General features: G+C 40.3%; 5 protein-coding genes, 3 long non-coding RNA genes and 1 pseudogene across 13 annotated transcripts in view; 4 read left to right on the top strand and 5 right to left on the bottom strand.

Moving 5' to 3' along the window:
- Positions 1-1,211, bottom strand: part of LOC105941060 (uncharacterized) — a 6,423-nt gene extending 5,212 nt beyond the window's left edge. Inside the window, exon 1 of the long non-coding RNA XR_001167696.2 lies at positions 718-1,211. This is a non-coding gene — a long non-coding RNA (uncharacterized LOC105941060). The remainder of the gene's footprint in view (positions 1-717) is intronic.
- An 8,818-nt stretch (positions 1,212-10,029) lies between these two features.
- ttc17 (tetratricopeptide repeat domain 17) lies at positions 10,030-37,944 on the bottom strand. The gene is made up of 25 exons (XM_004558069.3): positions 37,736-37,944; positions 37,091-37,180; positions 36,784-36,953; positions 36,553-36,664; positions 24,651-24,782; positions 24,146-24,255; positions 23,903-24,050; positions 23,370-23,509; positions 22,916-23,076; positions 20,368-20,480; positions 19,299-19,451; positions 18,825-18,940; positions 18,501-18,657; positions 18,287-18,358; positions 17,763-17,987; positions 16,147-16,363; positions 14,129-14,257; positions 13,485-13,780; positions 13,219-13,372; positions 12,995-13,115; positions 12,636-12,795; positions 12,150-12,233; positions 11,549-11,668; positions 11,287-11,430; positions 10,030-11,170 (listed from the first exon to the last, which is right to left on the bottom strand). Exons 1-25 carry the CDS (start codon positions 37,904-37,906, stop codon positions 11,039-11,041), a joined length of 3,627 nt encoding a protein of 1,208 aa, XP_004558126.1. The 5' UTR covers positions 37,907-37,944; the 3' UTR covers positions 10,030-11,038.
- Positions 37,945-37,956: 12 nt separating this feature from the next.
- Positions 37,957-45,703, top strand: traf6 (TNF receptor-associated factor 6). 2 transcript variants are annotated; one of them, XM_004558071.4, is made up of 8 exons: positions 37,957-38,079; positions 39,278-39,613; positions 39,865-40,015; positions 40,799-40,957; positions 41,067-41,138; positions 41,484-41,561; positions 43,161-43,493; positions 43,633-45,703. In XM_004558071.4, exons 2-8 carry the CDS (start codon positions 39,297-39,299, stop codon positions 44,236-44,238), a joined length of 1,716 nt encoding a protein of 571 aa, XP_004558128.1. In that variant the 5' UTR covers positions 37,957-38,079; positions 39,278-39,296; the 3' UTR covers positions 44,239-45,703. The 2 variants fall into 2 exon arrangements, with proteins under 2 accessions (XP_004558128.1, XP_004558127.1); XM_004558070.3 differs by having other exon boundaries at positions 38,025-38,184.
- An 86-nt stretch (positions 45,704-45,789) lies between these two features.
- Positions 45,790-63,639, bottom strand: trpm5 (transient receptor potential cation channel, subfamily M, member 5). Of its 2 annotated transcripts, XM_023152570.3 has the most exons (26): positions 63,549-63,639; positions 61,748-61,815; positions 60,003-60,159; positions 59,722-59,902; positions 59,213-59,379; positions 58,906-59,083; positions 58,000-58,064; positions 57,384-57,569; positions 56,957-57,056; positions 56,613-56,731; positions 54,777-55,124; positions 53,833-53,976; positions 51,997-52,120; positions 51,634-51,779; positions 50,874-50,986; positions 50,665-50,769; positions 49,664-49,922; positions 48,096-48,214; positions 47,800-47,932; positions 47,507-47,681; positions 47,158-47,326; positions 46,834-47,012; positions 46,488-46,620; positions 46,271-46,343; positions 46,050-46,140; positions 45,790-45,941 (listed from the first exon to the last, which is right to left on the bottom strand). In XM_023152570.3, exons 1-26 carry the CDS (start codon positions 63,573-63,575, stop codon positions 45,796-45,798), a joined length of 3,705 nt encoding a protein of 1,234 aa, XP_023008338.1. In that variant the 5' UTR covers positions 63,576-63,639; the 3' UTR covers positions 45,790-45,795. The 2 variants fall into 2 exon arrangements, with proteins under 2 accessions (XP_023008338.1, XP_076741185.1); XM_076885070.1 differs by having other exon boundaries at positions 45,790-46,140.
- A 2,737-nt stretch (positions 63,640-66,376) lies between these two features.
- On the top strand, positions 66,377-67,264 carry cdkn1ca (cyclin dependent kinase inhibitor 1Ca). Its single transcript, XM_004558068.2, has 2 exons — positions 66,377-66,793; positions 66,887-67,264. Exons 1-2 carry the CDS (start codon positions 66,440-66,442, stop codon positions 66,983-66,985), a joined length of 453 nt encoding a protein of 150 aa, XP_004558125.1. The 5' UTR covers positions 66,377-66,439; the 3' UTR covers positions 66,986-67,264.
- A 4,027-nt stretch (positions 67,265-71,291) lies between these two features.
- On the bottom strand, positions 71,292-123,606 carry kcnq1.1 (potassium voltage-gated channel, KQT-like subfamily, member 1.1). Of its 4 annotated transcripts, none has more exons than XM_004558066.3 (18): positions 122,994-123,606; positions 112,352-112,442; positions 97,800-97,926; positions 97,147-97,225; positions 96,587-96,683; positions 91,225-91,365; positions 86,382-86,492; positions 85,826-85,921; positions 85,519-85,635; positions 84,275-84,413; positions 82,075-82,101; positions 81,740-81,796; positions 79,385-79,514; positions 75,186-75,261; positions 73,223-73,317; positions 72,977-73,023; positions 72,804-72,865; positions 71,293-71,997 (listed from the first exon to the last, which is right to left on the bottom strand). In XM_004558066.3, the coding sequence occupies exons 1-18, from the start codon at positions 123,353-123,355 to the stop codon at positions 71,743-71,745; spliced, it is 2,109 nt and encodes a 702-aa protein (XP_004558123.1). In that variant the 5' UTR covers positions 123,356-123,606; the 3' UTR covers positions 71,293-71,742. The 4 variants fall into 4 exon arrangements, with proteins under 4 accessions (XP_076741182.1, XP_004558123.1, XP_023008354.1 ...); XM_023152586.3 differs by having other exon boundaries at positions 82,075-82,098; XM_076885067.1 differs by lacking the exon at positions 85,519-85,635 and having other exon boundaries at positions 71,292-71,997.
- Positions 100,408-104,307, bottom strand: LOC143419022 (uncharacterized). Its single transcript, XR_013098992.1, has 3 exons — positions 103,998-104,307; positions 101,904-102,059; positions 100,408-101,479 (listed from the first exon to the last, which is right to left on the bottom strand). It is a non-coding gene; the product is annotated as an uncharacterized LOC143419022 (long non-coding RNA).
- LOC111500575 (5S ribosomal RNA) lies at positions 111,607-111,727 on the top strand (annotated as a pseudogene).
- LOC143419021 (uncharacterized) lies at positions 114,231-116,039 on the top strand. Its single transcript, XR_013098991.1, has 2 exons — positions 114,231-115,494; positions 115,580-116,039. It is a non-coding gene; the product is annotated as an uncharacterized LOC143419021 (long non-coding RNA).
- Positions 123,607-144,179: the final 20,573 nt, after the last annotated feature.

Genomic DNA, 144,179 nt, shown 5'->3' with positions numbered 1-144,179 from the left:
GGGAATCTGCAAAGAAGGATCAAATTGTAAAGGTTGCGCTATATTTGAGTATCTGAGGCGGATTGCTGCTTGAGCTGCTCACCCTGCAGCGTAAGCAATGGGAATGGGGGGTTGGAGAAAGAATAGCGAAAATATAATAGAGCTTTCCACTACCAATTAAAGACAAAAAAAGAGGAAAAAGCAAGCAGAGAGAAGTAATCACCCTAAAAGCCCACTGTGAAAAACGTAGTGCACCAAGCTACAACTAGAGTGTAAAAAGAAGCAAAAGCCAGTCTTAAAACACTCCAGCACCACCAACACGGGGACAGCTCCCCACTCGCTCTAACAGCCTTCGTCTACCGCGAAAGGCTTGAGATTAACGTCACGAAGTGCCGCTAATAAGAGCAACAATGGCAACATTATTTCGAGCAGACCGACAAAAAGACACATCCACCCCCTTTTTTAAGCATAGCTGAGGGTGATCCCCGCGTAGCTGCAAACGCGGACTGCTTTGATATCCCTTCAAGCATGCGGCAAAAATAGCAGAAATCCACACAAAACACTCGTGACACGGCGTTTTTTGTTTGTTTGTTTTTTCAAACATTTGTGGTTCCCTCGTCTTTTACAGCACTGTGAATAGAAACATTGTAGCAAACGGCTTTCTTTTTTTTGCAAAGCATTTAAAACAGAGAAAAAAAGATCAGGCAGGTACAGAAAGGTATATAGCCTACAACTCACCATTGTAGCAGCGGAGCCTCCTTTAAAAATACGAAAAGTGGCGTAAAAAGAGGCCCCCCAAATAAAACGCCTCTTTTCTTCTTCTTCTTCTTTTTATTAACCATAAAATGTGCTCCGGCTTTCCGCTTCTTCACTGTACTCTTGAATGGTGTGCCTTTTATAGGAGTGATGCCCCCTATCTATTTCTGGATCACGATCCAACCCCGTTTCTATTTTTAGCTCGCGCGTGATGAAAAAAGAAAAGCTCGCAGAGGTTCCTTGGAGGAATTTCGAGCGCGTGCGGGCTGTTTGAGAACTGGCGCGAGCTCCCGCTTCTCCCTCCTTGTTGCACTGCCACGCGCGCGAGCACGCCCGCATGTCTTCCCTAATATACACTGTGGAGAAAAAAGGAAAGAAAAGAAAAAGAAGACACTGGGGGGATGCGATTTGATTTAAACCGAATGGCGAAAGAAGGCAGAAATAGGCTTTTGATTTTATTTTTTATTAATTCATGGTGTTGCCGCTGGAAGCACGGTTCCTGTAGCCCCCCGCGCGCCCCGCCATCCACAACACACACGCGCGGACGCCCCACAGCCTATCAAATGTGACTATAAAATAATGTGGTTAAAAACGCGCTAACCAGGCTTTAGCTTTAGCACAAGAGGTCATTTTTTTATGCAGCCCGCTTTATGTTTAACGCCAATAACAAATTTAGTTATAAAGCAGACTTCCTTCTCCTGTGGGCTGCGTCAGTCACTCGGCATTGACGTCAGGTGGAGAATCTCCTACTTTGAAGGTGGAAGCAGGAGCCTCCATTGCCTACGTTGAGCCTAAAGACCAGCGAAGCTCTGCAAATGTAAAATACCAGCGGGTGATACGGAAAGGCCACGGTCTAATGTAATGTCAGAGCTCTGTGTAGTGTCACTGGGAGTAAAAGCCTGCTGCACGACAATAAAAACGGTGAGTTGCCTAAAACATGAGCTCGGTTGGTCAACTTGAGACAACACCAGCCGTCAGATGTGTCTTGTCGGCTCTTATTTTACAGCACAAGGCCCGTGAAGGTGGTAAAGGTCCTTAAAACGACTGTGGGTTGGTTTTACCCTTTCAGCACAACTACAAGTGGCCCTCGGTGTGATCATGCGGAGCTGGACTACACACACACACACACACACACACACACACGGTGCAAGCCTGCTGCCGCGGTCTGAGTCCTGCAGATTCTCACTGCACAGGGCAGAATGCTGAAACGCGTAGTAACGGAGCGGCGCTTGGCCGACCGATGATGCTATTTTTAACTCCCATACTCAACATGCCTGGCGCTGCGGGTTTCTCTGCTCAAGGTAGCTTACTATACTGTATGAGAGGCAAAATATAAACACGGGAAAGAAAAGCGGGCGAGATCTGGTTTCTCTAGTTTGGGGGGGGGGGGGGGGGGGGGGGGGCACTCCTAAGCAAATTATAGGGGTTTTTTTGGATTATCAATTTATCCCTTTATGAATGAAGCACCTTGTTATTCATTAAAGCTGCAACCTGTAGGATTTTATTATATGCAAACTTGATGCATCAGAACAAAAATGCTTTTCTTTTTTGCATAACTAAGGCATCTACAGTTATGTCCATAAATATTTGGACAGAGACAACTTTTTTTTCTAATTTTGGTTCTGTACATTACCACATTGAATTTTAAATGCAACAACTCAGATGCAGTTGACATACAGACTTTCAGCTTTAATTCAGTGGCTTGAACAAAAAGACTGTATAAAAATGTGAGGAATTGAAGCATTTTTTAAACACTATCTTCATTTCAGAGGCTCAAAAGTAATTGGACAAATTAAATAAGTGAAAATGTTAATTTCTAATACTTAGTTGAAAACCCTTTGCTGCCAATGACAGCCTGAAGTCCTTAAGTCATGGACATCACCAGATACTGGGTTTCCTTCTTTTCAATGCTCTGTCAGACCTTTACTGCAGCGACTTTCAGTTGCTGTTTGTTTGTGGGCCTTTCTGTCCGAAGTTTAGTCTTCACCAAGTAAAATGCAAACTCAGCTGCTAAGACCAGGTGGCCAGTAAAGAATATTCCACTTCTTTGCTTTAATAAACTCCTGGGTTACTTTGGCTGTATGTTATGGATCATTGTCCAGCTGTATTATGAAACACCACCCAATCAATTTGACTGCGTTTAGCTGGATTTGAGCAGACAGTATGTCTCTGAACACCTCAGAATTCATTCAGCTGCTTCCGTCCTGTGTCACATCATTTTTTTAAGTAAAGTCTAGACTAGACTTTCTATTCTTGAGGCTTATGAGTGGTTTGTACCTTGCATTGAACTCAACCAGTCTTCTCTTTATGGTACACTTGGATATTTATGGGCCTACCTCCGTGAGAGTGTTGTTCACTTGGTTGGCTGTTGTGAAAGGGGTTCTCTTCACCATGGAAATGATTCTACAATTATCCACCACTGTTGTCTTCCATGGACATTCAGGTCTTTTTGCATTGATGAGTTCACCACACCTCAGATAAACTCCACGCCTTTAACTGCTTAACTGATAATGACATAACGAAGGAATTGCTCACACCTGCCCATAAAATAGCCTTTGAGTCAACTGTCCAATTACTTTGGCTCCCTTTAAAAAGAGGGTGGCACACGTTAAGAAGCAGGAACTCCTAAACACTTCATCAAATTTGAATGTGGATACCTTCAAATGATAGCTGATCTTACACATTCTGTCCATGTTCACTATATAACTATAATTGGAATATGTTTCAGTAAACAGGTAAAAAAAAAAAAAAAATCTCATACCTTTCCAGATAGTTGCCCAACCTAGATATAGTTTTGTTAAAAAAAATGTAACACAATAAAGTTGCTTAACACAGTCCAAATTCAGTTATATTCAGTTCTCACATCACAAAATACACAGAGCTAGCTCTGGCACAGTGGCAATGGGACTAAGCTATTAGTGTAACAGAACAGACAAAAAGTTCAGGATGTTAAATCCAAAACCTAAAGTATAATCTGAAAAACAGTTGCAGAAATCTCTTCTGAGAGAGAAGACAGAAAATAGCTCAGTGTAAATTATTTTGCATTAATTGTGATTTAAATAAAACACTTGTTTTCTGCTCCTTTTTTGACTACCTCGACGAATAGATCTGTAGGGGAACAGCATGCCAAGGAAAGACTGTGACAAGGTTTCTCAGGAGCTGTCCATGGTATCAAAACAAACAGGGGTGGGAGGTTCAGCTTACAGTCTCTGGTGATGTCAGGTAGTTTTTTTAGGAGTTGGGCTCGGCCTCTTAGGTCCAGTCAAATAATGTCTTTTTTAAAAACATTTTTATCATTTTTTATTAAAAACATTATCCTTTTTCATCTTTATTCGATAGTCACAGTGGAGAGAGGACAGCAAAGTGGGGACAGAGAGGGAGGGAAAACATGAGGCAAAGGGCCGCGGGTGCGACTCAAACCCGGGCGGGCTGCTCTCAGCCGTATGGCATGTGGTCGCCCACTCAACGCACTGAGCTTAACCAGCGCCCATGAAGGATGTCTTGGTATTTGTAATGCTTCAACATGCCAGGACATTTTGTCAATTTTATGCTCCAAACTTTGTGGTAACAATTTTGGGATGGCAAAACAAGGTCCATAAAGACATGGATGAGCGAGTTTCATGCCGAAGAACTTCACTGGCCTGACTTCAACCCGATCAGAGACTAGCAGAGACTCTGACCCATGCCTTCTCCATCCAACATCTGTGTGTGACTTCACAAATACATTTCTGAAGTAATGGTGTTACGGACCTAGCAGGGCCTTCTCCTGAAGTTGCCTATGTGGGCGTGTCCTACCATCTCTCCTGCCCTAGGTGCCACCTTTTTCTTTTGGACAGCTGACTCCCATCAGCAAGCCATGTTGGTGGGTGCAGCTAGTGAGCTGTGTTCGGTGATTGTTTACTCCCACTCTGTGGAGAGGAGTGATTGGTGACTAAACTTTTTTTTACTTACTTTTCAGTTTACTGACCGATGCCTGAGTTTTTGTTTGTTTCTTTAAATGGTGATAGCGGCTTGTCCGTCTCTATTAGTTGAGTTATTAATAAAAACGTTAATAAAACTCCTTAATTTAACCCTTTTGCTTCCCTGTCTCCTTTTTCCGACCCGGACACTTTTTGTTACTTTCCCTCATCGCCTGCCCGCTCATATTAAACCTTATAGACTAAGAATGGGATGTCACTGAAGTTCATATTCATGTGAGGGCAGATGAGTAAATACTTTTGGTTATATTATGTAAACAAATGGAGAAGATCTGCTCAATTCATCATGGAAAGTGCCCTATGATGCAATTTAATTCAATTCAGATTTATTTGTATGGCACTAGAACAGTTGCCTCAAGGTGCTTTATTTTGTAAAGTAAAGACCATACAACTATACAAAGAAAGCAAGGAAAGCCCCAACTATCATATGACAACCCTTCCCTTTTAACAAGAAGAAATCTCCAGAAGAACCAGGTTCATGGAGGGGCAGCCATCTGCTGCGATCAATTGAGGGTGCACACAGGATTACCTGATCTGGCCCTAATTATAACCTTTATTAAGAAGGAAAATTTTAAGCTCAATCTAAAAATAGCGGAGGTTTTCTCATCTTGAAACCAAACTGAGAGTTGGTTGCACAAGAGAGGGGCCTGATAGATGGATGGATGGTTGTCCCCCTATTCTACTTTCAAAATCTCTGAAAACCTCGAGTAAGCTTGCAGTCTGAGAATAAAGTGCTCTACTGGGATAATATGATTCTATGAAGTTTTTATATATGATGTGGCCTGATATTTCAGGAATTGTATGTGGGAAGAAGGATTTTACAATCAATTAGGATTTTACAGAAAGCTCGTGAAGAGAAGCTAATACAGGAAATATGAGCTCTTTTTCTGGTCTTTGTCAGGACTCTTGCTGCTGCATTTTAGATGAATGCTTTTCAGGGAATTATCTGACAATAGCAAAGACGTACAGTTAGTGGGGATAGGTTAACTGGAAACACTAAATTGCCTGTGGCTGTGAGTGCGATTGGTTGTCTCTGTCTATGTGTTAACCCTGCGAGAGACTGGCGACCTGTCCAGGGTCATCTGGTTCATGGATAAATATAGCTGTTTGTCATCTGCATAGCAAAGGAAATGTATGCATCCATCCATGCATTTTATTAACCACTTATTCACATCAGGTTCATGGCGAGGGCTTGAACCAGGTATCATTCAGCAAAGGGCATGGTACACCCTGGAATAATGGCCATTCCAATAAAAGGGATAATGGAAATGTATGCATATCGAATGAGGGAAGCAGTTGACAGCGTTTTAGTAGATACAGGTGAATGGCTTAGAAATGAATTGAGCTGCGGTTTGGGGAAGGCCTCGAAGGGGACTGAAAGCAGCTCCTGGGCCTGGCAGATCCCCATGTACTAAATAGAAGTGAAGAAGTGAAAGAATTGAAAAGGGGAGGGAGGGTGGGGGACGTAAACGAGAATGAACAGCTTGTAGAACTGAGGGAACATATATAGATAAGAACCGGAAGTAACGTGTTTAGAGGCGGGGTCCCGCTCCTGAAATTCAGATACTTTATCTCCAATTGTGTTAGAGACATTCCTCATTTTCAAGGACAAATTGAAATATATAAGATAAATACAACTCAAACCAATGAAGGACATTTTAATACATTTTAATAGTCTTTGCAGTCTCTGGAGAAAAATTCTGCTATTCCCTGTATTAAATCCTGCACTGAGGTCTAGAAGGAGAAGCACAAAGATGAGTCCATCATCAAGAGGCCATAAGAAGTGTCATGATGCACTCTAAATCCTGGCTGAAACTCTTCAAATAAACCATTCCTCTGTCTGTAAGCAGACTCACAACTGATGTTTGGAGTTTTTTGTGAAATAAAAGGTCAATGGTGTGTACTATGATGTGTGGACTCTATGTGCATAGTGTACCAAAGCAAACATTGCCCATTCACTTTTATGTGAATGTAATGTACGTATTTATTGGTATTTTTATAATCCAGTTGTGTGGTTCTATTATATTTTTTAAAAACAATTTTAAATGTTGAATATATGAAATAAAAATGACCGTATCTACAGACTCTGTTGGAAATCAGTTCACACACTGGACAACAGCTACAGAGAAGACGTTCAAATAAAACAGCATTCTTCCTCGCGTGTTGAAATCTCCTTCCTCTCGTTATCACTGTGCCTTTAAAACAGTCATCTCCTTTCATGTCCATGTAGGAAACTCACTATTATTATGTAATATCTTACAGCAACATCCATTCACTGTTACTATATTCAGCAGTAGCGAGCTAAATATAACTACATACCATCAGCTGTGATAACAAATTTCAGCGTGGCATCAAAAAGTTTTGCATGAGAACAAATTAGAATCTTAGAACATTGGCCATTTGTTCCACTGTTTCTCAACCTCAAGTGTCTTTTTACATCTATATAGCAGACAATTTTGGCAGAATATAAACAGAGAGTTGCAAAAATTATTCTGAATGTTAATTTTCAAATTTGCATCAGTAGAAATGCAACACAGTGTTGCACAAAATATATATCTCCGTCCCCACTATTAAAAAAAACAACAGCAGCTGCATGTTATTACACTTACAAGGTCAGTGTCGATACTGTGAAAAGGCCAAATCAATACCTAACATGGATAAGTGAGCTACAGCTGATTTATAATTCATAAACGTATGCATCAAACAAAGTGCATTATTTAAAGGCCATGGTGCATGCAAGTTCATGTTTACCAATCGCAGTAACAAAATTAGCTGCCTCAGCTGCAGCAAACTTGACAAAGGACTCCCAGTGAGTATACTATCACTCTGAAAACACTCAATGGGAACAGAGCATCACACACACCCATTCAATGCAGCGTCTCTGTGGTGTGCCAACTCACATGCCTATTACATAACAGGGCTCCTACTCCCAGGCCTGACGCCCCTGATAAATACACGCACGCTTTGCTGCACATGAACTATTTATATACAGCACCCAAGACAGGGATGGTCAAAAATACCACTCCAGTCAATTATTCATTGAGAAACATTCCAAAACACAGAGGAGAATGAGTTCGTCTGCACAGGCTGGGGGGTGGGTGAGGGGGCTAACAATAAACAACATCCATTAGCAATGCAGCAGCTCATTTGTCCTCAGTGGTGCTGAATCCAAAGGGCAGCAAATGTGCAGCTGCAAATCCCCCCATGTGTTGTGCTTGTATTTATAGGAGTCTGTGCATACACTTCAGCTTCTCTGCAACCATCTTGTTCCTTTCCAGGGTTCTAAAAATAGCAGGCTGCATTGTGTGTGTGTGTGTGCCATTTTTAGATCCTGGAAATGAAATGGAAAAAAAAAGAACAAGGCGGCAGAAAAAGATACTGTTGTTTATGTGAATGAACACACCGTTCCATATTTGTTCTAAGGCACTCCATGCTGCACTGGCAACATTGTGTACAAGTAAACAATGCTTAACACAGCCAGGTTTCAATTCATGAGGCCTATATGAATTGTTTCACACGTGTAAAGCTTTAGAAATCCAGTTATTTTCTAGCGTTTCTCACAGTGCATCATCTGTTTCTTCTTTCACTGGAGAAGAAGAAAACTGCATCCAGTGTCACGTCTGTGCCCAGAGCGTTCTAGCGCCACCATGGGTCAAGCTAGAGCTGCGTTTTTGCACAAAAAACTTTTGAACCACATACATGACATTTGGCTTCTTGGATTAAGACACATTCAAAGTGAACTGTGATGTCTGCTGCTGCTCTAAAAGGTTTAAGCATTTTCACAGGTCGCCTTTTTCCCTCTCAATCTCAATTAGAATTGGGACAGATGATTGTCAGACCTAGTCTCATGTTATCAGATGGATCATTAGCCAATCGGAGCAAAGCCACCAAACAGGAAGTGAGATCATAGCTACGATGCCTAACAAATGTATTAGAGCATTATAAGGTTTCTGCCACAGCTGACCTAAATTAACAGTATTGGTAATTACCAGAATTATCATTTTTTTAGGTTTCTGTAATGGTTAATCTGTCAGTATGTGCAAGCTCTTTATATTTTTAATGCTAAAATAATATTGTTGTTGTTAGCCATAAATGTTCAAATGTATTGTTTTACAAAAAAGCAGAAAATAATATTCAAACACTTTATTTTGATTAAGGTGAGAGAAAAGTTATTTGCTCTGCAGAAAAATCAGTTTATATGTCCTATGCTTGATTCATTGCCGACTTCTCAGAAAAGTCCAGATGAATTTATTTATGGACAGATTTCTGTCCAGACTATTTCCGTTTTCATGACATGTGGTCTAATGAATTTGCTAAGCACCGTACACCAGCAATCCTTGATTGTATTTGCACCAAATGTGGCGTATGGACTCCACTGGGTCAGGCTGAAAATCTGTTGCTTGACCACAGGGGTGCTGTAAGCAGAAGCAGGGTTTTCCTGTCAGTGCATAGAGTACATACAACCACGCTTCTAATGTGACAGCTGTGCTCTGCTGACCTGCTTGGCGTCCTTATCACTGCTGGCAGCTTTAGTCATTTAAGTACTGTTAAAGCCCATATTCACAATCACATCACATAAACAATTGGTGCTTTTCAGTGGGAGCAAACTCAGTTTTGTTTTTGCACTTGTTATACACACACAAAATAATTAAAACACATATATTATTTAAAAAATAACTTATGGTAATATTGATGTGATGTTGTGGCAATCTTAGTTTTGCTATAACACACTCATTGTACAGCTCTGCTGTCCTAATGTGTGAAAATCTGTTATTATCTTCAACTCACACAATGCCAATACAACATCCTTTGAAAGAGGTTCATTCTTCATAGTAGTAGTAAAACAGGTGAATGCTGCATAAAAACCACATTATCTGAACAAGCTGAGGGTGGGTGGGAAGTCTTTGTCAGTCTCTGCTGATAACAGCCTTTGGAATACAAGAGGCATTTAACTTTAACTTATCATTTTTCATGTATTTTCATGTTTTGGTACGATAACCAAGGAACAGGTTTGGGTATTTGAGTAGCAGATCTGGCAATATAGAATAAATGACTGCTAATACAACTTCTTTTTGACTGCAAAATACACTTTTAACTTTGTCTCTCTCTTTGCGAATCCCATTAGGACAATGTTGGGAAATAAAGTTGGTTAAAAAAAAATTCAAACAGCGCCACCACTTGGCAATTTTTTAAGATTACATGAGTGGAAAAAAAAAAAAGAATGCTGAGCTTGTCTTTATGATCATAGTTTTCAATCGTGAAATCTCCCCTATGCTTTTATTTTCCAGTGAAACAAAGAAATGACACAGAAACAAAGTGAAATCCACACACTGCCTTTAATACTGTACATTTAATACAGATTCCAGTTTTTTTTATCATTATTTTTTCTTTTTATAGATGGGCAATGAGATATCATTTTTCTGCCAGATGATTTCCATAAGTTAAGAAGCAAATGTAATAGCATAGTTTATTTTCTGTCTTTTGTAGCTTGGCGCAAAAATCTAATCGTTTAGGTCCCATATAAATAGGAATGCTTTAAGAAAAAAAAAAAAAAAAGTGCAAAAGAACTGAATGTCCCCATCCATTTTAAGAAGCAGAAATAGTGAGGGAATATATTAATCGAGTCAACCTCATTTAAACTCGAGTTGAAAAGCACATTCCATAAAAGCAAATACTGTATCATCCCCAATTACTTTAGATTAAAATGTACCATTTTCAGGCGGTAGTATCTCATTATCCTTCAGCGTAATAGAGCAATATACTTTTTTTTGTTTTTGTTATAGATCCCACTTCCTCATATTAAACAGCAGTAAAATGTCTTCAAGAAAGACAGTTTAAGCTTTTCTTCAATTTAAATAAAATAATGTAAGAGAATTAGGTGGGTTCTGTGGTCATTAGTTTTGTCCAACTTTTATTGCAAATCATGCAAAAATTGATTTGCAAAAATGAGTCTGAGCCTTTTGATTTTGAGACATAACAAAAATCCTGCAAGTAGTGGGCCAAGATTATCTACAGTTTTACTGTATGACAGTTCAAACTTAATTCTTGGTATTGGTTAGACCTTTAAAAAAAAATTAAATAAAAACAATCCCCACCCCCATAAAAAAAAACAAACCAAAAAACAAAAACAAACAAGGACTCAAGATTCAGCCGATTATAAAGCTCGACACCTCATGTTTGACTTAGTTCATTTTTCCTACACTTTTACTTTGTGCAAGTTTGTTGCAATCTTCTGATGTGTATTCTGTCTGCATGTATGTGTGTGAGTGTTTATCTGATGTGTGCATGGCCAGTGGGTACTACTGGGATTAAACTGGCTGAGTGGTTTAGGGCTGACGACGTTCCCTCTTGGTGAGCAGGTAACACTGAATGGTTCTCAGTCGATCTTTGGCAGGAGCGAACTCTGGCTGCAGCTTCAAAGTAGACTCGTACCAGCGCATGGCTTTCTCAAACTCCTCCTGGTGACGAGGAAAACAAAGACACTTGATGTGGTATGATGCACCTATGATGCTGGTGAGCAGCTCTCAGTAAATATTGATGGATTATTAGAAAAAAGTGTGACTGTGGCTGTTACCATTGCTATATAGACATTGGCAAGGGTAAAGTGGTTCACGACGAAGTGCGGAGCAATTTCTACTGCCATGCGAGCCACTGTAAGCGCGTCCTCCCATAGCCGGGCGTTCTGGAAGATGTTGGCCAGGCTGATAAGTGGCACATCCTGGTTTAAAAGTCACGAGAGGGAGAAAAAAACAAAAAAAACAAAACAACATATAAAGAGATTTATTTTTCATTTTCACAAGAAAACCACTGTTGGGAACAACTTTTGCCTAACTTGCCTTCATATGATGGGGAGCGTAGTTGAGTGCTTGTCGTAGACAGTCGATGGCTCTCTTGCCTTGACCTTTCACTCTCCAGTATAGTGCAGCCATGCTGGATAAAACCCAGGAAGTCTGATTCTGCCGTTTTAGGGATTAGAGAAGAGAAAAACTCAATGAACCGTGTTAGTCGCACTGGAGTTGCATGGTACAGCTATCAAAAGAAGTACAATAATATTCAGAGAAAAACTTTGGAGAGTTTAATCATAAAGCCCGACTGGACAAACAAACCACCAGAAGTGAATAAACCACAGTACCGACTTTCACAGTGGGGTGTTTATATTTGCTAGATTCAGTTTTGACTTAAAGCGAAGGATATTCTGAATAACATGCTGTAGCGCCAAGGAGACGACCAGTGATCAGATGTTTATACAGCTGAATATATTTTTAGACATCTTTCCTTTATTAAAATACTAGTCTAATGGTAATCACAGTAAAACAGTATTCTCCTGATATATGAACATGACTTGCTGTACATTCAAGTCATAACAGGTGGAAAAATCTATTATTCTAAAGCAAAAACTTATTTTTAAATTGCCTTGGAGCATCAGAGAGCCCTTACCTTCTCCAGGACTTTAGCAATGCGGGTGCCCACCTGCTCAAAGGACTGTGGGGAAAACTTATCTTTGCCGAGGTTCTGCAGGACCTTTGGGTTTGGAAAAGAAGAGACATAAATCACACTATGAGCTACTGTAAGAAAGATGGGTTTAAAAAAATCCTGTCAATCAAGTTAAACACAACAAAATTGTGTTTTTATTTCTTAAGAAGGTTCTGAGATTGTTTTTAAATGTTGTGTGTTTTCCCCCACTTAAGGGTAATTTGAAACTTTTAAGTTTAAAAAGAGTGATATACAAGCTTGTCAACAATTTGGATGAGAAGACTAGAATGTAGTGACATTAGTTTTGATGTGATTAAGTTCATCTTATTTGCTCTTAGAAAAATCCTTCTGTAAAGGAAACCTTAACATGGAACTTTTTTCCAGTCTTGTGCTGTTTGCATTTATTTTATATGTTGCCTCTTGTTATCTCCGGCTTCTGCCTCAGCATACCTCACGCAGTTGGCTCTCCCCAGTGTAATGGATGGCGGCACGATTGGCTACCCCTGCCAGGTGGTCGAGGGTGTGCATACTAGCAGCTAGGTTGGCGTTGCATAAAGGTTCAACAGCTGGCTCCTGGAGTGGAGTGGCAAAGTCTATGTGCTCTGTGATGCTGATGGGAGGGAGTGGAGAGAAAATAAAAAGAAATTATCCAGCTGTCTATTTCTTATAAATACATTTCTAAGTTCTGTTAAAAATGAAATTGGCACCTGCTTTCACAGTGATATGGTAATAAAACAAATCCTCTTTGAATCTGTTTAGAACTTCATAAATACAGGATAAAAACGTATTCAGGACAGTGAGAGCCTTACTCAATGTTCTTGGCAGAAACAGCCAACCAAGTGCTAGCTACAGTGGTGAGGTCCACCCTCCGTATCCGCTGGCACTCCTCTGGCCCTGGCCAGCCAAGACTTGTGTAGTCTCTCCAACGGCCTGTCCAAAGAATAAAGAAAAAGAAAAATACAGTGACACCTCTCTGAGAGGCTTTTTCTCTGTGCGTGATGTTGTCAGTTAATACTAAAGGTTTATGTGTTACCTGAAGGACCGGGCGATGGGATAGTTGGACCGCTGATCTCCAAAACAGAGTGACCCCCAGGCAGTGAGTCCCCATTCTGGCTGTCATCAGAGGTGGAAACACTTTCTGACCCATCCACTTTAGCCTTTCTGACCCGCTTTACTTGGAAAGTGATCTGAAGTAGTAGTAATACTCAATTAAGGTACTCACAAATATCTGACAGATGTTGGCAAGGATTACTCAAACTCAGTTCTGCCATTTAAAAACCAGTGAACTTCCACACTTACCCACTCTGCTCCCTCGTCATCCTCACAGTTTCCAAAACAGGGCCCACTACCAGGACGAGCACCCATGACGCGGTCGTTCTTTAGCACCCGGATACCTCGCAGGTCACCTCGCTTCCCACCGACATCCAGTGCACCCTCAAAGGCTCCCATCAGATCCTCCTTCAGCTGCCAGTCCTCCTCCTCCTTTTCTCCATCATCTCCAAAAGAAGCGCTCATTTTTGCCGCTGCCGATGCAGAAGGAGAAGCCTGCTGCTGTCCGGCTGCCTCATCTGAGCCGTTACTGTCCACGATGACCTCTGCATGGTGCGGAGAAAGGAATGAATAGGATTACGAAACATTAGCTCAACAGGAAAGAAAGAGCATGTAAACCCCAAAACAAACAAACAAGAAAAAACAATAGGACACCCCAAAGTAGACCATGGGAACCTGAAAGCCAGTAAAATGTAGTAAAGTATTCCACTGCTGTTAAATCTCGCTTGTCTGTGACACTTACACTACACATTTTTGCCACATGCCAAACTGCACAAGACGGAATCTCAAGTTCTGAATTATTTAGACCAAATACATCCTTGCTGAAGTGCCACAGACATAATATCTTGACTGCTTCATTGTGCCAGTGAAGACGCCACATATCAAATTCTTACTCTCAAAGAGCAGAGTGTCTTCCATGGCTGAAATGGCCGGTGCGTCCTGCTTCTCTTCACTGCCCTCCCAGTCTTCCAGTTGCAGGCCGAGGTCCTCCTCAGCCATGCAGGCAGTGCCCTCCGGATCAACTATAAATTACCACAAAAAGCATGCAATTAAAATGAAACTACAAAATGTTTGACAAAAATGGACACAAATGCACAAAAACAAAAAAAGACTAATTAAACAATGATGAATGGATTATTATGTAAGGGTTTTGCATATTTGCAACTATTTTTTTATCAATTTAGACATTATACTTTAGTAATTTTAGCTAATAAAACTTTTTAAAAAGTATTTTCCCCCACTTGAGTGGAGAACTATGAAATAATTTTGGTTATTTTTTGCTATTCTTTTAACATTTATCCAGAATATCATGTGATAATTGTTCAACCTTAGCTCACAGCCTTACAGATTTTACACTGCAGCTCACTGGAAACAATTTCCTGTTGTACTTACTTCAAACAGTGAAAACACAGCTACTGTGTTTGTTTTTGGGTTTAAAAAAAAAAAAAAAATCAGTTCAAAATCTACATATCGACTCCATTTACTGTCTCACTGTCCCCTGAAGAAGCCTACATGTTTCCCCCCACGTTATATGGTTCTCTTTCTTGTACTAGTAGGTCTTTGGCAGCCGTTCGGTAACTACTGTAAACTGACTGATATAATGTTTGGCTATGAATTTTACCTCAAATCTTTCACATAATTCAAATGTTATTTTTTCATTGGGTGCTTAAGTGCATACATGTACACATTGTGCTGGCCTTGCATGGACAACAGCCAGAACAGGGAGCCAGAAGAACCGATGGATCTTATCTATCAGGGACACCAGTTTGAGACCTCAGCTGTTTCTGCACCACTATTTTCTAGCTCACTGTAGTTCTTCCCCTGACAAGATCTAAAACACAAGGACAGCAGTCATCACCAAACTTTTACTATAAGTCTATTTTTTTTAGTACATTTGATTTTTATTGAAAAATCTAAATGGTAGATATGTGCTTTGTAAGGGCTCAAGCAACCTCAGACATTTGGTGTGCGCTTTATGGACGCAACCTTCAACTTTAGAGCTCAAAATATAGTCCCTTCTAAATTTGGCATCAGCTATTTTCTGCAGCTTAAATTATTGAGTGGAAAAATTTCTTCACTTCAAAGCACTGTTCTCTCCACTCCCACTGATATGAATACAGGAAAGAAACCCAACATACAAGCAGTTTTTCACAGCAACTCTTGCAGCTTCAGGCAGAGCAACACGAGGTGGTTTGTGAGTGTAAGGCCCAAAGCAGATGAGTCCGAGGCTAAATTTCACTTCAGCTCATAGAGATAGAAAAATAAATATTTGTAAAGCTCTAATAAATGCATTTAGACTCACCAACTCTTAATAAATGCTATTACATTTGCTGATTAATTCAAACATTCCCGCATTAAACATTACTGGGAATGTTTAATCCTGTATTCAACCGAATAAAACTAAAACCCTTAAATTAGATGTGACAGATTCTGCTCAAGTGGCTGTTACAGCATTTCAGCGTGCTGTGAACCAACACAGGAAAAAAACAAAAAAAACAAAACAAAAACACAGCCAGTGGGCAGAGAATGAGTTTCTCTGGTCGCCCAATAAAGCTCTGCTTTTAAAAGAGATTACCCAACAGTTCTTCATTTTACAAAACTTCAGATATTTAAGGGTTTCAGCAACTTAAGAACATTATCATTTTGCAACTATTAGTTTCGAATAAATATTTATCTTGTTTTTAGTATGCAAAGATTTCTTTAAAATACTCCCACTTGAATTTTGTCATGCAAAACTTTCAACTAGGTCACTGCTGATCATCTGAATCTGTACTGTAATCCATCATTTTAGACATACTCCGTAACTAAATAGCAAAACAGAAAATTATACTAAAAAACAAAACAAAAAAAAACCGACCCACAAATAAACAACAAAACTAGGTATTTTTTCCCCACCCCCCAAGTTACTCACTTGAGCAGGACTGTCGGTTTGATAGATTGTAAAGGGAGGGGTAGAACTGAAGACAACGCAGCAGAGGTAGACTGTTGCGGCACTGCTCACAGCCAGAAAAGGACGTGAAGGAAGAGGAGGAAAGGGCCGTGACCAGGATGTGGCGGAACAGGGCCAGGGCACCTGTCACATTGCCCTGGGCCAAGTGTACGCTCACCAGGCTGAGCAGGGTGTGAGGCTGAGGGAGGAAAAAAAACAAAAACAAGACAAGACGGGTGAAATTAGATGGTGGATGATGTGCATGATAATGAACATTGTTCCTGTCATCTGTGGAGGATCTGCTTTTCTTATTTTTATTTTTTAAATCATGCATGTAAAACAGCACTTCTGCAGTTTCCAGCTTACATATAACACAATTGACCTGCGGTTCCTGAATTATTATAACATGAGAATTCTCTACACGCATAAACCAGCTTTTACCCGCAAAGCTTGATTTAGAATGATATTGGAAATTTTCCCTATCAAATTTAGTCTGTGGTTTCTCTATGGCATTTTCTTGATTGGGTGTGTCAAAACATAACGCCCAAGGGCCAAAATCAGCTCTGCCAAAGACAAAGACTCCATTCTGGCCCACTGGCAGTTTTGGAAAATACGAATAAGGGCACAAAATATCTGACTTTTAACTGTATTTTCACATTTTTACAGCTTTTCCTTCTAATAAACACCTCCACTGTAACCATTCATACTACACTAAAACAACTAATAGATAAACCATTAAATTACACAAAATTTGTTTTTTCACCATGTGCTAAAAATGCAAGATTTTTGTATTCTTTACTATAAAACCCATCAATTAACAAAAAACTTCAGTTTTTAATTAAATAAGTCTGCGCAATGACCTAACTGAGCTTCTTCTGTTTTTTCATACTGATTTCTTGCAATTTAAGAAATTTAAAGCAGCATTTATTTATCATATATAAAACTCGAGATATATTTTTGAAACTGCATTTTCTTCTTATATATTAAAATATTTTAAGGATTAAATGTGTGATTAAACTTCTTTAGACTATCAGAAAGGAGAGTTTTGCTGGTCCGGCCCACTTAACATCAAAGCGTGCTATATGTGGCCCAGAATGTAAAATGAGTCTAACATCTAGATGCTGCGCATTTTTAGGCAAACACTCAGGTTTTAAATTTTCCTAGGTTCCTCTGCCATGTTGAAATGTGTTGTCCAGTGGTTGGGACATTTGTTCCTGGAACCACCTTGATGAGTGCTCAGACATGGCACAATGACACTACTGATCCCAGTAATTGAAAAGTGGTGCTCTGTGAAGCCATCAAAAATGCAGTTCATCAGAAGTTTGTTGGCTAAGTCGCATTCAGCACAGGCAATAAAAAACAAAAAAACAAAACCAAAAAAACCACTACTGCTGATTTGGGATTTTCAGTCCAGTACAACGCAGCGTGCTGCAAAGACGATAACAGGCGTGTTTTTGTTTCCTTTGACGCAAGGCGATGTGATGAATACCGTTTGTGTTAGCAAATACGTTTCTCCAACACGAAACAAAATACAAAGCACACCTAAACAAACTACTTGTACAGCATACTGAAATAGCATAACCCAGCAGGTTATTTACCTCTGACGCATTAAGTGCCAATGCATACTCCAGCAGTGTTTGTGCGTGGGTGCTTAGGCCGTGGTGTAGCAGCAGGTTTGCAGCATTGGCGAGAGGGAGGTGGCGATGGGAAGGCGAAGTTGAGCTCAAGGCTTGGCGCAGGCACTGCAGGGCACGGCTACCATTGCCTTTGGCTCGCCAAAATAGAGCTGCCTCATTGTGGACCTGCCAGCGGGGTATAGTGGCCTATACATACAAAACAACTTAGGTTAGCTTAAGGTGGCCTCAAACAATTTGAGCTGGGAGCTATTTGGAGTGACTAGAGTTATTCATAATCAGACTTCAGATATAATGGAAACGTCTTGTGAACTCAACAACTTAAGTTGGACTGCAGGAACACTGAGTCAGAAAAGGGTTCATCTAAACTATATTTAAAGAAAAATAAACATACTCTGTAGCACTCTATACAGATTTAGGCTTATACACCAGATGGTAAGATACATAGCAACGATCAGAACCTGTGTGGGTGTGAGGAGCTCCCTTACTTGTTTCATGGCTTGAGCAATTCTATGGCCAATTTGGTCCAGCATCAATCCTCCACTACGTAACTGCAGTATCTATATACACAGACAGAAATATGTGTATATGGATAGTCTTTGCCACAAAAAAAAAAAGAATACAAACACACACACAAGAGGACTGTAGTGGTTGTTTTCATATGCAAATGTCCCGCACGTGTACAAATAGACAGACAGATACCTCAGAGGCAAAAGGATCTGGCAGCTCCTTTTCTTCCAGGGGCCACTCTAGTGAGGCAGGCAGAAGGGCTGGGTATGGTTGGGGGACAGGACCACAGTCTGGCAGACCTACTGTCCCAGAAAGACTGCTGGTCCCATAAAGAAGAGTTGCCACTGGGCTGAATAAACATAAGCAGACATATTTCACTCATTATTCTTTTTTTTGCAAAGCTCTTTGAACACATGTGTTTCTTTTGCATTCCTGTAGATCCGTCTGAGAAATGTGAAACTAATACATCTATGCTGCTACCACTAGAAATGTGTCCATCCAGGAATCTGTACTGACCTGATGCCCTGTGATTCAGGTGAAAGGTAGTAGGTTGGCAGCAGGTGAGCTGGGGGGACACTTGGATACTCATGGGCACAGTCAGACCTCTGAGGCCACAACATCCTCTGCAAGTCCTACATCACAAACACACTTCCTGTAACTCTAATTATTCAAAACATGATCACGCTCTAGTTATCCAGTTTATCCAGGCTATATGTGACTATTTTACAAGTCTAATATTTTCTCTTCAGTATTTAAATTTGTCTGCCAAATGTAAACCACCAGTTCCCACACAGTGCTGTAAGTACTATGGTGAGTTTAAGTTCATTTCGAGCAATTTGTTTAAGTTTGTTTAAGCACTGCAAGAGTTTTATTTAGTTTTATTTATTTATTTTGTTTTTATTTACAGTCACAGATTTCACCTGTGAAAAACAAGAAAATTAAAAGAAAACAAAAAACAAAAACAAAAAACATGTAATTGGTTTAGCCTGCCTTTGTGTAATCCTGATGGCTGCCCCAGAGGGCGGCAGCGGGATCCTGGCCCCCAGACACGGTGGGGTGGAGCTGGAGGCTGGCTTCCGTCTGGTTTGAGTTGCGCTCTGACACAAGTGCCACACTGGATGCCACTGACACCTCTTCTCCAAACTACGAACAAAGACAGAAACACAAAGCAAAACAAGGTTCTTCATAAATAATGACTCAATAAATAAATGTTTGTTTTATTCTTGTAGAAAGAACACAGCAGTGTCGTTGCATTTAAATTGTTTGTCTATAAAAACACAAACAAAAACCCTGGGCTAAGAAACACTGTCCTTCTGTTTGAACACACATGCTCATTCGTGGATTGTTCATTGGTTTTGATATGCTCTACACTGTAGAAAAATACTGATGACATTCAAACTGTGACATATTTTATGTAGTAAGTGAAAAAATGTTTTAAATGCAAATTATGTTTTGAGTTTTACATGCATTTGCCAGTGTTAGAGTGTTCACATCTACCTGTACGCAAGAGCTCTCTACAGAGTGACTGAAGTAAATTTATCATCGGGGGATGTAGTCGTGTGCAGCTATTACAGTGTGCCGTTAATTTCTGAGACTGAGAACATCTCCTGTACAGCAGAGGTAATTCTTAGTCTTTCCTTTCAGGGGAAATGAGAACCTGAGAGCCAGTTTCATTACTGTTTGATGGTTTTTGTGCCTTAACTTGAAAGAAAAGAAAAACTTTAAAAAAAGGCAGACTGACTGATCCACCAGTTCTTAACATATTAACAGACCATCTTCTCTCTTTGTCACATCTAACAGTCACTTTGGCAAGGACACCAACTACAACTGAATAGAACAATTTTTGTACACTAGAACTGATTTTTCATAGCAAAAAAGCGATATCCCTAAAGTCATTCAGAAAAGAAGAGATTATGCCATTGCTTTTAGACTAGAATAACCTCTCGTGATGAACTTGTTAAACATACTTTCAATAGTGTGCGCATCTGCCAAGAAGGCGGTCAGCGTTTATCATTTTGATGTCTACATTTTCTTATAAACAGTTTTTCCAAAGACTCACTTGGACATACTGAACATGTTCAAACAGATCACCCCGGTGGTAGCGGACAGGCAGGTCAAACGGGCAGTAGAGGCTGTGCTGCTGCTGACCCAGCCGACACATCTGATGGTTCCCTGAAACACACATGATGGAAAAGTCTCAGATGCTATTCTAAACACTCGGAGACTATAAAAGAGGGACTGAGCCACTGGGAAGTGAGTTAGCGTAGTCCCATCTTAGAACCTAAAGCTAAGCATTTTAGTGTGTTGAAGCCAACAATGTCAATAACTGACTCGTAACTAGCAATTTAGAAAATGAACTTATCAGAAAACTATTTATTTGAAGTCACTGTTCAGAGGAGCCTAAGGACTGTTTTAGGGCTGGATGACTATGACCAAAATGCTGTTAAAAATTGAGATCACAATTATTTGTCATGATTATTCATTGATTTTAGAGACAGAAATCTTTTTTGCTGTCAGGTAAACAAAATCCTATTTTTATATTCGTATTGTGTGACACTCTTGCTAATGTACAGACTAAAATAAAACCGGTCTTTCTAATTTGCCAGAATTAAGAGCATCTCTTTGAAGAAAAATAAACATAAAAATTAAACAAACATGGCACTGCTTTCACTTTATACACTGCGTTATATTCCTGTTAATTAGAATATCTGGCTTTTATTCAGCTGACCTAACACCTAACCTAGCAAAATCTTTCACTCCATTCATTGTACCTGCATGGTGGGTGTGAATAACACGTAAAATAACTCTAGTAAAACTCGAGTAAAATACTCGACAGCTGTGAGATTCCTCTGTGACATTCTACATAGAACACAGGTTTTGTCACTGTAGAAAGACAACTGTCTGCCTTTATTAATCACCGTGTTTATTGGAAATATACTTTTTGACCAAATGTCTTTATGATCTGGTTGGATACGCTGATGCGCTGCAAGGCTCGCTTTTATTGACATCGGAGTTGATTTTGGAAGATTCACAATTACACAATTTTTTTTGGTCTACATGCATTAATTATACTGCAGGTGGCCGGATAACTCAACATACAGCAAATGACTATGTTGCTTTGTGGTTCACAGACAACTCTAGTGCTCTCTTGGCAAATCGTTTGTTCAGACTGGCACCAATTCCAAAGTATTTCCGAGCAGTGGGATGATGATCAGCTTTAAGGCACAAGCTCTTCAGCTTCTGCAGTGTCAGACATTTTCATGGTGCTTTAAATCTATATTTTAATGTTGTTTAATCTTCTCCTGAATAATCCAGGAAACTTCAAGCCGTCAGCTGCAGTAAACAGCTGTGGCACATGCAGGTAAATGGCAAGACACTGATTTAGCAAGTGTCCAAAGGTTGATTCTGTTCATCTGGACGTAGCGTTTTCAGTGGGAGAAACATTTTGTCACTCATCCAAGTGACTTCTTCAGTCTCAGCTGACTGCAGGTTTTCCCAATCTTATAAACAGTACCTTTGAATAATAGCTGAAACCAGCCCACTGAAAGAACAATGGGCTGGGAGGTCAGTTCCTTCATCATGATTATGCAAATTCTCATGACCATTTATCAAAGACCACTGATCAATGGCCATGAGTACCCTTCACAGAGAGTTGGGGAATGGCTGCAATCACAGCATTGTAGGATGGTGAAAGATGTACCCTTAGGCCCCCTCCTCGATTCAGAGATGGTCTTTCCCTTTTCACGTAAATGGCCTCCTTGACTCCAGTCTCAGCTGACCTGCAGGCAGCTGAGACTGAAGTAGTCACTTGGATGAGTGACGAAACGTTTCTCCCACTGAAAACGCTACGTCCAGATGAACAGAATCAACCTTTGGAGATTTACTTACCTGGATGATGGAGAATGCATCAAGACAATTTAGCAAGTGCTTAATTTACTTTTTCTTGGTGTTGTACTGACAGAGAACACACTTTTAATATCGTTCGATCGCATTCAAATGATTGTGTGGAGCCAAAATTGTGATCGAGATAAAGTTTTGTTTCATTTGTTTTCTCGTAGTCTACGTTACAGCCAAACCTGTTTTTGCACCTAACCCCAACTAAACCCTACTTTTGTTTTTTTAAAGGGACCATGTGTAAACCTAGATTAATGTGACTTGACATCTTGCTGAGTTGCTCATATTGTGAATTTGCTTATTCATGCTTGAGTTCATTTATGAGTTTCACAACTTTACAATCATCTCTACTGCACCTTGACAGCTTTACCACTTCTGCTATGTGAAACCAAGTAATAAACTTTGCCCTCCTCAGAACTGATACACATCAGTTTGCAGTAAAACAACTGGCTGAACAAGTCGCTTCTTTTTCACAATTATAAAAAATGCACCTTAATTTAGTATGTAACAAGCTAAACCACAGCCAGCCCAGGCTCCTCATATTATCTTTTGACCTGGTAAAGCAATTAGCTTTCTCCAAAGTAGAACGTAATTTGCTGCAAAACTCATTAACTGAACTGTGCGATTACACTACTTTGCAATAATCTCATGACTATCCTAAATGTTCTCTTTCCTGTTCTGTTCTCGTTTAATTCCTGTATGTGGCATCTCACCAAGTTGGGCTTCTTTGGCCATCTGGGTTTCATGGATAATGTTGCGCAGGATTTGTTCTTCCTGCAGCAGCTTGTGTTTGTCCAGCGCCTCCTGCTGGCGAAGGTAGTGATCATGCTGCTTTTGGTACTCCTTCAGCTCATTCAGTGTCCGCTGTAGGGACCTACAAATATGGAAAACAAAGAGGGGAAAAACAGGACAGTTGGTAGACATGGATAAGTGTAAAAATAGTCCATTGGCTGCCAGCTCTGCACTTATTTTAATCACATATTTTGACTTCCCTACAGGTACGTCTATGTGTATTTCTTGTAATCACTGAACAACCTCGACATACAGCAAATGACAATATATTTTCATTGCAAGGCTTTTCTTTGGCATTATCAGTAACAGAAATGTACAGTAAAAACAAAAACACAACCAAAATCACTTAGAGAGTGTGTTAAAATGCTTGTGTACCTGTGCTGGGCTTCCAGGCGTTGCTCCAGTTTTTGCTGACACAACACAGCATGCTTCCTCCTTAGGGCCTGTTCATAGCCTGGCTGGGCCTGCAGTGCCTGCTCGTAACACAGCACCGAGTGGTTGTATTCCCCAAGCATCTAGTCAGACAGCAACATAAAGCACGACAGATACAGCAGAGGTCAGACTTACCTGTTTCATGTAGCGACGCTTTGCGAGCACAACAGAACGATAAACAGACTAAAAATATGTACAGACTAGTACACTGATAGAAAGCCTGGTGGACACAAAGAGAAGTGTTATATAAAAATACATTTTGTAAAATACTGGTACTCCCCGTAAATATGAAAACTGTTTTACAGGCCTTGCTTGTAAATCCACTGATAGTCAGAAATTTTCTAAAATACTAGTCCGTAAGAAAACAGGATTTTGATAGCTGGATTTTGATTCTCTCTGAAACCTAACTACAGTGAAATTCAGGAAATGCTGTGATAAAACATTCACTGTGGCTTGAAGGTTTCCCTTTAACTTACAGCATAAATGTTGCCTAAAGTGTAGTGACTGGTGAAGAGGTCTGAGGTAAGGTCGAGGGCAGCGTGGGCGAGGATAGCAGCATCTGCTGAAAAATGGGCACGATGTAGGATGTTGGCCATGTTAACCAGGGCTATATCCTTGTGCTGCCTACAGGAACAACAAACACACAGATACACCTGTAACCACTCGCACGCAATAAACTAAATATTACCGCAAAACTCGTCTGACGAGCCTCACAGTACCTTGGGGAGAAATGCAGAGCGCGCACAACACAGTCCACGGCCTTCTGAGGCTCATTCTTCATACGCCAATAAAATGACGCCATGTTGTACAGCACCCAGGACGACGAATTCTGAAACACACAATCCTAAAGTTATGTGTCTTTTTATGCCTTATGAAATACACAAACTGCCAACTTTTAAGGTTCTACAGAATTTTAGCTTTTCCTCCTCCTTCATATTGTTGCGTTGGACAGTAGAGCTCAGTAACCTTAAGACTCACTGATAATCTGTGCTTCAGAACGTGTCTGACCTTGCACTCAGAATGACTATTGCTTCAATATTTGGGTGTCATAAACCAATCATCTGAACAGAACAAATTTAGATAAGCAGACATGCAAAAATTATATTTGGACCATTTGCCAGTACTTATATCATACTCCTACACCAACTCCAAAGGAAAAAAACAAAAACAGTCACTTTTTTTGTTTTTAAGTATACTGAGTAAATGTTTCACAGAGACCCTTACCCTCAGTAAGCCTTCATGGATGCGATGACCCACCTCATCAGCACTCCGACCCAGCTTAGGAGACAATGAACTAAAAATAGGATCCTCCTTAGAAAGAAGTGGGGAGGTCAGGTTTGCCCTCTCCTGTACACCCTAGAGGAGAGAGAAGGGGAAGACAATTAGATCATATTTTAGCAGGTGATCAAACAAGCAAAAAGGCTGAAGTCTCCTTGGTGCTGTACACCTAGGACTGGGCGATATATCGATTTTTTTTTAAATATTGATATATTTTTATACGAGATATGAGATGTGACTAGGGCTGCACGATTTTGCATAAAATGAGAATCACGATTTTTTTGCTTAGAATTGAGATCACGATTCTCTCACGATTTTCTTTTCCAGTATAAATATTTATTGCACTTATTAACTGCACATCAACTTCGTAACAGTTGAGACTGAACATAAAAACAATAAATAAACATAAAAACAACAAATGTCTTACATTTTGTCGTTGCCGCAAAATGTTGTACTGCTTGAAATTCCGTCTCCACCGTTGCTCGACGCTGCGTGTATAGAGCAGGTAGTGCAACAATAGAAAAATAGTTGCGGGATGGCACTGTGTAGCGTTTGTCTAGGGTGTTCATCATTTTCCTAAATCCCTCGTTTTGCACAGTGTTGATGGGAGCCATATCTTTGGTCAGGTGATAAGTGATAGCCTCCGTAATTTCTTTGTGCCTGCGGGAGTTCGACGTGTATAGGGAAGCGCTGTATAAGGTTCCCGTTATTGATGTTTGGGTGGTTGACCGGGACGGATTTTCTCCTGTCACTTTCTCCTCATCCCTGACGTGCTCTCTGTTGTTTTTTCCCTGCCAATTTTAGCAGCCAGCTTCTGTATCACGTGGTATAAGGCTCCGCACTCGTCATTTGTTGAGCAGGAAGAGTGAGCGCTTGTTTTCATGCAGATTACGTCCCGGATCAAAATGCGGTACAATCGTCGTCGTCTTTTCTCTCTCTCTTTTTTTAAAAAATCGTTGTCATTTGGAAATGAGATCGCACATAAGTATGAATTGAGATTGCGATTTTCTAACGATTAATCGTGCAGCCCTAGATGTGACAATATCGTTTATATCGATATAGTCTATGTTACGCTATAATTTTACTTGTGGAGCCGCAAGTTTGCCTCTCTTTCGTCCACTTTTGTCTCTACGCAACGTTACTCGGCCTCTCCTTCACTGAACAAAACTCCCCCTCCCCCATCGCTTCACCTGCAGGCAAAGACAGGTTGGACACGGCAGCTATCAAAGAGGAGCTGGTCGGTAAAAAGAAAACAGTTGGAGATCACTATTTCAGTGCTGGCACGGTGGTTAGCACTGTTGCCGCACAGCAAGAAGGTCCTGAGTTCAATTCCAACACCAGGCCGAGGTCTTTCTGTGTGGAGTTTGCATGTTCTCCCCGTGTTTGCGTGGGTTCTCTCCGGGTACTCCGGCTTCCTCCCACCGTCCAAAGACATGCAGCTTGTGGGGATAGGTTAATTGGATAATCCAAATTGTCACTAGGTGTGAATGTGCGAATGAATGTGAGTGTGAATGGTTGTTTGTCCCTGTGTGTTGGCCCTGCGACAGACTGGCGACCTGTCCAGGGTGTACCCTGCCTCTCGCCCTATGACAGCTGGGATAGGCTCCAGCGCCCCCCGCGACCCTGAAAAGGATAAACGGAAGCGAATGGATGGATGGGATGGATATTTCAGTGCTGTCAGCGTAATGTTAACGCCATAACTGCAGTAACGTTAACATAAATCTCTGTTAACGAGTTACCGCGGATCGCCCTGTGGGTGGGGCGGGATGGCATTAACGAGCTAACTGGGCTAACGCGTTGACGCCTAAAATCCTTCCATTTTCTCAAAAATTGACAGTGCGCCTTATGTATGAATTCTGGTTGTGCTTACTGACCGCGAACCGATTTTATGTGGTACACAGCGCTCAGAAACCTTTCAAAAAAATGTTTTGGTACGACTTCGGTAAGCTACAAAAGCTGCACTGCTAAGGCTATCGAGGAGCCTCGCAGAGTAGTACGTACTCTGCTTCAACGTAATATTACCGTACTGTGTGTGTATAAGTACCACAAATGGCACCTGTTAAGAGACACGGTTACAAAGAGGATTTCAAACTCAAGGCTGTCAGTCAGTAGAACTTGGGAACAGAGCAGCTGTAAAATCTGTCTTTGTTATTCTGCTCAGCATCTTTTAGTTTACATTTTGACTGCACAATTGTGAGCTTTTTGTTATGCACAAAAACAACATTGTTTTATTTTATTTATGGAGCATTATTATTTAATAAATGCTGATAATTTATTTCTGAGTAATTTTTTCTTGTACATAAGATTAGATAAAACTTTATTAATCCCTTGGGTGGGTTCCTCTGGGAAATCCGGTTTCCAGTACAGAGAAATATATAAATAAAATATACGAAAGGGATAAATGTCCTCCTGTTTCCCCTCCACAGAGGAGTTAAACAGTTTGATGGGAGTTTTTAAGTCTGTTCGTTGTCGTCTTTGGGAGAAGCAACCTGTCACTGAACAGACTCCTCTGGTTGTTTATGGCCATGTGCAGAGGATGCCCAGCATTGCCCATAATGTCCAGCAATTTTTTCTACACAGTATGTTAATAAAAGTGCCCATGTGAGATTTGGGACAAGCTTTGACTAAGAACTCTCTTTTTGTTCTTACTTTATGGCTTTAAAAAAAATATCGAGATATATATCGTATATCGCCATCCAGCTAAAGAATATCGAGATATGAATTTTGGGTCATATCGCCCAGTCCTACGTACACCAAACATCAGAGCAGATGAAGTAGAAAATATCGCGTAGGGGTGGGCGGTATAAACGGTATACGGTACAAACTATATAAATTTGGCCAACGGTAGAGATTTTGACTATACCGCTCTACCGCGATAGCGCATGTTGATGGTGTCATCAAGCGGCGCCGGTTTTGGTCGAAAGCATTGCAGCGGCTGCAAACAATATCATCTGCAAATGATGCCGGGTGACAGTAATAGCAAAGAGACGAAGCACTTTTGGAATATGGGGTGTCACTACCCGATCCGTACCAGAAACCCGATCGGTACCACGCATGCGCAAATCTTACGTCACTTCCCCTATTTGCCAACATTGCGATAGTTAATGTATTTTTTTTTTCATTCAAACCTTTGTTTAAACCTCAGTGCAATACAAAATAGAATTAAACAGTACCATATTAATGGTGTTGTACTTACAAAAAAAATTGCATACCATAGACAAACAAAAGAACAATTTTCAGAACCTACAATATAAATATGCAAGGGGGAAAGTACCTGATCAAGCCAAAGAATAAAGTGATTGAAAGATCTTGATTTTTTTTTCACAAACACCAATAGTTTTTATAGCTTTTGGGTTAGTGGAGTTCTTAATCGAATTAAGATACTGTACAAGTTCAAAGGAGAATACATAAAAAGAGGGATGTCTTCCTAAACATTTGGACTTGTGAATATGAAATTTAGCCATTAAAATTAACAAGTTAATCATATATCTGTTATCAAAGTTGAATTGTCTTTGTTTTTTGTGTAGACCAAATAAAACACATTTCCAAAACAGTACAAATCCTTTAAATAACCGTGGTTATGCTACTGTGAAATAAAGATCTGACAGATTTATTGTTGTTCTTAAAATTGCTTAGAAAAGCAAATCTTGCCAACAAAAGTTTGTATAGGAGATGCCAACAGCCTGTGGAATGAAGTGATATTAGGTTGATTCTTAAACAGCATACAAACCCCTGATGGTATTGAGCCAAATACTTTTGTATAATCATGACGATTTATAGCTAAATTGAAATGTAAACAAAATTCTTCACAGGAGAAAAGCATACCATTTGAATCAAATAATTGGTTGACTAAAACAATGTTATTCCTAAACCAACTATCTAAGAAGAGAGATTTTCTTTTAAATAAAACATCCTTGTTATTCCAGATAATAACTGTGTGGACTAAAGTTATGCTAGTAAATAAGTGTCCATGCTAAAAAGCTTGACAATGAAAAGCAGAGATTTTTATAGGTATTTTATCAATATCAAAATTACAGGTAAGGAAAAATTCAGTGCCACCTAACTTAGAAAACATGAACACAGGTATAGTATTCCAAATGGAAGTAGGATTAGTAATTAGATTCTTTAATCAATTTATTTTGAATGTGTTATTTAAAGTGTTAAAACCTAACACATTAAGTCCTCCATTGACATATGAGTTCATAAGAACTGTTTTTTTAAATGTAGTGTGTCCTATTTTTCCAGATAAAGTTGAAAAGTAACTTATCAACCTCTTTTATGAGTTTATTATCAAGGTGCAATGCCAATGCAGCGTATGTAAGACGAGAGATACCTTCTGCTTTAGTTATTAATACTCTGCCTTTTAACGACAAATCTCTTAAGAGCCACTGATTAAATCTGTGTTTGGGTTTCTCTAGAATAGGATAGAAATTTAGAGTGATTCTATTTTCCTGGTTTTTGGTTATTATGATACCTAAATAACGAACTTATTGTTTTATTGGAATGTTACACAAAGCTGTTTTCGAACATTCTTTTATCGCCATAAGTTCACATTTAGGAATATTCAAGTACAATCCAGAAGCTTTGGAAAATATGGAGATTGTTTCAATAGCAAGAGAGATTTGATATTCATCTTTTAGGAATAATGTAGTGTCATCCGCTAACTGTGTTATGAGTAAATCTTTGCCAATTAGCAATATACCTTTTACATTGCTTGATTTTATATGGTTAGACAATAGTTGGGCAATTAATAAAAACAGGTATGGAGAAATGGGACAGCCTTGTCTTATCCCTCTTTGTATGTTAAATCTGGGTGAAGTGCTGTTTGTTAATTTAATACTGCTGTTACTGTTATGGTATAATGTTTTAATCGCTGTAGAGAAGTACCAAAACCATACTTATCTAGAGCTTGAAATAAAAATTCATGCGCCACCGTATCGAAGGCCTTGTGGAAGTCTAAAAATAATATGAAACCATTGCAATTTATGAGGTCAGAATAATCAAGAATATCTGAAACCAATCTAATATTGTTAGTTATATGTCTTTTGGGCATAAAGCCAGATTGTGTTTCATCAATAACAGAGTCAAGAACCATCTTAAGTCTGTTAGCTACAATTAGAGCAAATACTTTATAATCATTATTTAGTAAGCTAATTGGTCTCCAATTATCAATCATTAATAGGTCCTTATTAGGCTTCGGAATCAACGTGGTCAAACCTTGATTCATCATAGTGGGAAGTTGTTGGTTTCCTATGCTTTCTGCAAATACCTCAAGAAGAAAGGGAGACAACTCTTCAGAAAAAGTTTTATATAATTCTGCAGTAAGACCATCCGTACCTGGAGATTTATTATTTTTTAATAGCCCAATTGCATTTTTGACTTCTTCTAATGAAATGGGTTGATCACATAATATAGAATCTTCTTGGCTGATAGATTTAACATTCAGCGATTCTAAGAGGTGATCTACAGCTTCCTGAGAAAATGTAGAGCTATAAAGTTCATTATAGAAATGACTACAATGTTTAGAGATTAATCTGTAATCCTCTGTTATAATCCCATTTATCATTAATTTGCTAATATTATTTATGCTTGAGTGTTTCTTTTCTAAACTGAAGAAATAATGGAAATTACGCTCACCTTCTTCAAGCCATTTAGATCTTGATCTGATAAAGGCTCCTTTTGCTTTGGCTGAGTATAAACAATCTAATTTATCTTGTAATTTAGCAAGGTTCAATTTATCCTCTTCAGTTAAAGTGTCAATTTGTTTATTAGATAACTGTAATTTGAGAGATTATATTTTCTTCCTCTAACCTTTTGGATTTCACATTAAGGCTGCCAACCTTCCTTAAATATTTGCCAATTACAAATTTTAATAATTCCCTAAATTTTCTTGAGCTATAGACCAAAAGTTTGAGATCAGATCTTTAAGATCCTTTTTCACATTGTCTTTCTGTAATAATGAGCTGTTGAGTTTCCAATATGTAAATTTAATAACAGAAGAATTAGAAGGGAAGTTAAACAGAGGGAAGGGCATTAGGGAAGTTAAATTTATTTTATTATATATGGCTTTATGATCTGTTTCTGGAGAAGGCCATGCACCTACATCTATGCTATTGATGTCAAAATTCTCTGAAACTAACCAACAGTCTATCCTTGAATGTCTCGAGTTAGAATTGTTGCACCAAGTAAACATTTTGGACTGAGAATATTTGAATCTCCAAATGTCTGTGTGTTTTAGGTGTACCATAACAGCTTTCAATGTAGTATTAATTCTGTTCGAATGTCCTGGAAGAAATTTATCTAATTCAGCATCCATAATACAGTTAAAGTCTCCACCTAGTAATAATTTTGCATTTGGAAATTTATTTAACCAGCTAGATTTTTTTTTTTTCCAATCGTCAAAAATAAATGATCATTTTCTAGCTTCGTGTTAAACCCATATATGTTAGTTACAATTAAAACTAAATCATTATATTTTATGACTTGACATATGTAATGACCTGCAGAAGAAATGAGGGTCAGGGAATATTGAAGAGTTTGTGTGAATTTCAGCACCATTTACAAAGCCTCGACCTCCAACAAAGTAAGCAGATTTCCCTTCTTCACATGCTTTCTTTATAATGGGCCACAGCTTCAGTCTGTTTTCTTTGTCCTCTCTCGTCAGGTCTTCAGTGAACCGCAGATGATTATATTGAAGGAAAGTATTGTTCTTGGCAGCTTTCCACACAGCATCACGAATTCTCCTTGAGATGAACTGGATGATGATCCCTCTGGGTCTTGGGTCATTTTGTTTTGGTTTCCCCACTCGATGAGCGATGTCTAAGACCTCTGGAAGCTTTTCCTTTTCTGCTGGCAGAACCGTTTGGCATATCTCAATCACTTTTGCGCACACATCTTCTTTCTCCAACTCCGGTACCCAATACAGTCTCAGGTTCCAACGGCGGTTGTAGCGTTCAATTTCAGAGATGCATTCGTCACATTTCTGTGTAAGCCACTCGTTTTTCTCAATGACCATAATCTTATCACTTGTGTCCTTTCATTCCGTACGAACTGTTCCTACCATTTCTTCAATGGCGTCACTTCTGGTGTTGATCAGATTGATCAAAGTGTTGACTGCATCAGCTTTCAGGGAGTCGCCATCAGAGTGACTGGTAGACAATGTTGGTTTTTTTAGCCACTGGAGGCTTGGAAGGCGTAACTGGTAGTGGTGGAAATTCTTCTTCAACCATCTGCTGACAATCCATTTCTTTCATGTAGCTATGGTCGCTAGCTAGCATGCTAGTTGCATGTGGTTTGCCCGAGTTACTCAGCCTTTTCTGAACAGATTTCGACATGTTGTTGTTATTAAATTTGGATTCAGATTTAGCAGGTTTTATTGCGCTGATCTTCAAAAAAGTCTTGGAAGCTAGAAAGACGTCAAATAGGTGCTATAAAACTGCTTTATAACATTCTAGTGCTGAGAGCTCGAAAAAAATACTCCTCTTCACGTCGCCATCTTGCTCAGCCCCCCAGTTAATGTGTTTGAGTGACACGGTTAGCGCCCAGTTAGCTCCTAGCATTTCTCAACAGCTCTGCCTCCTTTTCAACTGCCCGAGACATTTAAACAATGGATAATCCGTTTACAAACAAATTCATGCTTTTCTCCTCAACAGAGAGCGTCCCCCATTTTAACAACTAAAAATAAGAAGAATGGCGCAGAATGTGTCACGTGAAGATTCATCAGCCAGATTAAGTGTTTACTGACAATTGACATCATCATGACTATTCCAACAATCCTCTCCGCACAGAGAAGCATAAACACACTTGACTATCACTAAATCAAATTAAACATGCATTTGTAATGGCGCTACTTCAGTTTACAATACAGTTCATTCACTTAGTCAGCAGGTGGCGGTATCCTCGTACACTGGGGAGTAAACTGCCATTAAATGAAACAGAAGAAGAAGAAAAAGAAAAATCTGCACATGCGCAGTACAGATCGGGTAGACTTTGCACATGTGCAGTAAGGATCGGGGAGTACTGATCCGTAACTATCTTTTTATTTTTCATTTTTGTCTACATTATATTGAAATGTTTCATTATTGCAACCATTTTAAGAGATAATTATTATTGTTAACATCTTAACAGATACTCTGACCCGTAACGGCCGGAAGTAGACACCTTTCGCATATGCGTGGTACCGATCGGGTTTCCGGTACAGATCGGGTAGTGACATGGGGAAAGCCCAAAACTGCACTACCTCCACTTCCGTACCATTGATTCATTAATGCTGAATTCTCTCGCAGCTGCTCTTCCCACGTTGTTGCAGTATATTAATGACTAACCTCATATTATGGATGGATTATCTCAGTTGTTCTCCTGAGTGAAGTTTGGTCCGTTTACAGCATCCTGCCATGCAATTGCATTTGTCTCTAACCACCAGAAACCCTCACGTTAACTTTTATCGAGTGGAAAAAAGTTAGCGTTCGTCCTTTAGCTTCACTGTGCTAATGTTATGCTAACTTTTGCTAGCAATCACGTAGCACATCATTATATACCAGCTAGTCCGACTTCAGTAACCCTACAAAACGTCACTGCTGTTTAGTTTTCTGTCTTCATTTATGTTGGAAGTGATAGCAGAGCTGTACGTTTTAATTTTTTGAGAAGTCTCTCAGTCAGAACATGCTATATCAACACTGATCATTTTATTAAAGATAAAATAATTTAGACAGTTTTTAACGCTCAGTGATGCCGCAGTGTTTGTTTGACTTTGGGACCTGAAGAAGAGGGAGTTTTGGACCCAGATTACTCCGCAGGGCTCCTGACTATGGCAGCTGTAATGCTCCGGCAATCCATCAAGCAGTGCGCCTTCATAGTCTACCAAAGTCGTACTAAAACATTTTTGAACAGATTTCTGCGCGCCGTGTACCACATAAAATTGATTCGAGGTGAGTAAGCACAACCAGAATTCATACATAAGTAGGGATGGGTATCGTTTAGGTTTTATCCGATACCGGTGCCAAATCGGTACTTTTGAAACGGTGCCAGTGCTCAAACGGTGCTCAAACCGGTGCTTAAAGAATGGAGAACACAAACTTTGTCCAAAAACCTCTCATGTTCAGCTGTTTTTTTTTGTAAAAAGATAACAATGTTAGCCTTTTCTGCAGCTATGGGGCATATATGGTATCACTCATGGCTGGAAGCAGTGCTTAATCAATGGAAAAAACACAAACTTTGTCCAAAAACCTCTCATGTTTAACTGTTTTCCACTTCTTCTTTGGTCATTTTAGCCTTTTTGGCCAGGGTGAAGAGAGTATCTGCCATCAAACAAGAAGACAGCCGCATGTAGCTATGATGATGTTTGCTAGTTCACCTTACATGCATTAATGTAATAACGTGGTTAGCCTACTCAACATAAATTACACACGAACAACATTAAGCTACTCACGCAGAGAAGAACGGCTGCTGCTGCCATCAAATACGGCGCATTTCTCGGCTTTTAAAAAAACGCTATGCGTCACCAGGTGTTTCATGAGATTCGAGGTGTTACCTCCTTTGACAGTATCACAGTATCAGCTTAAAGCACTTGTTGCTGCTGAGTTTGCATATTTTGCTGTGAAGTACAGCCAGACTTTTAACCGCTTCGCCTTGGACATTTTTAATCTGTAGCTCTGCGCTAACAGAACGTACGTACCTGGCCCCACCTACTATCCTCGGAAACGTAAAACAATTGGCTAAAAGTGTATCACAGCTCAGGAAAAAAAAGCACCGAAATAAAGCACCGAAATGTGCGCTGCTTTTCAGTCTGGTTACTACCGTTTATGTCAGAACGACACCGGTACCCATCCCTATACATAAGGCACACTGTCGATTTTTGAGAAAATTAAAGGATTTTATGTGTGCCTTATAGTGTGTAAAATACATGATACAGAAGAAAAGAATTTATCGCGATATATATCGTTACTGCACATGCTTCAAATTATACCGTGATATGGATTTTAGGCCATATCGCCCAGCCCTACTATTGTGACCCCATTTGACAGCAGTCTGCAGTAAAGACTCTCACAATTACCTAAAATGAGACTTGTAAAAACAAATAAAGTGAATAACATAAATACAAGCTTGACACAGTGCAGTGGTTATGACCTTCACATTACAGCAAGAGGGCCCGAATCCGCCAGCCGGATGAGGCCTTTCTGTGTGAAGTTTTCATATTCGGGTACAGGACAGTGGTGATTAACGTGATGTGAATGATTATCAGTCTCCCTGTGATGGACTGGCCAAGCTGTACCCTGTCTTTTGCTCTCTCACAAATGGGATAACCTACATCCACTCCACGACAATGAATTGGAAAAGTAGTTAAGAAAATAGACAGATTGAATATAAATACATGTTTTCCATGTCATTTAAATTGGTCCTGTTGTTTCTTATTCATTTACTACCGTCTCCTTACGCATAAAAAAGGACTCCTAGTCTACTCTTTGCAGTGTGGAATACAGCTTATTAATTTAACACTGGTATCAGTACAAATCCTCTTTTCCAATGTATGGGAATAGTATTGGAACTAGAAAAACGTGGATCGGTGTGTACCTAATTAATGATAAATTTCTTGACATTGGATTCAAGGAGAAATTTAAATTCAAACATCATACAAGTAAGTTTGTAGATAAACTGCAACAAGGGGTTGGTTTAAAACAAACAAACAACAGTGGCATCAGCACCTCCTATAACATAAAAATAAATAATCACCGTTTTCATATTAACAAAATCCAAAACTGTAGGTATGTTATGTTATACTGAACTGTATTAGATGGCACAGTGATAATTAACAGAAATGCACTTGATGCAATTTTCTTGGCCAATACCAATTTTATTCTAAGCGTGGCCTGCCGAAAACGATTGTTGCTGATTTTGATTTTCTTTCTAAGAACTAAAAGTGGCAGCATATACGAGCAAAAATCAATTATTCTTCAGAAAAATGTTATTATCATAAAAGACATGATTAAACTTTACAATTTCCCCCAAACCAAGTTACAGGATCTTCTCTCAATGACACGAATGAAAGTTGCTCAGTTATTGTAAAGAGGCATAAATGATGAACTTAAACGAGCTGCTATACATCCACTTATACCTGGCAAGCTTGACCTACCCAAACAAAAGCAGCTGCAATAAATATATATAACAAATCTAATGCCATTTAGTTACATTGTTTTCTACTGTGCTTAGAAAATCACCAGGACCTTGAACCTTTTTACTCATCAGCATAGTTTCCCTCATAGCTCCTATGATCTTTTGCTCATACTGAGGCTGCTGCCTTGTGGCTGGCTGGCTCTGAGCTCTCGATGGCTTTAACTTTAGCCTCTTTGCCTTTGTTAGCTTCTTTAAAATGTTTAAGTACAGCTGGGCGAGGGTGTTTTAAGTGTCTAATAAGGTCTGTTGTTTATTTTAGCAAACTCTGCGTCTTCACTCACAGTAAATAAATTCTAGTTAAAGACATGTTAGCACAAGGCTGCAAGTGTGGGCATGACTACCTGCTCACGTTACCCATCTGTGTAACAGACCGGCTCATAATCAGACCCACATGAGACAGACTGGCTGATCTGGGATGAGCATGTCGGAAAACAGCAGATTCCAGTCCCTGGCTGGTCAGTTGGTCCATTTCTAGTAATTAAGTGTAAAATTGGCTTAAAGCCTAATTAAACAAGAACTGCCATGTAATTCCATGCAACTCTGCAATTCAGTTCCAGAGGTTAGGTTCAGGATAACATTTCAAAATATTTGTTGGGAAATAAAAAAGCCATGCAGATAATACTTGTCATCAAGCGGCCCTATATCCTCACAACAGATGATGAGCCTGGTGTCTACTCACCCTGAGGTGCTGGAAAGCATGGATACTATAAGGTAGTTCAAACACTTTTCCACAGTCTGGCTTCTCTAGATCTGGGGGTAGAGCAGACCTGGAATCAATGTAGTCTTCAGGGCTAGAAAGAAAAGAGGAGAAGAAAAGATGACAATTTCATCATAATCACACAGAGGCCGTGAAGTTATTTAGGAGCAGAAACCATAAATGCATATTTAAAAGCAAAATAATGGCACAGACCTGATGTCTTTGCTTTCCAATGAGACATAAGTGCCATCATACAGATCCAGGTCTCCCAGGGGTACCTTAGCCATTACACAGTCTGCATCCTCCTTGTAATGCCTCTGCTCCAAACCCGTATCTCGGTCCTCATTCTCCTCAATATGAATCTTCTGTGCCACTAGCTGCTTCTGCTCAACAATCAGAAAAGAAGGCAGCAGTGAGGCATGACAAACTGGAATTGGATCTTAAATTAAACGACTGAATTTAATTTAATAATGTAGTGACACAAACTACGGCGAATGAAAGAATAAATGGGTAAACCCACCTCCAGCTTCTTGAGGTAGTTAACGCGGGTTTCTTGCCTCATGAAGATTACAACATCGTGCGGGTGTTTCAGATTTAAAGGGGAGTCCACCTGAAAAGCAAACAGCGCGATCGTGACCGACGTGCTTAGCTTCGCTTACTTAGGCCGAAAAAGACTCGGGCAGTTGATTAATCTCTGATATGACAACATTCAGATAGTGTGGAGTCATTGATTTAACTAGTGCGCCCGATTGTTAATTTCACACACGCACACTCGTCTTGTCAGACGCTCCTAATACACATAAATACGTAATGTCCCTGTCTATAGTCGGCACCAAACACCACTGACGTTCTGGCATATCTGCAAGCGCCTTCCAATGGAGGCATACACACTGTCATAAAAATATAAGTGTTTATCTTGACCCGGTTAACCAAAAGATAAAGGAACTAGTCTGATAAAGCTAAACCACTTGGTCAAACAAGCGGGATTTTAATATCCACGGAACTTTCTTTCTAAATCCACAGTTGCTCAAGCTGACAAATGAGTCGCACCGAATTAAATTATTATAAGTACTACAGTTACGTTAGAGTCGGTGCTATGAAAAATAGTTAGCTTCATAAGCTAGCAGCCAAACGTAAGCGTTAGCAGGTCAATGAGCTGTCATACTTGCTGCTGAATTTTTCCGTCCTCTGTGACAACCCAGTGGGTCGTAGCCCCTCCGGAGTCCACTGCAAGTATACACAGGAGGATGAAAAGCTTTCCATGTAGCGACGTTTTCCGCGAATAGTTGACACGGCAGGGCAAAGACTCCGGGCAGATTTTCCTGAGGTCCGCCATTTTTCTATCTCCCTTTTTCTTTTTCTATTTTTTTCCTGCGGCAACAATAGACTCCCACCAGGAGATGGCGCTCGCGTCTGCAAAGCGCGAAAAAAAATGTAATGACGTTTGGAAAAAGAAAAAAACAGGAAATTCTGTAGATACCAAAAGTTCGAGACGTTTTCAAGGCAAAGGTGGGTGTGCTACGAGAATAAAAACCTGCGTTCACGGACACATTCGGAGCTTATAACGCTTTTGTCACCGATGTGAGGGACGTGATTTCGCTGCCCGTTGTTTTGGTCAGTGGTTTTCTTTTAATACTTTACTTTTGACTGCAACCAGATTCGCATTTGTAGTTCCGTATCCAGGGGCATGGCTGGTTCGTCAAGTGCCAACACTTCCAGTCGTTGTATGCAGACTGTTAGCTAGCTGTAACGTGTTTTATGTAAAAAAGATTTGATACCGAATGTTGGAGTTTAGGCAGAACCTTATCGACTGACTGATGCTGACTAATGAAAAGTAAAAGTTACGCCCCATGTAGAGGAATAGTAGATTCAAGGAGGAGGTTTACGACGCCCATAGCTTGTACATGACTCACTGTACAGGTTGACAGTCTGGTTGGCATGTTTTTATGTACAAAGCTGCATATAGTCAAGGATGATTAGCTTATTTGGTTTGTTAAGCTAGGTGGGATATAAGGAGTAACGATAAATGGTACTAATCTTACAATCTAAATTCAAGACTGAGTCTTTAAGATTAATTCCAGTTGTCACAAAATGTGTTGTTCAGTATTATAGTTTAATAACCAACCAAAGACTACACTGCATATTTCATTAGTTCATACTCGGGTTTGTGAAGATTTCTCTATTTATTTTGGTTTGTTGCAAGAATCCAAGAATCTTCTCTGAAGTGAATTCCCACGTGTGTGTGTGTGTGTGTGTGTTAACTCTTCTGGTATAGGATTTGCTTACAAACCCACAGATTAGATGTGGAAGAGTAAGGGAAGGCCAAATAATGAATTGGTAATGTGATTATGTGAAAAATAAATTGTCTGATTGCTCATTAAGGAAAAAGATCATTAGAAATAACCCTAAAACCTTCCCATAGGGATCCTGTTTTCATGATAAATGAGCTGATTTGCTTTAGGTTTTTTCTAAAAGAAGGGAGGAAGTTGATTGGAGGAAATTATAAAGATGGTTGTAGGAGGATATTTCTTGAACATCATATCATTGTGTAACTCTACAAAACCTTTTTAGCAGCTTCATACAAAAAGAAAATCTCTTTTGTGCGGCTGAAGTAAAAATATCCCCATTTTAAAAGCAGAAAAATGCACATGTCTATTTTAAAGTTAATAGAGTTAGAATTTATTTCATGCTTCCTTACCTCTTTCAGACTTTGCCACCTGCTACAAATGGCCTGCTGTGAAAGCAATAAGGGGGGTTTAGAGGAGGACAGCTATGATGGAGCTGTTGGTGGAGTGCTGTCTGACTGTGCTCTGGCTATGCTGGAAAAAGAACAGGAGTCCATTCTTAGCCCTTCAGAGAACCCTAGTGCCTTCATGAGCAGCAGCAGCTTTCAGGCTGCCCCCCTGCAGGGCTACGATGTGGAGTTTGATCCACCGCTGGAGAGTAAATACGAGTGCCCCATTTGTCTCATGGCTTTGAGGAACGCCATTCAAACACGCTGTGGTCACCGCTTCTGCAAGAGCTGCATTGAGAAATCCATCCGGTATGCTATTGTGCATCTTTTTAATCAGCAATGAGCACTTAGGTTTCTATTTCATTTATCATCACAAGTTTCACAGGCCAGTTTTGAATCCTTGTTAGTTCTTTATTAGCATCAGGGCAATCTGGCAAATTACGGAGTAATGATTTAGAAATGAAAGGCTTCCGAATGATCCAAAAATTCACTGGTACTTGTTTTAATAGTGAAGTAGACAAAAGGGACCAACGATTTCTGTTCTTCTTCTTGCAAATCAGTGATACGGGACAGAGGTGCCCAGTGGACAACGAAATGTTGTCAGAAGACCAACTGTTCCCTGATAACTTTGCCAAAAGGGAAATTCTGTCGCTAACTGTTCGCTGTCCAAACTTGGGCTGTGCCGACAAGATGGAGCTCCGGCATTTGGAGGTAAAAAAAACTGTGACAGACATGTTTGATCCAAACACAGAACACGAAGTCAGGGATGTTAACAGGCTGGTGTTTGAAGATGCAGTTGCTTTGCACGTGAACATTTCAAAGACATATTTATGATTGTGATCACTTTGTTTTGGGGTTTTTTTTTTTTTTTTAAAGCTTTTTGCTTGTCAGTGTGATTATAAACCTCTCACTACTGCTGACTGCCAACTTCATAAAATGGACAGGTGTCAGCGGCTTGTAGACATTTTTGAGATTGCTGTAGAACACGTTTGTCAACACAATAAAATGACTTCAGAGAACACCACCACAACTACACTTTTTTTTTTTCTTGGCACATAAATAACAGTTCATCCCCCAGTTTGTGTCTTTCTCTGGTGTGGACAGAGGACTTGTTACAGCTTTCCTGACACCACTTTTATTCTGTTTTAGCTATTCTGGTCTTTTATCTCATTGGATGATGTTTGCATGTGTATACGTATACATGTATTTTATGTTCATGTATGTGTGCTGAATGTACATTTTTGTATATGTATGTGCATATTTGCATGTACACATATCTTTACAAACATATGGATGTCTCACAATGTTTTCTGTTTTCATCTTATCTATTTTAATTCTTTTTATTTGATTATATTATCCCTTTGTTCAGCACTTTGGCCGACACTTGATGTCTTTTAAATGTGCTATATGATTAAAGATGAAGACTTTCCTGCTACAGAAGCAAATTAAATGTTTTTTGTATTTATTTTTTCATTTTATTGTTTTAACTTCCAGGATCATTTGGTGCATTGTGAGTTTGCCACTGTGCCTTGTCCACAGTGCCAGCAGTCTGTGAAAAAGAGCCACCTAGAAGAGCACATAACTGTTCAGTGCCAAAAAAGACCCATGTCATGTCCAGACTGTGTGGCATGCTTTCTTTATGAGGAGAGAGAGGTACCATTGAATCACTTTTCAAGAACAGATCTCATGGCAGAGTTACAGTGATGTTTTGTGTGTCTGTGAGGAAATTTTCCTAATAGTCTCCTTTCATTTGCTCCTTCAGCTTCATCAGCAACAGTGTCCCTTTGCCAGTGTGAAGTGTCAGTACTGTGAGCTGGAGCTCGTCAGAGACCAGGTGAGTCTCTTAAGAGTCTGCCATGAAGAAGAGGCTTCAGGTGAATGAAGGGTTAGGAAGTGGTGATCAAAACAGGAACTACTCTCTTGTTTAAGCAATGGGGAACCATTCCAAACTCGGTCACATCACATGTTACAGTGCAGAAGGACAGTCACCATTTCAGCAGTAGAAAGTGGAACCACTTCTGTTTTAATTGTTGTCTGTTATTCCTGTTCCCTTGTTCCCTTTGTCTGTCATTTTCAGCAATAAGCAATCTCTTTGAAATGCTTAAAAAAACCCAATCTGAATATGACTGAAGCTAATTTACTAATGAATTTTTTTTTCTTTTTCTTTTTTCCCCCCCAGATGGAGTCTCACTGTGACACAGATTGCCCAAAAGCACCTATTGCCTGTAACTTTAGCATCTTTGGATGTAAAGAAAGGGTAGGTGATCAATTTCTAGATTTCCATTCTTTCAGCTCTCATACAGCACATTCTTAATAGGTTAATACAGTGGTTCCCAAACTTTTTTTGCTGGCCCCCCCTTTGTTTTACAAGAAAAATGCCCCCCGCACGCGCGCACAGGGAGGCATAAACACATCCTCCAACCACACACACCCATATTTTGCTCCGTTGCGGTTTATTTCACACCTCAAACATTTAGTAAACAATTAAGCAAATACAAGTAATCTGCAATAAATTACAGGTAGTAAGGAAATAAACTACTAACTCTTTTACGCTATGCCGCACCTACACCGGTATTTTTTTAAAAAACGCAGCTGTTTGGTCCACACGTAAACGGCGTTTCGAATCACCGAAAACTGAGATTTTTAAAACTCCTTTTTTGCGTTTACGTGTGGACAAGGAATACAGAGTTCATCACGTCAAAGGTATGTGCCTTTTTTCACGTCAGCTGTGCGCCACGTTATTGTTTACATGTGATGAATTGCAGAATGGCAGATAAACAGTATTTTGTCTCTATCTTCAGGTTTTACACGCTTACATATAAACACACAGTTACTGTCCCTCTATTTAGAAAGGCAGAGGCGTCACAGTGTACAGGGAGTGCAGAATTATTAGGCAAGTTGTATTTTTGAGGAATAATTTTATTATTGAACAACAACCATGTTCTCAATGAACCCAAAAAACTCATTAATATCAAAGCTGAATGTTTTTGGAAGTAGTTTTTAGTTTGTTTTTAGTTTTAGCTATTTTAGGGGGATATCTGTGTGTGCAGGTGACTATTACTGTGCATAATTATTAGGCAACTTAACAAAAAACAAATATATACCCATTTCAATTATTTATTTTTACCAGTGAAACCAATATAACATCTCCACATTCACAAATATACATTTCTGACGTTCAAAAACAAAACAAAAACAAATCGGCGACCAATATAGCCACCTTTCTTTGCAAGGACACTCAAAAGCCTGCCATCCATGGATTCTGTCAGTGTTTTGATCTGTTCACCATCAACATTGCGTGCAGCAGCAACCACAGCCTCCCAGACACTGTTCAGAGAGGTGTACTGTTTTCCCTCCTTGTAAATCTCACATTTGATGATGGAAACTGTGGCAGGATCAGCCTGATATTATTTGTATCCCACTGTAACTTTACTGTATAAAGAGCTAACATCTCCAAAATGTCAGGAGTAGTTAGTCATTACAAGAAGTGTTTGTGAACTAAAAATCAAAAATGTGGGATACTGTTTGTCCGTGATTTAAACAGCCCAGCGCTGCTCCCAACAAGGGAAAACCAATTCTGCAGGGGAGACCTACCTTGGCACTTGTGCAGGTGAAGCCAAAGGGATATTTTCTAGTCTCTGGCTTAGAATGAAGTTGGTTTGGAAACATATTCAGCGATGCTTCATCTCCTGCTTTGCGTTTGTGTGGGTGCCCCGTGCTAGCAGTGTACAAGCGTTTTGTTTTTTTTCCCCCTTTTCATACCGCGCCCCCCCTGCAATGGCACACTTTGGGAAGGTCTGGGTTAATAGGTTTTGTAGTTTGCGACACAAGTTTTAAAGCTGGTTTGACTCTGCAGATGCAGCGCCACAACCTGGCTCAGCACATGCAGGAGTTCACACAGATGCATATGCGCTACATGGCTGAATTTCTGCGTGGCCTTAGCCTCAATGGTACTACACCCAAACCCCTGAGGACTTTAGGACCTTCACTTTCCTCTGAGGATCAAGGAGCTGCACCATCAGTACCGGCCTGTAGTGGGCCCAGAGGGGCTGCAGCTCTGAGCTGCAGTAGCAGTTGTGCTCCAGGTCCGTCTAGTGAAGAGATGCAGCAGAGGCTCCGTGAGATGGATGGACGATTGGTGAAGCAGGATCACCAGCTCCGTGAACTCATCATCTTAAAAGACACCCAAGTAAGTGATATCCAAGTGTATTTTGACCTTTTGGGGTTTTGGTTTGTTTTTGTTCTTTTAGATTAGTTTCTTTTAGATTAGTCTCAAAGCCTCTATTCTTTCATTTTCTCTCAAATATTTTCCCATTTCATTTTCACAGGCAGGCCAGCTAGCAGAGCTCAGGCGTAGAGTGTCCATGCTGGAGGATACAGTAAAAGAGCTGGAGGCCCAACATTGCAATGGTATCTTCATCTGGCGCCTCAAAGGTTTTTCAGTCCACCTGCGGAACCAAGAAGCGGGCCAGCCAGTGGTTGAGCACAGCCCCGGCTTTTACACAGGCCGCCCAGGCTACAAGCTGTGCCTGCGCTTACACCTGCAGACCCCCAATGCCCCTCGCTGCTCCAACTACATCTCCCTATTTGTGCACACCATGCAAGGAGCTTTTGATGGGCAGCTTACCTGGCCATTTCAAGGAACCATCCGGCTCGCCATCCTAGACCAGGGCCCTGAGGGTCAGCATCACATGGAGGCAATGGAGACTAAACCAGATCTACAGGCCTTCCAGAAGCCGACAATTCAGCGCAATCCCAAAGGATTTGGCTATGTCACCTTCATGCACCTGTCTCAGCTGAGTCAGAGAGCTTATGTTAAAGACGACACTCTGCTCATCCGCTGCGAGGTGACGCCGCGTTTTGACAATATCCTTCACCGTGAGGGACCAGCTGTACAGCCAAGAGGACCTGAGGCATTTGCTTCAAGAGACTAAAGTCGCACTCCTTCGTGTGGGATCTTCCACAAGCTGACATTTATGGTACCTCTACCAGTGTTTTAGTAATTCAGTAAAGTTCATTTTTAATTGATGGTGATCAAGTGGAAGAAAAATTGACATTAACAACCTTTTAAAATAGCTAGTATTTATTTTTTTTCAAGATCTCAATGTTTGTTGTAATACATGTACAGCAGAATTCATTTAGATCATTATGAGAGATATGTACTTTAAATCTACGCTGTTAAGACCATGTGAACTGTATCTAATCAGCTCAGCACCACAGGCTCTCTTGCTATTGTTGTAGAACACAGCATGAGGACTTTTTGGTTTTGGGTTTTTATTTTTTACCTCTAGTGTCATTTTTCAATCATTGTTTAAAGAGCAGATGCCTTTTTTGGGGTTTTTTTCCCTTGTCATCTGCAAGTGTATAGGATATGTGGATAATGTATTACATATTCTTAACAGCAGAGGATGAAAATGACAGGTTTTTATAAAATGCTCAATTAAGTGAACAGGCTTAAATCCCTAGAATCAGTTGTGGGAATTTGTTGTAACCACAGTCGATCATATGTTATCTAATATTGAATCATGAACCAAAAAAAAGGGTCACTAGGTAACAATGGAAAGTTAAACGCTTATAATTATTAGCATAGACACAATCTTATTTTCATTCCCCTTATGTGTGCTTAGTCTACTGACTCACCTTGGCAAGCCAAACCAATGGAAGCCTAGAGGGCCCCCCCCCCCCCCCTCCCCCTCCCTCTCCTCCTCCATCCTTGTATATTCTGGGTAAACAGCATATATTGGAAACACTGGAGGTGCTATTTATCTTAGAATAGATGCAAATGAACCTGAACAGGTGAAACTGAATTCCAAGCAGTGAACTAACCCTGGCCATTTTTCCTTTTAATCAGGAACAATCTCTCTGTTCCACTGTAGGACAAAGGGCATTTGGGGGTGGTAACGTTCAAAATTCCCTTTCAGATGTTTTACAAAGAAAGTGATGCATTTGCCACATTTGGGCACGCCAGGATCTCTCACAGAGAATTTTGATGAGAAACACAGCAGTAACACAAAAGCTCCACGGGGGTATCTTGTGAGAAAGGTCATTGTGTGGAACAGAATCAGCAAAAACTTATTGTCCATTCCAAATGCCGCATTTCAAGCGTCACTGCTTCTGCCCATCCTGATTTTTGAGGCATCACTGTGGCACAAACAGCAGAAATGATGGACGGATTACTCAAAGTGCCTTTTACTCAAGCTCCTAACTAATGTAACCTTAAATAATTGAAGTGTAAATGTGAATGCAACTTTGTCACGCTCCATGAAATGCTAATAATTGATTGGATTAATGTTTTAGCTAATGAAAGCTGTCCTCCTAAACACAGTTACCACAGTGGAACATTTAATGTTTTCCTCTAAAGGACCCAATATTTTTATAAATAAAACACCATTTCACTCATTTAAAGTCCATTTTCCCCTTATTGGATTTAAAAAAATATTTTTCATCTCTCTCAATATTCTTCAGCTGTCTGTATGCAGCCATTATCACTTTTATTCATCAATGTAAGGAAATTTTTTGTTGGCCCCATATCCTGGATGTCCCGGTTTTGTTTTTTCTTCTTGCTTCGCTTCATTCGCTGTTTGACTTTGAGATGCATCTGCAGCGGCGCCATCTGTCTTGTCGCCTGCAAGAGACGCTAGAGAATGACATATTATTGCTTGGACTACATCGAAAAGGCACAAAGCACTGTGTTTGAATCTTTTTGCATAATTACTGTCATTCTTCTCGCTGATTTTTGACTCACTCGGAACTCTCGGCGCGTCCTTCCCACATTTGAGTGTGCTCTGAGCAAAGCACTCAGCCATCCAGGACAGCACCTCTCCGCAATATCTGACCTGGAGAAAAAAAAGGTCAGAGGTCACTATTTTTAACTTATAAACTACTTCTGCACTAGACTTTAAACTTGAAATAGATTTGGGAAAATGCATCCCTGGATGGTGCTATTGAGCTCAGTATACCGTTTACCTGACTTTCCATGGATGCCAGTCGTCTCTCTTGGTCCTTAAATCCACCGACAGTCTTCAGCAAGCTTTGAACCCTTGATCCCAAACAAAGTCATTTAGAACATTTTAACCTTAAGAGACACAGATTGGTGCTGTGCAGGTACTACAAGAGTTTCTAACTTAATTGCTTTGAGAATAGCATGCAAACTTTTGCAAAAGAATTATGAAGTGACCGTTACTTTGAGGAGGTGCTCTTGAGTCTCTCCTCGCTGCTTTCCCAGTGCTGACGCTCTACTTTGGCCAGGTAATTCTCTTTCTGCACAGTCTCCCATGTTATCAGCCTCTGGTCCAGCCCCGCCGGCAACTCCCTCTCTGGCAACACACAAAAGCAAGGAAGTGAGTAACCAATTAACCTAAAAAAGTTCCACTTGGTGGGTGAGAGACAAAGATAAGCCCGCCATGTGTTTGCCTGTGTTTGATTTGGTTTTTGTTTAGCCACCTAAGCCGCAGAGGACTCTTTCAATGTCTGTTTCAAATAACGGCTTAATAGCCCCTAATGGAAAAGTGTATATAGAGCCTTCATACCAAGACGTTCCTGCTTGGACTCAGGCTGCTTAATTAGGCTGAGGAAGAGCTGAGAGAGGTGGCTGATGATGATGAAGGGTGGGGCCAGTGCTGGACGGCTGTGGTATTCCACGATCAGGTTATATCTTTGGAACTTCCAGAAGATATCTGTGTTGCCTTGCACTACCTGGAATGTGTAGCTGCAAATGGGGGAAGAAGCAAGTAAACCAGTTTGTGTATGTGTGTTTTTCTTTTTAATTTTATAATTTCAATAAGCCACTGGCTCATCTCATGTGATCAGACGGGCAAATGTATGCACGTTTTCCTGGATTCTCATCCCCTGACCTGAACATGGCAATGAGGAGGTTCATCAGCAGGACATTGGTGACGAGGAGGTAGATAACCAGCAGCAGGATGACCAGCCAGTTGGCATAGACGTTGGGACATGGTGGCCGCAGGCCCTCGATAATCTCGTCTGAGTCATCGGTGCAGTTCATTTCAGGCATGCGAGCAGCTGCGCTCCATTAGATGTAAGGACAAGATACGATAAGATTAGAAGGGGGGGAACAAAAAAATCTAGGGCAAACAGATTACAACCCCAATGGCAAGCATAAGCAAAACATTAATTACACATCTTGGCAAAGTATTTTGCATTTTTTCACAAACAGATAAACAGTTAAAGGATGTATCGTACTGTCTATCTCCTCCAAAGGGATCTGGCCAAAAATGTGCAGGTAGGGACGATACAGCGCTCTGCGAAACACCCAGTCAATCCTTTGGTCATTGGGGTGGAGGAGAGCCTGGGTGGCAACTCCGTATGCAATGAGCCAGACACACAAGAAAAACAGGAAGAAGAAGACATCCTTCATCTGTTTAAAAAAAAAAAAGAGAGAGAGAGAGCAAAAGATCTCCGTCTTAATCTTCTTTTTAGGCGTCTTCTTCTATTAGCAAGAGCACAACTTAAAGTCATGATTTTGTTTTGGTCACCATTCTTTCCACAATGATGATCTTGGGTCCCAGCTGCTTGTGAATGGCAAAGATATGGATGAGACGCAGAGTAAACACCATGAAATCAATGGCCAGAACTGTCCTTCCCGCCTCGTAGGTGTCATTCACCATCCTGAGAGAAAAAAAATAAATCACACCCTGTAGCAACACTTTTCTTTTTTTGCATTCAGCCATTCATTCATTTAACCACTTGCTTACTTATTTTGATGCTTTAGCCACAATCATCACCACGACACATACTAAAGCCTAAGTGCTCACATTAGATTTAGATTTACCTGCAGGAGACCCCAACAACAAAGAGTGAGATGGCAACCATGTCACACTTGTTCCAGTTGTCCTCCACGTAGAGTTTAAACTTCTTTAAGATGCTCATCTCTTCATCAGTGAAGAAGCTCTGTTGTCATAAAGATTAATAAAGAGATATATCTTTTTTTTTTACATGTGAATATTTTTGTAAAACTGTTCATCAGAAAATCTGAGCCTGTCTTGACTTCTTTCAGATCAAATACTAGAACGACATTCAAACACACCTCCAGGGCCCACAGCTAAAGGTCGATCCCAAAATCAATAGCACTGATACCAACGCTGGTATTGGTATCAGATCGATATTTCACTCTGAAAAGCTGAAAGGTGTGTTTTGTTGTGTTAGCTAATTATTGTGGAAAATACTAATCACAGTGATTTAGTGCTCATTAAAATGTGTTCAGAATTTTCAAATTGATGATGATTCATGTCATAAATCATGATAGACTGCTTTCCCCTACACAGGCTGCCTTTGTAGTTTAAAAGCATTGGTATTTGTATCATTAATAGTGGTCTTTTACCTGGCATCAGCTTGATGCCTAAATGTGTGGCATTGCACAGCAGTCCCCACAGCTCTGCTGCTTTAGAGGGGACCTTCAGTGCAACCAAATGGTGAGTCCTGTCAAATGTCTTTTATACTTAGAGTGTGAGGTTGACTTTTCTCCTGTGACTTGAACAGGTTACCTGAACGTGCCTTAAGAACCACTGCTTGGTCCCTTGATGGCGCAGTTGGTTTGTCAATAAGCTGAGGGCAGCATGTGTGCTTTCACAAAGTCACAGTCTGCTGTGCGAAAGCTTTGAGTGCCATTCGACAGATGTCTACATGACATCCAAATACTTTCAACTGTCCCCAGGTACAAGCTGTAGATTTAAACACTTAAGGTAAACCTAGCTTACACTCAGCAATTAATTATTTTAATAAATCTGCAGTAAAAGATGGTAAAATGAGCAAAATGCACTACTGGCATAACTCTATGAGAGGGAGCAGACTGGGACTACTCGTTTATTAAAAAGCTGGTAGAACTAGGCTGTTGAAGTTTTTTTTTTTTTTTGTAAAAAAGTATGATAACAAGGCCCCTGTGGCGTTATCTTCATTTAGGAAAAGGCATGCACCTTAGAGCCATCCTTTTGAATGCACAGGGGCCCTGCTGGGCATGGTAGCATGCCAGAGTTGCCTGCAGCAGTGTGGTTCTTATTTTGGAAATCTCTACCATAATTCTGTCTGAATTACACATTGAAAAATAGAGTGGTGAAGGACTTTGTCATCTGGGCATTTTTGTGCCCAAGGGAAGAGAGCTCAGTGGGATCGGTGCAATAAGGGATCATGCTTGTCTGACCTGGCTCACTAAAGAGGCGAAAGGCTTAAAACCCCTGAGACAATGAGCTCACTGTAGCGATTCACATCACCTCCTACTCAGATGTGTCAGAGCCTAACACGTCTAATAGAAATGCCACTGCTTCGAAAAAGGTGTCACGCTGCCTAGAGAGAAAGATGCTGATTCTTGGCATCATATAGGTGCCAGCATGATTAGATGATCACCTGTCGAAGTTCCTCCAGCACCATTGTGAAGACCCAGAAGTAGAGCATTATCTCTGGCGCTCCAGGGCCAAGAGGCGGCGGCGGGCGGAAGTCTAGCAGCAGCACGTAAGTGAAGAGGCAGAGGAAAGCAAAATACATGATGACATTGCCGAGGAACACCGTTACAGGAGCGCTCCAAAAGCGACGCCAGCGACGCAGTAAGAAACGCCACCAAACAGAGGCGCAGCTCTGATCTGCTTGACCTCCAGGTGAAGAGTCCCTGGAAAAAAAAGACACCACATTAATATGTAAAGACAAATCTATATCTAACTATAGATATAATCATGTAAATGGAGATTAACAGCCAGGATTCTAAAATTCAAACATGTTTACTGATGTTATAAGTCTGAGATGGTATGACGGGCATCAGGAAGTGTTTTATTCGCATTATTATTCACACTGCAGCTCATTTGTGTTTATAGGGTTTTAGCACCAAGGTTATTATAGATAACTAAAACTAAACTAAAAACAAAACCACAATTAGATGTGAAAAAACAAACAAACATTGTGAAGCATTGATGGATCTGTGTATCGACACTCTGGATGTCTACAAGTCTGTAAGTCAACAGCATTCAAATAGTTAAGTGCTTTTAATGCAATACCTGTACTGACTTTCCTTAAATTTTGCCTCTGACAAATTACCCTTCATATAGTAAAAATTAAAAAGTGTAGACCTAACGCTTGAAGTAATAAAGATTTTTAAAACAGTAAAAACCAACTGAAACAAGAAAATCCACTCTGGAAACGAACTCAAAGTAAATCGAATTAAAAGCAAATAATCAAAAATGGAAAGAAAACATTAAGTAGCTAATTTGTTGTCACAAAAAACAGTCTTGCTGAATAGAAAATATAAACAACAACTGAAATTACATTTTTAGCTTAATCATTTTGGCAAAAAGCAGATCAGTGTGCACTCACGCTGAAGTCTATGAACTCTAAATTAAACAAGAGAGCAAACTCACAGAGGGTCATCATCATCATCGCTTAGAAGTAAAGCCTTTTCTGTGTCCAGACTGTCCAGCTCCACAAACTGCTTGCCAGCATTACGATTGTCAAGTTCTTCATCACTGAAAAGAAAACCCCAAAACCCAAATAATGCACACAACCGAGTGACACAGAGCTCATCAGCATGGCAAAGACAAAAGGTGGAGTTCATCAACAGACTGATCACCTGAACTTTATGAGGTTGGTCCATATGAGCGGTGCACAGAAGAAAGACGCCACGAGTTTGGAGATGGCTGTGTCTGTTTTCATAGACCCCCACCAAATCTTTGTGAGCAGAGCCTGCAGAACAGAATCAGTTTCTCATACAACATTGGCAAACTAGCAGAGTGTGTAAATTCAGGTTACCACAAGGGGGCACCAGAGGCCTTACAAAATTTCTACTTTGCAGCTTGGAGCCCATATTCACAGAAGAAACATATGTGGAGTTATCTCAGATAGACAGACAGAAAAAAAAATCAAAATCAAAATGCTTCTCCCCCAGTCGAACCATTTCATTAACCAGCAGCTACTTTGCCTGAGACCAGGGAAACCCACTTTCTCTTGAAACATTACACATGTACTGGATTGTAATTAACGGCATCCCATTAAAAAGGTAATTCCGACTGTGTGCTATGAATAAAATATATCATTCCCATGTGCTAACCTTCCCTACTGACACTGAATACCAATTAACTCTCACTGATGACTTTCTAATAGCAAGGGCATCTGTTGGAGGCATATTTAGACAAAACTGTGCATAAAGTGGCTTCTAAGTATCTAATGGCATACAGTGCAGAGGGAAATGTTTAATAACTGCTATGGAAACCCAGTATATCAGCAGAGATGGTGGCAAAGAACCAGACTTATCTGTCGGCTTCCCAATACTTAATCTGTAGGATGAAACGTATAAATTTTAAAACGGAGCACCGCATGTGTCTTCTTGTCACCTGAACTCCGTCGTGGGCAAAGAAGGATTTGGCATCTGCCTCAGTTGCCAAGTTAAGGACTGTAGATTTGCTCCAGCAGTGTGTTCTCCTCACTAACAAAGCATAAGCCCTGTCTTCACTGTTGGAGTAACACTCTCCAAAGACATCTGCCACAATAAGAACAGTAGTTACACAGTGTCAACCACTCAGTTAGATTACATCCAGATTTATATTTTAGTCCCTCAAGTGGAATCTGTTTGTGCTTGTGGATAACAAAAAAAAAGCAAAGCAAAACACTGCTGGCTTGAAGTTAGAGGTTTTACCTCTTGCTATGTTTGACCATTGCATTATCAGCTCCTGTCATTAAACAGTTTATGTACTCACCAAGGGCAAACTGCTCATACTTGGCCTCCTTCATGCTACGTGCGGACTCAGCCTCAGATTCCAGTCGTGCCATCTCTTTCAGAATCTTACAACCCGCCAGGGCTGCCGCAACCGCCTCAGGGCCCTGAAAGATTTCAAGAGAGCTGTATCCAAGAAATGGGTCTGAAAGGGGGATTTGAATTTTTGAGAGCTGCATCTTTTGCATCTAAATGCTTCTATTGTGTGCATGGGGCTACTACAGATACAACTTGTAGGTTTTTTCCCCCATGTGATTTCTAAAGCCTGCATTCAAAGGCACTTCCTTACATGTCGTGCGACACCGTTGTTATCGGCCAAAATAACTAGTCAGCCAGTTTGGGTATGATAGCAGGCTCTTGAAGGGCTTTAACCATCTGACCTTGAATGTAAGGCATATTTGAATGGTTGTTTTATTTTCAGTCTCTGTAGTTTGATCTATTGAATAACCCAGAAGGAAGCTGCTTGCTTTAGGTTGTATATGAACTGCATGGATTGTGTAAAGTATAAATAAAGAATGACTGTTTTCACAGTGTGGCTAGATAGTTCCCCTGAATGTTTCATGAACTGAAAGATTCTTTACAACATATCTATATATAGCTGACATTATAAACCTGTCTGTTGTACATATAAAAATGGACATTTTCTAACTTCTTACAGGTCTTGGGAAGACAAGGAAAGCAAGTATTACATATAGATAACAGCCAGATTCACTCTTTTCTTAACCACTTATCCAACTAGGGCTCTGATAGCTTGGAGTATAATGGTTGGAAGGCTGGGTAGATGCTGGATGGAACATCAGTCCAGGGTTAACGAAAAGACATATTTATGAGATGTTCAAGAGATATTCATGCTTACAAGCAGATCTATGGTCCGTTTAAAGTCACCAGTAATGCTAATACTCATGCACTGGACTGTGAGGAAGAGCAGCATATTGCAGCAGAGGGCTCTTCCCATTTTTGTTTAAAGGATCAATGATTTGTGTTGATTATGCTGCATTTTCTTCACGCTCCTGGGTCGACATACTGTATATGCACATAATAAATATGTGAGATTTTGCTAGCCTGCAAGAATAATTGTCGCCTTCAACGTGGGAAATACTTCAAACAATCAAATTACGAATGCCAGAGTCCAGGCCAGAGCCTGAGTGCTGAGGCGCTAGAGGTGGGGGATGGGCACACACTGAACGCAATTACCATAATTTCAGATAATGTTTGAAATATAAGACGTTGGAAAAGAGCACATAATGATGACCGCGTGTGAGATTACAACAATTGGTTGCCTCAGTTCAGGGAATGGCAATAAAGAAATGAAAGGTGCTTTGAAAAGACGTTGAAAACAAAGAGCAATTATCATTGATGAGTGTCATTTAAACTATTCGTGGGACATCAATCCCTTGTCGGCCTATATGTCTCATTACCTTCATCAGGACGTTAGACACGCATGCGCTGGCTCACCGCTGGTTGGCTGCCTCAGCAAGCAGCCTGACCTTCATTTGAATAATGTTCTTGGAGATAAGATAGCTTTTTAGTTCACCTCAGTTCTTGATAAATACGCCGTTTGCCGGGCTCTTTTTTTTTTTTTTTAATCTCGAGTGACATTTTCATATGGCAGGACTGACCTACACCTGCACTGGGCTGGCCCGCATCGCTCATCACACCCAAAGCAGAACGCAAACTATCACAGCATAATTCTGCTCACTTCACTTTGCTTTGAGTAGAATTTTCCAAAGCCAGGCACATTTAGTTATTTATCGAGCCGCACAGTGCTGAGATAGTACGAGCTGTAGCTCAACCGACTAAAGAAGCTGACAAGACTGACCATGGCCCAAAAGTAGTTAGCCATCTGCTGCCGGTTCTGAAGGGCCGCCCAGAGGAAGAGATCTCGCCAAGGATGCTCGCAGCGCTCCTCTAACTCAGCCAGATTCTTCTGGGTGTGGAACAGTCGACCCTTTGCTGGCTTCTCCTGGAGCACACAGAGAGAACGCTTAATGTATTTAATATGTATAGTAGATGAGGCAGCCGCCCACAGTTTACAGAACAGGCAGTGCTTACATAAGTCAATCTACGACAGTCCTTTTACCGCAAAACCAATTTCCCTCGCTCCGCTGTAAAGAAGTCATAGCTGCTTGGTTGTCAACTGGAATATGTAATGAATTTAGCCAAGCAGACCTTCAGCCAAGAAAACATTTGACTGTGGCTGTGTTTTTCTTTGAGACAACCAGCCTTACAACAGTGAGTAGCACAAAACCTGACAGCATAATTAGAGAAAATATAGGGATTTTTAGAGTGCAGCAGCAGGTGTGATTTTCCACGATGATCCATCTCTTTTTTGCTGCAGTTAGAGAGAAAAAAATGATGATGTGATAGGAGTAACAAAAGGGCTGGCTGCCCTGAAAAGAGCACTTTGGCTTTATTGGGTAGATTTGATGTTTTTTTCTGCTATTAGTGTAGGTAGGATGAGTTGCTATTAAAGTCTCCATTAAAGATTCACTGTCTTCCGGGAAGTCAGTTTACCACAAAGTCTATATATTTTCTGGTTCATTGCATCTTTCAGGTGCTTAAATGTTGCGAATATAGCTGCCTGAGTAGGTTAGAGGTAAACTCTCTCACTCGCTGCTCACATCTCATAGATGAATGCAAACCTTTATGTGGTTTCACAGAGACACTGCTTCATTTTAAGTTGGCAGACCAAAAGGGATGAGAAACCTAACACAGACAACATATTGCTTGTTTGGAACTTTCAAAGAAGAGTACATCACCTACCGTGGGAGTCTTCTGGTAAAAGCCTTTACAAGAGTCGTGGAGAAAGTCTTTCAGCACTTTGGCGACCTCATAGAGGGTGAAGCGGGGTTTTCGGTCTCCTTGCTCGGAAGGATGGTGCCCGGGTGGACCATGTGTCCTGGCAGCTCCGAGCAGAAGCTGCTTCTCCTCGTACTTTTTGAGGAGCAGGTTGTGAAGAAGGCTTTTCTCTGAGACAGACCAGTAAAGCTCCTGAAGACGGCCATAGGTAAGGAACTCTCCCAGGTTCACGCCATTGTCCACGAAAAGGCGTACAAAGTCTGGCTTGTCATTGATCAGTGCATCCATCATCACCTCTTCAAGATCGCAAGCCTGCAAAGATCAGTAGACTTATTACAGTGACTCACTCATGACCTCTCTTCTTCACAGCTGTAAAAATATTCTTTTCTGTTATTATGAAGAGCCTTACCAGTCTTGATTGGTACTCTTATTGTTATTACTATAATACTATTCAATAAATCCCTTTCTTGCAGATTTAATCCAAATGTGAATATTGCAAATTGCACATGCTAAACAGCTTTAAAAACATGCTCTGTAGAGGTCTAAGAGGGTAGCTATTAGGTGGTCTGCTGTGTAATTTTGCACACACATCCATGATCCTCTGAAGGTGAATCCTACTGGCACAGCTGGTGCTTTGAGGTTGGTGTTAATTGCTAACATCTATTAATTAGGCTATGTTAGCAGGCTAATATATCAAAATGATAACAGCCTCTACAAAAAAGGTGGACATAGCCTCTAGGTTTGAATTCCAGCATAGAAGTGTGTCAAAACTTTTTTCTTTGGTTCTTAAATTCTTTCAAATCCTGCCTTCTTCCTAACGGCCAGTAGAGGGCGTGGGCTGGTTGCAAAAAGAGGTCAGATTGTATAAAGATGTATAAAAAACAACCCAACTTTCCACTTTATTTATGATCTCAGTGAACACTATAATGATGATTTCATGGTGTCATTCACTACTTTTAAATCATATCTAGCAGAGAATGGTGCGCAGTTTGTACATTTTGCTTTTATTTAGACAAAAATAGATGACAAAGCAGGGTATAATTCGGACTGTTGCTGCCTGTCTATGTGCAGTTATCATGGGTTTCTCACTCAGTCTCCACTTTTCAGTCATGACATCTCATGTCAGCAAAACATGGCAACTGCCAAAATGTCAGGCTTCAGCCTTCAAAATAGAAGTCCACAAATCAGTGGGCAATGTCACGCTAGCTGCATCCATCTTTTATATACAGACTATGAAACCAGCACATTTGGCTATAATAGTGATAATGAAAAATATTATATCTGATGAAATATATTATTGATATCATTGTGAGCATATTAGAATACTAGCATATTCACAACTGGGCTAGCTTTTGTTTTAATTACCTTAAATAGCCCAGACTCTCACTGATTGTACTCGAAAAATTCCCACTCCCTTTTAATGTTGCTTTAGCAGGCACGCCAGGTTTAACCTCCTAAGACCCGAACTCTTCCACGACATGCATTTTTAATTTCTCTTTGATATTTGGGCATATTGGGGCCCGATGAATGTAAAAACAAAGAATTACCAGATTTTTTTTTTTTTTACCTCATTTTTGTTTTTAAGAAAAGTGAGAGCCACATATGAGGATATTCATTTTAAATTTTGATAGAACAGTAGCAGTATAATGTCCTCATAAGTGGATATCAGGCCCATGTAGAGCAGAATTGAGTATTTTGGTCTAAATAACCCAAAATGTGATGTCCACATATGTGGACGGCCGGTCCTAGGAGGTTAATTACCAAAATTTGTCAAACCTTGATCAGATCCTTTTGTCTCACCTTCCACTCCACATCTCCATTAAAAATGTCACTCTTTGCAATGTCCACTCTGTTCCAGGCCACTGCCAGCTTCAGCTCATCCAGAAAGTCTTGGGCTTCTTGACTTTGGCTCTTGCAAGCTGATAAACACACACACACACACACACACACACACACACACACGCACACACACACACACACACACACACACACACACAAAATGTCAACAGATTTACAATCTATCAAGCGCTCAAAATGTCAAAGCTCTTTCTTATTGCAACTGTCATGTCAGGAAACCTGTAATTGTGCAGCCTTAGGAAATTGCAAGTTTCTTAAACATATCTCTCACAAGAAAAATATTTTACCTTTGACTAGAGCTTTGAGAATGACTGTATCCAGCTCAGAGCTCTCTTGTTCCGGGTCATGGACAGTGAGAAGATGCTCGTGATCAAGTATCTTCTGAATCTGATTGTCAGGGCGACAGTCAGTAATTATGGAAATATCATTTGAGTGATGCAATTTATTAAAGAGAATTTAATGTGTTGTATACAAAGTACCTTTATTATGTGTATCAGCTCAGAAAAAAATATGTTACGAAATTGTTGTCTTGCCTTCCCTCCTTGTGTTCTTAATTAGGTCATCACATACAAATGTTGACGATAATGATGAAAATCCTACATTAGCTTCCTTCACAATCTTCCCCAGTGTGCCCTATTTTTCTGCCAATGTTCAAGTCTTGTGATGTGCATATCTGTATATGTGCCTGCTCCACGCTGTGCACATCGCTCTTACCAGCTTGACCCAGTTACTGATGTCTGTGCTGTGGTGGGCATTTGGAAAGGTGTCCAGCAGCAGCTCATGAACACTGTCCGTATCCCAGCAGCCCCTATTCATCAGTGTGACAAGGATGTCAGCCACACCTCCAGAGCCTGCCAGGATCAGCCATGGTGTCGAATTGCCAATGCCTTTATACATTCTCTGCAAGAAGGGACACAGTGTTCTGATGAATTTTCAGTTGATATGATTTTTTTTTAAAGATGATAACTTCCCAACTAAACATCAACAAGAATTATATTTCTCAGTGTAAGCTGTAGTCTATAATCTCCTCAGTAATGGCTCTATTTATGCAAATGCATTGGTGACTTTGATGGGCTTTTTGGTTGAAGAGATTAGTTTTGTGAAAACAGAAAGAATTTGTTTCTCAGTCTGGCTTTGGCCTGCTGCCTCAGGAGATGGCACCACCAAAATTTGACTCAGGGCCTAATTTTCAAGCCTTAGCCAGCGTTCAAACTGAGAATGTGCACATTTGAATGACAAAACAAATCTGCCTTTCAGAGGGTCTCTTCGTGGTTTCGCCTTTAAAGTTCTTGAGAAGCTAATGTAGCACAATGAAAAAAAAAAAGCTTACTTTTAGGATCCTGGGTTCTCCGTGGACCAAGAGACACAGAACAGGGATCTCAAAACTTCCTGCACCTAGAAGAATATTCACAGAATGAAATGCAGAAAAAGGAGAAGCTGGGGTGATGGTGGGTTGCAAAGAAGCTTACAGGGGTAGCATTAGTAGCTCTGGGCAGGCTAAAGCAAGTTAAATATAAGAGGTTCACTAACAGGAAGTGTTACCTACATTGGTTGTGCATGCTCTGTGTGTAAAAATATCTCTGTGATGTGTTCCCTTTGTCTCTAAGTTGTGGATAGTTGAACCAAATGTTGTTTTTATTTTTGCTCTGATATTAAATGTGAACAGCTTTGGAAACCCAAAAAGGAAAATGACCTGAAAATGACTGAAACACTATTTATGGAAACAGGCTACTTTTGAATATGCAGTGAAAGTAGTAAGTAAGCAATTAAGTAAAGCTTATTTATATAGTTCTTTTCAAGAACAAAAGTCACAAAATGCTTTACAATTTACAATTACAATGAAATTTTTAATTTACAATTAAAATGGTAAAAATAGACTCCATTAGATTCACTGCTATTGTGCTTGTGAAGTAATTCAAGAATTCATAAACATCATAAAATATGAATATGCTTTTTTTTTCCTTTTTTGTTTTAAAAAAAAAGAAGCTATTTATATATGAAGCAGCCACATGTACTATGTGCAACACCACAATGAAACAATGCCAAAATGCATCCATAATTGAAATCCATAAAAGCTACCATTTGTCACAATGAATTCTCGTAAGTACATTCCAGTGTCATTTTTACATAGGTACATGTAAAGGAATGATATAAACTTTTAATGAAGCAACGTTAACATACGGCATACTGCTTAAGTCAAAGATTGGTTCCCAGCAATGACCTAAAAGATTTTTACCTCCGTAACCTGTGCGCTGAAGAGAGATATGCTTGAGCAGCTTCACCCTCATTTCACTGGTGGCTCCAGGTCTGTTGGGATCTTCCTCAACCAGAACAAAGTGAGAGTGGTGACTGTCCAGGGAATACACTGATCCATGGGGCAGGTCTTGAGGCTTGTATAGTGCGGGTTCATCAACCTTAAGAAAATATGAAGGGATACCCAGCAGGAAAGAGGACAGCGACAACACATTAACACGAGAGATGTAAATATTAGTTCATGGAGGATACTAATATTGGCCTTGTGCTCCCTTTGTGTGAACAGGAACCTTGGCTGTGAGTAGTGCCTCTCGGTTGTGGATCATGTTCCAGGGAGCAATGCCAATGGCCACAACACGAACTTTAGAAGAGGTGCTGGCCAAGGAGTGATCTCGTACCGCCTGGCCTAAGTGCTTGGTGATGCCAAAGCGAAGGCCATTAGTCAAAATCCATGCCCCTAGAGAACAGCAATGCAGTTGTATATGTACATAAGAGGTTTTGAACGTTTGATGTCTAATTTTACATGATCTCTCTGCAAAGTTGTAATTCTGATGAGTATCAAACTGGAAAGTTGGATCCAAGATTGCATATTAAACTATTGTAGCTGCCAATATAATCATAAAGCTAGTTATTCTGAAATTAATCATATCATTTATTAATGAAAACCACATAATATCACAGAAAAAAACAACACTTTATATATCAAATAAAAGGCACTCTCTTGCCAGTATAGCAGCCTAAAAAGATTCCATTTCTTTGATTTCAAAAGCCAGGGCCAGTTTGTACCCTTGATTATAACCTGTGCTTTGTGCAGCCTTCACAAGTCCCTTTCTCAGTGTGTCCCTAAGCCAGGGCCTCATCTGAGCCACCTCATCGCCTCCCACTACTGCAACCACCAGGTGTGGAGGAGCAAGACCCCACTCTTCTGTCAGCATCTGGTAGATCAGCACTGGGTCTGTGTTGCTGCGCACCCTCACAAACTGATTGAAGGCAAGGGGGAAAGTGATGCGTCAGTATACCGGTTGAACTGCACACTCTTGTTATGTTACTTTCCTTACTCATTATGACATCCAGTCTCACCTTTCCTCTCGTTTTAGTCGGACCGAGAAAGTCAATGTCACCAACTCTGCCAGCTGCCCAGTGGCTCTTCTCTTTCTTCATTCTGCTGCCGAGTCTTCTGGCTACATTCTCTAGAGTCTCATCTACTGTAGAGCAGCAGGAACAGCCCAGCAGGACACTGACAGCAAAAAAGTGTGAAATTGTTATATGCATCAGTCTTCTGCAGCACAGAAAAGGTATGAAAAAGAATCAGATTCCATTTTTATCTAGACTATCCTGCCCACAAAGCTCCTCATAAACATGCAGCAACACTTTTCTGTGCTGTTGCAATTACAAAAGGACAGTTAATTTCACCTGCCAAGGCTGTTACACTGTTCTCTTTGCTGATTTGGTTTGCTTCTTATTACCGTGTGTGTTTATGTATTTTTTTAATATAAAAAAAAGCTTGTCAAAGTTCAACAAAAACACCTTAACGTTGACATTAAAGCACTATTAAAATTCATATCTAAGATTCATCCAGGTTGCACTGTGTTCAGCCTATTTATATTTATCATTGCTGCCCATTTGTAGTTTGCTGCATTTTGTATAGTTTCTAAAGGCTTTCTGCAACTTGTGTTTTTCTTGTGTATATTTGCATATTTATATATATTGCCTATTTCTTTCTTTCTTTTTGTATGCATTCCATGTTTGTATGCACAAACTTTGCCAAATAACAATGATTCCGATTCTGATCAGACATAATATTATATTATGGAAATTCTCCATATGTACCACACTCATTTCTATTTTTTTGTACATTGAATTGATTATTAACGATATTTTAAATATCCCTAACATACACTCTTTTTGTTTTCTTTCCCATATGGTAAATGGACTGGTTCTTATATAGTGCTTTTCTACTCTTCTGAGCACTCAAAGCGCTTTATACAACTTGTGCATTCACCCATTTACACAAGCACATTTGTCTAAGTGCTTTTTTTTTTCTTTAGCTAACATTCACACACATTCATACTCCGATGGATGCATCGGAGAGCAATTTGGGGTTAGTATCTTGCCCAAGGATATTTGGCATGCAGACTAGGGGAAGCCAGGAATCGAACCACCAACCTTCCGAGGTGACCTGCTCTACCACCTGAGCTACAGCCACCCCATAGCATTTTTCCTTTTTTTTTTTTTTTAACATAAGTGGACTGAAATCAGTAATTAATGCTATTCCATTAACTCTCACTTTAATTTTCACTTGAGTAGAAGCCTAATATTTCCAGACAGGGTTGAAGCTTCCTGCAGTACCATTTTTTTTTAATTTGATCAAGATGCATAGATGGAATAAAAAATTGGGAGGTTATTTCATTAAATGAACTCATTTAGATGATTTAAATGCTTTATGGTTTATCTGCTTCGTCCAGTATTAGCTAAATGAAAAATGTAGCTCTGTGCTTTTCTTCTTATTTAATATCGGAGAAAGCATTCATTTCTCCACAGCCAGGAATGGACCGGCTCTCATGAATAATTTAAAAAGAAAACTGTACTTGGATTTAGTTAATGTTTGTTAGTCCAGTGCAAATGGTTTCATCCTGTGGCACTCTTGCCCGTGAGGCCTCTTAAGCGTTGGCCTTTTCAGCTGCTCTGATGATGACGTCCTCATCACGAATGCTTCTGAACACTCGTTTGAGAAAAAAGCTTCTGTCAGAGCCGATAATTCTACTGTAGAAGAAAAAAAAAGTTTCTCTTGTTTCAGAGTGCTGCACACACAAACACACACACACCCATGTTCCTCTGACCACTCCAGCGTGTCCCCACATTGCAGGCATCGCGTCTGTGGTTGCAGCGTCCCCTGTAAACAAATGAATACCCAGATATTAGCTCGCTTTAACGATAAATCCATTATGACTCACTCACCGCTGGCTCTACAGACGGAAAGCTTCTTAGAAGTACATGTGGTCAATGCAAAGCTGGCAGAATTTTCATTCTCGCTTCATATGCAAAGTGCTTCGTGCCCCATGTTTGAACTACAAATGCACAAAACCCTCTTTTTTGCTGGTATGCACGAAGCAGGGAAACAGACATGCATCTGAACCTCTAAATGTAAGCCCCCTTATAAGTTGTGAAATGAGGACATTTGCTAGCCCTGTGCAAAATTTTAGGTGCTTTAGATATTTAGGACTGTGTACATCAGTCAATGCATCAGATCAGACCAGCATTTATTGTGCAGCATTACAACAGCACCAAACATACTTAAAGCCTCATAACAGACTGTTTTGAGCTAGAAGAACAAGGAGTCTTGCGACAGATGGCATGGTAGACACAGAGCCCTGATCTTAGCATCATGGAGTCAGTCTGGGATTATATGAAGAGGAATATGCAACTAAGACAGCATAAATCAGCAGAAAAAATTGTGGCAAATTCTTTAAGGCACCTGGAAAAACCTAACCTGGAAAGAACCTTGAGAAAAATGGGGAGGGGATCTGCTTTTGACATCGTGACCTTCTTTATACGGAGCTATTGTTTTACAGTTCAGTTTATCTCGGGATGAGTCTTTTCATAGGAACCAAAATACACTGAGCTCAGAAAGAAGGCTCATTTAATATTGATAAGATTACCCATTTGCCTCAGTAAACAGACACTTTTATCAGCCAGCCTTATTTGCATGGGCGCTTGAGCAGCTTTGTGAAAGACGATTAAAACAAACAAAAAAATAATAGTAGTGCAAATTCCTGTGACCGACAGCAGTAGCCTCCCCATTTACTTTGAGTAAAGAACATGCGTTTTAAAGCAACTGTGGTTCAATGGTTAATATACAGGCGGCGAGTCAATTTGTGTTCAGCCATCTGTTTTAATGGGAGAGAGCAGCTTGTTGTGGAGGCTTTTATTTGACTACAGGTCTGGGTCTGGGAGGGAGAAGACTACTGGGCATGCAAACAGGACGATTTACATGCAAAGGTAGAGGAAAGGACAAGCAGCTGTGTGTATGTGTGCTGGAGTGGGTATCTCAAGGACACACACACTCTTCCATGCACACACACACACACACACACACACACACACACACACACACACACACACACACACACACACACACACACACGCACTTCTAGCTTGAAGTCTAGTATTTAAATGAACTTTGTTAGGGCTCATATGTGGGGCCTCTTTTAAATGCTTATGCATTTGTTGTCATTTAAACTAACAATAATGTTCCATAAGCAATATTTTTAGCACCTTTTTTCCTCACACTTTGCCATTTCACCAAGTTTAGTGATTTGGTGAATGGCTAATAAATATATTCTGTTTTTAAAAAAAACCCTAAAATGTAAAATCTGAAGATTCAAATTTGAGCTATTTTAACTTTTTGTTCTCTGATCTGTTGTTTGACTTTAAAACCTTAATTATCTACTTTATTATTAACTAGTGTATCTTAATGTAGCTTGAGACACACACACAGACACACAATGGTGATCCAGTGGTCATCATTACATGTCTTAACGTGTGTGAGATGATGCTTTTCAGACAAAAAAAGACAACAAAAGGAAGAAGAAGAGAAAAGAAATGAGCTGCAATTTAGATACTCACCAGAGGTGTGTCTTGTCCCTCCTGCATGGCTGAAATAGATGTTCCCCTCTTGTTCCCCTGCAGAACCACACCTGTGAGAGCTCAGCGGGTGTCCTTCCACAAGCCTCAGGTGAACCTCCTGGGCTATTAGGAAGTAGCGCAAAGGTGGGGCCCTCCCTCCAGCCAATCCCAGACACTGGCGTGCACCATCACTTTGCATGTTGGTCAGCCGTTGCACATCACCCTCATCTGGACCACACCTTTACTTGCAAAATGGAACAGCCTTGTGTCTAGTTTCTCTACACTTCAGGGCAATGTTCTTGGACAGCTTAAGAATTATAGGCTTAACATTTCCATATGGAAACTTTCCACATGTTTGACATGGTCAGTGAATGGTGTGTGTTGTATATAAAACGAATGGACACGAAGGTTCAGTGTATTTCCTTCATTTTGGTGCTCTGTATTGTGCTCACTTGCTTCAGTTTATCAGAGGTGTAACTCAAAATGCCTACCGGTCAGTGACAGACTCAAGTTTAGAGAAGAGGGGCTCAAAGGTCACCAGACTGATCGGGAAAAGTCATATGAGGAGTGCGAATCGTTCCTTCTTTATCATTACTATTCTGATCTTGCAGTGCAAGGTCCATTACCCACAGTTTCTCTAGCAGAGTTCCTGAGTGAACAGGAAATTACATGTGTGGTCCTCTCTTACTGGTCCACTTGAAGTGTATTTGTGAAGATTTCTCACCAAAATACAACTAATGCAATACAACTAACTCAAGTACAGGTTGCATATTAAAAATGAGCATGGGCTCCATTTTCTGAAAAGTAAAGCCAAAACAGAAGTGCCTCCTCAGGCTTCTGAAAGAGGTTCAATGAGGAGAGATCATTCGGAAGAACTGGACATGATTTATTGAGAAAAAGAAATAAATTAACACATTTAGTGATCAGACTCTGATGATCCATCATGGAAGAACAGAATCCCAGTGGTGATAGGATTTAGGACAGGACTCTTCCGAGTCTAGACACTGGTGGTGGTGAAGATGAAGCTGGAAGCTGAAGATTGATGTAGCTCTGACCAACTCGGATGAGGCGGAGACGGGGAGGAGGCAGGCAGTGATGTCAGTACTGGGAAAGTGAAAGTGATGTAAAGAACAGACTAGCTGAACACCCAGGAAAGCAGAATAGATAATGTCCATGAGAAAAGCAGAGCCCCAGGCAGGGGGGTCAAATACAAGGCCTGGGAGCCAGAATGCTGCCCCCAGTTTAGCAAAGACTCTAATCCAGTCCCCTGGACAGCTTCAGAAAATGTGAAGGAGTGCATAGTTTTCAGAAATGTAACTGTATTTGTATAAGTTTTCCAACGTTTCCAATTGATAAAGACTGCCCCTCACTACCCCCCCCCCCCCCCCCCACACACAGCCATTCATACTACACTAAAGTAATTAACTATTAGATAAACAATTACATGAGAGAAAAGTTCCTGTTTTTCCAATGTCAGCTAAAGAAATAACAAGATAATGTTCTCTTTTTTGACGAAGGATGGCAGGGTGTAATTCACGGTAGGCCAAGCTTGTTACTAACATGAGGTTTCACTGTCAGATCAACCCCCAACTCATCAGTTCTGCTTTCAAGACATCAAGATACCGACAATAAAACACTCAGCTTGAGGCTGAGTGTTTTATTGTTTTATTGTGTGCTCCTTGTCACCAAACATGTGGCTACCGCCATCTTTTTACATTCAGTCTTAGAATAGGCCTGCAAAAAAGCAAAACCGTACCTGATTTAAATTTAAAATCTCCTTCAAGCTAGTCTCCCAACTTAGCTTCACAGACCACTTAATCACAGCTCGTGGGGACTGAACTGCATTTTGCCATCTGGTGTGACAAACAAAAACATTTTATAAACAGAAATAATTGCAAACAATTTAGTGTTGGTTTGTACTTCTTGACAGTTTGCAGCCATGCATGGGTTATAAATGTGCTTGTGTGCATTCATGCTGGGGCATCCTAGGGTATTTAAAAGTAGAACTTGAGGCAGAGACTTGCCCCCCCTCATTGGAGCCAGCTCCCAGTTTGGATTTGGGAGACAGACACCCTCTCTACTTTTAAGATTAAGCTCTAAGCTTTTCTTCTTTTAATTTTTAATATTTTTTATTTATAAAGCTTATAGATCAGACTGGCTAAGGTGATCCTCAATGTCTTAGTTACACTAAAATAGGTGTAGGCTGCTGGAGACTTCCTGTGATTCACTGAGTGTTTTTCTTCAGTCTCTATGTGTTTATACACCAGTTTGCATTTAATCACTAGTTATTATTAATTTTAAAAAATGTTATTTCACATGTATAAAGGTAGGTAAATCTCACTGAGGCAAGAGGTCTCATATTTTAATAAATTTATTGTTGTTCTTTTCCACAGTATGATCGGTTTCCTGAGCCTGGATCTGCTGCAGGTTTCTTGCTGTTAAAAGGGAGTTTTTCCTGTCACCAAGTGCTTTTTCATAGGGGGTCATCTGATGGTTAGGCTTTTCTCTGTTTTATTGTGAGGTCTTTACCTTAAAATTTAAAGTGCGTTGAGGTAACTTTTGTTGTGATTCAAAATAAATAAAACATAACTGAACTGGATTATGCTGAGTAAGAAGAAATTCTTCTGTGACCACTAGACAGGACAGACTAACAAACACAATCAGGAGCTTTTATCCAGTGTTTCAGCTGAGTTCGTCACACAATGATTGGATCACCACCAGCAACCCCCACACCACAGCTGTCCCTCTCCAACAGCCAATCAGAAGTCTTGTCATTGTGTACAAACAAAAAAGTTTTGCGCCCTGCAGCCTTTAAATCAACCTGCAGTCAAGTATCGAGCAGAGCAGAGTGCACCACCACTATCTCCACCAAAAACTTAACCATTTGAAGGATGGAGCCCACCAGGCGCAGGGAGTCTGTTTGCAGGAGCTTGTTTGGCCCGGTGGACCACAGCCAGCTGCGCCGGGACTTGAAGCTGAAGCTTAAGGAGATCATTGAGCAGGACAGGCGGCGCTGGAATTTTAACTTCGAGTGTGAAACCCCGCTGCCCGGCCGGTTTCAGTGGGAGGAAGCCGCACGGCCGAAGGACGCTGCCCACCGTTCAGGTGGGGACAGGCCGAGCGACGGCGAAGACGGCGCAGGGACCGACCAGGAGAACTGCTCCAACATCACCAACAAGCGCAAGAGTCCCACTGAAGGCTCTCCAAACCGGCAGCCAGTCTCAAAGACAATGCACGGATCACAGGTACAGGAAAATGAGTCCCGTTGGCTTTTGTTTGTTGGCTTATCGACAAATGTAATGCCAAGATATTGACCAATCTCGCGCTCCGATTTTCAGATTATTTCGCAAAGAGAAGGAGGACAACAACAAGAGCCAAGAGCATCCCGAATCATTTTCACGTCGGTTCTAATGAAGCAGCTCTGCGCAAGACTTTAAGATGAACATGCAGCTGAAAATGACTATTTGTTTTCATGGACTTGATCCCCACAACAAATTATTTTATTTTATTTTATTGTATGTTGGTGGATTTTATTTATTCTTTTTTTTTCTTTAGCAGTTTTTTTTTTTTTTTTTTTAGATTGCATCTCTTATTAGAATATTTATTCTATTTATGGATGTTATGAATGTTCTTCACTGGCATTTAAAAAAATCTGTTATACACTCGTGCTGCTAATCTAACTTGTTCTAAAAAAAGCACTATTTTGTTAGGTCATTATTGTTATATAAAATGAATATGTAGCACATTTCTGTGCATATTACAGTTTTAATAAACTGTGATTATTGATCATTACATTTTATGCCTGTTGACTTTTTTTTAACACCAGGAAACTTTTCGTGTAAAGTAACAAATTTGTGATAGTTTCATTTTCATCTCCTATATCAAACCTTTTTAATGTGAATTTTATCTCTAAAAACTCTTTCTTTGATAAAATCAGACATAGCCATTCAGAAGCTCATGCATGATTGCCAGTCAATACTTTACAGATCTATACTTGTCTAAGACATACATTGAGAACTGCAGCACATCAATAATACACAATGTAAAAACTACAGATTGGTAATATCCAAAACAATGTCCACCACATTTTGCACTGTGACAGTTTGCTGACACTGAATAGAGCTTAATCTTTTTATCCTCCGGCTGTCAAACGTGTTGTCAGTCTTGTCTTTATATGCAAGACACCGAGACTGCTTTTTCTTACACTAAAATGTTCATCTATTTATAGCCGTGCCCTTTGGTGAACAGATTTCTAAATTATTGGTTTTTCAATATGACTGCAGTCTTATGAGAGAGTACATCTTTAGTGTTTTTTTGCTGTCTTTGCAGCAGACACAGATGAGTAGGTTAATAAGTCTCTCTCTTTCGCTCTCTCTCTGAAGTCATAGAAGAAAAAAAACTATTCGGGTTGTAAGTTTAGCAATTCAAAGAAGAAAATTGTTTCAGAGTAATTGCATTTTCTGGGTTCTATTATGAGATATTTCATAATCACAATTGTAAGAAATGTGCCGTCAGGCTTTAAATTATATCCATTAATATAAACTGTAATTGCCAAATTAGCCCATTAGAAAAGCCAAATCCCGCATAAGTATGTGCACTCCTGCAGTGTTGGGGTTTCAGCTCTAAAGAACTTCAAGAGGCCATCTGGCCTGAGAGCAGGATAATAGCAACAAAGCAGAGCGTGCCATCTATTTCACCTGCAAATCAGCCTTTGGCACTCCTCGACCCCCCCACCCCCAGGTCTTCCCTCGGCTTTTCTATTTTCACTTAGTCCCTGTTCATAGTCAAAGTTGCTATCATCCTTGACAAGTGCCTGAAGCAATACCACTTACGCTTATTCTTACTTTGCCTTACGATTGCTCAAATGTCACTTTCCCAAAGGCCACCTGTTCATACTTGCTACACAAGCAAGAAAAAAGAAAGACAATAACACTTTTAAAAGGCTCGGTGACGTTGCTAACTGTGTTATTTCTGAATGGGAGACAAATGATCATTCACTTTGTTCCAGTGGATTTATTTTTCAAATAAACGTGTCAAAAATAAATAGCAAACTGTCCCATGGGTCCATAGGTTCCCATAGGATAGAGGATTCCCAGGTTTCCAACTCCAGCAGTAATTACATTCCTGAAAGAGAAGCATTACAAGCATCAGTACATTATCTGTGAATTTAACTGTCACTAACAAGCCTGCAATGATTGTTTCATGCAATTCTAGAGTGATTTTGCTGAGAGAATAAGAACTGTTCCTTCATAATGACCCATAGGTTGATTAAAAAACAAACAAACAAAAAACAAAAAGCATCCTGCAAAGAGTACTGCTTTGTTTTTGGCTGATTGGGATTTCATTAAATTGTCCAAAGTAGAAGAAATTGCAGAAAAGACACGCATTAGGACTTCCACTTGTGTTTGATCACTCAACAAATACAATCTGAGGAAATTGTATCCTTTGATGCGAAGCAAACTGCTGGCAAAATTAGCATGTTAGTGTTTTATTTCTTTTTTCTTTCTGTATGAAATTGTCATGGTCCTGGGCCGTGTTGGCCCAGTATTCTTAGTTCTCTTGTATTTTTGTATTCAGTTCCCTGTTTAGGTTCTGTTTCCTGAGTTGCCCTGTTATGTGGTTCCCTGTGTGCTTTCCCTTTGTGACTCTCACCCCCTGTGTGCCCCTCTATGTATTCATGAGCCCTTGTCCCCTTTCGTGTTTTATTCCATGTTTTCCCCAGCCTGTTATGTCTGTGTTCTCCCCGTGCTCTCTCCTCCTGTCTGAACCTCTGTACTTCCTGTTTTACTTTGACAGTCTCTCGTCAGTATGCGTCATGTTGTGTTCACTCCCGCCCTGTCTCGTTATGATTATCTGTGTCAGCTGTGTTCCCCGTGTGCTCCCACTTCCCTCGTTAACCCTCTGTGTATTTATGTCTGCGTCTCCCTCAGTTCTGTGTCGTAGTCTCCCTCATGCTGCGTGGATTTCCCTGTGGCTCTCTCCAAGTATTAGTTTCTTGTGCCCAGTTTAAGTTTTGTATTTTCCTGGCATCTTGTCAGCAATAAAGCTGCCTTTTGAGTTCATCCCTTGAGTCCGTGAGTTTTGCGATTGGGTCCTCATCCTGCCTGCCACACAGCCGACCTTGACAGAAATGTGCCTTACAAATTGCCTCACCTAAGCAGATGCTAAAGAAACATGAAAAAAAAATCAGTTCATTGTAGCTTTAGGACATAATGACTTTCTGTATTGTTTGATTGTTTATAACGCAGATTACTCCAATATCCCAAACAATCCACGCCCTCCCTGTAATGAAACTCTCCCCTCACCCTCTTCCTGATCGCCACAAAGGCCAAGCACCCTCAGCACACTTTAGGAGGGTGCAGCCCATTGTTGTCCACACCAGAGGCAGATGGTCATTTGGGCCCTTTCTCCACATGGGTACTTGTATGAAGGAATGCCTGGACACCCCACGGATGGTCAGCAGGGAAAAGGTCACCATCTGCCGCTCAAAGGTCAGCTGTCTAAAGAGCATGGTATTAGCCATGCTTTTGACTGTTTCAATAAGCTGGCGAGGACACGGATTATTTGCTTTCATTTTTAGTGTGAAATACTGACTTTTTTTGTTTGCTTTTCCTTCAAAATACCTATTACAAAAGAAAAATGTCTTTCTGTAACTCAAATATTTATCTCACTGGTTTTAGTGAGAGATTGCTCGAGGCCAGCAGACTCAATACATAGACACTCAGTAATAATTAGTTCAATCTTTTATTGCTACTTAAAAGTTGTGCTAAACAACAAATAGTAACTGAAACTGTATAGTAAATAATGGCATATATTTAAGTAAAACCTATTAATGTATAAGAACAATCTCAAAGATGAATGCAGTTTAATGTATTATTTCAAAGAAGGCTTGGTAGTGATGACTTTAAGATATTTTATTTATTCCAGATTTGGGAAGTTTATTTGCATTTTTCTTTCTCAATAATTCGATCTTGCTTTGAAATTTCAGTAATCAATATAGTAATTAAAATAATATAATAATTGATTCTAAAGCAATATATGCACCTTAAGCTTTTACGGATTAAAAAACTAATGCAGATTAAAAAGTCTGTAAAAAGGTCAGCTACAATGTAAATCAGCACTTCCTAAATTTAAGACTCCCATGATCAGTTCAGAAACCTGGATGTTTTCTGTGGCTCACCCAAACCTCTCATTAGAGCTTTGGTCATAATATAAGCCAAAGGTCATGTTTTTCCTTAGTTGCAATTTAGCTCATTGCTTATGACACGTCATAGCCCCTTTCTTTCTACATACTTCCCCCCATTATTATGGATATATAAGGCAAATTCAGGATCAGAAATCAGCCAGAAAAGTAATCATATCATATCATAGCATACAAATTCACTTTCAACAACAGCCCACCTGAAGTACCATTACCATCCACTGGGGGGAAGAGAGACTACTGACATAGTCTAAAGAGCTTGGAAAGAAAAGCGTCTGGACTTCTTCAAGTTGCTTGAAGATGTTTGACCTCTCATTCGAGAAGCTTCTTCAGTTATAAGGTCAAAGGGTGGAGAGCCCCATATTTAAGTCCTAGGGGTGTGTCCCCCAAGGGGGTGAGAACCCCCTGTTGATCCTCTACCTAATCAAACGATTTACTGAAATAAATCATATGCGATTGCAGGATAATGCTTGAGAAAAAAAGTAACTCAGACTGTAACAGGATTGGCTCATAAAAACATGAACCATTGAAAGTTTTTTGCTTCACATCACACAGGCATGATTATGATTACTGCATTATTTTATTGTCAAAAGAGAAAGGAAATCTTCACATTGACAAAAAAGTGAAAAAGTGGAAAACAGTGAAAACAGCCTTTCATTTGGGATTTTCAAGTGATATATAGAAATGTAAGGCCCCTAAGAGTAATAAAGTTACTGCAAATTATTATAATTTCTACATATGCATATGCTAAACAGGAAGAATGGAGGTTGAAGTTGCAGGGTTTTTGGCATTAACCTGAATAAATGTTAAGTACAATACTCAATCCTGGCAATTACAAAGATCTAATAGCAATCCTTAAGAGATATTGCAGTGTTGAATTATTGTTTTTCTCTCACAGATGTCCATATTCCCCATGGTCTGCTGGGACATTCATCATAAATATCTTATATTATACTAAAAGAAGAAAAACTTGGTGTTTGCTTATTGGTTTCATCAGCTCTCATCCTGACTGCCAGTGGTGCTCGGGGGCGGGTTGGGGCAGACCACTGTGCTGGCGGTGTTGGAGGAGGCATACAAAGAGGGTGAAGATAGCTGGTCATAGCTTGGCAGGCTGTCCTGGCTGGGGAGGACGTTACAGGTCGGTCCGAGCCTTGACCCGCCCCCACCGTCGCCACCAGCATCCTTCTGTTCCAGCAGATATGCGAGGGACTCCACAATGCGATTCAAAGTCTGGTCCATGTGTGTTATCTGTAAGAGTTCAATCAAATATTCATTTAAGTGACAGCTATGACACCAACAGTGCCTCTTAGTAATTAAAATTAAATTAGGTTTGTTTACTTGTTAAACGAAGGAGCTACGGTTACGTTGTTCATAAAGTTTTAATTAACCCGTGTAGCACAAACAGCATCTTTAGTTTGGGCCAATTATTTTAATGATTGTAGTTTTCATGGTCAGTTATGAAACACAAACTAAAGTGATGTTTATTACAGGATTATGAGATGAAAATTCTTTAAAAGCTTTAGACGCAGTTTGATCTTTTTTTCATCCAATCACAAATAACAAAGAGAAAAAAATCACAGATGTATATAAAAACTCAGGGAGGGAATTGCACATTGTGTTCCTTTTTCTTTTCTTTTTTTTTGATGCATCTTTGAAATACATGAAAGCAAACAGTTCCTCTTTTTATGCCACAGAACTGGAACAGGCTCTTAAAGTTTTATATTTGAATCAACAAAAACGAGGCCACATGTGCACACATACATAGTGGCTCATGTTACATTACAGTAAACAAAGGCAGCTCTTGTTGCATTACCCAGAAAATTCCCAAATGCAGTTTATTTTCAAGGGTTCACTGAATTGTAAATTGTCATTGTAAACATCCTCTTGGGATAACCCTTGTGAACGGCTATAAAAGCTCAAATTATAGTGCAAGATAAATGGAGACGGAATTAAATATTTGACTTTTCTCTTGTACAAAGAAAAGAAAGAATCTCAAACTCTACAAGGCTTGTGAGTGTTACTGTATTTTTCCACTGAGGTTGCACAAATCCCACCTTGTCCTCCATCCTGTTGAGTCTGGATCCGATAGAGTTGTTGCCTTTGTCTTTGGCTCGGTCTTCAGAGGCAGACAACAGTCAAGTAAATAACAAGACAGAAGGATTAGGTCTGTGGTTTGTACCATAGCTGCTGTAATGTATTTCGAGAAGTCAGTGGAGTGATTCATTACCTGAACCTGTCTGGAACAAAGTTATCTTCCCTAAAGACTGGTCCAGTCTGGGGGAAACAATGGGAGCCTTAAGTTAGAGGAATATTTACACACTCTCTCTACTTCCCCTTTCATCTTCCTAGATCTTCTCCATTCTTTTTTTTTTTTAAATTTATCTCTTTGCCTTTGACAGTATTGTACACATATATCCATGCTGTACTCAGGGGATATAATTCACATGAAGCTCATCTTATTTAAACCATTTACCGTCTCTGAAGCTCCTTGATGCGCACCATGAGATTGAGGTGACCCTGGGAGTACTGTTCAATCACATCTCGCACATCATACGGTTTACGAGCTTGCTACAACAGAGAGTTTCAGATTGTTTAATCAAAACGTCATCTCTTTTATTACAAATGTCTTGTCAGGATCAAACCCGTACGAATGTCTTTACATGCCAGAAACTGGATATTCTTTAGAAAATTATTCTGTCAAAGAAACTTATGTAAAAAAAGAAAGGTTTTACTCATGGCATAGAAATAATAAATTAGTTAAGTCAAGTCTCGGGTGAACAACAACACATGACATGACATGTTTGTTATTATTTCTTTAACAAAAACTAAGCCAAAATTCAGGAGACAGTGTGTGAAAATCTAAGTACACACTTACTGCTTTCATAGAAACTAAAAGGGTAACATTAGTGCACTAGTCTTATTGCTCATCAGCAAGTTTGATGACTGCCCTGGAGCATTCAGCAGTGTGTTAATACGAAGCCAGCGAGGAAAGACCATTGCAACGATCTTATCTTAGATAAGTAATTGTTGCTGCTCATTAATCTGGGAAGTGTTACAAGGCCACTTTAAAACAATTTTAAGTCCATCGTTCCACAGGGAGAAAGATTATTCACACATGGACAACATACAAAATAATTTCTAGAGTTACTATGAATGGACATGTCAGCAAATTCACTCCAAGGTCAGGCTGTGCAATGCTCAGAGAAATTGCAGAGAAAAAAAGGGGCCTTAAGAGAGCTGTGCATGAATGAATGCCTGCAAATGTTGTAAAGACGTAAAAAATGCTGTAAAGTTCCCCCACAATGACATGAGAGACTGATAAGTCATGTAGAAAACAATTACTTCAAGTTATTGCTGCTGAAGGTGGTTCTACAGCGTACTGAATCATGAGGTATACTTAGTTTCTCATCCACGGCTTCTTCTTTGGCTTGGTTCTTTGTTAAATAAATAATCATAAAGTTTGGTATGTCACACTTTCCCCCCCTGAAGTTATATTCGAATCATTTAAAGATCTGGTAAGGCCCAGACGATTTTTTTTAAAATTATGCCCCAAAATGTAAAAGTTTAGAACAGAAAGAGAGTGCTCCTTCTCTTCCACAGATGTTTGGTGAGGTTTAGAAACCAGATATAAAGTAAATCCTGTATACACAGTAATTTTTATTAATTTAATATCATGGAAATGTTATTGTGACTGACTGATAAAGAACAAAGCCTGTACAAAAACAAAAAACAAACAAACCACTGAACAGAGGTTAGCTGGACATAAAGTGAAGTGGAATTAATTTTTTTTATACTTGAAAGCAAAGCAAAAATGCCATAGCTGCCACATTAACTTACAACCGAAACAGAATAAAAAAAATCCTGAGATTGTCTCTTCAGTTTTTGTTCATTAGAAACAATCCAATACAAGCTTTTTCTTGTGGCACAGCTAGCGTTTCATGGCTTGAGCTTTTGATTAGAATTAGAGAAGTCATAAAAGCGTTACTAACATCATCTAAAAGAAAAAAAAACATACAGTATAGGACTCATATCCAGATGTACTCATCTTTTTTCCACATCCAATTCAAAAACCTATTACTATAATGATGCTGCTGATCTGCAAACTCAGCTGAACCACTGCTCATTTGCAAACTCAGCTGAACCACTGCTTGCTGTGACCCTGGAGCAAAGTGTATTATTGTTGCTCCCCAATCTCTTTTGTTGTGTTTGATGTTTGCACAGTGACAGTGTGACAGTAAATAACAGTACAGTACTTAGTTAATAACTACTGAAATGTTAGAAATGAATAAATACTGCTTAGTGAAACCAAGCTGTTAGCAGGTGTTCAGAGTATGCAGATAGGTTACGCAATTTTAAGTAGAGCACATAAACATCAATTATTTCCCAATGTGTGAATATTATTCTTTTTTGCTATTAAAAAAAATTGTAATAATTACCTGGAAATTTCTCTTGGCCACAAAATAACGCATTCTCTGGATCACCCGGATGGCTTTTCGGTGAGACTCTGTGAGTCTGTGAAAAACACATTTGCATCAAGGTTGGTCGACTTCAACCTGTTACACTTGTTTACACCCCTTCTTTCACTGAATTGAATGAACGTGGCAGACATTAACCTTCATACCTGAACTCTTATCAGTATAGGCAAAAATATTAAGTTTCATTATTACTGCTCCATCTACATCAAAAGCCTCTCCTCTATTACTTGTCTTCCTTTGAATGTGATGAAGGTGAGTTACAGAAAGAACAAAGGCGGGTAATTTTCAAGGTCTGCACATTTCTCGAAAAATCATTAGCACAAAGCTTAGAGTGATTGTCGGGCATTTAGCCTCCATTATTATGTTGTGGGAATTATTAAATAGGTATTACTTAACAGGCTCATTACCCTGGAAAAGCAGTGAGCGAGTATGTGAGGTGGGAGCGCAGCGAGTTCTTTGTTAAGTCCGGTGTATAACAAGGTAGGTGAGAGTCTCATAATGGACTTTTCAGAGGCAATGCAATGGGCTGATTTTCACATACAGCTTTCATAACATTTTGTCAAATTAGCACTATGAAACGTCAATAATGTGTTCCTGAACTATTATAGAATCCATTTTACATCATAAAAGGATTATGTGGTAGTGATATAAGCAGAAGCCAGGCAGTGAGACAAATTTCTTTTAGCTCTAATGGCAAATTGTGACTTCTTCAGAAAAAAAGGAAGCATTTGAATATCAAAGATGTTTCTTTAATATTTTCATCTACCATCAATGAACACTGTGATGTGAACATCCTAGGGATCTGTAAGGTTATAATCCTTAAAGAAATTGTTAAATATTTTGGAAATGGAGCTTATTAAACTTAAAAAGAGGAGATCTAAGACTGGAATTAAGAGACAGTTTGTTTTACGTAGCACAAAGAATAAAAAGAGGAGCTTAGCCTTGCTCTATCTAAAGCATCCAAGTCTACCTATTAGCAAGCTTAGTAATTAACTCTGTACAGATTTAAAGGGGATTATGTGCTGGACTACGTATTCTAGGCTTCCTCAGTAGAAACCAAAGTCACTATGATCATTTTATGTTCAACAGAGATCTTAACGAATAGTCAGCTACATTAGTGGTTCGAGACAAACATGACGCTTAACGCACCCAAAGGAAAAAGATTTTTTAAATCCTGTTTGGGGAAAGTCAGCAAACATTTTTTTCATTTCTTTTATCAGATTTAATGGGTGATTTTATAAATGCAGTTTTTAATGTCCTGGTGACATTAGATATTCAGTGCTTCAAAATAAGTACCTGATGTGTTGAGAAGTGAGATTCTACAGGGCTTGAAGGAAGTGAGTAAGCATATTTTTCACTCTCATTTTTTTGTAGTAACAGCCATCAGTGAACTTTATTAATGTTGATCATTATCATGGTCTGAGTACATCAATCATTTAGTCTGCATATATATGTGTGTTGCAGATGCAAAAGTTTTGATCTTTACTCCACTGGAGTCACCAGGCAACATGTTGGGCAGTTTTTTAAGTCAACATCAGAATTCAAATCCACCAGCTGACTGGAGTGTTTCTGTGTGGCGTTTGCATGCTCTCCTCATGCATGTGTAGGTTCTTTCTGAGTACATCACATCTCTCAAAGACGTGTGGTTTAGGTTGATTGGAATTTCTAAATTCCCTATTAGCCATGATTGTGAGAATGAATGATTGTCTGTCTCTCTCTGCGGCAGCCCTGTAGATGGACTGGTGACCTGTCCAGAGTGTACTCTGCCTTTTGCCCTATGATAGCTGGGATAGGCTCCAATCCCACCTGCAACCCTAAATTTGATAAGTGGAATGAAATCCCACGGATTAAAGCCTTAGCAAGATTAGAAGGATGTCTTTGGAGCCGTTAGGGGATACTTGATTGTGCTATTTAATATATACAGTGCTATTTAAATAGCACCTAAATGTGCTATTTAATGCAGTAAAGGCATTTTGATTACTATTAGTGCCATATATTCTTTTAGAATGGTCTACTGAGCAGTGTTTTGTCTTCCATCGGATGCCTCTGAGGAATCAAAAGAACTCGGTAAAGTGTTGATATGAATAATTCATTATTATTAGCTGTCATGCTTTGACAGTTCAAAAAGTTACTCTTACGATCAGTATTGTACCAATGGTTTTATTATCACTATGAGTTATGAGGAGACTTTTCAAATAGGGGCAAACATCCATAAAATTTTTTAAGGTGACATGGATTCTGACTGACTGTGTCTCTACATTGAGAATAATTGATAATATAACATATAAGTAAATACAGGTGGGTTACATGCAATAATACATGCAATTCTTTAACTTTGGAAAAACTCATTTTGCTGCTGTCTGCTTCTGCGAGGTATGTAATGAACTCAGAGAGAAGACTTCCAAAAACAGCTGAAATCTACACTTTGTGTATCTTCAAACCCCTGCCTTATATTTATTAGTAGTAGTGATCAATAATGTAGCCCACAGAGTCTGTCTTCATCATAGAAATTTGTGCTTTAAAAAATATGAAACCCAAGCAAATAATGGTTGTTGAACATTCCTCGAGTGCTTTTTGTGGCTTTTTTGAAAGGTCTAAAGGCACATGAACTCCGCTTTTTGTACTGTCGACATTTTTATGCTGAAATGTCGAAAATGACTGATATTAAAACGTTGTTTTTTTTTTTATTCCAATCCATTCTTTATTTGCAGCATTTAAATAACCTTTATCTGATTTGATGGTTTTGTTACAGACTTTAAAAAAGTGGTTTTTCTTTTCTTTTACAAATGTGGGGATTCAATTGTGTTAAAATGTACAAAACAGTGATGTCATGTTTTGTGACGAGGACCCAGGCACAGAGAGACTTGATGAATTTAAGAATCTTATGATTTAATAAAGAAATTTGCAGACTTGCACAGAGATGGTAAAATTATGATGACTGATAACGGAAACAAAGACAACAGAGGACGAGGACAGGGAGGAACAGGGGTTAAATGCACCAAGGAGACAGTCAGAGAGGACTCAGGACAACTGGAGACATTTAAGGATGCAGGGACTGACAGAGACAGGGAAGAAGTCTCATCGTGACGAGTACAGTTTATCTTGCTTGGCTGGGCAGCTCTCTGGGTGCTCAGCACCCCCAAAGCTCTGATCCTAGAATCGCCCCTGTTCCAAATGCTTCATGTGATTGGTATAAACAAAAATGCAATGTGAAAAAGATTTTCAAAAAAGTTTCTATTGAGCTTTACATTTTTGCCTCACACACTTTTTTTCTTTTATTATGACTTTAAAAGCTCCGTCTTCTGGGTAACTGGGTGTGTAATTTTCGTTTGTTTGGGACAAATGTTTGGCAGTTTTGTTGAAAGTCTCAGTACCTCGATTATTATCAATTTGCCAAAACATAGCACTGCAAAGTCAGAACTGGCAGCTGCAGAAATATGACTCCTGGGAAGTATTCCATAGCGAGAATCTATACACCACGATTTGTACCAATGACTAAACTGAGCTATTCTCCGGTCTTATAAATAAAATAAAACTGACAAATTGGTGTTAAATATGTAACAAAGCGTGTAATCAAAGACAAACCTGGTGAAGAGAAACACATTCTTCAAGGGTTTTTTTTCTCTCATATTTTTGGTGTTGTCTCGTCATGGATAACACAAAGAGTAGTATCTTATAATGGCACAATGCAGCATGGGATTTGATGTGGCGCTGCTCTATGAGAACAGCTGGTTACGTATTTTGAAGTCAGCAGAGCACAGAGTGATCTTTGCCAACAACGCTGCTGCATGCATTTCCCACTCTGCATCATTACTCCTCCGTTTAGAAAGAAGTCCCACGGGTCAAAACTGTCGCTCCATTTGTTTCACTTACTGTGCACTCACATTGCACTGCAGTTACTTAACACTCATTTCCTCATATCACTCTCAGTCTCTAGCTGTGCAAGTGCCTCGGCAAATGCAAGTGATTTTTTTTTCCTGATACACACTCATTACACAGTAGAGACACGAGCCCTCTGGGGTTTGGCATATTTCAAAGGTTAATTACAAATAGCGGGAAAAAAACAACAACCCTAAAACAAAATGCATAAAAACCTTCCCTGTCATGGTCATTAAAACGAACGTACACATAAACACAGAATCCTATGGTGGTAAACTCACTGTGACACTGAGGAGGCTGGGGCCAGTTCATTCTCTCTCTCTGGCTCCAGCTCCATGTCGTCTGCAAAGCTGCAGTTCCTCTGGAGCGCGCTGGGCGAGTGGACTTTTAAAAGGCCAGGGCTTCTTTTCACTGCACGTTCACCCACAGACACCCAGAAACACACTCATTAGACTTTAGCTATTAATATGTGTCTGCAGTGACACTGCAGATAAAGTTTCGCTGTGTACATCCTGTTCAAACAGGTTTTGCGATTTACACTTACTTACACATTTAAATGTATTCTAATTTCTCTTAATGCACTAATGTTGTGTATGCTGATATAACCAACAACAAAAATATGCCCATATGTTGCATTAAAAGTAACATTATCTGAAGACAGTGGAAAGGGGGGAAAAAGACATTCCTATGGTAGCTTTCAGAATCGCTAGTGATTTAGTGAGGGCTTGTGAACTGTGGGAAAATTAGGCCTCATGTGACCTGGGATCTTGACTCTCCAGAGCTCTGTTTAGGATTATAAAAGTGCTGTATTTAGATGGGAAAAGAGATCTGAATTTACAGCTACAGTCATCTTGCAAAAACAGGGAAGAGAGGAAACAACTCCGTTTGGATAGACACAGATGGGTTTTTTTTTTTTTTATGTAGATGTTCTCAAATGCAACATGCCAGCAGGGTGGCACTTTCTGTTCTTTGCCACATAAACTTGGATAAAGAGACTTTTTTGTGTCTTTTAAAATGGTAAAATTTAATTTAAAAAAAATGAAAGACAAAATGTAACCCCTCAATTATCCAAATCTGCCGCTGGAGTGTTTTGAAACTGCACCATTAAGAGACGTATGACACAACAGGTTCATGATTTTGATGTGTGAAATAAAAAAAAATAAAAAAAAGGTGTTAAATGGCACTGCTTGAAATGCACTGTAAATCAAATGATCTTAAGTGGTGTTGTCATCTGGTGACAAGACTTGCCCTGACCAGCACACTGATATTTCTCAATAACAGAATGCAGGAAAATGTTTTAACTCCCTGCTGGGCAGCTTTTTAGATGAAATGCCAAACATTACTTTGCATATCATCTAAACACATCAGACCTTTAGTCCTCTTGGCAACAACACTTCAAACTGTATGTAACATCACACATGATGAAACCAAAACTTGTTGCAACTAAAACTGAAAAATGAAGCCAGCACCCCAGTGCCAAAAATCTGCAGTTCCTGGAATGACCACTTGAAGTCGATTTCAAAAGTTCTTAATAGACATCCATGTTCAAATTTCTAACTTTACAACAGAAATATGCATTTTTTTCTTCTGGGAAAAGGCTTCAATCTCTACAGAGGATTCTCAAATGACATCATATGCACACCGTTGGCCTCCTCCATCATAAGGGAACCACAAGGGAAAAATGTGTAATCCAGTTGATGAGTGGTTCCTGGAAGCTGCTTTCATGCCACTGGGTGAAGTTGGTCATAAAGAAGGTGCTGCACCAAAAACCTCCTTGGTGTGGTTGAAGATTGCTGCAGCTTTTACATCAAAGATACTAATTTTTTCTATAAACCTTCGCTTTTATAAGAAAACTTATAAAAGTGCAACACAAACTCGACACAAACTGGAAATTTCCCTTCAAAGTAAGAGTTGTGCCTCACTTGTGTCACACTTTTATAGTTTCATCCCCATTTGAAGAGTAGTTGGCAAATGTTTGCAGTCTCAGACAACTTGCCATGTTTCCTACGAACTGTGGGCAACTGGAGTTAGGAACCAAAGCAATCACATACAGGCATCTTCTTTGCGACCTAGCAACAGCTAGGAACCTCCAAGATCTATTTGGTAATACATATTTTTCCCTTGCCAGATTATTGTGCACCGTCTCTAGGGCATCGTGACTGAGGTCTTGCTGAATTGATTATACATAGTCACACATCAAAAATGGTGGACCACTTAAGATCACGTGGTTAGCAGTTGTAGGACCACAAAACCTCACTAGCTAATTTTCCTTCTTATGACATTTGTAGAGGGGTTTAAATTGTTAAGGCATTAGCATTATTTGCATTATTAGGGGCCTGGACACTTTGAGAGACAGGAAGGTGCCATGAATCGACTGTTCTGTAGGCTGTGTATTTTCTCAGGTGTCCATTTTGTGCACAACCTTTTTTTTTGGTGGTCATAATTAACATCAATCTAACAAGAAAGCAGCAGTAAAGATGGCGAAGGTCAGAATACTAAACTCAAGGCTCCAAAACAATAATCCACAACCTCATGAGTGCCATCTCTTTGGCCATGTGCACTTTTTATATGAACGCCAGACTGTATCTTCAAGGCAAACAAAGTAACATAAAAACAACATTAAGCTCTGAAGTTACCTGGAGGTGGTGAGCTGAACTGAAGAGAGGACAAAGATGTCCAGGACTGCTGGCGATCTGAAGAATACATGATGGAAAACACAAGCATAAATTATTAACTTTAATTATCCTGAAAAATGAATGTGGCACTTGGAATCCTTTTTCATAGTCATTAGTCATTAAGAAAACAACACAACATTTCATTACCTCATGGGTGCCTGACTAAGAAAGCATGCTGTTATAAAACTTGACAATGACAAAAAGTGACTTGATGGGCTGTTAAAAACAAGCATTAGGAGAGGATAGCGAGTGCGCAGAGGACGTGACCAGGATGTGGACACTAACATGCAGCTCACCACATCCTCCCAGAGTGTAGAGTCCTGCTAAATCAGGCATAAACACAAAGAGAAAAAAGACACAAGCAAGGAAGTAGGCAGTTAAGTTGAATGGAAGAAGCACAATGAGAATTAAAAAGAGGCAGAAAGACTTAAAATGTAAAAAGAAATACCACATCTGCAATACACCTGATAGTTCCGTTTATTATGAACTGAAAAACACTGATGGAAAATTACTTTCCTTCAGTTTTTCCACTCTTGCAATCAAAATTATAATGACTTGTATCTATTTTATGTAACCACATACCCAGTGAACAGAATTATGAGGAATAAATGCCCACACAGCAGAGATAACCAACAAGGTTAACGCAGGGATGAAATTGTTCAATGCAGAAGACAGGATACGCTTTTAGTGTAAGCTGACAACTCTGTAAGGAGCTAAGCACTTGAGCCAGCATCAGTGCCTGCATCCCCTCACCCCAAGCATACAACAGATGGCAATGTAGCAACTTAGTAAAAAATGGACGTGTTAAAAGCACCATGCTGTAAATGTAAGATGTGCAGTAGACCTGTAGCATCAGAGATCGTGAAGTGCACAGACATGCATAGAACCGTACAATGGTGCAAATTAAATTCTGCCCTTGTACTGAGAAGTGAGTGCAAAGCAAAACCATTGGCACTGTTGTGTTGGTGGTGCTGCAGTCACCCATGTAAGCAGCTTTTCACTTTACCAGATTGTGTTAAAGAAAGAGGTTATATAATGAGGGCCTGAAAAGAGTAGCATCCAATTAGATGTTTATATATTATGGATGTGCTAAAACTATCCATATTTATCTTCTTGAAAAAGTAAACAGATGATCCTCTCCTGTGTCTTGGTTGGTCAGTCTAGTAGATCAGGCTATCCATTAATGTCCTTCATACAGCAGTGAGAGGAGTAATAATGATGATCTTTTGAAAAGGTATAAAATAGGCTACTCGGTGAGCAGAACAACATTAGGGAATACACTCTGAGAGAAATGAATGAACATGGAAAATGAACTGACAGGGGAAAAAAAATGAAAGAGGCATTTTCAAGGATGATATTGAATTAGTCAGTATATGTTACTTCAGCAAAAGTTCCACAGCTTGTTTTTTGATGAGAACAGCTCAAATATTCTCAGCCCCAAAAGGCTGCAGCCCCCACTCTCCATGACAGGATGTTGTAAACCAGGAAGTTAGAAAGTGGGGCATATGATATTTTGGAAAAGTAACTCACATTCTGATTTGTTTGTATGTAGGCTTTAAAAGGCCACATAGTCCCTTGAATGAGAAAATCTGTGACTACACTGACCACAAGAATGGGAGCGTTAACATTAAAGGGTTTAAGGTGACTGCTGATTGCTAAAGTTGGCCACAATCTAATTGCATATTAAATTGTGTCTGTGCAATGCTATGCAGTGTGCATGCTCCACATGCTCCACAATACATTTAGTTCAATTTGACTAATGTTAGATGTGTTGAGTAGTTTCAAATGGCTCTTAAATACTAATGCAAGGACAGTGTTTCATTGTACTGTCTAGCTCGTGATTCAGGCTGTTTTCAGGAACATTTCTATCATTTATACATTAAAGTAAAATAATGTAAAAAAGTCATTCAGTGTCAGTGAAAAGGAAAAGGGAAAACTTTGACCTGCTGGTGGCACTACTCCTGAGCTATTAGAAAAGGTTTGATTTGAAGTATTTAAAGTGAACTCATCAAAGTAGTTGGAGTACACAACATAATCTTAAGTGACACTGACAGGATGCAGTATTGATTTGAATACCTTCTTTATTTGACTCCTAGTTCTTCATCATTGAATCAGCAGCACTGTTTGTTGTGCAGATTTTTACAAGTTCAGCAGAGGACCCTTGCAGTTCATACTCATCAATGCAACCTCACGTTATATTCCTGCAATGCGCTCATCTATTTTTAATGTTTGGACTTTGTCCTCTTCACCTGCTGTGGACAGCCTTATATCTGCAGTTTAAATTCAACATTCTCTATTTTCTGTATCATGAAAGAATTTTTGGTTGGACACCTGAGCAGCGCTAATGAAATCTTTACTCATTAAGTGATGCTGTGAGTATTGATTCTGATTTGAAGGAAAGAACAGGCACCACTCCATATATCTACACACTTGCAACAAACATCAGTCTGTTTTCTTCTAGAAACTGTTCTTCACTCTTTCAATAGGTTTTGGTACCTGTGCCAACAGTGCTGTAAACATCTGAACTCATCTCCCTCCCGCTGTCAAACACAGAGTCGAAGGTGATGCTCGGAACTGTGGGGGAAGTTGGACCATTATCCTTGTCACTGCTCTTCAACTTCTTCCTCAACTTCACCTGTTCGAGAAAATGCAAACAGCTCAATGAAGTGTTTGGCTGCAACTTGAGTGACACAAAAAGGTAACCGTGTTCACCATGTGGGAAAAACATTTGGAGTTACATTTTGATTTTGCAGCCAAAGTCTCAACTGTCAAACGGAATTAGATTTAGCAGCCAACAAACCTTCGTAAACATAAAGGCATATCAGTCGCCAAATTACGTGATGTAATGATCTTCATAATCTGCCTACCTTTCTCTACCGCCACTCTCTGTTTTAAAAAGTGTGGAGCTGTCAAGCATTTAAATAATTTATCATTTCTGTTGATGATAATTACATGGAAATACAGTAGGAGGATCAGAGTCTAAAAAGAGGGCCAAAATAAACACTGTTACTGACTGCACATAAGCAACATTTAAAAACAGATGCATTAGTAGATGTATGGTTGGTTGCAAAGATGCTGAATAATCAATATCATTATTAAATTGCCTCTGGCTGTCTTACTTGCTGACTTTTTTCCCCTTGTCAGGCGTTTCTTGTTTGTTTTTATGTGTATCTTTTCAAAATCTGATATCCAGTCTTGTGATTCTGTTATGCTACAGTAATGGATGATTTTCTTAAATCTAACTAGTTGATTAAGCCTGTCTGATAGTAGAGAGTGAGTGAGGGGGTTGAAACCCAATCTGACATTAATTTATGAAATTATTTACAATAATTCTGTTTATTTGTTTCTATTATTTTTTTCTATTATTACTATTATTTGTTAGCCATTACTAGTCGGAAAAGACTGACCTCTCTCATAAGAACTATGGTGTTTCCAGTATTTTTGCATCGATATCAGATATCAGATTTGCATCATTGAGTGCAGTCTAAACATCAGAAACAAGTTGCAGTATAAAGCAACACAATGCAGCACAGCAGACTACAGCCTTGACAATAGCACATAATAACTGAAAAACAAAAACAGCCTACATAAACCTTCATGGAAACCTTTGTAAATTTAGGATTTACAGTATTGCAGGGGTGTTGCTTCAGACTACATTAGTTGCACTTTGCCTGTGTCTAATAAACGGGAAACCGGGTGTATGAAGCAGTTACAGAGAAATCTATAAAATGATTACTAACCGATTTCTTGGGCTTGGGGGTGGATAGAGAAGAGGCAGGGATGTTTGATCTTTTTCTCAAAAACATCTTGAATGTGGCAGAATCAAAGTTCTCCACCGCAAAACATCTCCACGATGTCTGGAGGGGCATAAAAATAGCAATACGTTGGTTGGACAGGACAAATTTCATGCCAACATGTCTGCCATATAAGAAAAGAAAGAAAAGGTTACATGAAAGGATGGTCTCCATAATAAGACTGTAGCTCTGAGACAGCATAATCCCCCGGCTGTACTGAGCTACTGTTGGGAGTATTTTCTTGGTCAAATACCTGAATGAGACAGGCAGCTGCAGGGATCTGTCGGTTGAAGTGTTTTTGTCTTTGCTTCTGCTGCACCTTCAGGGCGAAGCCTGAGCCCAAGATTCCCTGTGAAGAACAGCATAGCAGAGTTTTTTCTCATTATTCAGTTTTAACCACACACTTTCAGGCAGCTGCACGATCCGAAAGATAGAGAAAGAAGGAAGAAACAAAGAGAGATCCTTCATGATTCTATTCGGTTGAGAATAATTTATTTTTTCCCATTAACCTTCATAAACACGGAATTAGCAGATTTAAATGGGGAGATTAAGCGTTTTTATTTCTTGAACTAAACGTAAATAATTGGGGCTCTAAGTATTTGAGACATTTCATAAACCTTATTATGAATATTGAACCAAGGGTAATATAAAAAGTGATGAGGAAAACTATACTTGTCTAATCCAATTTTTCACCCAGTTTTACTGGGTTCACTGACTTACTATGTTTCTCAGCAAAGTCACTGCTGTTCTGTAATCCTCACGGCACAACTCAATGATATGGTTAGATGGAAATTTCTCACTGCACTTACTGCAGGCAGGGCAAAGAATGAAATGGCAAAGACTGAGAAACAGGAAGCAATAGTCTTTCCAATCCAGGTTTGTGGCACTTTGTCTCCATAGCCAATAGTTGTCACTGTGACCTAAAGGGAAAAAAAACACAGACAAGATAATGACGACAGTAGCATTTTATAATTAGCGTTCATCAAAATATACAGCTAGGGTATGTGTTTTTAATAAACCAAAGTATAGGACAGCTTAAATAATTACCTGAGGCACTAGATGAAAAGTTAAATGGGAACTACACACCTTCGGAGCGGGAGTCACAAGTTCAATTCCCACCCGGTATCCAGTAAAGGTCCTGGCTAGACCCCCCATGCTAAAAACCAAGTCCTGGAATGGCGCGACTATGTCTGCAGACTGTCTGCAGCTCGGACACAAGAATTTCACTACATGTTGTACTCTGTATAATTGTGTATGTGACAAATAAAGGTTGTTTGTTTGTTTTTGTTTGTTTGTATCACAAACTGCTTTGTGCTATGTTCTGTATTTATATTGGACACACAGCTGGATTTTGGGGTTCATATATTTTGCTTAAGGACACCACTGGTCCCCTGAGACATGGCCGCCATTACTACATATCATCATCACTGGTTGAAAAATCTGGGGATCATCAAAGTCAGTAGTACATCCGTGGTCCCTGCAGATAGGCTAGAGCAGTTGCTGATACCACACTCTTGAGTATCTGCTGACTCAAATACCAATTTGATACCGTCTTTTCCTCGCTCTTCAGTAACTAGGCTGCTAATAATACTTTTTTTGGAAACACAGCTGAGCTCCAGATGTCTCTTGTGAAACTGCAATGCTCATATTCCAGTCATTTCAGTGGATAGTATTATAACTTGTATGCACTTTCTGGAGACTTATTATCACTGCATCCCTAATTCTAACCACTACCCTATCATTAAAGGGGACCTATTATGCTTTTCCTTATTTTCTATCACATATATACATAGTGTTATCAAGGCTGGAGTGCTAATATTTAACACTGCTAAAGTTTTAAAGAACAATGTGTAAAGTAACCCTAAAAAGCTTAGGCTACAAACTGCTATAAACACTCTAAACACTACCAATTAGAGTGGATAGCTCAGGCACACAGGCACCAGGGCAACACTTTCTAATCTAATCTAATAAATTCTAATCTTTCTAATCGACCGAGTTACTCATTGCACATCTATTTCCATGCATGTGCTCAGAGCTTACTTTAGCATTAGCATTAGCATTAACTTGATAGTTTGGGCTAATGACTTGGTACTGACAGGGGTTATTAGATTTGTACAGAAAATCATTAAAGTATCCAACACTGACTTGATCCAAAAACAGTAGTAGTCGTTTTAGAGTACAGACATTTTGCTAGTGTGGTTGCAAAAAAACAGTGAAAGTACTGCTAGCAAACAGTTTAAAAACTGTATCATCACATCCACAGCTGAACCCACAATTATCTATTGACTTTACTTGACCAAATACTTTCTCTGCTTTGAGTCTTTAGTGCATTAGACCCTTGATTTCCCAATCCTCCAACTACAACTCTGATCTTTTCACCTCTTGGACTCTTAATAACATCTTCATGTGCTGAAATACCCCAAACTGACTCTCAGCGTGTGTGACAGCAGACCCAAATCAGATTAAAAAAAAAATAAATCATGGGATCTAATGTGTACAACAACAACTTTCATTTCATACTGAGACAAGTTATTGACTTTGCTGTGTATGTGTGAGAATGTGTGTGTGCGTGCATTTTTTAATATCAGAGTCCCTGAAGTTTCCATGAGGCCGAGTGGGTGGTGACTTATTGTCTGAAAATAAATTTTCATCCCGTGTTTTCTGCACTATTTGTTTTGCTGTTTGTATTAGCAGCCCACTGGATTTGCCCAAGGGGCTTCACACAACTCCTACTGTAACATCAGTAGTACAGATAAAACAGTCTATATTTGACCTTTCACTTGGTAAAAAGCAGCTTACAACAAGTCATGGTTTTCTGCAAAATCTTATTTGTGCCGGGATAGAAATGTCAAATCTCAGAATTCAGAAGACAATCATAATTGAATTGTTTCGGATCATTTCACTTTGACAGTTATTTCTAAGGATAATTTCACTAACATTTTACACGGGTTTCTGTTCTAGTTAAAGGGCGCTGGGCAGTTGCCCAGGACCCCAGGACACCTCAGGTAAGGACAAAATATTTTGTAATTAATTTTAAACATCTAAAGCACACCTTACTTTGAACCAATACTGGTCACTGTGCTCTCAACACCAGCTAGACAGACTGTTGAAAGGCTCTCTACTGGGGCCTGACTCTTGCTGATATAACCTGCCGGCTGCTGCTTTTGCAACCGTGCAGATTATTTGCTCACACGGCTTTGTGTATCAGACATGAGTAAACACGTTCTTTACGTTCTATGCAAACATTACAATTTCATCCTCATTGGGAAAAATCATAATCCGGACAGATAATACTACATGCCCAGATATGTCCTACAGCAGGCCTTTTATGTATCTTTCAGTGACATTGTGGAGTCGAACAAATGTTCTAAAGTGCTGCTGTATTTTAGCTAATTCACAGTTTTATGAGTGTCTATCTAAGTCTTTGGCAGATCTTCTTGTATTTGGGAAATATTATGACATTATATATAATATATATTACATTATAAGGAATACTTTATGTCCTTAATCCTATTCAGTTGTAAAACAGCTAAACTGCATCACTAAATTTGACATAGGGTTGAATATTGAACAGTACGGCATATAATGGGGCAAAGTGAACCATAAAGCAAAGCAGTGACATTCTCATATTAATGACTTCTGTTATAGTTTCTCAGTATAGAACTCATAGAGATAATGTTAGAATCATATAGGGATGTGAACACTCTGGTTATGTTTTATACCACAATCCCAAACATGATTAAAACTGGGATAACTCATAACACAGATCAGCGAAAAGATACTTATTCACAGGTGAATCTGGTAGGTCTCCCCCCCCCCCCCCCCCCCACACACACACATGCACACACAGAGCTGGCTTGAATCAGGTCACAAGCACACTGAGTGTTTGCTTAGGGCTCCATGGACAGCAGAGGGCCCCCAAGAGCGCTTGAAATATTCCATAACATAGCTTCTCCAGTTTTTCTCCAAAAAGAAAGAAAGAAAGAAAAATGTCAGCAAATAACCTTAACATTAAGTTGATGTGCTTGCTTGTAGTGCAAATCCCTCTAGCCTGTCTGTCTTACTAACATAGCTGGACAGAGCATCTCTTGGTATGTCTGTGTGTTGCTTGTTAACCATTTCCATGGCTGGGTTCTTTGTCTTTGTGGCTGACTAAAGTGACAAGGCTTAGAAACTGCAATTCACACTTCACATGTGTTCATATGTGACCATATGGCTTCGTATGCACATTCGTGAAATGAAACATATGCTTTACAGCAGCAGCCTCTGCAAGGGCCAGTCCAGAAAATACAATGTAGGAGTATGATTGCACTCCACAAAAGCACCCTGAACTCGACAGTGATCATGTAAAAAAGGAAACTCTTTGCAAAGCCAGTGACTGACAATTACAATTGATTCAGTATTAGAATATAAATTCTCCTTAGCTGTGCATATGAAATGATAACAAAAACAACAAAACAAAAAGTCATTCGTGCAGCATTTCATTCTCATGTGTCATCTTGAGATTGTAAAGAATATACTGTGTGAAAAAAATCGTGTTTGTTTATCTCATACTTTTCTGTATAAGTATACTCAATTGTAGATGAACAGATTGAGCAAATTGTTTGCACTGTGCTGACAGGTGGGACTGTGTGGCAATCTCACACAGCGTGCATGGCTTATGGGTAAATTAGGAGGGCCCCCTTAGCAGAATTTTCCTCAGAGCCCCAGGCAAACTCTGCTCATGTTTCTGTCATTTTAGAGAACATTTCAATAACTTACTTTCATTTTCTGGAGACTTTCTTCAACCATCATAACTGCTTGCCAAATCCCAAGACTCAACAAAGAGACTATTATAATTTTCCTTTTTTTGTGTGTCATACACTATATTGCCAAAAGTATTCACTCACCCATCTAAATTATTGAATCTAGGTGTTCCAATCACTTGCACGGCCACAGGTGTATAAAATCAAGCAGCAAGACATACAGACTTCTTTTACAAACATTTGTGAGCGAGTGGGTCGCACTCAGGAGCTCAGTGATTTTCAGGATGGTACTGTAATAGTCATAGTCATGAAAATTCCTTGCTACTACAGTCAACAACAACAGCAACTGAGCCACAAAGTGGTAGGCCACGTAAAATCACAGAGCGAGGTCAGTGAACGCGCATAGTGCATAGAGGTCACCAACTTTCTGCAGGCAGTTACTACAGACCTTCTAAACTTCATGTGGACTTCGTTTAGCTCAAGAACGGAGCGTAGAGGGAGCTTCATGGAATGGGTTTCCATGGCTGAGCAGCTGCATCCATGCCTTAGTCTGAGCCTTAGCTTCTAAGTGTCGGATGCAGCGATGTAAAGCACACCACCACTGGAACCTAGAGCAGTGCAGATGTGTTCTCTGGAGTGATGAGTCTGTGCGCTTGGCTCAAGTAGGTTTTGTTTTTTAAGAGTTGGGCTCAGCCCCTTAGCTCCAACTGTTAACAAATTTGTGGGAACGGGATGGCCCCTTCCTGTTTCAACATGACTGCTCGCCAGTCTCTCTCTCTCTCCATATATATGCTTTCACAGTTCATTTTTTCAATTGACATTATCATTTCCCTTTTTGTCCCAGGAGTCCCAAAAATGTGTGTACAATGATTTATGGCCATACACTATAAGTAATACAAATGCTTACCACTCCCCACCACAGGGCATCAGCATAGTTCCCAAAACCAGTGGTGCCACTGCTGTCAACAGCATCTTTCTCTGCCAGGTAGACAAAGTACGACGAGAAGATCAGGCTCAAAAAGCCAATGTATAAGGTTGTGATCAGCTCCTGAAATACACATGCACAAAGACATTACATATTTCAAACTCGGACATGTGACCATGTTAGAGAAAATATTAAGTAATATGAGGTGTGAATTTATGTATACTTTCTGGCAAAATGCATCAGCTAGCTTACCAGTCAGCTGCCTGTAGCTCGATGTGGCTGTGTTTGCTAATAACATGACATATGGATGTGAATATTCATGTAAGAGTGCCGGGTAAATATGATGATTAAACTTTTCCATTGGAGCATTTTGCTGCCTGTGCGGGCTTGTGTCATTCAATAACCAAAAGTGAATGCAAAGCTGTTCTTAATCATGCAACCTGTCATTTTGCCGCTAATTTTCGGCACCAGTTCTTTCAATCGAACATCTATTGGATGGGATCTTATTTGAAAACTGCCATCTGAAATTTGATTATGACGCTCTATCTCAACCAAAACTGTGCGACTCTATTCAGAATAAGTGGTTTTTTTTTTTTTTTTTTGATCAAGTGAAAAGCCATTAAAATGCTCATGGTATTCTTGGCCGGAGCAAACACTAAAATGTCTTGAGTTTTAAAGGGGCCATAAGTGCTAATGAGTTTAAACTGAAAGTAAATTCAGTAATAATCAGTAATCACCGCAGGGGTGTTGATTGAATTCAGATGTGCGGTAAATCATCATAAATTACTTTGAAACCCAGACGTCTGATGTCTTCCAGTGTATTTATCATATATATAAAGCATCGTGTTGCAGATTCAATAAGCAACTGTCTACACTTTGCTCAGGAGGTCTACTTGGGTTTGGGGCTCTCATCCTGTCTGAGTGTAATTAGACTACTGCTTTGTGAAAAAGCTCTCTAAGTGCACTCACCTACTACGTGATTTTAAACTGGGTTTAACTACTCAAAGTGCCAGAGCGCTACCTGATAAGTGAAAATTTTATTCGTGTCTCAGCCCAAAACTGTCACTCTGAGATTGCGACACAGAGAAGCAGCAGCAGATGTAAGCATCCTAGCCTTACATTGCTCTAAACAAACGGTGCTTACAATCTCCCAGTAGTCCACATTTGCACCTGCATTTCCTCATTTCATCACACATTGTTTTTGGGAATGTTTCTGGGCATCAGACCTTTGCTAGTAAACACCTGACAGAGCCTCTATAACACCTTCAAGTCATCCGTACTGCTAGCAACTTGATTCTTGGAAATAACAGCTTTTAACGCATTCAGGTACATTTTCCTTGAGCTGCTACCTGAGGTTTAGTAGATGTGTTGCTGTCACTGTGACCTGGCAAACACATTCACGAGATGTGTGCCTCCCATCTGCCAGTATCAGCCAGGAGCAACTGTGCAAATTGTGTTTAGAGCCACAGGCACTAGAATGCCACTGTGTGTGTATGTAAATGCCGTTATAACACAAGGATTGGATACTGATTGGAGTGAATGAAACTCCATTGACTTTAAAAACTCCAGCTGTTAACACAGAGGGGGCTGCACTTTCATGCGTTTATGCGAGAGTCTAGCGGAGCAAAATATTCCTGCTCTGTATAACACCAAGAAACTCACAAAGGAACATATATTATATACAATACACCAGAGACCAGCTGGTTGATGGCAACTTGACCCCTACTGCACTGGCTGTTGTGAGAGTACACAATGTATTTCCCTCACGGCTGTTGGAGTTGTGTAGAGCCTTAGCAGAAGATATGAGAACTATACCAACAGTGGCTGCAGTGCGAGGTGAAACAAAAATAAAGCATGGATGTGATGAGTGTGGTTCTCATGGAACAGCTCCCTCTATGTTACACATGATGACTTCTGATGCCTGCAATCAGGACTGAATTTAGCCAGGCCTCTCCTAGAGTCAGTCTCACACTCATCCTCTCCTTTCAGAGTCTATTTAGGAACAGCCCAGCCAGTGTGTGAGTGGAATTGGGCAGTGAAACCCTTAAATGGTCTACATCAGTGAAGGCTTGTCACTCTCAGCTAGCAGGGTTTGGAAAATTGAGAAAACCTGAAATAAGTCCCACATGGTTTTGCGTGCTGTAGGTGTATTCTATGCAAATTTGGGGGGTGGGGGAGTTACAAGATGATTAAAAGGATTAAGAAAGACAAAGAAAGCCACGATTTATAGTTAGGTCCACAGTGACACATTTTTTTGTAGTTTTCCCTCTGAACACCATCACACTGGACTTTAAATCAAACAATCAAGATGGGATTCAAGTGCAGTCTTTCAGCTTTAGTTCAGGGGGCATAACAAAACATTTGCATTAACTGTTTAGAAATTACTGTCATTTTTATACACAGTTTTCTATTTTCAGGGCTCAAAACTAATTGGTCAAATGAACATGGGTAATTTTAAATCTCGTGATTGTTTTCAGTACACGGATGAAAATCCTTTGAATGACGGCTTGAAGTCTAAAACCCATGAACATCACTAAATGCTGTTTCCTCCCTTGAGATGCCCTGTCGGGCCTTTACTGCAGCAGTCTTCAGTTCCTATTTGTTTGTGGATCTCTCTGCTTTCAGTTTTGCCTTCAGTAAGTGAAAAGCATGCTGTGTTCGGTCGAGATCAGGTGACTCACCTGTCAGTTGAATTTCTTTGTCTTGAGAAAGTTTTGCAGCTTTCTTTGGGTTGTTGTCTATTTGTAGTCTCACGTGCCATACAATCAATTTGCAGGATTTAGCTGAGTAGAGAACATTTGCAAGCGCTTCTTTCACCAGTTACATCATTGATAAACACTGACTTGGTTCCACTGACAGCCACACATGCCTGTGCAATATTACCTTCACCCATGTTTGACAGATGATGTGATATCTTTCAGATTTGTAATAAGCTTCTGAGCTGTTCACTTATTTCTCATTTTGTTTCTCTTGCCATCATTCTGATACCAGTTAATCTTAGTTTCATCTGTCCAAGGATTTATTTTTCCCCAGATCTTGTCAATTTCCTTTAGAAGTCTAATCTGACTTTCCTTTTTTGGATTGCAACCAGCGGTTTGCACTTTGTTAGAAACTTTTGATATAAAAATGTGCAGTCATGAAGGCATTTTGGCCAGATGTTGTGAAGGTGGAAAGAATACTGTGATCGTCTACTTTAGTCGTCTTCCGTTGTCGTCCTGGCACTTTGTTATTGCTGAGCTGGCCGATGCATTCATTCTTTTAAAGAATGCACCACTTTTGATCCTTGGATCTCTGAATGTTCCTTTTTTATTACTCCTGCACAAAGTAAACATTATTCTAATCACTCTAGCTGCTGGAGAAACTGTGGGGCCCAAGAAATAAAACACTTCCTTGTTTTGGTCTTGCCCATTGATCATCACTTTTTGGGTATCGATTCATTCTGAGTTACAGATTATTTTTAGTATGCAACTTCCTTTTAATTGGGATGAACTTTTGTTTGGATATTTATACTCAGTGAATGTAGATAAAATGTCCAAGCTGTTGTATGGTATTCTGAGTCTGGCTGCCCGTAAGACTATTACCAAGAAATGGCTTAGTGTGAAAATTCCATCAATAAATGACTGGTATGAGATTGTTTATGGGATGTTTAAAATGGAAAGAATTACCTTCATTAATAGACTCCAATATGACATATTTAGTGATATTTGGGATAAATGGAAACATTACATTTTGTCAAGGAGACCCGATTTTGTTTGAATCTCTGTAATTATGTATGCCATATTTTTGAACTGTTATGTGTATATATGTATATGTCAGTATGTATGTGTATAGGCAAATACATATGTATGTAGGTATGTGTATGTACGTGTGTGTGTGGTTATTTATATATATATATATATATATATATATATATATATATATATATATATATATATATATATACACACACTAGATGGTTCACCCGTTTGTTTATTTTTGATTATTTGTTTATTTTGGTTTATTTGTGTTCATATAGGTTGTTTATTAAAAAATAAAATAGCAAAAGCCTCCAAAAAAAAAAAAAAAAAAAAAGGATCTCTGAATGTTCCAGTGGACAGCTGATTTCATCACTTGAAATCAAGTCCAGATCTTTCATCTGCATAATTTGCCATAGAATAATCAGGAAAATATCCTGACTTGACCATGAAACTGCTTGTCTGTTAGGAACTGTTTAGAAATATATATAATTCTGTATACTTGACTTTAATTGCTAGAAGGTTAATGCAACACTTTTGTTAAACCCTTGAAATAAACCAAAAACAATAACATCTTGATTGCATACATTTGAAAACAAACAAACAAACTATCCCATTGTCTCAGTCCCCCTAAGTAACTGTAGATGGACTGCATAAACTATGTTCATTATCTCTGTTAACCTTTTCTTGCTTTGTAAGAAATGTTACTTCCTCAAAATTAGTCAGATGCAGCACAACACTCTTGGGTTGAAGTTTTCACTGCAGATGGTATATTTGTGTGTATATTTGTTTTTATTCAATAGTAATTTAGCTGAGCTAACCATGAGAAGGTGAATATGACCTTTTAAAACAATCGGTTAATTAGGAGCACAGCATGCAACACAAAGGAGGTTTCTAAGGAAACAGAACTTAGCAGATTAACAAGAACTCATCCCCTAGCCATATCAGCTGTGATAGATACTGCAATCTCCTTCAATAACAAGTACATTCCAAACTTCACCATTTTTTTTTTACCTTCAAGCTAAAGTGCTTTCTACAGCCAGTCAGAAATCAGATTTGAAAATGCCCCAATATGTCCCTGTGCTGACATTCATAGCAGAGGTCAGTGGCTGATGATAACCAGCTTCAGCTGCAAGCAAAATCAGCCAAGGCCAATACAAGAAAGCATGGTAGGTGGTACTGGATGAGTAACATCCTTGATCCCCTGCTCATCACTCTCTCTTTTTATACTGACACTAAGGACAACTACTGTGACCACTGGGGCTAATCATGTCCACCTCTGTGTCTCAGCTGAATGATACCCTAGAGAAAGACATGGCCCTCTCCAGCAGATGAGCCTATATCCCAAAAACCCAAGCTATTACGCAGTGGCGCTTTTGTTGTGGTTCTCGGCTGAATACTCATTTAACTGTATGAGGTATTCCCATGTGAGGACCTTCTCTTTATACCGCATAGAAAGGAAAAATAAAACATGAAGAGGACAGACTATCCTTGGCATAATCCCCTGACAGAAAGCTGGCAGATAACTAATAATGCTCCGAAGCTCTGGTGGTGGTAATAGTTCTGGACGTAAAATCTAATTTGAAGCCTTTAAAGGAGTGATTGTGTACCTGCCGATGGATGAAGACAACTGAGCCCAGGAGACGCCACGTTCCTCCCTGTCGGTCAACGTGGAGCATACGCAGGATTTGCAGAAAGCGAATCCCTCTGGTCAATTAAAAAAAGGAAAAGGAAAAGAGAAAGTGTTTATATGCAGATATTATTCTGCACAGCAATTGAATGTTAATATTCATGTACACACAATAAGGCTAGAAATATTTGGATACCTAAAGCATGTGTGCATCTTTATCACATATATCATAAATGGTCTCCATTCCTATGTAAAGACTTTCGACGTTTACAAATGTTAGAGCAAACTCGTCTAATTTTCTCCCTTGCAGAGCAGTGAGCAATAGGCCTGGCTTGCAGTTCAGCGATTAATCCCAGAGGTGTAGTGCGTTCTTACAGTCATGGCTACAAACTTTCACCCCAAACTGATGAAATCATTCATTATGGATCTGGCTTTGTGCAGGGGCACATAGTTATGTTATCGAGGCCAGAGGTACAGAAAGCATCTTCATACTTATGGCCACAAAGTTTCTGCTTGTACATACTAGACACAGTCTCTTACCTTACAGCAGAGGTTGCAAAGACCTGGCCTTTGGAGCCCACTGACAGCACAATTATCGAAGCAACAACTACAATCAGATCTGCATTAATAGAGAATGAGGGGTCTTAAGCCTACATATGCCATAACCAATAACGTATATAATGTGAATAATTTTACACTCATGATTATGATGTTAATACAACAAGAAATGAAGAAGTGTTGTTCTCCATATGGGGGTGGGCTGGGACGGTGGGGGTCAAAGAAGAAAGTACAGAAAGTGTTATTTTAGGAAATTATCATCAGTTTTCATTTCAGAATGATTCTATTAATCAATTTAGCTTAGACGGGTTACAAACATTATTAATACTAATTTTCGTTGCAACATATTAAAAAAAAACACCTGGAGGCATCAAATTTAAGAATAACAAGCTGAAGGTGGAAGAAATATTGCAGTGACAGTTTTAATTTCATGCTGAATTTGTCTTAAATATCTCATTTTGGGATAAAGCTCAGGGTATATTACAGATATTGTTTAAATTTTGTGCGTGGGTGGGGAGTGATACGTCTGTCAGCATGCATGTGTAAAGATATGTGTGTGTGTGTGTGTGTGTGTGTGTGTGTGTGTGTGTGTGTGTGTGTGTGTGTGTGTGTGCGCACGGGGGTTGTGTTGCTACCTATAACAGATATTGGCTTCCTGGCAAAGCGTAGTCGGCCCCAGATGCCAACATATTTACTGCGGCAGCCTGCTGACCAAAGGCGGACAAAATATTCCACACCGAAGAACACCACAAGGACAATCTCCTGTCAGACAAATGAGGGAGAGGGAGGGAGGCAGAAAAAAACAAACATCAGATGCTGCTGCAGGATGTTCGGTCCAAAAACGGCTGAACAGCTGCTTTGACTAAAACAATGTTTGTGTTACAAATAATATGGATAAAATTTTATTAATGACCAAGATAAACCTGATAACACTTCCAATTTGTCAAATATTCATTTTCATTCTGTGCATACTCCATTTGCTACTTCCTATTTGTATCACATCATTGATTTGAGTCAGCTGTTAAAATAATTTAATGTACCCGATAAAATAAGGTATGTGTGCTTTCTGACAGGTGGTTCAATAATCTTTATCTCTATTTAGTTGATTTTGAAACTGGATTTTGATTATTTTACGCATCCAAGTTATTAAATCTTGAAGAATATATATGTGAGCAATGTTACATAAAGTCTTTCTATCTCCGGAGAGAGTCGTATAAGATCTGATATATTTCAGAGTGACTTGAGTACTTGAGTCAGCATCAGCTGGGATTTGATGAAAATCTGGAGGTGTACAGTGAGAAAAAAAGTAGGTTATAAGACCTCTGTAGCCCACCCATTACTGCTGATTGTGGCAGCTTGAAGCTACATTAGCTGCTCACATGCAAATGTTACCCAAGGATTAAGGTGGTTTTAAAGAGGAAGGCAAACTATCCATTTTGATATTTTTCTTTTAATAGAACAAAAACTTAAACATTCTAGAAAAGATACTTGATTTTATCTGAAGTTCCACTCATTTTTCTGTACAGTGAAGCTACAGCCAGCAGCTTGTTAGCCTAGCTTAGTTGTCTACAATGACAGTGTAGAGGAGAGAAAACTCATAGCAGCTGGTAGCCCAGTGACAGTTTCTTAGGTTATACTGACTAATTAGCCAATGTGAAAGTTTCGTGAATATAATTTGCAGCTTGCCCCAAATAATTAAATCCAAGCATTGACACAGTTTCAGAGCTAGAAAAATAGCCAATGTGAAAATGCCTTAAAGTCATACTGTATCTGAACACTAACTGAAAACAGCTTTCTGACCGCACTACTGTATACACTTTCCTGTTGAGCTGATGTTCTCAGTCAGTGATTATGGGTGTTACAGAATAACAGGTTCAGTCTGTTTTGTAACTCTCAGTCATACTATGTTTTAAAATGGTGATTAGCTATAGTATGACACTGGCTCACTGGCTAAGGAATTTTCAGTTAGAAGTCCTATCCCACAGTCAGACCTGCGCCTCTTGTCACATTGTGTCAGAAAAATGTTTACTATTGCGTTCTCTTAAGCTAAGTTCCCTCTTTGTGATAATAGCAAAGCAGTTATAGTTTAATAACCCATTTAAAATGTATTATGGCTTAAAGTTATGCTTGTTTAGTGTCCTAGTACCTTTATGTGATAGGTAAGTCCAAATTTCTTTAAGATCTTTGAGTATTAGCCTGTCAATGCACCTTGCTAACCAAATTAGCAGCCAGTGCTACTCTTAGCCACATTTCCTTGTCAAATGTGGTTCACCCAGTTTAAAAAAATCAAGATGCTAAAACGGAAGTTGCAAACTTAAAGGCTTCAAAATGGTGGCGCAAAAAGCAGTGGGGCGTATAACAATGGTAACTTTTTACCATCTATTGTAGGAACTAATCTGGTCTAAAGCTAGCAAAGCCTAAAAGCAGCCTATCAACATATTTAAGATATACTTATCATTAAAAGCTACATTGCTTGTGTAACCCAGCGGTTCTCGGACTATGTGGACGGCACTGATGGGGCAACAATAAACTCCACGTCTCAGGATAGCAGCTGTCTGACAGTAAATCACTAACCTTTCCTTAGTTTTTTTTTCCTTTTCTTTTTTTTTGGATGAGCAAATTGTGTTTTAAGGGCGAAATCTCAGAGCTTTTGGAGCTGTTTTCATTATTTGAGCTAAAAATGTAAACCTTGTAAAATGAAAATTGGATTATTAATATGCTAAAGTGTGTTCCTGGAAGCTAATATGTAAAATGTTAAAGTATTTAATTTTGCAGCAAGGATTTCTACATCAAAAGCTCTGGTGTGAATCGTGGAGCTTGAGTTAAAAGTTTTCTTTACCTCGGGTACTGCAGAGCAATTTTTTTTAGTGTTTGTGTCTTGTGTCTGCACGTGACAACAGTGTTATAGACAGCTGATAGATGCACTGAAAAAAATAATCAGTGGGATAAACGTAAAAAAATTATTGTAATCGGTTGCACGAAATTAAGCTATGTTTGGTTAACCTTAGTTTTTTATGTTATACCTGCACACATTTTTCTGGTAACATGAACATGACTTTTTTATGTTGTTGTTATGTTTTTCATTCCGGTCAAATATTTATACAGTAGAAACCACTTGTTTATCAGACATGAACTTTTTGTGTTAATTGTACTGGACTACTATATGTTATATTGACAAGATTATTTTATGGTAAGCTTATTTTATTTTATAACAAATTTCTAATATATAATATATAATCTAATATATAATTGAGTGTTCAATAAATAAAACTAAATTAAGGCTGATCTTACTGTATGTACTGTACACTTTGTCTTCAATCAAAGAAATAAGCAAAACATTTTTGAACAATGACCTGTATTTTTGAAAATACTACACAGTTGTAACAACGGACTTTCAATTCAGGCTTCCAAAATATACATGAGTCATATTTGTACAATGCATCTCTTGAAAAACATTCCACAACATTCCTCAAAGTTATCTTCTGTAAGTTGAATTCAACATTGTGGGGCCTTATGACATCGCGCTTATGTAAAAAATAGTTTTTTAAATGTAAGAGCCATAAGGTAATATGGCAACAGGGGTGTAATTATTAAAATGACACAAAGAAGAGACTTAAAATAACATTATAACCCACAGGCACACAACCAAGAGACCTAAACTGATTAGTATTGGCTTGCTTCTATCACTAAACATCACAATCACTAATACTAGACGATGCAATCTGTTTGTAGTGGTGCACCTTGGGAAAAAAATTGCAAACTGGTGAAATTGGTGCAAGGCACCATTTCCATTGAGAAAAATGGACATTCAAAGTTTTAATTTTTTTTTTAAAAGAGCCATGGCTTGAAAAGTGAAAACTGCAGTAATAAAGGCCCCGAGTTGAAAAGTGCCAGAAAAATAAGTTTCACTATGTACTGCAACTTTACTAGTGCTGGCTTAAAAGAAAGGATGGTACATATTCGAAGAGGTAAACATGTTGTTCCCACATCATAACTGGAAAACTGTTCAATCGTACAGTCTGGTCCTGAAAACCTGGGCCTTCTTTGAAAGGCTGTTCCTTTTGAGCTCCATAACCAGTTTCTATAATACCTCGAAGGTATACTTTTCCAGTGGGTAGGTGAGGTTCAAAGTGTACATTAGTCCAAACAGCATTGCAGCTGCTAGGGTATAGTTATCCAAATCCTGCCAGACTCTCTGGCCTTCAAGGACTATCCGGATGTCCTCAGGGCTGCTATTGACATCTCTTGACTTTATGATGTAAATTCCCATGGTTGTTTCCTTATTAGATCGTTGGATAATGGCTTCATCTGTGGCCTAGAAAATGCAGAATTCCAAAATTTAATTAAACAGAACACTGGTCAAAGAACATTATACCAAATCTTATTTTAATCTGTGTCACTATTCCAAAAAATGTTAACATTAACACATTAGGTGAACAAAAATGGATTCATTACAGCATGTGATTTGAGTCCTCAGAATGCTCAAAAAGGTAATGCATTTCTGAAGTGAAATCTCCATGCAAAGAAGCAGAATACTGTCAGAGCATAGAGAGGTGTTCAACTATGAACTCCACACATAGTTCTAATGCAGGTAAAAGAAGAAAAAAAAAACGCACCCATGGTAAATTGTGAAAATCCCAGGTGATTTTCAACATACTCCTGGCATAGAGTGACAAGCAGCATTTTGTTAAAATTATTATTTTCCCTAAAGTGTATACACAAATTAATTTTTTTCTTACCTGGGCCGTGGGCTCCAGAATGTTCTGAAGTCTTCTTCCTATTTGTCCTCCTCGCCTTTTGAAGACCTTTATTAGTTTGTCAGATAGCACATCTATCTGCGAGAGTAATCTGGACTGCAGTGGCATGGTGGTAATGCGCTTAAACTCTGCATTTATCTAAAAAGAGAAGTTGTCACATAAAAATGCTGTCAAAATCTCAAATCTCACAAGGTTACATCCACACAAAGTTGTTATTTTTTGTCATATTACTATTTATTAGCTATGGGTCCCATGTTGCTGAGCAGTTCCATAGTTGCCCTTACTTCCATACCACCCAAAGCCTGTTTGCAACCACAGCAGTTGCCTCCTTCTGGCCATTTTGCAGTTCTGCCAAATGACCCAGAAACTACATCTATTATTGTCATATACACATCAAGGTCTTTCATTAATACTTAGTTAAATTAGTTAATTTGACTTCTCCAGAAAATTTACCTTACAGAATGTGAGATAACATATGCAAATCTTCACTAGTAAATAAAATAATGTTATTAAAACCTTAACTGTAACACCTCTACGTAACAGCGCTAGAGAATTGTTCTGAAGCAACACCAATCTGCCCTTCAGCAGGGATAAGCACCATATATCGATACAGAAAAAATAAATTTAACATATTTCTATCGTCATTATTTTTATCTCTTTAAGCCCTCCTCTCAGTTTCTCTATAAATCAGTTAAAACAATTTGTTGGGTTTTTGTGTGTCTTTAACATGTTATCAGTACATTACATTCACTGCCCCAGAACATGAAATAAAGCCCCACGTCATGCACTTCCTCTCCTAATGAGTACTGCATAGGTGTCATGCCCTAAATAAACCGACTTTAGTGAAGACCCCCCCCCCCCCCCCCCCCAACACAGCCCACCCCATGGCAAACTAGCTTATTTAACTGTTTAACTAAAACATTTTAGGTACAACCAGTTAACTAAATGGACACGAGTTTGTTAGTCTGTATTCACTGAGAAAAAACAAGCGAATGTGACTGGGCACACACTGAAAAAAAGCTAATGCACATAATATTGTCCCGCAGCTTAAGCTAGCATTATCGTTAGTTAACTTAAGGAATGACTTGTTTTTTACATTATGTTGCTCAACAGCAATTCATGAGAAAAACTTCCCCATCTAATGGATGTTCTCTTCGTTTCCTCTCAAACATGTAGTTTTCAGTTTACCGCGACAAAGTAAAGCTCAGCACCAAACGTAAACTAAGCGAAGACAAAAAATGGCGGACCGCCACAGTGAATTTTCCCTCGCAGAACACACCCTGGGGGGTGGAGTTTCAACAGAAAACATAACTATTTTCTGTTATTTTGATATGACTGGTTTTAAAAGACTGAACATCCTTCTAAAACAAGTGAAAGGCGTGAGACTTGATTATGTTTAGACCAAAAAGATAAATGATTTATGTTGGATATATTTACTGTATTTTTACTAATTTAACAACGTCATCATTGCATTAGTCGCTTTATGCTATAGCATTACGCTTACATTAGCTTGAAGCTCAAGGTCGTCATTTTATTTACTTTCTTTTTCTGGGCTTACAAACAGGACACACAACATTTAGATAACCGTTACACTGAATCTTGGGTCTGTGTTGAGTCTTCCAGCTGCTGACTACAGAAGCTAGATTGACCTTTCAGCATGTTTATAGCGGCTGTGGCTATGTGCTGGTAATGTTACCGTGTGTGAGCAGTCACATTGGCAGCAGACATGTTTCAACAAACTAGTCATATCCCAGCCCTACATTAGCTTGTTTAATGGTTAAGACACTGCAGGTACCACCACTTACTACAGACACCGATGCAAGTTTGTAATAGTCTGTTAATTTAGACTGAAAGAATATACAAACAATATTAACTCACATTATATATGTTAATTACTAATTTGCTTATCGCATAATTTCGGTTACCATTAGCTAACTGGAGCCTAACATTAGCCTTTCATGGTTTTCGATAAACAGCCCACATACCTGTAAAATAACAACACCCCAGTAAAAGTCCACATATATAAAGGGTCTACACTCTTTCTCACTGGTGTGTTAGCTTTAAAATCTTATTTACCTTCAAGTGTAAAACTCCAGATGGTAGTAGATTTTCCAAAGCGAGAGACAAAAATGGCGGACAGTGCAGCCGATTTTTCCTTTCCAGGGGGCGGAGCTTGAGGATAAAACACGACTAACTTGTTTCTTTTCAACATGATTTGTTCTAAAAGAATGAATATTCTTAAAGAATATGTGAAAATTAAAAGACAAAAATATGTTTAGATGTGAAATTTAAATTAGTCATGCTGGATATATGAAGTAATTCTATGCAAATTCAACAACCACCCTATTGCATTTTTTTCAGTGTGCACAGAATACTGACAGTGGTTTTACTCTATTTCACTGACAGGTGACAACATGCCATCAGTCACAGAGTAGATAAGACGTGAGCTAAGACGATGTGGTTTTCGGAATTTAGAGAGAAAAATGATTTTGCAAACAATTATTAGTTAAGATTAGGAATTTATCGTTTTTTGTTTACAAGACCTTAAGGATGCGTCCTTTGGTCAGAAATCGAACCTAAACACAGCTGTCTGTTTTTTATTTAGAAGAAAACAATGCAGCACATTTTGACAAGGAAGCTATTTACAGAAGGGAAAATGGGGAAATGGGGGGGGGGGTGAACAAGCCCTACAAACCCACCCAACTCTGCTTCTTCCATCCTTTTTGTCTTATTATGAGAACCACAAGGGGGGGTGACAACAAATCGAAAACACCTCCTGAAATCATTGTCTCCACGCTGAGGGTCCTTCCCTGAAGTCCTCAATGCAAGATTTCTTTTGACCGAGACAAATCACTGATTCTCATTCCTGCCTCGTTCCCTTATGTTAGACTCTCACTATATCAATCAATCAATCAATCAATCTTTATTTATAAAGCACTTTTCATACAGAAAAAATGTAGCACAAAGTGCTTTACATAGTTAAAAGCAGCCCACCCCACCCTCCAACTCACTCCCCACACTCTCAATACACATATATCCCCCCACCCCCACCCACACACACATACACACACGCGCACACTTAAAGAGTAAAAATTGGGCTGGGCTCGCATGAGCCAAGTGAGGAAACATTATAACAGAGAGCCGTCTGCACCGGGAGCCGGTCACAGACTGCAGCCTCCGGGCTGGGCACACAGCAGGAGGGAGGCCAAGGAGCCCCCCAACCAGGCTGAGATCCCACCCTTTGGTGTCCACCCCCCCCCCCAAATCTATTTAATAGTAATCTACACTGAAGGATGAGTTACTGGTCTCCATTAGTGAAATTCCAGGTCAGCCAGCTTAGATTGCCTGAATTCCTTTGCACTTTGACACACTCAAAAACAATGCAGCTATACTTTAAATAGGTCACGGTGCTCTGGATCCAAAAAGAAATAAACAAATTCTTTTGAGAATGTGAATCCTTTGGGCAAACCGCCAAGCATCTGGCCAAAAACACTACTACACAGTGCCAGCCAAAGCTCCATCTCCAACTAAAGAACAGAGAGGTTTCTGTTAACCTTGAGCATACAGGAAGAAAGAAACAAGACAAAGGAGAGGCTTCAGTGGTGGGGGAGGAAAGAATGAAAGAGTAGCAGGGTCAGAGCAAATCTCTAAACTAGAAAGCACAAAGTACAAAACAGTCCCTCAGGGATGCAGGATGGAAGAGATGAATGTTTGAGATTTTAGCAGCAAATATTAATTATTCATTATCTGTGTAGAAGAGAAGAATAAGAAGATTAAATATCTCCAGAGGGTGAACCTAAGGCAGAAAAACAGGTTGCAATAAAATGCATGTATATTTGATGATACCATAGTATTTATTAATAAAAGACTTTCAGACTTTTTTGGTTTCTTTTTTAAATTACAAGTCTGACTTTTAAACAGAAGAACACACAGCAGCCCTGTATATGAAGCAGAAAATAAACCTGTAGGATTTGAGATGTGCCGACTCATGACCCACCATGACTATTTTATCCCATTATCCTCAGGCCAAGGTGAACTTGTCACATGTGGCACGCTCCAGTCCTCCTCAAAATCCTTTTTATCCTTTCTTTAGGTTTTCTTTTATCCAAGCTTGAGTGACTCACTCATCACCCAGACAGCTCCTCTGTGCTCAGCTGCTGGTGTCTCGGGGTTAAGTTGATCTCATTTACTATTGATTTTAGAGGAGGCGCTTTTGCCCTCTTAGGCCAGCGGGACACACTGAAATTGTTTGTAGAAAAGTCACTTATATAGTATGAGCAAAACTGTCCCTAAAATGTTTTTTGTTGTTGTTTTTTTGTAATGCAGCGGTCAGGGCCATCAATAAATGAAATAGATTGGTTTTTTTTTTTTAAACAGCACACACTGACATTTGGGGTTTCAAAACAAAAAAATGGTCAAAATGAAACATCTGTTTACTCTGACTGTCACGGTGTACAAGGTGGACTCACGCACTGGACTCCAGGGATTGATGCACACAAGAGAATTTATTAATGAGCAATGTCCAATGAGTGTATATACAAAAGGTGTGAGGCAGTGCTATCTACAAAAGGTGAGAGGGGCAGGGCTCCGGGGGAAATCCAGGTGAATACTCTTGTCTCTCTCCAAACATGAATCCACTCGGACACTCGTCACTCAGGGGACACCAGGGAAAACACTCCAGAGGGTCTGCACACAAAGAAATGCTCGTTAGATCCCAAACACACAACTACATGGAAAAACACTTGCTAGATGCTCGACTTTCACTGACGCGATTCTCACAACGATCCAGCGAAGAACAGCCGTTGCTTCCTGGCTTAAATGCCATCCACACTGATGAGGCACAGGTGTTTCCTCCTCCGAGGGGGTGAACCCATAACGAGTTCCGCCCTGGGGGGAGAGAATCAGCGACCAGCTGAACCTCCAGGCCGTGACAGTACCCCCCTCCCCCCCAACGGGAGCCTCCCCGCGACCCCCAGGCTTCTCAGGATGAGCGTCATGGAACGCCCGCACCATGTTCCTGTCCAGAAGGGCCGCACGTGGGATCCAAGACCGCTCCTCCATTCCGTAGCCCTCCCAATCCACAAGGTACTGCAAACCACGCCCCCTGCGCTTGACATCTATGATGCGCGAGATGGTGAAGGCCAGATGGCCATCGATGACCCGGGCGGGCCTGGAAGGAGGGCACAGGGGGCTGGAAAGACAGGGCTTCACTTGAGAGACGTGAAAAACATTGTGGATCCGCATGTTTCAGGGCAGCTTAAGATGGACCGACACCGGGTTCACCAGAGAGTCAATCACAAAGGGACCAATAAAGATAGGAGACAGTTTCTTAGACTCAGCTCTAAGCGGAATGAATCTGGTCGACAGCCAAACCTTTTGTCTGGGTGCATAAACTGGTGCCGGGGTCCCATGGCGGTCCGCCAGGCACTTGTTCTGCTAAGCCGTGCGGAGAAGGGCAGCCCGTGTGGTCCTCCAAGCGCGCCAACACCTTTGGATGTGCTGCTGGACAGAAGGTACGAAATGCTCACCCTCTACAGCGGCAAACAGAGGTGGTGGAAACCCAGAGACGCCTCAAAAGGGGACACTCTGGTGGCCGAGGAGGTGAGGCTATTGTGGGCGTACTCAATCCAAAGGAGCTGCTTGCTCCAGGTGGTCTGATGGGTGGAGGCCACGCATCGGAGGGCTGCCTCAAGCTCCTGATTGGCTCGCTCTGTTTGACCCTTAGTCTGCGGGTGAAAGCCAGAGGAAAGACTGACCTGAGCTCCCAGGGAGGAACAGAACTCCTTCCACACACGAGACGTGAATTGCGGACCCCTGTCTGAGATTATATCCACCGGAATTCCATGGAGACGGAAGACGTGGTTCATCAGGAGCTGGGCGGTTTCCAGGGCCGTGGGAAGCTTGGGAAGGGCAACAAAGTGAGCTGCTTTAGAAAAACAATCAATGATAGAATGACAGAGTTACCTGACGAAGGTGGCAATCCCGTGACGAAATCGACAGCGATGTGGGACCAGGGGCGGCTTGGCGTAGGCAGGGGCTGAAGGAGACCAGAGGTTGGCTGATTAACACCTCTCCAGGCTTCTTGAAGGGCACAAAGAGTAGTCCAGAAGGACCAGTTCCTGGGTCTGGTTCTGTTCGTTGGGCCCCCCTAATGGCTGGTTCAACCTCCTACGTCAGGGCCCCAATGACACACGAGGGGGGAATGATGGGAGAGTCTCGAGCAGTCTCCTCAGAGGCAGTGAATTGACGAGAGAGAGCGTCGGGTTTGGTGTTGCGGGAACCTGGCCTGTAGGTTATAGTAAACTGAAATCTTGTGAAATGCTTAATGCCTGGTGGGCATTAAGCCGCTTCGCTGAACGGATATATTCCAAATTTTTATGGTCTGTCCAAACTACAAACGGCTGGGCAGCGCCCTCCAGCCAGGGACGCCATTCCTCTAGAGCGAGCTTAATGGCTAACAGTTCCCTGTCCCCAACGTCATAATTTTGTTCAGTAGATGAGAGACGGCGAGAGTAGAAGGCACAGGGATGGAGCTTACCCTTCTGTTGCTGGGATAGAATGGCCCCCACCCCTGTGTCCGAGGCATCCACCTCCACGACAAACTGCAGGCCGAGGTCAGGTTGAACCAGGATGGGTGTGGAGGAGAAACGAGCCTTCAGGAGGCTGAAATCCCTTTGTGCTGACTCCTTCCAGCAGAAGGGAACCTTGGGAGATGTGAGACGAGTTAGTGGGAGAGCAAGCTTACTGTAGTCACGGATGAATCGTCTGTAGAAATGAGCAAAACCCAGGAAACTTTGGATTTGCTTGCGGTTTGTCAGGACGGGCCAATTATTGACAGCTTGGACCTTAGCTGGGTCGGGCCTGAGATTACCCTGTTCAATGATGTAGCCCAGGAATGAAACGGTGGTCACATGAAATTCACACTTCTCACCTTTCATGAAGAGACAGTTCTTGAGAAGACGTTGCAAAACCAGCCGGACGTTCATGTTCAGAGACGGAGCGTGAAAAGATGAGAATGTCGTCAAGTTAGATGAACACAAAGTGGTTAAGGACGTCTCGGAGCACGTCATTGACAAAAGCCTGGAACACAGCTGGGGCATTGGTTAGACCAAACGGCATAACGAGGTACTCAAAATGGCCCAAGTGTGTGTTACAAGCCATCTTCCATTCATCCCCCTCTTGTATCCTAACCAGATGGTACGTGTTACGCAGATCCAGCTTTGTAAAAACTGTGGCCCCTTGGAGCAGTTCATAGGGTGATATCAGTAGTGGTAGTGGGTATTTGTTTTTGGTGGTGATATTGTTGAGGCCTCGATAATCTATGCACAGCCGTAAGCTCTTGTCCTTCTTAGCAACAAAAAAGAACCCCGCCGCAACAGGGGATGATGACGGGCGAATCAGACCTGCGGCGAGCGACTCGTTAATGTACTTTTCCATGCTGTTCCGTTCAGGCTGTGAAAGACTGTATAATCGGCTGGTAGGAAATGGGGCGTCTGGGAGAAGATCAATTCCGCAGTCGTACGGCCGGTGAGGGGAATGAGAACGTGCTCTATCTTTACAAAAAACCTGCTTAAGATCGTGATAGACTGAGGGCACAGATGAGAGATCGGGTGACTCTGATGGTGGGGGGTTACTCTGAGGGTTCGCGGGTGGAGTTGCGGCTTTTAGACAAGACATATGACATTCCTCTCCCCACCCTAGAATGCTTTACTTCCTCCAATCCAGGACTGGGTTGTGTTGACATAACCAGGGGAACCCTAAGACTAGTGGTGACTAGCCTTAAACACAAATAACTGCAACATCTCAGAATGATTACCAGAGAGGGTTAATGATATTGGCTCAGTAATACGGGTGATATCCGGGAGACGCTGCCCACTGAGGGCGGTAACTTGGAGTGAGTGTGGCAGTGGTTTAGTGTTTAGTTTTAATTCTTGAGCGAGGGACTCATCAATGAAATTCTGCTCTGCACCTGAATCAATTAGTGCGTGGAGTGGGTGAGAAACAGAACGAACCGTTAGTTTAGCCGCAAGCATCAAGCGAGGAGGAGATTGTGAACAGGAAACTTCGCCCACCCGTACTCTCCCCTCTACTGGCGGGCGCGGTCTTTTGGCTGGTCAGGACAGTAAACGGCCATATGGCCCTTACGGCCGCAGTAGAAGCATTCACCAGCTCTCCAACGCCGTTGTTGCTCTTCCGGCGTTAATCTGGAGCGTCCTATTTGCATGGGTTGCTCACTCTCGTCTTCATAATTCCTGTTCCGTTTTCCCATTCCACTTGCCATACCTCCGCCGGAGGCCAAGGGTGTGGACCCATAATGAGTTCCGCCCTGGCGAGAGAGAGAGAGAGAGAGAGAGAGAGAGAGAGAGAGAGAGAGAGAGAGAGAGAGAAAGAGAACTAGAGGGAGAGCGAAACAGCTGATCAGCGACCAGCTGAACCGTGACACTGACATTTAGACAGTGCTTTATCCACGTATCACATCGCACAGACAAAATCAAAATATACATCGTAACTCGGTCACTGTTAATTGCACCATCATCATTTTTAAAAACTGATTTAAAGACAGCTGTTTAGCAAAGAACAGAAGCCTTCTGCATCCCAATTGGGCTTGTTTGTGTTACGTAGGCCAACACAAAGAGACAAAACAAAGGTGCCGAGCAGATGATAGAAGTCATATAAAAGATCGGATGAGGAGACTCAAAAGGGAGGACAGGCTGTGAGAAAAAGAGGTGAATCTTGCTTTTGATTTGTATTCTTTTAAACCTCGGTCACACTTCTTCCGTCTTTCAGAAACAAGTGGGTCACAGACTGCTGATCAGGATAATTAAAAATACACAAAACCAGTTTAGATTCAGCATTTCTTGGCAAACGCACCCTGCATATCTTTACAGCCTAACAAGTAAGTCTACAACCTTAAAAAATATATCCATACATTTTTTTAGAACTGTCTTCTTTTCCTTATCTTGTACTTGCACATTGCTACCTTTCGTGGATCACTGCAACCATCAAGCATGAAGATCCCGATACTGTCAGTAATTGCTTGAAAGTGTTGTTGTGACGTGTATTTGGTAGTTTGTCTGGTCATACGGCACAGCAGATTTGACACGAGGACCTTGGAAACTGTCAGTGAATTCAATACAGCAATCAATATATTCATAAAATAATTGCAAACCTGTTTCGTAGCCCCCTGCTTATGATCCCCATGACTCATTTCTGTTGTCAAATGAAATGTGAATTGTGGCCGTGACTGTACCTGTGGATGTGTGTGGTTATTATAGCACAACATGAGGTACGGTAGCAGGACCTCCTGTTCCACAGTGACTCCTTTTTTATTCCTTGTATGCCTACTTGAAGCTTACAGCAGACCATCAGGAACAAAATCAGATTGTTTTTATGTCATAAACTTTGGTACCTCTAGAGAGAGTAGTCCCTCTAGTACTCGCTGGGTCACTGAGCATCTAGCAAACACCTTCTTTATGATTATGTGCAAACAGATCTTTTTTTGGAATCCATAGTATTAATTCTTTCTTCCCCCGTGGTATCTTCAGTCACTGTGTCCTGGTTGGTTTGATTATGTATTAAAAGGTGGTAACTGAGCCTTCAGCACTTCAGAGGAGATTACAGCATGAGAATGCTGCATTATTTATAGGCCTCACTCTAAGCTAAGGTCATGGAATGGCCATGGTTAGCTTACGGCTATACCACCCTGAGCACGCCCGACCTCGTCTGATCTCGGAAGCTAAGCAGGGCTGGGCTTGGTTAGTACTTGGATGGGAGACTGCCTGGGAATACCTCGTTAGATGAAATAAACATTAACTGATAAAAGGGAAAAGAACAGCAAACAACTAATCACCTGCAGAATACAGTATCTGACTCAGTCTGTCTCTATTGTCATAATCACAATGGCTACTAAAGGACCTTTTTTGCTTTTACATAAACAGACACAATATAAAAAAATGTCACGTAATTATGAAAATTTCTTGTCAGTATCACTAAAATTTTATATAATGACAAGGTATATTTAAAGATGTTAATGTCTACACAGTCTACACAGAGATACTTTAACTCATCTACTTGGTAACATTCCTATCCTTGCCTATGGGCATAAGCTGTGAGCTATGACCAAAAAAATAATATCTGAGATACAAGAATCGGATGTCTTGACCATTGCTTGGAGATAGGGTGAGACGCTTGGTCATTTTGGAGGAGCTCAGAGTAAAGCCACTGTTTGTCTAAACAGTTGAGGCGGTTCCAGCATCGGACAGGGGTACCTTGTGGATGAAATATTAAAGCTATTGTAAAATTTGTTGTCCACGCTATGTAAAGCTCTATACACAAGAAAAAACCCAAATAACAACAAACCAGGCACAAACCAATGTTCTTTAAGAAAATCTCAGTTGTTCCTTTTCTTAATTTTAAAATTGAACACTCACCACCCAGAAGAGTGTTGTATGCGCCAGGGCCTGGTACTGCTGAATGGTAGAGAGAACACTGAGGATCAAACAGGCCAAAACTATCAGAAATCTGCAGAGAATGAAAGAGAACATACATTAATCTTGATTAAAAGGTTTTATGAAGTTTTACAATACAGTTCATACATAGCACCATAATTTTTTATAACATCCAATTGCATACTACTAGCCAAATGGATATTCACTATCAATCAGTTTTATTTTCCCTAAGTCAAAAGTTTGCATAAATTGTCAGTCAAGACATGTAACTGCAAAATCCTCACTCCATTTTTCAATACCTCACCTCATATTTATGTCAGCAGTTCACACTTTGATTTAAGCTGCAAAAATTCAGTCAGCTTTGGTGTCTGCTTTGGGTTTAAGCTTCTGAACAACCTTACAAAAAAAAAAGAAGGTTCCAGACAGCATGGCATTATGTTGTATTTTTACCATGAAAAGTATTTGATTGAATCTGAGAAAACATTCAAGGACAGCCCTCTGGAGGAAATAGTAGGAACCTTTTGAACTCAACCTGTCACGGACCCGGTTCCGGGGACTCGGGGTTCGTGAACAGTGTGGACCTTTATTGTTATTAGTGTATTGGATGTATGTTTGCTGCACTGTGTTCTTGTGTTCAATGCTGGTGTGTGTATGTGTGTGAGGCTGGAGGATGAAGGACAGCCACCTGCAGGCCTGATGGGTGTGGCCCTGCCAGCTGCTGGTCACGCCTAGCTTACCACACACCTGCTTCTGATCAGGATCGTCGGGGGAGCTACTTAACAGAGCGATGGAGCTTCCTCCGGCCCAGGATCGTTGAGTTAGACTCCATGTCAGTGTTTGTAGTGCTGGTCAGTGTATGCCTGCTGGAGTTGGTGCCATAACGGCTGTGTCTGTGTTTTTTCCTCAGGAGAGTGGAACACAGGACTGCAAGATAGAGGTCTGCATTCCCGCGGCTGTCCCGCGGGAGCCGCAGGACCCGACCAGATTTCTTGCGGCGCGGGAATAAATTTCCAAATAAAATGCGGTAGCGGTCGGTAACTCTGGTGTAATTTGAACGGGAGCGGGCGGTCTGAAAATATAGCGTGCCCGACATTTTTTCGGAACAGCATATCTGTGATTTCCTCATTCTAATTGAGCACTGGTACAGCCAGTGCTCACGCCTGTTACATGCACTGAGCGCATGGATCAGTGCTTTTTGCACGTGCATTTTACTTGCACAGTCTGTGACTCTGTGCGCGCATCACCTGCATCAGAGCGCGCTTTACCAACATGGCAGAGCAAACTGAAGATGCAATTTCCTTGAAGGACGTTCAGCTGGGATTAGACAACGGTCAGTTTACTTTAAGGAAACCCACATCAGGCAAGTCTGATGTATGGGAGTCTTTTTCATGCGTCATAGACGCAAATGGAAAAAAATTACCCTTTGTACAATGCGATAAATGCCTCAAAGTTTTACCCTTTTGCAGTCACAAGACTGGAACCTCAGGTTTAAGGCGGCACTCATGTCCCATCACAAAGGGGCAAACAAAACTGGCATTTACTAAATCTTTGCTGGTGCCAGAGAAGTTTAAAAAAGAAACCAGAGACAAATGTGTTCAGTTTGTTTGCCAAGACATTCGACCGTATGATACCATCTCTGGAAAAGGCTTCACACAGCTGGCCCAACATTTGGTCGACACAGCAGCAAGAATAGGAAAATTCGATGTCTGTGAGATACTACCACACCCCACAACGGTGTCAAGAAATGTTGAAATGAGGGCTCAGAGTCTACGTAAACATGTTGTGGAGGAAATCACTGCAACAATATCGAAGTTTGGATGCGCTGTTACAGCAGACAAATGGACAGAAACATATCGAAAAACGTCCTTTTTGTCTGCAACCATCCATTACGTTAATGAGCAATCTGAGCTACATTCAAGAGTGCTTTTTGCTGCCCCTTTTGACCCAAGCACCTCAAAGACAGGTGAAAACATTCGAAGGCACCTGCTGCAGAATCTCAGAGTGTTTGGCATTGATGCGACAGACATGGGCAAAAAGATTATTTTTGTCACAGATCGTGGAGCCAACATGATCAGTGCCTTACGAGAATACACGAGGCTAAACTGCACAGCGCACATACTAAACGTGACTCTCTCCAGTGCGTTTGGTACTGCCATAATCGAAAAGTCTCCAGAGATCGCTAGCCTTCTGACTGATGTTAAAAAGTTGGTTACATATTTCAAACACTCAGGACAGCAGGGCAAGCTTAAAAAGTCACTGAAACAATCCATAGAGACACGATGGAACTCTAACTTTGACATGTTAAATTCTGTCTTGGAACAGTACGAAGACATTGCATCTGTGCTGACTGAGAGCAATAATTATGACAAGATCGGACGCATTAGCATCAGTACTCTTAAGTTACTAGTATCATTCCTAAAACCCTTCAAAGAGGCAACTGACGACTTGGAAACTGATAACACAGCTCCCAGTGCCTCACTTGTTCTTCCGTGGTCTGTGCGATTAATTGAGCACTGTACATCAGCCACAAAAGACCCTCTGCTCTCTGAAATTGCAACCGTCTGTGTAACACGGCTGAAAGAATTACTGTCAGCAGACAGCACTTCATCCCATTCTGTTCACATGCTTTATAAAATAGCAACCTTTCTGACACCAAATCTGCGAGGTCTGAGAATGTTAGATGAAAGAGGGCGACAGAATGTGATACAGGGAGTCAAGGAGATGATCGAAGATTTAAAGTTTGATCATGCACATGATGAGGATGTTGAACCAACACCTGCCAAAAGGCCTACTGTTCTTCATAAATTTTCAGATTGGGAGGAAGAGGAAGAATCATGTGGATCAAAATCACTAGATGTTCAGATTCAGGAGTACAGGACCATGAAACTTGAATTATCAAGTCAACAAAACATTTTGCAGTGGTGGAATTCCAACAGTTCCCAGTTCCCTGCCCTGAGCAACCTTGCAAGATTTGTCCTCTGCATCCCGGCAACGAGTGCACCTTCCGAGAGAGCATTCAGCCTTTGTGGTCGGATTTTGGAGGAGAGACGTTCAGTACTGAAACCCTCATCAGTCAGTGACATTCTTTTCCTGCATGGAAATTTAAAATAATTTGGATTTTTTAAGTAAGTTTCGTTCATTTGATTAATAGTTTATAATTTTGAGATGTCGTTTATTGTTGTATTTATATATGCATATTTTCTTTTGTAGGAGAGACCTTGAATTCGACATTGGGACATTTTTTCGTTAAACTGATAGTTTAAACAACCATTTAATTTCGCAGTGGCCAACTATTTTGTTCTTTTGTTTACAATTTTAAGTGACTTTTTTTTTTTTTCGCGACACTTTCCCTACTGTGTTGACAGAAAAATGTTACGTTTGTATTTTACATAAAAATAACAAGTAGGCCACAATGCTGTATTCGTTTTTATTTATTTTATTTTTGCAACACGTTTTCCATGTTAAAAGATAAATGTTGCATGTTGACAGATAAATGCATCTTGTTTAAGAAAAATAAATACAATCATTGCACAACCTGCAGTTTTATCTGTTATCTCTATTTTTTGGTGGTACCCCATTTAAATGTGAGATTTTGGAAACCAGATCTAAATTTAGCGGGAACGGTCGGGTCGGGTAGAAAATTATTCTAAGCGGGCAGCGGGTGAACAAAGACTGAATATACAGCGGAAGCGGTCGGGTGCGGTACAAAACCTTGCGGGAGCGGGCGGGAGCGGGACTAAAAAAACATTCCCGCGCAGACCTCTACTGCAAGACACACGGGGTGTGTGAAGGCACAGGGGCAGAGAGCACGGGATACCAGCACTTGGGAGAAGACACGTCACGGGAGTCGAGGGAGCACTTTTGGAGATTCAATGTGTGGTGTACATTTACCTCACTGTAAATAAACCCACTGTTCATTTCATTAAGTCCAGCGTTTGGGTCCTTTCTCCAACATCCCCCACGGTCTGCCCCCCAGACCGTGACACAACCATATGAATGCAAAGCACATGATAAACTTGTCAAATAATAGGAACACTGGTTTGCACACAACCCACAAGCAGTATCAACAAACATGAAATTGCTCTTTAACATTCTCCTTATCCCTCTCAAGGTCACAAGCATTTCAAATGCAGAAACAATGAGATGTCTGAAACTCCTCATACTACTTGAGTAATATATATTGTTGATATAAAGCTTTAAACTGCTGTGACACTAAACCAAAAACCTACTACCCATGTGACCTTGAGATTAAATTCTAACAATGTTTTTGTTATTTGAAAGAAAAGAGCAGACTTTATTTAAAAAGTCTACACAGTACCTTGTAACATAACATCAATTTTATTGATTTTTTCCCTCTGCTGTTCATAAAAGTCAAAGGGAAAGGTTTTGTTTAATTTGACGACATTAAAGGAAGGTGGAAAAGCAGGACTAACTGTAATATAAGTGATAAACCATTTTCAAACCCATAACCTTCTCACATGTGCTTCAGTCCAACAAGACAGACGTTCGTGTTTTAAATTTTTATCATTGCAGTACTGCAGTAACCTCAGCTTACAGAGCTCAAGTAATGCTAGTGTTAAGCATTGCAATTCTTTAGCCAATAATTCAACAGCTGCTCATCACATATGATCTACTTTTAAATCACAGGGTGCATTGCTGAGAACCAGAGTTAAACACAGTTTCTAGTCATATCTCTGATCCCATATGACACCACAGTTAAGATAGTATTTTACTGTCCTCTTTCACTTCATTATGATGTCACCAGTGATGCCACGGCCGTGTTACCGAGCAGTGTACTCGCACTTTGGCAGCTTAACAGAACTGTCATGCGATACTTCGCCGAAAAGTTGCCAGGAGGGCCAAGGTTAAAATGATTGGCTTTTCATTTCCGTTACCTTGGGAATGGAATGTTGCTGATAAAGGGCAAAACTTCTGAATGGATTCTTGTTTCAATGTCAGTGTTTTTGCCTGCCGTCAGACAGAAGAAAACTTTGACGACTAACTCAGACACAAATGTATTGCTGTGTCTCTGCAAACATACATGGGAAAAACAGAGTTTGTACAATTCTAACAAGCCTGGAAGTCAACAGAGTTATGATTACCTTTAATCTTAAACACAGCCTGAACTCTCTTAAGCAAGTTTTTTTTGCAATTTCTTAGTGTTCAGGAATACCTCTCCAGGCTTCTTGAAGGACATTCAAAGCTATTCTTTGGACGTTGGGTGCCTTTTGTGCCATTCTCTCTCAAGACAACCCAACACTGCTTCAAGTATTGTTTAGCTCTGGGCTCTGAGGAAGCCTATCCATGACTGATAGTGTTCATCCCTCCTTAAGCCCTATTGCCACTGATTTTCAGTCCAGTTTTCGTGTACCTCAGCCTTTTCTCCCTGTTTTCTTTCTTTAAGAATAGCTTCTTGACAGCTGCTTTTCCAATGAGACTATTTCTGATGAGGCTTCAGTAAACAGTAGCTGGATCAAATGAAGGGCCAGATACATCTCTCAGGTCTTGTGTCAGGTCATTGCTAGATTTTTTTTTTCTCAATTTTTCCAAGTACACGACTTTCTTATAATGTTCATCTGTTGCAGATGGTTTCTTTGAGGGCTGCCTCTTCTTTTGTCCTCCACTTGTCCAGTTTCCTTTGATTTTTTGAAGGACACTCTGTACACAATGCTGAGATGTGCCAAGATTTTGGCCAATAGCTCTTTGGGAATCACCCTGTTGGTACAAAAATGCTATTTTATGCCTGTCAAACTGTGCTGTTCTTGGCATTTTATTTATTTATTTTAGATTCAAGGAAAGAATTATATGTGCTTTTGTGACAGGCTGCAAGTAAGAGAGTGCCTAAAGATACATTTTAAAATGGGCTGTCTGCTAACGTGTGTGTAAACTCAAAACTGCTTGATCCAGTGAGTTAGGTTATACCTGAATGAATCATAGGTCAGTGTTAAGTGGCTCACTGATCAAAAAACCCCAATAAAACAAAAAAGCTTTGCACATATCTTTAACATATCTACATTGTACACATGTTAAAGAACACCAGATTATGTGTGATTTTTGTTTCTTTTGGGAAAAGCAGATTTACAAGTGGATATGTGTATGTTACTTAACCAAACAGCTACAGAATTATAGTGAATAATTACCCGTTTTTCACACGGAAAGCAACATGAATACAAACAACATCACTTAAAAAATTTACTTTTTATATAACTAAACAGGTGAAATAAAAATCTTTCAAAGATAAAAAGAAAAAGTTTAATTTAATTATTTATTTAAGGCAAACTGCAAATGTAGTAAGTGTTTCTTTCTTTCGGAGGAGGGCTAAGAGTAATGCTGTTTGAAGTTACCACTTGGATGAAAGTGACATATGAGCTACCTAATCTACAAATTAAACCAAAACCGAGACAACCTGCAAACATGCAGCTAGTCCTGTGACATTTAGAGAGATAACATTATCAGGTTATTTGGATGACGTTACTTTCAGCTGATTAACCTTCACATAGCTCCAAGTTCCAGGATTAATTGCAGGACCCCACTGAAATTTCTCTTGTTTACTAAGGAAATATCACTGTATAATGTTACCAACGCTGACCTCGGTGACAACATCTGTGAATAAGTGAGTCTTCTTCTAAATGAGTTGCTGCTCTTCGACATAGAGAACCTTCAGCAGCTATAATGCTGTAGAGTTTGGAAATTACAATGCTAACTACATTTACTGCAGAGAGTCCATCTGTTGTATCACTGCAGTGCACACATAGACACTGTGTATGTGTGTGTACGTATGTGCGAGAAAAACAACACCTCAGTTGTTTCTATACTCCCGGCTATATAAGAATGACAGCTGTAACTAATTTAACTGTACACAAATATGGTGACAGCTGGAGCTGTAAAATGCTTAGATGATTGAAAAATGTAAAATAAAACGACCAACAAAAAAAGAAAGAAAAGGAAAAGAAAAAAAACCCAATTTTATTAGTCTAATCTACTTTAGGTGCCAAAGTTGGCACTAAGTACAATCCAGACTCATATCAGGGACACTGCAGCTTTAGTGGCGAGTGAAACCTGAAGCTACATGAACTCACCCCATCACCTCCAAAGCCACCACAGCCCTAAATATTCATTGTCTTGTTCCAATGTGAAAACACTCCTGTATGGAAACTTTACATGTGGAGAGTTACAGTTTCCAGTCAGTGTTTGCACCACGAAAACCCTTATCGCCACACGCTACAGCTTCAGTTCATTGAAGACTGGCCAGGAATCGAAATAACCCCCTCTGTGTGTGTCTGTGTTTAGCTTAAACACAGACACAGACACACACGCACACACAGGCATGAATGTGCACGCCACACATCAACACAGATAAAAGACTGAGGAGAAACCTGCTCAGGGCTGGTGCATAACACAGCTAAAGCAGCTTGTCTTGTCTGAAAGGACCGAACAAGTAGATAATGCAGCACAGTAAGCTGACTCTTCAAAACGACATCTTCAGACTGCTGCCTGTAAAAATGGAAGTAAATACATCGAGGAAGAGCGAGCCACATTACACAAAAAAGGTCAAAATGTTCACCGGTAAGAACATAGTGTAATTTGTCAGACTTTATGCTAATCTGTGACAGAGGCAGTTAAAGAGAAGATCAAAAGAAACACAGCTGAACATCAAACTTTCCAAACCATACACTCTGTTATGCTAATGGTTGTAATTTGTCAGTGAAGCGCCGCTTAAATTATTTCAGAGCGTTTGAAATCCCTGTAAACATACACACTCGGTATGCTGAGCATACACTTCTGCTTTCTTTATATTCATCGGAGACTATCTAACTTGTCAGTCCCTCTCCACTATAACTGCACCATCATATTTCACTTCCTTGACCTCCAGGCCTATAGATAATACAGGCTCTGTGTTGCTGTCTGGCACCCGTGGGCTTGGTGTAGCAACGGACAAAATAATACATCGGCTAAGCTACATAGGCACCACTGAACTCTAAACAAAAGCTCAAAGCTTTGCTCCTATCTATTATTGATGGACACATTCACTTGCAGTCTGTTGTGCAGCGAGTGTAGAGACAAAGTGGGGGAAAGGATAAGAGTAGCAATGCTGCTGACCATATAACTAGCTCTTTCATTCAGCTGTCACGTACCATGAAACCCCCCGCAATAAAACAGAGATAAATCAATCAAAAGAAAAAGAAAACTATAAAGAAAACTCAGCCAAAACTTTGGCCGATATCGGGTTAGGGTTAATAGTTCAGAGATACCAGCTCCTAGATGATGAGTAGTCTTGTGTATGTGCTTCACTGGGTAACTTAGATCTTAGCTCCATCTAAACTGGAGGGAAAAAAAGTTGCTTAATTGAAAAGAATAACTTGATGTCTCTTCTTATTAAATCTTCTTATTAAAGTTGTCTTTGACTGAACATCCTCTGCTAGTTAGTCTGAAAAAACAAACACTTTTCATTTGATTTTTCTCTTCATTTCCCAGTTGATTGATCCATCACCAGCATGTGGAATGGCTTCATAACACAATGCTGAGTTTACTGTGGGACTCAAGACTCGTTTTAAATGTGGTGCTACAAGAAAAGCAATATGTGGAGCGAGGCTTTCTTTCCAATAGCTAAGTATATTTTATGATCATTTCAAAGGAAATGCATGGGCCCTTTCTTTTTAAACATAATGAAACATTCCTCAGACCCTTAAAGCATGCTATATCACTAAACTGACTTACATATGCATTCACCTACGCGCACGCGCACACACACACACGCGCTTCTGATAAGGCTTTGGGTCACTCTGGTGTTTGAGTTCTGGGTCAGTGATAAGGCGGTACTTGTTCCTAACTGCCTTTCTCCCACTCAAACATTTGCAAAACAAGGTACTAAGCTGACACTAAAAACCTGCTGCATGGTTACACACTATACTTACAGCAAGCACCTGCTGCTCTCATAGTAGCAATAAAGCTCTGTCTTAAATGCACAACAATACGCCACCATATTAAACCTAATGATCTAATCTAATCTAATCTAATCTGATCTAATCGTTTTGAATATCTTCAAATGTACTCCATTTTTCAAAAAGCTGAATCTGTATGTGCGGCACTAAGAATATTTTTGCCATTAAAGAGTGCCATCGAATTGCCTTTATGTCCTGAAAAAAAGACTCCCTCCATCTCCCAATCGTGGCAGTTTCTCCTTTGTTTACCTTTGACCATGTACACTGCTAACAGGGACACAGTTAGAAAGGTGAAAGTGATTATTCTGCTTGCACATCACTATATTTAGTACAAATTTCAGAATACAAAGTACAGTGTGACTCTCGCGGTGATCCCCAGAGTATTATGATGCCCTGCATTTACTTTTACATCTTTTCTTTTACATGCAAAAAGAAAACCCAGACAACAACAACAAAAAAACCCAACAAATAAGAATTTCTCAATTTGAAAAAAAAATGTCAGGAGAGCGGAAACCTCGTAACCCAGTTTTCCAAAATGATCACCTGCACATGTAACCTAATCTCATCAAACCCCTGTGATTTTGCCTTCTTGAGACACCATTGCAAGATTTTCCTATAATTGTACAGTACTAACTTTACAGTGTCAACTCATTCTCAGTAATGTTTTAACATGTTTGAGTTGCACTGTGTTTGCCTTTGCTCCCTTTGAGCCACTGAGAGTAAGCCGCTCTGACAGGCCGAGTTCCCCTGCATCACCTCCGACACCACAGGGTCACCGGGTGGCACTGCCAGACAGGGCCACTACCTCCTCTAAAGCACACATGCTGCCAAGTTTAGCTGCCTGCTATCAGTGCCAGCAAGTGGGGACAGACAGCACACGGTGGGGTTGTGCTCGGAGATCATATCCCACATTCCTAAACCTGGGCCTGAACTCTCCATCTTGGATATATCAGACTGTGAGTTTACTGGACATGGGTTACACTTAGAAAAATAACGAAAGAAACAAAGATAGCATGATATCAGTGGTGTACAGTATTTATCCTCAGTAACAACATTTCATTTGCCAAGAAAGACAAAGTATCAGTTTTCTAATTTTCATGACAGTGGTACTTTATCCCATATAACCTGAGCCACACTTGATAAACCCCACTTTTATGTTTTTATAAAAGGTAGTCCTTCATACCGATCATGCTGTCAGGAAGGGAAAACACTGAAACATTTCCTGCTGGGCTGAATTGGTTTTTAAAGTTCTCTTGTCAGAGGCTTGCTGAATACAAAACACCTCTTTGCTGCACACAAACTGTTCTGCAAAATTAAATGCCCACTGGTGCTGAGGAAAATAGTCTCCCAAATGAAAGATCTGTATAATATTCCTATACTCCTCCTGTGAAGGCTTGTTTTGTCCAAGACTCTCTTGTCTGTGATGAATTACATGCATTTTTTTAAAATCTGCCACGGTAAGACTAAAATATCCATATAATGTTCCTAAAGGGACCTCCGGTTGTGCTGCGATATCTGTGTAGCATCTTTATAAAATTCATAGGATTAACAGTTCTTTGTAGTGAGGACTTCCAAGGCTCTACATGAGCAATTAACTCCCTGTTTAATTAGGATCTTAGAGTTGCAATTATGCCCTTGAATACCCAGTGGATCTGGGTGATTAGGAAAATAAAAACACTCACACTGTGAAGTGATACACGAAGCATTTCCAGCCAGACGGCCTTTCCAGAAAATTATACACGCGCCCTTGGATGTAGGTTCGGGTGAGGACTGGACGAACCCCGGTGCTGTACACCGACATCCGCACAGACATCCGGGGATGAGAAAAATAAGGGTGGAGGTGAACGGGAGGTATATCGTTGGGGGTACACCCGTCCTCTGGCATTTTGTCCCTTTCACAAAACGTGTTGTTGCCCACAGGTGTCCCTGTTTCGGGCTCACTAAAAGTAATTTCTGACAGCTCCAGATCCGGTGGTCTTTTTCCACGTGCCAAACCAGAACCCCTCCGTGTGTTCTCCTGACGAGGGTCGGAAGAATTAGACATTATAGCCTCCCGTTAGTCTTCTGTCGCCGGCTTAACTTTTTTTTTCACAGTTATTTTTTTCGGTCACTGACTCAAACGGACAAATGTTCGCCCATGTGCGCTCACCTTCTGTTGCGCGCCCGATCGCACCAAGGCACATAAAACTGTAACATAAACTAAGTTATTAATGCTCCAGATCACCAGCGGGGTTTCTTTAATTTAACTTTACAGCTCTCCGGGTTGTCGAGGATATGGCGAGTCCCAGCCTTCAATGGAACACCCCCCCCTCCCTTGCTACTTTCAGGGCACTTATCAGCTTGGAGAGCTGTCGCCAGGCGGTGCGCTGCGAGCCGCCAGCTGTTCAGACTATTTACTGTAATGCAGAACTGCTTAAAACAATCTGAACCTGGCGAACTCCATCACAGTCGCGCGACGAGCTTTGGATTAAACCATCTCTGCAAAACAGTGACACGCATTTCTAATAAAAGTAGAGTTGGCTTTATAAGGCAAGGCAAGGCAAGGCAAGTTTATTTGTATAGCACAATTCAACAACAAGGTGATTCAAAGTGCTTTACAGAGACATTAGAAACAAGAACAAATAAAAAGCATGATTTAAAATTGATTAAAACAAGCAAATAAACTAACTAACTAATTAACAAACAAACAAACAAACAAAAAAACAAACAAACAAACAAACAAACAAACAAACAAACAAACAAACAAAACAGTATATAAAATCAAAACAGATAAAATCAGAACAGTAGATAAAATCAGTAGTTAAATGTAAGTTTTGAAACGACGACGTTAATGAAACTGCCACTGTTCATTTATGCGCGTGTGTCCAGCTGGGCCAGAACTTCTTAACAAAGCACATCAGGACACTTCGCACCTTAAGTTTACATGTTAATGGAGTTTCACTTCTGCATAATAAATCACTTTAAGTAGCAGAGACTGAACAAATGTGTAAACAAAAGGGTGACCACACGATATAAATTAAAAGGAACCCGTTTCATTCAAAGGTCTTTTCATATCGATATTAAATTATTAGACAGCAACTAAAGTTGTTGTTTATATTTCGTTCAATTCAACAGTCGCTTCAAGGCACTTTATATTGTAAGGTAAATACCCTACAATAATACTAAGAAAACCCCAGCAATCATAGAATCATCTGTGAGCATGCACTTGGTGACACTGGGAAGGAAAAATTCCCTTTTGACATAAGAGAACTTCCAGCAAAACCAGGGGAGGGGAGGGGCAGTGATTTGTGACCAGTTGGGGTTGAGGGTAGGAAGCTAGGGCAGGTTAGCACTGTTGCCTCACAGCGAGAAGTTCCTGGGTTTGAATCCACCATCTGGCCGGAGTTCGCATGTTCTCCGCCATATTTACGTGGGTTCTCTCTGCCTTCTTTCCATAGTCCAAAGACATGCACTGAGTGGGGTTAGGTTGGTGATCCTAAACTCTAAACTGGCCATAGGTGTTAGTGTGAATGCAAATGGTTGTCTGTCTCTTTGAGTTAGCTCTGTGACCTGTCCAGGGTGTACCTTGTTTTTTGCCGCCTGGGATAGCTTCCAGCCGCCTAACGACCTTGAATTGGATAAGCCGCAGAATAGATAGATGGGTATGTGATGGCGTCTTCTTTTTTGCAGATTCCCTAAATGTCTCTATCGACAGCGGGTGAGCATTCAGTATCATATAAAGGCCAGAGGTCTCATTCAGCGCTAATCATTTCATATTGTCAGTATATGATGCGACTGCTATATTGGCAGGTTAGGATGTGACCTCAGTAACCTGTTTTATTACACATACACACAGACGCCTACTGGAACAAATGTGTAATGAGCAGTGTGTGCGAAAGAAACCACTTGATTGGCTGAATTAATGTGTTAAGAAGTGCGTAGAATTTCCTTCCATTGTTTGAAGAGGCATTCAGCCTCAGTCATTTTCCATCATTAAACTGCCAGTTTGAAGTTTAACATTAGCAGTCATTGTGTGAAAGTCATTGGTGTTTGGGAGCTATACAGAGCTCTCCTCTGCACACCTGTTCCCCACACCACCATTGAAACTACTAAACATCGCTGCACTGTGTGCACCAGTGTGTGTTTTTATTAGGTTTTTCACCTTTTGATATCCTCTTCTTATCTCTTTCTTTCATCCACTCAGACCAGAGTGCACAAAATATGAAATAGCTTTTAACAACTGACAAGAGAGACCGTATTACTATTATCACCTTCTTAAACTGGAATAATACGATCTACTGCAGCTTAAAATTTCTATGAACATGTGGATGTTACTTGCTTTACATGAGCTAAAATAACACTGGTGTTAGGCTAATTGAAAACTCTTATACATGGAGCTTAGTTTGACAAAGTTAGCCTGTTACTCATTCATTTTTAGCTGTGACCTTGACTAAGAAAGTGCAAGGAGGAAGAAACAAGTCCCCCACTGCAGATTTTAATAGGAGTCCAGTGGCATCCACGTGATGACAGGATCTGTTGACAGGTAGATATTAAAACAATTCTAACTGGGTCTTGCTGTTAGATGCCACTGCTACATTTGAGATTTTGTTCATAATAAAAAAGGGCAATTATTCTAAATGTCATCATTCCAATGTGCATTTTATTGTGTGGAGGAAATAAAATATTGAATTTCTATTTAAAAGCAAAAATGGCAACACTTAGAGATGCTTAGTCATTGCAAAAGTAATGAGATCTGGATTATCAATTAGTCAGCAAAATCATTTTTTAAGCGAAAAAGACAAAAGATTTTGCTGCATTAAAAAAATATAACATCTACTTGCATTTTTGAATGTAAATAACAACCTGAATTCAACATGATCAACGGAGGACACTCCAACTCCACATCACCTAATGCAGTCATGTTGCATAATTTCTTTTAATTTTTATTTCTTTTTTGTACTCTTGTGAGCAAATAATATTAAAATTTTGGTTATTGTTACTCATGTTCAACAACCAATTTGGAAGACTGAATCCCCTCAAAGAAAAGACACCCTCCTCCTACTGAAGTTGACACCAGAGGGCAGTCAGAAAGCTATTGTTATTCACTCAGGCATATCCAGATTAGAAAAGGGGATTCTTTTTTTGTTGTTGTCCCAGGCACCCAGCTGAGAAAACAGCAACTCGTAATTTAGTTTGCAGTGAGAAGACAAGAAATAATATTGCACTGTAACCAACTAATGATCACAAATACACACACACAAAAAAGTGTGTGTGTGGGGGGGGGGGGGGGGGGGGGGGGGAGAGAGCGAGAACAGAGAGAACATTTAAAAAGATTACCAGTGGAATACAAACAGTTTCCAGTAGACTCATCTTCCTGGTCATAAATATGTTGAACTTAGAAGTAGTTACATAAGGTTGAAATGTCTCCGCAGGGTACTCCACAGATAGTCTTTCCAAACAGTCTGTCCAAGCGTTCAGCCCAGTCAGTTGAAATTAGTCATGGGATCTCAGACTTTATTGTCCTCCATATTTATGAGTAATATAAACACATAAAGAAAATGGGCTCCATCCCTCGATGGCTTTATAAACAAATGATCAGTGACAAAGCCCATTCATGTAAAGACCTTAGTAATGAAGCCACAACATATAATGCGTGAAGACGTGTTCGTGTTGTACGTTTTATGATGTAACCCAATTAATAATGTCTACACCGCGTGCGTCACTGTGCACTGATGCTCTCGTACACATGCTGTCTGTGGCCCCATTCAGGGCTGCATCCTTTGAAGTCTGTGTTTCTTTACCAGATATGACAAGGCTGTCCCCTTCCAAAGGCTCTCCTGAATGCAGCCTGAGAAATGCTTGTCGCTTTTGCCTGCAATTGAAGAACAAAAGTTGGTGTATCCCTCGCAGTGTGCATACGCCAGTGAGGGAACAGCACTGGAACACATAAAAAAAAATTAAACTATTATGTATGTAAGACCCACCAACCGGAAGTTATCACATTTGTACAGACTGCCACCCCCACCACACAAGAGGAAGTGGGTTGCGTGTGATTTGCATGCAGGCACTAATAATGATGAGATCAAGGACTCTGGCAAACAACAATGGGGTGACAAGATCAAACAGTCAAAGCACTAAAGGGTACGGGAATGACTCGAAACATTACCTGATTAGCTTTAGTTACTGTCGTCACATGCGGTAAAATTATAACAAGAGAAGCTACATTGCTCTTCCTCGAGTGCATCTATGAACATTATTCCGGTGTTTGCTGTATAATTAGAACTCATGTTTAAAATACTTGATTTAAGCACACATATGAAGGCAGATGGAGCGACTGCGGGGTAATTTGCATGGCTGTGATCTTTTCTGTTGTTTTTTCCTCGCACTGTTTGCGTTTGTTGTTCCTGGTTTAGTTTTGCGTTTAGTCACTGTTTGGATAGGTTTAATCTCACTATTGCTGTGACACAGGCAAAGCAGGACCAATGCCAAAGAGCACTGAGGTGTCCAAGTGGCCAAAGAGGCAGCCTGGCAAAAAAAAAAAGAGAGAAAAGAAAAAACAAATCAATGTTATAATTTTCTTAGTTGCAGACATTCTACATTTAGTAAAGTACCATACCAAGCTACAACAACAAAAGTAAAAACAGCTCCATTTAACCAACTTTCTGCAGGAATGGTCTAAATTTGATGTTCAATCTTTAACAATAAAAGTGACAAACTGATTGTAACCGATCTGCCATCGTTTCAGAGGGCTGTTATTATTTAAGATTGCAGAGGACCCGCAGATCATGAAGGGTCTGCGCTTCGATCTCAAGATCAAAAAAAGACAAAGAAAGAGAGAGAAAAGAAAGTAACAGGGGTTAATCAGACTTAACTGTGAGCAGAGCCAGACACGGCATCACGGTCACAAATATAATTCTTCCATTGTTATTCCCACAGTTCATCAGAACACCATGTTTTAGTTCTGCCTCATCTTCTCTCATTCTTACACACAGACACAAAACTTCCCACATATACAGACCCATACATCTCCCCATTATCAGGCTCTCTAGGCTCTCTGCGACGTGATGAACTGCATCCCAGCTCTGGAGATACTGTATCTCCCCATGTTCCCCATGTCTCTGTCGTAAATCTGTGTGCATGCCAGGAAGTGAACAAAATTCTGCTGTGCAAAACATCTCAGTACAGCTTACTTTCAACATGGGTGTAAATGATCTTTATCCGAGATAATTTAGACATGTAGTTTATTATAAATTATTCAGTTTTCATTCATTGTAGATTTATTACCATGTCCAAGAATTTTGCAATACATCCATCCATTCATTTTCTTAACTACTTATCCAATTCAGGGGATGTTGGCACCTATAAATTCAAAACAGAAAACCCTGTTTTTCTGTGTGTGAGGTCTCACTCTTTGTTGGCACTTTGTTTTACTTTGGTTTATTATTTTTGCTTCTTTTTGCTCAAATTTTGTTCTGTCGTTAACCTTTTTATCTGTGGTTAACCTTTTTATCCGTCGTTAACCTTTTTATCTGTGTATATACTCTAAACTTTATCCTTTTTCATTTGTCAGCTCATCTCGACATGCTATTGCGTCTCATAGTCTCTTTACTCTCTGCTGGAGTGTTTGGTTAACCTTTCGGACTTATGCTCTTTATTCATCAGATTACTACTTCTTTCTTTCTTTTGGACTTATAGTTGTTTTTCCTGCCATCTCCTTTTATAACTTCCCAAGTAAGTTTTTATTAAAGTTTACTTTTGTTTATTCATTCTGGCTGTCTGCCTGCTGTTCTTTATTTTGGATCCTATTTTCAACCCCATCCACTCATAACAACATAGAGAAATGCAGCTTTTACAGATAGAATGCAATACAGTATTGCAAATGTGACAGTAAAAGGATGTACTGTAAACACCTTTACCAAAATGTTGATAGCAAACGTTGGTGTTGTGCCATTCTGTGCCATTTGCCATTGCCCATGGAGGCATTTGAATACTTGTATGAGGTGGCTTTATCATCTTCATAGCTAGCTTGTTGGTAAGTAGCTACAGTCTCGTCCATAAGTTTCTGAATATTTACACATTTTTAGTGATTTTGCCTCTGTACACCACCACAGTGGTTATTAAAGAAAACACTCAACATGTGACTGAAGTGCAGAATTTTAGCTTTATTTAAGGGTTTTGGCAAGAGCATTGCATAAGGTGATTAGGAATTACAGAAATTCAATACTTAATACCCCATTTTCAGAGGCTCAGACAAAATTGGACAGTTGACTGGCAGGCAGTTTTATGGCCAGATGAGGCTTGTCCCTCCTTATTTCATACCAAACAAGAACCACTTTGAGAGTGCAAACCTCTGCCAAGCTCACTCTTCCACCAATATTCACTTTTAATAGTAGGGCTGCACGATTAATCTTTAGAAAATCACGATCTCGATTCATACTTATGTGCGATCTCATTTCCAAATGACAACGATTAAAAAAAAAAAAAAAGATGACGACGATTGTACCGCATTTTGATCCGGGACGTAATCTGCATGAAAACAAGCGCTCACGCTTCCTGCTCAACAAATGACAAGGGCGGAGCCTTATACCACGTGATACAGAAGCTGTGCCGTGTGATGCTAAAATTAGCAGGGAAAAAACAACGGAGAGCACGTCAGGGATGACGAGAAAGTGACAGGAGAAAATCCATCCCGGTCAACCACCCAAACATCAATAACGGGAACCTTATACAGCGCTTCCCTATACCCGTCGAACTCCCGCAGGCACAAAGAAATTACGGAGGCTATCACTTATCACCTGACCAAATATATGGCTCCCATCAACACTGTGCAAAACGAGGGATTTAGGAAAATGATCAACACCCTAGACAAACGCTACACAGTGCCGTCCCGCAACTATTTTTCTACTGTTGCACTACCTGCTCTATACACGCAGCGTCGAGCAACGGTGGAGACGGAATTTCAAGCAGTACAACATTTTGCGGCAACGACAAAACGTGAGACATTTGTTGTTTTTATGTTTATTTATTGTTTTTATGTTCAGTCTCAACTGTTACGAAGTTGATGTGCAGTTAATAAGTGCAATAAATATTTATACTGGAAAAGAGAATCGTGATCTCAATTCTAAGCCAAAAAATCGTGATTCTCATTTTATGCAAAATCGTGCAGCCCTATTTAATAGTATTGTTTTGTTTGTTCTTTTTGTACATACTTTAAATAATTTACTGTAAAAATCCAGTAGCATGACAGGATGTTTATGAATAATAAGTATTTACTATAAGTACCTGAACATGAACAACTTGAGCTCATTAAACAACACTACAGTATATTTAGAATAAACTTAGCAGCTCGTTGAATTTCTCTTGGGAATACTTTCTTTGAAGATAGAATGCATTTTGAGGTTAACTTGAAAGAAAGGCAGATGTGAAACATTGGATGCAAATGAAATGACTTAATGAAAGGTTATTTGACGTTGAAGAGGTCAGGGGTCCAAAGTAACGTGAACCTTAGAATCCCCATATAACATTCCCTTGATGCCCTAAATGTTGTCATTACAAACATAAATGTCAATAGAAACATAGATTGAAATAGTTCTATATTGCACTATAATCACTTTGACCTTCATATCAACATGCTATTTCAAATTTTTAGAAGGGAATTTCTATATATTGGTAATATTTATAATTGTAAGAATCATAGTTTAAAAGTTTTTTTGTTACTTGTCAACCAAGTAATCATGTTAAGGTCACCTTGAAGACCGTGGCGGACGTAACCCAGATTATGGATTGTTAACATGACCCCCCAGAATGACAGATACGCTTGCAAGCATTACCTAAAATATCACCTTCTGGACAGAGGTACAGGAAACCAGAAAGTAGCAACATATTTGCTGTATATGACTCTGATGCAAGAGGTTGTTACAAGAAAATTCATATGAACGAGTCTATTAAACTGACAGCCTAAATTGTTTAAAAAAAAACAAACAAAACATTAACTGCTTCGAGCAGCTTGATAACATTACAACTTAATGGCAGACCGGCTACATTACCCACCAAACATTATCTTCTAACAGTAAATGAAAGAGTGAAAACAAATATTGAATATTTGCATTTTGCCATAACTGAACAATCACCCACCATGTAAACATGAAACATTCTTCTTGATGATGCTATCACATATTTCCTGCAAATGTTTTAACCTATTGTAACTCAGGTTCTCTGCTGGCTTTGAATGCAGTCACTGTGGTGGCTATTGGAGTAAATGTAAGTCAATGTCATGTTATATTTTCTTCAAGGAAGCATTCATTTGGAAAAGGGCAAAAAATGTGACCATGAGCGGATGCTTCTGTATTGCAACAATGCTGAGCGATGCTGTGGTATTCAGGATATGCAATACAGATTTTTACTATCATGAGTCAAGATTCCTTTGATGATTATTGTTTTGAGCACTTTGATATTGTAGCCTTGCTCTGTTGCTCGCTTTTATTTATGAAACACCATACACCTGAGCCTCCTCTGAATCAAAAATAAAATTCAGGAATATAAACAAATGACAGATTTTTATGCAATAAAAAAAAAGAAAGATAAGAACTCTTACTCCATTTCTCAATTGTACTACTAAACGCAACATGGTCACAAATACACACTCGTTACTCTTTGGCAGAGAGCTTAACATCCTTCTGTTTTTCCACCATTTTATCCCATGCTAACCACTACCTAATCTAAACACATTTAGGATTAGCATATAATAAGTGATTGAGACACAGCAGAGGAGAGGGGTACCAGCTGTGCGGGAAGTCAGGCACAAGAGAAAACACAATGGGGGTGGCTGGTGGACAGGTGGGAAATGTCAGCATCTGAAAAAGAGACATACACACACAAAGGGAAGCAGGGAATAAAACTGACACCAGAACAGCTGGGACAAACAAAAAATGTGTAACTGTGTTGTGGAAACACAATGGCTTATTGTGACTTCAGGCCAAATTATGTATACTAGCATGTCTGCGTGTATGTATGTTGACTTTTGTGTAAATACTGTAGTGCTTAGAGTACCAGTTCACATAATTATGATATTAAACATGTTTTAAAAACTTTCAAAAGACAAGGAAATTTTGCGTGTTGATTGTGATTGTTGCCTGTCCAGTATGTTAACAAGTCTTTACCTTCAAGTACTGAGTGCAATAATACAAAGCAAACTTTGTATACTTGTATACTTTGGTATTTTTAGAGTTGTTTTTATTGTTATTCATAATTTAAAGTTTTTACTGTATTTGTTTCTGTGTGCTGCCACCAGAGAAGGGGGCTGCTTCTAATTTTGTTTGATATCGGATAGCTCAGTGCAGTAATGTCAAGATAAAACTGTGATACAGTACAGTGGCAACAACAGCGAGAAGTTCTGAAATAATGTGCCAACCCTGGAAGAAGAGCGCAGTGGAACTGAATTACACAATGCCCAACTACCTGCAATGACAAATGCAGATTGTGGTCAGACTCAAGGTAGCCACCCAAACAAGTGCAGGACTCTGCACTCACTGACAGTCCCTTCAGAAGCGATGCACAATCCCCAATACCAGTATCACTGAAACCAGTGAGCTCATAAATACCACTCTAACAGTAATCCCAGAAGCCCTTGAGTATAAGATTAAGGATTCAGGCAGAGGAAGCCCCCTGTGAAGAAGAAGGCCTGAAGCCAAAATCAGTAAAACTCGGAAGGACGTTAGTCAGTTAAGTGAGATGCAGAAGAGTAGCATGAGAGATAGAGATCCTGGATGAAAAACAAATACATTCAGATGTCTACTACTGACATTTGGGTTGTATGGAAGCCCCAAACGCAATTTCATTGTTCTTGACAATGACAATAAATAAATAAATACTAAATACTAAATACTGAGGCTTTAGAAACTGCCAAACAAAGACTCATACGTCTGGTCACTAGACTAGATGTACAAGAGAAGCAGAGGCCAAGAGGATAAATGTCCCGGTACTTTCAGATCCATCCAGGGTATACTCTCAGCTACAAAGGGATGCACAGCAAAAGGACAGACACACCAAGAACTGAAACTAAGCAATACTGAAAGATGGCAGAAATAATCCATTATTACTGGGTGAAGAAGCTGACAGCGCTCCATGATCCATGGTAGCACAAATAACCCTTAAACACAAATAAACAACCCTTCTAAGCCAGTCCAACACTAATAGTGGATAACGATACCGATACTGGAGTGACCATCAGCCACCCCTGGTACATGGATGCCATCAACCTGTATTTCTGGATTGAGCAAAACATTGACTCACAGCTCCACCTCACCAGGATCAGAAAATTGGGATGTCACTTCAACTGGATAAGTGTAGCTGAATGATTGTAAAGAGAGGTATGGTGAGAATGAATGAATGGGTGGTGCTACCAGAAGGCAGAATAGCAGATATAAGGAACAACTAGTACTGCCTGGGTATCCTGCAAATCAACAGGAACACAAAAATTTGTGAAGGTCTGCCACAGTCAAATACCCCCAGAAATTAAAGCAGGTGCTGAGAAGCTGGCTGAACAGTAGGAAGATCCAAGGTATCAATACGTATGCCCTAGCTGTCAGCAGACAGACAGCTGGAATAAGAAGCTGGCTGCAGGAGGAGATAGATGCCACTGATGTTATGACACAAAAACTCCTCATGGTGTACAAAGATCTTCACCCAGAGTCCAACACCCTGAGGTTCTATGATCAGCAGAAAGAAAGGGAATGAAAATTAGCGATTGTCCAAAAATCCAAAATCCCAGATCTGGAGCTTCTGTAAATACATTATGATAAAAGATATCCTCCTGGGATAAGCTGCCTCAAAAATGCCTCAGGCAGCTGAAGACAGATGGTGATTTTGAACAGGAAGATGAGAGACTAATCATGGACAACCAACCCTTACATGGGGCCCCGTCAACAGATAGAGGAAGTAGCTAATATCAAGAAATCCTATCAGTGGCTAGAAAAGGCAAGCTTAAAGGACAGCACAGAGACTCTGGGGCAGCACAAGAACAGCCCCTAAGTACCAGATCACCACAGCTGACAGGACCCAAGTTTCAGACTGTGCAGAGGTTCCCTGGAGATTATCCAACACACAGCAGGATGTAAAATGCAAGCAGGGACTGCATACACTGAGACACACAACATAGTTGTAGGGGTAATGTACAGAAATATCTGTGCTGCATATGGACCAGAAGTCCCCAAGTCCCAATGGGAGACGAGACCAAAGGTGGTTGAGAACAACAGCAATAAGATCCTGTCGGACTTCAAGTTCTAGACAGTAGTAGCTGATCCAACCAGACATAGCGCTGGTTGGCAAGGAGAAGATGACCACTGACACAGTTTTGATAGATGTGGAAGAAGGAGCACAAGAAAAAAGAGAAATAACAGGGGCTGAAGGAACAACTGGAGCACATGTAGAAGGTAAAGTCCAAAGTGATCCCAGTGGTAATAGGAGTATTAGGAGGTGAAATCCAGAAACCTGAAGAGTGGCTTCAGCTAAGATACTGTACAGAACACTCAAACTCCCAGGCCTCTGGTAAAGAACCAGAGCTTGAGGAACATGCGCATACCAGCCTCTGCAGCAGGGGTGAGAGCGAGATTATATATAATCCATTTTTCAAATCCATTGTTTACAATACGGTCTCATCAGCAGAACATGCAATGAAAAGTTGGTACAATATTAAAGCAGAACTGTCTGATCTTATCCAGTTAGCATGCTGTGTTGGTCTTAGAAAGCAGACTGTTGTATTGAAGCCCACTGAAATTCTTTAACAAGAAGAGTTTCTGTGTAAAATAGTAACTCAACATGCTTGTTGTTTTGGCTCAGCTACCTTAAAACTGCCTTTAAGCAAAGATATTTGTACTTCACAGCGCTCTGTGCTACGAGTTATTCCTGAATCAGTTTCCTTGTCACTCAAATGCCAAGAGTTAAGTGTAATTGCTCCTGTTGTGTCCTCCGGGTGCTGGTGCTCTCCATGACACATGTGCTGTGTCGCCTACAGAGAGGTAGCAAAAGCAACTTCCATTTAAGATGGTTTCAAGATAGACGGCAGCTGTAGAGACATATTGAAAGAAAATGATTTGATCTTGTGTATGACTGTGTGTAGTTAGAGCATCAGAAATGGCTTCAACTGCTGGAAAATGATTAAACATTGACATGTTAACAGTATATACAACACACATGCAGGGATAATTTTGGTCAGATTAAAGGACAAAACCAGATATATTCCACAATGTATTTTCCTTAGTGTCAGCACACGTCATAAGAAGTCTCCTTGAAATTTATTTTCACTTAGTTAGTACAGCCTGCTGCTGTAAATATACCAAGCACTTTTGTAATCCATGGCTGAAAATGCACCATATTATATGCATTATTTACTTTGGTGTGACTAATATTTGAACAGAACTGCAGTGCACAGCAGGAAATGATCTGGGCTTTATAAAATATACAACTATAGATGCTTAGTTACAGTTGAAACAAAAGGGCCTGAGATCATTGTCATCCCCTATGTAGCTGGTGTCTCAGAAAAACTCAGGAGGGTTTTCTCCAAGCATGACATCCCGGTGTATTTCAGACCCAGCAACACGCTCAGACAAAAACTGGTTCACCCGAAAGACAAAACGCCAAAACACAGACTTAACAATGTGCTGTATGCTGTACAGTGCAGCGAGGAATGCCCAGACCTCTACATTGGAGAAACCAAACAGCCACTTCACAAGCGCATGGCACAACACAGAAGAGCCACCTCCACAGGACAAGACTCAGCTGTTCATCTGCATCTTAAGGATAAAGGACACTCTTTCGAGGATGCCAACGTTCACATTTTGGACAGAGATGGCGTGGCCACGTCCAGACGCCTTCCTGACCACTCCGCTCCGACTATCTACTTTTCTTGTTTTTTACCTATTTTTTGCTCTGGTTTTCATCCCAAAATCCTCTAGTCTTATAGTTTATGACAGCGGATCACTTGTAAACATCGGTGCCAAGGTTGCACATCTAATCTTGGACACTTTTAAACCTGACCCTTCCTGGCCGTCAGAGATTCTACGCGGCGCGGAGAACAACAAAGGACGGGCCGCTCATCCGAGGCGCAGAACAAAGAAGCGCCGGGGGAAACGCGTTGGTATTAGGAACAGACTGAGACAGCAGGCGCATCGCGCACCACTGCCCAGTATCCTACTGGCCAATGTACAATCCATGGAGAACAAGCTCGACGACCTAAGAGCAAGGGTCACCTTCCAACGTGACATGAGGGACTGCAACATTCTGTGCTTCACGGAGACATGGCTGACCCCCACCATGCCGGACCAGGCCGTAACTCCGTCGGATTCATTCTTTGTGCTCCGCGCTGACAGAACGGCAGAGTCGAACAAAACCAAAGGTGGGGGAGTGTGTTTCATGGTAAACAGAAAGTGGTGTGATGCCAGGAGCATTTCTACTCTCTCCAGCGGCTGCTCGCCACATCTGGAGTTCCTGAGCATTAAGTGCCGCCCTTTCTATCTGCCCCGTGAGTTCACCTCGGTCATCGCCACGGCGGTCTACATCCCACCCCAAGCGGACACAGGTATGGCTTTGTCCGAATTACATGATGTGCTGAGCTCGCTTCAAAACAAGGACCCGGGCGCAGCCCTCATTGTAGCAGGAGACTTTAACAAAGCGAACCTCAGACAAGCCATGCCAAACTTTTACCAGCATGTCTCGTGTCCAACGAGAGGGGATCGAATTTTGGATCACTGCTACACGCCATACAAGCAGGGCTACAAAGCTGTCTCACACCCAGCTTTTGGGAAGTCTGACCACAACGCCATCTTCCTCATCCCCCAGTATAAACAAAGCATACGGAGGGAGGACGTGACCACGAGGGAGGTAAAACGGTGGACTGCCCAATCAGAAGCTACGCTACAGGACGCACTCAACGACGTCGACTGGGACATGTTCAGAGCATGCGCAGTCGACATCAACGAGTTTACGGAAGTAGCAGTATGCTTCGTCAATATGCTAGCGGAGGAGATTATCCCCACTGCGAGAGTCACCACATTCCCAAACCAGAAACCGTGGATGGACAGATCAATCCGCACTGCAGTAAACGCCAGGACCGCCTCCTACAACGCGGGTCTCGCCACTGGCGATATGAGCGCCTACAAAGCGGCCTCATACGGCGTGCGGTGAGAGATGCCAAACGCCGGTACCGGGAACGTGTGGAGTCCCACTTCCACCAGGGCGACACACGGAGTATGTGGCACGGACTACGCACCATTACGGACTACAAAGCCAGGGACACTGCGCTGATCAACGCTGACTCTGCATTCACCAACGAGCTGAATCAGTTCTACGCCCGTTTCGAGGTTAGCCAGGCGGCTAATGCTATCTACCGCCTGACTACCGAGGACGGTGACGTCATCAGCGAGAGACCGGTGACCAGCATCGCGGAGCATGACGTCCGAGCGGCACTGAGGAGAGTGAACACAAGGAAAGCGGCGGGGCCAGACGGCATCACCGGCCGTCTGCTCTGCTGCTGTGCTGACCAGCTAGCAGGTGTGTTCACTTACATCTTCAACGAGTCCCTGGTGAAGTCTGTGGTCCCCACATGCTTCAAAAGATCCACCATCATCCCTGTGCCCAAGAACAGCAAACCCTCATCCCTGAACGATTACCGGCCAGTTGCACTGACCTCGGTAGTAATGAAGGTGTTTGAGAGGCTGCTGAAGAACATCATCTCCTCCTCCATCCCAGACACCACAGATCCGCTGCAGTTCGCCTACAGATCCAACAGATCCACAGAGGATGCCATCGCCCACGTCCTACACACCACACTCAGCCACGTGGACAAGAAACAGGGTAACTATGTGCGAATGCTGTTTGTTGATTACAGTTCAGCGTTTAACACAATAGTGCCCTGCAGACTGTTCACAAAGCTCAGGGATCTGGGACTTAACAGCCGTCTGTGTGCATGGGTGTTGGACTTCCTCACTGGCAGAACTCAGGTGGTGAGGGTGGGCAGGTGCTTCTCCAACAGCATCACCATCAACACAGGAGCACCTCAGGGATGTGTCCTCTCGCCACTGCTCTACTCCCTCTACACTTCAGACTGTGTGGCCACCCATGGCTCCAACACCATTGTGAAGTTTGCTGACGACACAGTGGTGTTGGGTGCCATCTCCAACAACGATGAGGCGGCCTACATGGATGAAGTGAAGAATCTGGCATCGTGGTGCCAGGACAACCACCTCCAGCTGAACGTCGGCAAGACCAAGGAGCTGGTGGTGGACTTCAGAAGGAGTCAGCACAGAGACTACAAGCCCATTATCATCAATGGAGCTCCAGTGGAGAGGGTGCAGTCCTTCAAGTATCTTGGTGTCCACATCTCCTCAGACCTGACATGGGCTGCCCACATTCAGGTCCAGACCAAAAAGGCTAGGCAGCGCCTGTATCACCTACGACAACTGAGGAAGTTCAGGGTCTCTCCAAAGATCCTCAGGATTTTCTATACAGGCGCTGTGGAGAGCATCCTCACACAGAACATGACATCGTGGTTTGGGAACAGCTGTGTGAAGGACCAAAAAGCTCTCCAGAGAGTGATCCGTACAGCAGAACGCTGCTGCAGGATTGCTCTCCCCCCGCTTCAGGACACCTACACCAGGAGATGCCGGACTAGAGCAGCGCAGATACTGAAGGACCCGTCCCATCCTGGCAACAAACTGTTCCAACTTCTGCAATCTGGTAGAAGGTTCCGCATCTTCCGGGCAAGGACAGAGAGACTCAAGAGGAGCTTCTATCCCCAAGCCATCCGTGCCCTAAACACACACACCCGCCCTCTCACATCATCTATAATTGACTGAGACAGGACTCTTCCAGACACGAAACCAAGGCACAATGTACATTTCAAATTCCTTTAATTTTAAATATGTTTATATTGTCTATCCTGTAAAATAGTCAGATGTCTATTCATATTAATGTACAGAATTCACCTGCTTGCTGCTACTACTGCACATTCACCCAATGTATATACTACATATATATATATATATATATATATATATATATATATATATATATATATATACACCCCCCCCCCCCCCCCCCCCCAATTTTTTTGCACATGTCGAGGAGCGTGTCAGGCTACATTTCACTGTGTGTTATACTTGTATAACTATGCATGTGACAAATAAAGAACCTTGAACCTTGAACCTTGAGGACAGATGGTTTGAAAGAGGACTGAAAGAAGCCATCTATGTCCACTGTGAGCGACCATCTTTGAACAGAGGCGGTGGTTTACGACACCAACTCTCTGCCATCGATAATCCAGTTTTGAGATCCCTTCCCAGACGCCTTAATGCCCACTCACATCCTGGGCCATCTGATCTCAGGAATTCGCATGATAAGGTGGGGCCAGGTTTCACAATGAACTCACCCAAACTCTGGCTGATTGGGACCCACACCCAGTTTCACACCTTGGCTCAGGCGATTAGAGGATCATCAGGGGGTCCTTTTGTCCCTCTGTGGGGGGAAACTCCCACTAGGTTTATATCTGGGATTCTCCACCATTTGACCTTAGAACTGAAGAAGCTTCTCGGATGAGAGGTGAAACATCTTCAAGTAACTTAAAGAAGTCCAGATGCTTTTCTTTGCAAGCTCCTTTGACTTCTCAAACAAACATTTATACTCTGTGACAATGAGCACAAATGTGTGCAAAATCACTATGTAATCAGTGTTGGGGAGTATTGGAGATTTTTGGTTCAGATAAAGCCAACTGGATGCAAAGCTTTAACAATTGTCCACTATCGTGATTGATTTATTGTAAAATTGGCACCCTGCAGTAGTGATCTTTGCATAGAGCAGCAATGGAGAATACTGTTATTGTCTCCCCGCCTATTTTTAACTTGGCCATTGTGTTCTGAAATTCAGTATTATGCAATATGACATTTTCCAAAAATGTTCTATAAGAGAGGGAAAAAAAGTCAGGAGATGAAGAAATGTATGGGAGCAAATATTATTTAAACAATGTGTGCCCAATAATATAACAACTGATCTCAAGAATGGGTGTCACTTGTTCATGTCATGTTTTTGTAGATCAGGTCTGTCTGACTATCAAGCTGTCCGTCTACAATCTAGCCCCTGCCTTTGTTTAAATGTAATTTATCTAATGTATTCATTAAGACATGAATTTAAACATTTGTACAATAATTACACTGCATAATTATCCGATCAGCACTATTCTGATGCTTTACATTAGGTCTACAAGGGTTTGGACAATGACACTTTGTTTTGTGTTTTGCCTCTTTACACCACCAGGGTGGATCTTTAATAAAGCAGTCATGTGACTGCAGAAGATATTTAATTCAAGGTATTTAACTAAAAATTATTGCATTAATAGTTTAGATTCTACACTCAATAAATAACTGTAAACGCACAGGTGCAAAACGCTGAGACTGAAGAACAATAAGGTCAGATTAGATAATCAGAAGACATCTAAAAAAGAAGCAAAACGTATGAAGTCAGAAAGAAACAGCTTATTATCTGAAACATCTCTCATTATTTCTCAACATGGTGCAGGCAGTGACAGCCAATGAAACCAGGTCACTTGTATTTATTGATGATGGTACTGCTTATAGATGTAGAAAGATGAATTCTGGAGGGTACAGGGCTATACTCTCTGCTCAGATTCAGCCAGATGCTGCACAATTGATTGGATGGTGCTTTACAGTGCAAATGGATATTGGTCCAATGCATACTGCAAAAGCAACCCAGGGGTTTCACAAAACAGAAATGCAATACTCTTCAATGGCCAAGTCAGTCACCTGATCTCAATCATGCTTTTCAGTTACTCAAGGCAAAAAAGCAGCGAGATCCACAAAGAAGCCGCAGTAAAAGCCTTGAAGAGCATCTCAAAGGAAGAAACGTAGAATTTAGTGATTTCCAAGGGAAAAAGAAAAAGATGTGCAGCCACATCGGTAAACAGTAAACCTTTGTCCTGTTACTTTTGAGCCTCTGAAAAAGGAGAACTTTGTATAAAAATGGCTGTAATTCAAAAACAGTTAATGCAACATTTGTGTTAAATGCCTTGAATCAAAGCTGAAAGGTTGCACTTCAATCATCCTGATTATTTGATTTAGCATAATTATGTACCGAGAGGAGAAATGTCAAAAAAGCCTTTGGACCTAACTGTATTGCCAGGTACAGATTATGGTTGGACGATGCACATGATCATATTCAAAAGAGCACAAAAAATAAAGTGCTGTATGAAAGACATGGGAGCCACATTGGTTCAGTCACTGAAAGTAATCAGTCAAATATTAAAATGAAATCTAAGCCTAACAAGCAGTTATTAACAGTAATGTTATAAGTCTTATATTACTCTAAAGCATTCAGAGCAGTCAAGAATAATCCAATCTAAACGACATAAAACCTTTATACTCTGTCTTTAAAAGACACAACAAATCTAATTTCCACCAGGTCTCCAGCATGATTCTGGCTTGGAACAGGAGAATTGCCTGTCTGTGAATCTGTGCACAAATAATAGAATGTTTGCAGTGGTTCACTTGGGCATTTTTAGATGATCTAATAGAGTTACAAGCATTTTCAGCTTGTTAGACTCTGATTACCGGCTTGAATGTCATATCCAGTGTTAACAAAACGCATTTCAAGTCCCACGTACATGCAAATCAAAGCAGTTTCATTGAGTATATGTTGTGCATTGGGCTGTAATAGAAAGAAGTAGATAAGCCGAAAATGTAGTCAGTATTTACTTACTGTATCTTTAAATATTTTGATATTTTAGATCTGGTTCTGAAAAACCAAAAAAGGTGATGAAAGAATCCCGAAGTTAGGGCTTTAAACTGGTTGCTATGGCTACCTTTTATGTGGAGACTGTGGTTAACAGGTTTCTGTCCTGAGTTAATTAACTGAAACATCAGAGGATTGGAAAATGTCCTCCTGTCTTATGTGACCTGAGGTCGGTGTCTCTGTGTGGTCAGATGAGCAGAACTTAAACCAGCTAAGACTAAAAGTTGTTGTTCGAGGCTGACCCAAACACGCAACAAACTGCCTACTCTCTAATGGAGCATTGGTCTGCTGGGTTTTTTGAGGTGCAATCCAGTGATGAGGTTGATTCTGAAGACGTTATTGCCTGTGCAGCAGTTGTGACTGGCATTTCAATAACATGATTTTTCTTGCACTCTTGTGTCACTTCCTGGCAACGACGTACCGCATCTCTATTTATTTGACACTGACTTTTTATTTCCAGATGACTGATGTAAACAAGGATTTCAAATCAATATTCTCTAGATGCAAGGTGTGCAAGTTATGCCATAACATTTGAGATGTTTCTTTTCTAACTGTTTACATGCATTGTGTCCGTTCTCAGTCTGATACAGATTTCATTTCACTGTGCTGTTTGGAAGACTGAAACGAGGGAAACAATGCCTCAACTGCTTGGCAGATCAATTTGTAAGACTCTGGGCCTCAGCCCAGTGCTAGCCTAGTCAACATGCTCAGCACTCTGAAATGTGCATTGTGTGGGTTTTGGTCTTGTCTTGTGCTATGGAGCAGAAGTACTCCACTCCTACCCTGACATCATACAGCACTGTCCTGTCTGGGACGGAAGACGAGCAAAGGAAGAATGGAAAGTGAGAGCCGGAGAGAGGAAGAACAGGATGACAACAGAGAAATGGGAGAATGATGCATAGTGAATTGTGTAAAATAGAACAAAAAAAGTGAACCGAGAATTTTTTAAAGAGAGAAGACAAGGGGAAGGCAGGAGCAGCAATTGTTTGTGTGAGATAGCTACAGGGAGGAACTGCAGGAACAGAACAAGGGAGTGACTGAAGTGACTGTGACTCACTGTGTTTTCACTGAGATCCCTTTATTCCAAACTGTTAAACTAATTGGATCAAGTCTATAAGTGGATCACAGGCCAAACCTTGACGAAATCTCTGTTAATACGAGGTACTGCTGAAACCGTTTTGAATATTCTCAAGCCCCTGGGAATCTAACTGTTCAGTGCTTATACAATTCAGTATTTGTTTTCGATGCTGGCAATAAATGTAACCAACCAACTAAAAAATAAATTAGTATAACTTGAAAGGCCTAGGCACTAATTCCCCAAGAGAATTCTAAAAATGTTTGATGACGTGATCCAATTAGATAAAACGCAGCCATGGAGAAGGGATGGAATGTTGCTGAAACATTTGCTTTGGTTTTAATGGATGTTGGAAAGTTAGAGCTCCAAATTTATATTTTAAGAGAAGGTTTGTGTATCGCTTCCTTATTGTAACCAAGCGAATGGCATGTGGGGATAAGCAAAGCAAGATGGCTGAGAAGGTTCCAGTGAGGCTTAGAGTCAGCTTTTATCTGAGAATTACAGATGTTGCATAGGAGTCAGCAAAAATAACTGAACATCCTCAAAACAGTCAACAACAACAACAAAAAACAACCTAACTACAAGCAATTATTTCCAAATGCAGCACATCACATGAACTTTAGTGATTTCAAATCACTGAGGAGCCCAAGCTGACTAGTTGGAACAAAAAAAATCATGTTTTCGCATGGGCTGATAATTTTGGCTTTTGAATTAATAATTTCTATACACAATTTAGGAATGTGTGCTCTCACGTAGAGAGCGCACACAAGAATAAGATCATTGTTCTAACAAGTCATATTACTGTGAAATTTCCCAAGTTGATTATTTATGTTAACAACGTATTTTTTTGGATTACAAGTCCCCAGAAATGTTTGAATATGTGTAGATAAGGAGGTATTATTTGTCTAATATACAATAGTCTGACTCACACCCAAGACAAGAAATGTGAATGCTGAGGTTTTTCTGTTGTTTTGTTTTTTTTGTTGACATGTTGGAGTCACAGCACTATTTTGTCACCCCT

The sequence above is a fragment of the Maylandia zebra genome, linkage group LG1 (assembly GCF_041146795.1).
Source record: "Maylandia zebra isolate NMK-2024a linkage group LG1, Mzebra_GT3a, whole genome shotgun sequence".
NCBI classification, from domain to species: Eukaryota; Metazoa; Chordata; class Actinopteri; order Cichliformes; family Cichlidae; genus Maylandia; species Maylandia zebra.
The sequence above is the reverse complement of the archived record's forward strand: the minus strand, read 5'-3'. Positions and strand labels throughout refer to the sequence as shown.

Excerpts from the sequence above, each read along its gene's own strand:
- ttc17 (XM_004558069.3), bottom strand. The coding sequence starts at position 37,906 with ATGGCGGACCTCAGGAAAATCTGCCCGGAGTCTTTGCCCTGCCGTGTC. Across the intron at positions 24,783-36,552 it reads ATGCTTTCCAGCACCTCAGG|GGTGTACAGGAGAGGGCAAA; the intron begins GTGAGTAGACAC and ends TCTCTCCTCTAG. Across the intron at positions 11,669-12,149 it reads TTGCTAAAGTCCTGGAGAAG|AATCAGACTTCCTGGGTTTT; the intron begins GTAAGGGCTCTC and ends CTAAAACGGCAG.
- traf6 (XM_004558071.4), top strand. The coding sequence starts at position 39,297 with ATGGCCTGCTGTGAAAGCAATAAGGGGGGTTTAGAGGAGGACAGCTAT. Across the intron at positions 39,614-39,864 it reads TGCATTGAGAAATCCATCCG|TGATACGGGACAGAGGTGCC; the intron begins GTATGCTATTGT and ends CTTGCAAATCAG. Across the intron at positions 40,958-41,066 it reads TTCTTTATGAGGAGAGAGAG|CTTCATCAGCAACAGTGTCC; the intron begins GTACCATTGAAT and ends TTGCTCCTTCAG.
- trpm5 (XM_076885070.1), bottom strand. The coding sequence starts at position 63,575 with ATGCAGGAGGGACAAGACACACCTCTG. Across the intron at positions 55,125-56,612 it reads ATGGAGATGTGGAGTGGAAG|GCTTGCGATCTTGAAGAGGT; the intron begins GTGAGACAAAAG and ends TGATCTTTGCAG. Across the intron at positions 50,770-50,873 it reads ACCAACCTCATAAAGTTCAG|TGATGAAGAACTTGACAATC; the intron begins GTGATCAGTCTG and ends TTTTCTTTTCAG.
- cdkn1ca (XM_004558068.2), top strand. The coding sequence starts at position 66,440 with ATGGAGCCCACCAGGCGCAGGGAGTCTGTTTGCAGGAGCTTGTTTGGC. Across the intron at positions 66,794-66,886 it reads AGACAATGCACGGATCACAG|ATTATTTCGCAAAGAGAAGG; the intron begins GTACAGGAAAAT and ends TCCGATTTTCAG.
- kcnq1.1 (XM_004558066.3), bottom strand. The coding sequence starts at position 123,355 with ATGTCTAATTCTTCCGACCCTCGTCAGGAGAACACACGGAGGGGTTCT. Across the intron at positions 91,366-96,586 it reads TTGTCTTCATCCATCGGCAG|GAGCTGATCACAACCTTATA; the intron begins GTACACAATCAC and ends TGTGTATTTCAG. Across the intron at positions 73,024-73,222 it reads ATCAAGGAGCTTCAGAGACG|ACTGGACCAGTCTTTAGGGA; the intron begins GTAAATGGTTTA and ends TGTTTCCCCCAG.